The sequence below is a fragment of the Rhyacophila brunnea genome, unplaced genomic scaffold, assembly GCF_057557595.1.
Source record: "Rhyacophila brunnea isolate RB1 unplaced genomic scaffold, BYU_Rbru_1.0 scaffold_3, whole genome shotgun sequence".
In the NCBI taxonomy this organism is placed as follows: domain Eukaryota; kingdom Metazoa; phylum Arthropoda; class Insecta; order Trichoptera; family Rhyacophilidae; genus Rhyacophila; species Rhyacophila brunnea.
The window spans coordinates 31,061,453-31,190,822 of NW_028232965.1; the positions used below are offsets into that span (position 1 = coordinate 31,061,453).

At 33.1% G+C, this 129,370-nt stretch overlaps 2 protein-coding genes across 2 annotated transcripts; both read left to right on the forward strand.

Annotated features, from left to right (window-relative positions):
• Positions 1-59,054: 59,054 nt before the first annotated feature.
• Positions 59,055-76,206, forward strand: LOC147068217 (uncharacterized). Its single transcript, XM_085952120.1, has 7 exons — positions 59,055-59,215; positions 60,079-60,219; positions 61,825-62,154; positions 62,730-62,816; positions 66,669-69,659; positions 73,385-73,473; positions 73,818-76,206. The coding sequence occupies exons 1-7, from the start codon at positions 59,191-59,193 to the stop codon at positions 74,316-74,318; spliced, it is 4,164 nt and encodes a 1,387-aa protein (XP_085808246.1). The 5' UTR covers positions 59,055-59,190; the 3' UTR covers positions 74,319-76,206.
• A 3,903-nt stretch (positions 76,207-80,109) lies between these two features.
• jumu (Forkhead box protein N4 jumeau) lies at positions 80,110-117,923 on the forward strand. The gene is made up of 7 exons (XM_085952121.1): positions 80,110-80,797; positions 105,491-105,607; positions 108,698-109,659; positions 112,713-112,837; positions 113,580-113,896; positions 117,175-117,271; positions 117,369-117,923. The coding sequence occupies exons 1-7, from the start codon at positions 80,738-80,740 to the stop codon at positions 117,473-117,475; spliced, it is 1,785 nt and encodes a 594-aa protein (XP_085808247.1). The 5' UTR covers positions 80,110-80,737; the 3' UTR covers positions 117,476-117,923.
• The last annotated feature ends 11,447 nt before the right edge of the window (positions 117,924-129,370 follow it).

The window sequence follows — 129,370 nt, forward strand, 5'->3', positions numbered from 1 at the left end:
GTATAACTAAGTGTAGATGGAAACATGAGTAAAGATACCTTGTCGTAATTGATTTTTGGGTTTTTACCCAGTGTTCTTCTTCCTTCTTTCCTCGATATGTTATAATATAATTATTATGTTTGATTATGATATTATGATATCTCTTGATAATGGTCTCTGCACTGCAACTAGCCCGAAACGCCAAGGAAAGAAGGAAGAAGTCCATGCGGTGAAAACCCAAAAATCAATTACGATGATAAACAACCGTGAAAGTCTCAAACAGCCTTTGAGATAGATACAGACAAGACACATGCTACTTTATTCAAAGCTCTGATTTTTAGTAAATTGGAAATATTTTGATAAAACTATTTTTTAATCAAATCAAAATCCAATATGTACGAAAAAGCAAGAGCATCAAGCATCAAGAACACAGTATGAACATCATAATAAATTAATTTAATAAAATTAGGTACTCAATTAATACACAAGTTTTACGAATGTAGCATTCTTTATTAAATATGCATACTTTTAAACAAACTTAGACCTAGATTCTTTGACTAGCTCTGGTGTGGTGATTTAGAATCAGGTTCACAAAATAAATAAAAGTGTTCTTTTGGTTCATCGAACTATCCAAATTATTTGTTTTTCTTATTGGTAGGAAGTTGAAATGGAGTGCCGCTGGTTTAAAATTATCTTGTTGCTTAATTCCGTATTAATTAATATTATTTACTATTACTATTTTAATTATCTTGTTAAATTACACAGTCAGAAAAAAGTCTTATTTGAGTGCCGCCGGTTTTAAATTATTTTATTCCGCCTAACACAACGATAAATATTTCAAAGAATTACGCAACCCGAATGCAATATAAATTATAAAAATTATGTGTTACATCGCGGCTGGTCACACGCAAAAAATACACTCTGATCTGTTTTCCTAAACGCGCCAATAGAAGTATAACTTCAAAAAAAAGCTTAAAAAACAATATAATCGTCCTGCATAGGTTGTATGAGTGCCTAAACATTTTCCAGTGCTTTTATAAGAATGTAGACTAAAGTAAATAGTATCATGACACCTACTTTTGTATTTCATAAACCATCATCTACTACCTACACTATACAGGGATTTTATAAGAACCTAATACATTCGCCTAGTATGAAAATATCATTATTCATTATTTAAATTTAGTAAGAATGCGAAAATTCTAAAAGAAATTGCCATGGTAGCTATTAGACAATAATCAAAAACGAATTGTCTTTAATCGATTATAAAGCAATATACCTACATAAGTTTATGAGTGCCTACTACATTTTTTTCCAGTGCATCGATAAGAATGAAGTGAATATTTGAAAAATAGAACATTATGATAATTTTATATTTTTTCACAAACAATCTACCTTATCTATGAGCTTTATATTATGAGAGCCTAATATTTTTTTTTTAATATGGAATGGATGGATCAATATTATTTTTAGCGTAGTAATAATAGGTGAAAATTGTAGAAGGCATTGTCATTTCTTTATAAACAATCTACCTGCAGGATCTTATGCGAACCTAATACATTTTTTTTTAAATATGCCATATGAATATTATTTTAAACTAGGTGAAAATTCTAGAAGACATTGCCATTTTTTCAAAACAATCTACCTGCAGGGTTCTATGCGAACCTGATACAGTTTTTTCAAAATATGCGATATGAATATTATTTTAAGCGTAGTAATAAATAGGTGAAAATTATAGAAGGCATTGTCATTTTTTCATACACAATCTACCTGCAGGGTCTTATGACAGCCTAATACATTTTTTTCAAAATATGCGATTTGAATATTATTTTAAGCTACGTAAAAATTCTAGAAGACAATGACATTTTTTCAAAAACAATCTACCTGCAGGGTTCTATGAGAGCCTAATACATTTTTTTGTAAATAGGCAAATCAAAAATAGGTGAAAATTGTAGAAGGCATTGTCATTTTTTATACACAATCTCCCTGCAGGGTCTTATGACAGCCTAATACATTTTTTTCAAAATATGCGATATGAATATTATTTTAAGCTTAGTGAAAATTCTAGAAGATATTGACATTTTTTAAAAAACAATCTACATGCAGGATTATATGAGAGCCTAATACATTTTATTTTAATTTGCAATATCGATATTATTTTAAGCTTAGTAATAAATAGGTGAAAATTGTAGAAGGAATTGCCATTTTTCAAAAACAATCTACCTGCAGGGGTTTATGAGGGCCTAATACATTTTTTTTTTAATTTGCAATATCGATAGTATTTTAAGTTTAGTAATAAATAGGTGAAAATTCTATTTTTAAATATGTATGCAATATATTTTAAGCTTAGTATTAAAAACGTGAAAATTTTAGGCCATAACCAAGATAATTTTTAAATAATAATAAAAACTATTTTCATTAATAATTTGATTATTTCAATTTCAATTTATTTTTAACATATTGTGGACATTACAAATTATAAGTTTAAGACGTTCACAACATGACATATAGAAACAAAAAGGTATACTTAAAACAGTAAGTGTTACATAAAAAAGAGATACTTAGTATGTTATTAAACAGTAGAAATATGTGCATACAAAAATATTAATTAGATAGGTACAAGGAAGTACACCGGATGAGTTAAGCAGACCCTATTTTAAGGATTTATAAAACAACGTCCACCTATACTCATCCTCACGTAGGTGGAATGTATCAACACCCGAAGCAATTTCGTTGAACATAGTTATCGCCCTCCCAATTGGCATTACCAGTGGCAGGTTGGTTCTGCACCTTGGGAGAATAAACAACTGATGTTCTCTATTTCTAAGATACTTATCAGGAACACACAGGTCAACACTGCCCAGAATGGCAGAGTTCTCATTTATACCTCGTATAAGTCGAAAAAAATACGTAGCCAAATAAATATTTCTTCGAAATTGCAAACTGCAGTATGTAAGCATGCCTAAGAGAAAATCAGTTGGATAAAGCCACGGATAGTTTCCGTACAACCTCAAATAAAAGAGTCTCAGGAATTTTTTTAAACCCTCTCCACCATAAGGCTATACTTCAACTGATGCGGTGCCCAAACAATAGACACACTCTCAAGTCTGCTTCGAACTAAAGAATTAAATAAAATTTTAATACCGTAACATCCGAAAAGACCCGGAAAGTACGCATGACGAAGCCCAACATTTTAAGCGCTACAGATGATATTCGTGACAGAACTCTGCCATGCATCGAGTATTGGAAAAACAACACTTTTGAGGCTCTGGTAAACGACAAAAGATTGCATTTATCAATATGGAATTCTATTTTGTTACGCCTGCCCCAATCTAATATATTATCTATATCAAGTTGGAGCTGACGACAATTGTCCAAGGTAATATAGTAATATAGGTATAATAATATAATATAGGTATAATAATATAATATACCAATATACACCTACCTGCAATGGTTTTATGAGTGCCAAATACATTTTCCATTGTATATATTATTATTATAAGAATGACGTGAATATTCGAAAAGTGGATTGATTGCATCATGATACTTTTGTATTTCACAAACCATATACCTTACGTCCTTCTATAATCTATACCCATAATACCAGGTACCCTAAATAAATGATGTATTTTGTGATTTTGTCTGCACGCAAAAAAACATTGTTGTAATAATACCTATACTATTATAATATTATCATATTGTCTTATTAAGAAAATGGAAGAGAGCAATACATCTAAAGGTGCTTTCTTCAATAAAAACTTTTATTTTTTATTATTAAACACATGGGTTGTCTAGAAATGCATTGTTGGGAAAAAATATACCTAGCTCGATGTATTTCTAAAAACAAAATTTTAACTTGGCTAATTGTGGCACCCATTTGTATCGACATATTATGTAGGAACAATAATCAGGGATTTGTCTTATTTGAGGAATCAGACATCTTGCTATCTTCTAGGATTCCACGAGAAGGAACGGTATATTCGAGGATACCACGAGACAGAACGGTATTCTCGAGGAATTCACGAACCGGAACGGCGCTCCAGGGCGTTCTGCTCCATTCCGAGCGCTGAAATCATCAATCAATCTTACATATTTATTTTTCATTCATGGTTCAAGTTTTGATTTAATTAAAAATTAAAAACACCAAAGTCTTCAACGGGTAAACTTTGGTTTATTTTGAAATGGAGAAATACTTTTACTTTGATTTCTTAAATATATATACAAACTTGCATTGTATGGCAGACCGATAATGACTGCAAGTTGGTTTATATAAGTTTCACCCTATTCTCTACATACATTTCTAAACAATAATCACGCGCAACTCTCTGTTGAGGTTTCGTACTATTAAAGTATGCGAATAAGAGAATAGAATTTTTATAGGGGCTTGCAAAATAAAATAAAGGGGGACGCGAGTGCTTAGTAAGGGTGACCTGTGTACAGTGAAGGGTAATTTAAAAATATTTTGAAATTACTTACACACATTTAAAATACAACCATCAAGTACCAACTGTGTACACCGTCTCAACTTTTGAGCTTTGAAAATCAATGTCTCTGCTAAATTTTAGGAGTACACTGGTACGCCTGAGTTACAAACACTGGGGCTCGTGACTAGGGAATCCAATCCCGAGCCAAAATTCTGATCCCGGGATTTCGGGATTACAATTTGACAATCCCGGGATCCCGGGACTGGTCCCGGGATTGGCATTTTTTCCATTGTTAATATAAAATTTTTATATTTACAAATAACATTGATAAAATCGGTCAAAAATAAATCTAGGATAATTTATACTATTTAAGACATTTATTGTTAATATTGTGTACGTTCAATCTTGGAAATACACAAGTTTAATGGAGTAAATAATATTGTAATATAAATAATAATGTGAATTTAATAGGAGATTGCTGTTTCTGATAGTAAAGACTTAATGAATGGATTAGCGAGATTTAAAATAGTAAAGCAAATAATCATGGCGTACTTATGGCCTTTCCGCTTCATAAATCTAATTAGTCAGCCAAATATGAAACTGCTGTAAAACGTATGATATCATGGTGGAATTACTTTGTTAAAAGTGCGAAGCATTGTTTTTTCCAATCTTTTCATTTTTAATAATTTATGTGAAAAAATAAAATGAATCGGCAACCTACACACGGGTATAAATCAAACTTCATTCAAACTCAGTTTATTTCTAATGTAGTTATTTTTTATTAAAAGTATTTTTTCTGTTATATTTTCGCTTTTATTTTATTTTCCATAAAAATTGATAAAAAAAACCAATCCCGAAATCCCGAGATTATGTTTATCAATCCCGGGATGCATAGGTATCGAAAATAGCTCGGGATCCCGGGATTGGAATCTCTACTCGTGACTGATGTAATCACGAAGATGCTCTTCGCGTGACTTTGGCATGTATTCCGGATGACGCCAGTTGCATGGATTCCGTATCCATACCCTCCCTCACCGTACAATGGTGCAAGATCAAATATGCGTGCTGCAGGTATCACATGGCGGGAGGCACAAGACGTGGCGATGGACTGAGGTAAGCGGCGTTACTTTGTGCTTGCCCTATGCTCCACCGCTAGAGAGTAATAGTTTGAATTGAGTGAGTATGTATAACGTATTAAAATATTGCATTCTTTTGATATTTCCACCAATATACGTAATTGAGCTGCTCCAATTAATTTACTATGAAAAACCAGTCGCGTAGTTTTTTCGCTATTGTATGTCCACGGTGGCCGCGCGGCTTAAGAGATGGACTATCATGCCGTGGGCCCCAGGTTCGAATCCTGGGTCTGGCAAATACACATATTGTTTTTCAATTTGTGTGTGAGTCAGGGTATGGACCTAATAGGTTAAGCAAGTGGCTAACATCCATTTCTCGTAAAAACAAAATCTGTTAATACAAACCTCTACTCTGTGGAGGCCCATATGATCCTATTAGGATCGGACATGGTCGAAAAAAAATGTCCATGTTTCTAATAATTAGCAGTGCTTAGTATTTATAGTATAGGTAATATATTATACTAGTACAAAAGAATAACCAGTAAACTAAAATATTAATATTTAGTTATCACTGTGAACGCCTACAAGTATTATCCGGAATTATATTATATGATATCGGTGACTTCATATTATATACATAAAAATGTTAATAACCTAATCGCCGATGCTATATAAACATATATATATATTATATTTTTGTGTATGTTATAAAAGACAATCTAATAATTCCAGCACTTCACAATCGTACATTCTTTACATACTCAATAATATTATAAAGTAATATTTTATATTTAATTTATTTTCCACGTACCATCGCTGGCAGCAGGTCCTCTCCTGATCGTACTCGCAAATTCATCGTCCCATATGGTCCTTTCCATGGAGTTTTAATCAATCCAAAATAAGATTCGTATTGCCGGACCTGTTATGTTATAGCTCGGTGACCCTATCGAAAGGACCTATTTGTAGTTGGCAATAATGTTTTTTTTAGATTGCCCACATAACGAATTCCAAGTAGAATTATTATTATCATAAAACTGCGTCAAGATAATACTTTTATCTACGCATGATATACTCGTAATTATACAATAATATGTAGTATGAAATATAGATCACGTATGTTAGAATTTGATATAAATTGATTTATAGTACCTACTGTTTTGGTTACCCATATATTTTATCGTTAAATTAAATGAAAACACATTAATATGACCCATGTAGCTTTCATATCTTTATATGATTATTGATTATATATCGGGAATGGAAAGAGAATGGGAAAATATAACTATAACCACGAAAAAAATATGTAGATATTCTATTAACATATTATAAGTATTTATATCAAGACAAAAATTGACGCTGATTTCATACCAAATCAGAGAACTATTTTACACAGGTATACATAACAACCATAAATAAAGCTAAGTATGTCTATATGAAATTAGTCATTTTTGAAAACGTTTAATTTCAATTTTAATGTAGTGATCATTATGTAGAATAATAAAATCAGCATATTTGTATTAGTAGGTAAGTATTGCTGATAATTAATGATAATTATGAACTAACAACAAACTAATGTCATTAGAAAAACCTCAAAAACCTGTATATAAGAAAAAAATCTTAAAAAAGTTGAACCGAGTGGGACAAACTCACGTCGTTCACTATCCGGGTGAGTGCTATCACCTCTAAGATATCCATCTGTCTATGATTGATGCGATTTATCACTTATATTTACGTTTAACTGAGGTACTTCAAATTCCGACTACCCGAATTCTGAATAAGACAATCTGCTTTATGATTAATTAAGGTAATTTTATTATTATTTATGACATTACCGATATGGTAATAGACGTCTGACGCTAAACAAATATAATTATCAGTGTTCCTGTACTTTTGAACAATAAAAACATTATTTTTTTATGCAACACTGAATAAGAATATTAGATTCTTTATTATAGAAAAATCACAATTTTAAAAAACATACGTAGTAGTTACAAAAAATTCTAGAAAAAAGTCCCACTCAGTTCAACGTATGACACGTTGTTCAAAATTCTGTTTTTTCTATAATAATGAATCTAACATGAATCTAATATCAATGAAAAATAATAATTTAATGTCAAAAATTTGCTCAAGGTATTTTTAGAATGTATGTGAAATATTCACATTAAAATTATTATAAATACTCAATATTCATTGAATCTCTCCCCATGGCAATAAACATAAAACTTAAACGCGTAGATGAAGTGAATCGCAAACCAAAGCATACTAAAGTTAGTCGATGAGTAGAACCCCACACCCGATGCTCCGAAGTGGGTACTTTGACCATCTGTCACATTACCAGATCATGCACTACTCGGATGTAGGGTATATTATTAAATTTCGTCATATTCATGCAAGATTTATTGTGGATATTGACAGTATGTTTTTCGGTGGATAGCAGGTACTTATGTGATATTGTATTCGTACCCACCATAACAATATTTATCCATGAGATAATATTGATTTGGAATACTTCTTTGACCAGCAATATTTTTTCTTGAAATAAGTATAATAATATAAAATTTATTCATCATAAATGAAGAATGTTTATATTATTTGTAATATATATATACATACCTACCATACATAGTTATACATAATATACTAATTACAGATTTTAAGGCATGACAAATATTTTTATACTAATTGGTATTTTAGGTACAGATATTTAACACGTCTAGTAAACCCAAACTTTTTTTAATTTTGAATTTTAAGCCCCAAATTATATTAATTGATTTAAATACAATAAATAAGTACCTACATAATAAAAATTAGTTAATTCGATGTTTCAATTAAGTATTATTCTTCAAGATGTTTTATAAATAATGAATGAAATAATATAATATTGTCATAATATATTGTAAAAAATGACCTTTCATATATGTTTTCCTGTTCTTAACCTATTTGCATGAAAATCATTTTTTGTGAAAACCATTATCGATAATAATGTTATGTAAGTGGCATATAAGTGGCTACCTACGTAAAATCAGGTAAAATAAATAGGATTATCTCACATTTTTTTTGTCATAATGAAGTTGTGTATTTTTTATAGCCTATGTCTATAACCTATTCTATTAAATAGCTGTTAAATTGTCTTGCGAGTATCCTTCTAAGTAGAAGAAACCGATCCACAGTATTTTAAAATTATTATTTATTTTAAAATCTGATCATTTTTATGTCTAAAACTTTTAGAAACATTTATATCCCAATCACCTAATAATATGAATTTAAGATTTTAATGAGGGCAGAATAAGTAATCGGTGACATTTTTCAAATAGCGTCATTACTGTGTTTTTGAGTAAATATATTTAAATCTAAGCCGCTCTGAGATTTCATTTAAGTTTCCAAAAATATTAGTGAAATCGCAAGGATCTGTCCTACATTGAATAGTTTCAATACACCCGTAATAATATTATTCTACCATGTTGATATCATCTAAATTCAATACCAAAAATTACGTTCCGCAAATAATTACCCAACAATAATATTGAATGTCCTTTTAGTCTTTTTACCTATAGGTACGAGTATCATACATTAATACACACTTGATTTTTTTCTTTACATAAAAAGTATACGTTCAGTGAAGCAAGGCAAAATGTGCACCAGGAAATCGCAATAAAAAACGTGGTCGTATATTACAGGAAATGAAATATAAATATTGCGAAACAATGCTTTGATACATTCAGGTGAAAAATAAAACTTCGCTTTTTTCTGTTTTTAATGGGGAAAAAGGCAACTTGGTAAAAAGGAAATGGATACATTCTACGAAAAAGTTACCAAACAAAAGAATACGGTATTTTTTATCTGGATTTATTTTTAAATTAGTTACAAAGTGGAAACTTTGAGGTAAAGGACATACGAGGTGATACAAAATAAACCTAGTGTTTTTTACTTTTTCCTAAATTGGTACTATTTGTATATGTAAGTATTCATTGTGATTTCTTTCCTATAAATAATATATTAAAAAATACATCATCTACAATCAAATATATGGATTAGAATAATCCTATATTCTGATTTTTTTGTTTCGGACATCATTTTATAATTATGAAAAAAATTCTGTGGAAATAATATAGATGATGGATTGTTGCCAGACGCACACTTAGAACACATTGTTTCAGATATGAGTGCTATGCCACGACTTCACCAATTGTTATGAAACATAATAATATTTAAAGATAAATGCTGGTTTCTATATTTATTTTATGTTAAATTTAAATTGGTAAGGAATTATGTTGTATCTTAAGTACTCGTACCTATCTGACTTGTAAAAATACTAATAGTATCATAATTTAAAAGGTCCGACGCGCATTCTCAATAAATAATTGATATGTATAAATTTGTATACGACTGTCTAAACTAAACGCTATTTTAATTCATCGCAGCAATTACGACTAAATTGAGTTTTTAAAAACTCTAAAAATGATACACCACAGCCACCATTCGAGTTTTATAGTTTACTATATATTTTGTCATTTTCTGTTGATATTTATAAGTTTGGTGAATTTAGTTTTCTATAATGTTTCGACTGATTGTGACATTCGAAGAGTCGTATTTTTTTTCAATCGCAGACATAACAAGGTTTATGTATATATATACCAAATTATATATCATTGTACATTGTAGGTGTTCTATAATTTTATTCATGTACTGAAGATCAGAAGTAGTTATCTGGTAAATAATCATTATAAAAACAGACCACCCCATTTTCGTAGGAAACTATGTTGTAAAAGAAAATATTTCTTCGCATTTTAAGTACAAAAGGAAGCTGTTAACTTTCGGTAGCAGAAAGACATTTTTTTACATTTTAATTTATTTTTGTGGCAGTAATTACCCCCCTACTACATTTCTTTTTCGCTTCCGGTTGTGAGTGGCGGCGGCTTTTTTCAGAAGTTTTTCTTCGTAAATATTATATTTTACGTCAGTATTTGTCCAGCCAGGACATCTATGCTGGGATGGAGTGGATTTTAGAGACTGAATATTATATTCATAATATATAGGTGGCTATCACTGAAGCAAAAAGTTTTTAACTAATGTGTTTATTCAGTGCTAACGTATGGGTGTGAAATATGAACTTGAAATTCAAAAGAAGTTCATAACCTACATGTAACACAATTTATTCTGTGTGAGAGATATATTATTATAATGTTTGTCACAGTATCACAGTGTTGTCATTTTTTCTGTGCTGAATATAGTACAAAGGTATTACAAATATAGTATTCCTGAAAAATATATAGAACATGAACATTAAATTTATGATTAAAATTTAAATGTATACAAATAAAAACAAAATACATGAGTTATCGAAAAAAACAAATGTAATATTTATATAATATCATGCGTCAAGATCTCGAAGTGGAGATGGGCAGAAGACACCGCACCATATCTTTAGGGAAAATCATACAGTGGCACCCAAAACCGAAAAAGTAAACGAGCGCCCCTTGGATCAATGGGATAATTAAATTGAACGGAAGTATGTGGCAACACAGAACTAAGCACCGACAAGAGTTGAAAAGGGAAGGATATTCTTTTATCTATCAGTGAAATGAGAGGAACTGTAATAATAAAAATGATATAAATAAATAGGTATACAATATGTTTCTCAATACGCACATGGATACCTTTTAGAGAATGGCTTAATTATTGTTAAATGCAAATACGTATAGTACAAGCCATTCAGATCGACCAATTATTTGGTGAACTACCAAAATGAATTAGTTGTATTCAACTGTGAATGTCCCCACAATTGGTATTCGTAACAATTTCAACAAATTAATCACATACATGTCGTATAATATATACACGTTTGTGACACTAATGACGTTATTGCGGGGTTACCGACCGTCAATATACTAATATGCGTACAGTTTGAAAAACACTGTCATTTAATGACAATTCCTCACATTTGGTACTAAAGTAGTAAGGAAGTTTTTTATTGTGATTAAATTATGTGCCGCATCTGCGCGACAAATAATTTATTTTCCATAATTTCTAATTTTTTCACGATTTTGCATCTCCCGTCCTTTTTCTTTCCCTCATTTGGCCGTAATGAGTTTCATATGCAAAGCATATCTTCAATTTTATTCACGAACATATTGCATCCTCGACCGAGGTTTTGCTACGACACAAAAACTCGTCGACTCCGTTACTTTAAACCAGGCGATAGCGCCTTAATTCGGGGGTGAGAGCATATTCTTGAATGCGGCGTTGGTACGGAGCCAAATATCGCGGGTCGGCAAGTTTGAGTGTATGTTTTCCTTAGCAACCTATATTTTTGGAAAGATTTATTGCTTTGAATTTCCTCTACGCTACTCCCGCGGAACAATTCTTCAGGAGATTAACATACAGCGGCGAATAATTTTATTGCTCGTTCTTTTTAACCTCCAGAGCAGATTTTAATAGCTATTATCATTCGCTTCAGCTTGGCCTGAAAACTTGCTTCTCTTCATTTAAATAAGTTTGTACATAATAATATAACATAATATGTAATGGCATTTATTTTTGACGCACATGATGCAGTTGATTCGTCAAAACATTTAAAATGACACCTTAAAACAGTTCAAACCGGGTTTAAAATTATTAAATTACTAAAATTTAAAAACCAATTTTAATAATTATCGGTTATGCGTCAATTACATTGAGCTTCTTTACGAGCTGTTTGTTGGCGAATTTAAAATCGGGCGATTCAGCTACTGCAATTTGATGATTACACACAAAACTTTCCATTCGCTGAGAAGCCACAAGCCAGCGACTATTTTGACAGAACGTAGTTCGTTTTTTTACCGGGAGGTTGCTACTGCGCTCCACTGCGCAGATGCAGTAAGCCCACACGCCGGCGTGTAGCGTGTAAAGTTGACCGGCTAGAGTGTTTACAACCTGCTTGTTAGCTTGTTCGATGATTACACTGGGCGACTTTACAGGCAGATTATAAATTCGCCAACAAACAGCTCGTAAGGAAGCTCAATGTAATTGACGCTTTAACGTTTTTACTGTCATTTTAAATATTTGACATATATTGTAAACCTTATTGTATAGTAGATACATTGAATATACTAAATCATTTCCTGGTGATATTTCCATGAAAAAACAAGACTTATTTTATTTTAAAGTACTTACTAACAAAGTTTTAAGATTATATTATTTTTCTCTTTCAAAGAATAAATATATTAATTTATTCCAGGGAACACCATGTCCTAGAAGTTAGTAATTAACTAATCTTGACAAAAATTTCGCCAAACTTAAGAATTTGAGTGTTGGGAGCATATCTGCAAAGAACAACTTCGAAGAGAGCAGCAGTTGTTATCAGCGATTGTTCCAGATGACTGAATCTCCACAGTGGCGTGGAGAGGGACGAATGGGGTGGGGGTTACCCGCGGGAGGGGCGCGTCCTTTCTTCGGGATAACCGAATTAGCATATTGAATATAGAATCATATAAATTTTTCGCGGCGGCAAAAGATAAGCATCGACTGTTATCTACAAGGATTCGTTCAAATGGATTATCTAATGAAATCAGTATTACTTTGCATGGTTTTTTTAGTTATATCTTTAATTGCATATCATAAAATCTCTATATGTAGTAATATTCAATATTGTATACATATTACTATAAACTATTAGTATGTGATTTATTTGTGTTTATTGTGATTTACATTAGTTTTAAAATTATACTACAAAGAGTATTTTATCACTGTTCTAGTCAAGTTATTAAAAAATCCAGGAAAACGACATATTTAAGACAAGACAAATTAGGATTCAATTCAGCAGTAGCAAAAATTTCATGTGGGGTAAAGGTTTACGATTATAACAATCAAAAAATAATAACAAGACTTTTTTAAGAAGAACACATTTAAATACCAACCAATTTATTACAATACACCTGCAAAATATTGTAACGTCAAGTAAAGTGCGGAAATTTTATCTGAGATATTTTGCTTACTTAAGAATATTATACTGAATGCGTTAAGTTTATTTAAAATGCTATTTTTGTATATTAACTTACAAATCTTTCTTATTTTTCCAAAGTGCGCCGCTAGTTATCTTCATACATATATAAGTTACGATTATTATATATCAGTACTTAAAGATACAAACTATTTTTCCCAATTTTTATCAAAGTTTCTCACTTTATAATTTCGTTACTTACGGATTGACTAATAAATCGATTCAAGGTATACATCAGTGTTGCCACGTCTACTGAAATTTCAGTAGATCTACTGATATTTTTGGCAATATACTGAATCTACTGATATTTCTTCGTTTCACAAAATTCCTACCATCCGGAAAAAACGAGAAATTTTTCTCCCAAAAAAACGAGCCTACTTCGAAAAATTGGCAACCTGCGGCCCGCGGCGAAATATTTCTCCTTAAAAAAACGAGCCAACTATGAAAAATAGGGAACCTGCGGCCCACGGCGAATTTTTTCTCGTCTAAATTGAGAAACAGAAATCTACTGATATTTTGTCGAATCTACTGAAATTTCAAATTTTGGCTTGGCAACACTGGTATACATCCAAAAGTCTTCGCCACTGCTCGTCAGTTATATTATGATCATAAAAACATGGTTACGAAGATCATTATTTTGTACTATCAACGTACCTATTTATCAAAAACATATGTAATTTCGACAACATTAGTAAGTATATCAGTTTGACTCAGCCCATATTTAAAAAAAAAACATTTCAGATTTTGAAATAAATGTTAAATTAACCAATTTGATTACTCATTCCCTGTAATATTTTGCACAAAAAACATAAGACAACTAGTTATATCATAATGACATTAAGTACATAATATAATATATTATAAAGACAAAAAGATTTAAGAAAATATATTGTACCTATTTATTAATTTAATTATATCGTTTTAATTTTAAGCTACTCGTACATTCATAATAATTTTCTTTAGAAAGTTAGCGAATCCAGAGCGCGATTACGAAATAGGTGGGTCTCCTATAGACGCGTAGTGTTCATTGTTTCAAGGCAAGATTTCAAGTTCTATTGAGCAAACTAAGTATTTAGCCGGGAACAAGTTTAATGAGAAGTGAGTAAATCATTCCCTTTGCAAGATTCTCCCGCGAGCTCGCATCAGTTCCTTTATCATACACTCAAAATGAGAGAAGAATTATGATAGTCTTTTCAAGAAAGAGAAATGTTCTCATTGTCACAAGTTTGGCATATAAATGAGTAAATTTTCTCTTGAATATGAACAACATTAAAATCATAGATAACCTCTACGATGCAGTAACAGTTTAATAAATTATTGTAAGTAATCATTATGGGACGCACTAATTCAATACATTCTACAATTTCGTAAGTCCAGTTCAAATCGAACTTCGACAGTTTAAAAATTCTCATCCGCAATATTTGTAATAGTTCCCTCTAAAGTCTAAGCCATGGTCATCAATAGGTAACACGTTCAACTTCAAGACGTAGGCTATGATCTACTTTTCATTTTCAATACTGGCAGTGATCTAGCACGATCTCCCATTGTTATTCTTCAACGTGAATAAACGTATTACATTTTGCTGTGGACAATTAAACTTACTATACACTGTCACAAAGAAATGCTCAATTTTCCATTAGTCATCAAAATATCGTCTTTTTGAGCACTTATTGCACAAATCATCAAACTGTTTTGGCCTTCATTTTCAAACTATTCTCACAACTGTGCAAAGAGCCTACTGCGCGACGGTAAATGATAACTACGCCTCAGTTTAAAGCGTTTTCACATCTTCTATTGTTCTCACTCATGCGGCAGGCCGTGTTCGCTATAAATGAAGATTTTCGATTGCATATTTCATTCACACTAATTTTATGTTACCATTATTTTTTAATATGAAATATTAATCATTTCAATAAAGAGTTCACCGATTCACCAACAATAACTATTATGTACTACGATTGAAACTCGCAATTTCGTGCTGCGGCCCTACTATAGAGGGCCTTGGTCTAATCCGGCATTGTGTTAGTGTGTACTATATATCACTTTGCGTGTAACATTTATTTATATACCACTAAATCGGAAGCAGTCATTTTTGATTGAATTTTTGTTACTACACAACTGCACAACACCAATTACGATGTATTTTATTTTACCACGTTATTCTTAGCTCGTATTCTTGTTTTTCTGCTGGTTGTTTATCCAGTACAAATCTTGCAATCAATTTTTAACTAACTTCCCGACTAACTAGACTTTTTAAACTTTTAGAATATATCAGAACACGATGCCAATGTATTTTTTTAATACTTTTAGCCATCTTTTCAGTTAATTCTGTTTTGTATGAAAAGTTATTTTGGAAGAAATCTGTAATCCAATCCACTATTATTGGTTACTAAGGGGGTGGTCCTAGCAACTAAATTATGAACATATACGTGCTTTACTGTGGAAATCAAAATGATATTTCAGTATTCTATATTTGTTTGTTTGTTGCGAAATAGCAAAAAAATGATTTGTTGACAATTGCCTTATTTGTCCTAAATTATTAATACATAGAATTGTCATGTTTATATGATTCAACATAAAATTTAAAAACGTGGTATATAAAAAGTTCTTTCTATCTTGTAGTTATTTACAAATTGATAACTACAAGAGGATTAATACACTGTGAAGTTTTGAGCGATGAAATACAATTCCCTGATCAACCTCCCCAACGGGTGCTATTTTGCTATCCAAAAGCTTCTGAATAACAGGGCCCCGTCGAACAAACCTACCCTATAAGAAATTTGCTGCTCCTAGTTTTAATATAATTTTCAGAATGTTGGATATTTGGCAAAGAGGATGAGAGAGGAAGACCACGTGCATAAAAACCCGGAGGAGTTACCAGCAAAGCGGGCTCTGAGTGTAGTAGAACACATGAACCGTCAAAACTAAAACACCTGGAGTGCGCCGCGATACTAGATTGTACAGAATGAAGAAAATAGTTTGATGGAAACCAAGACCCGTCCAGGACTGTAGTGCCAAAAAAATAATGATTGTGAAGTTTTGATTTGCTAATAATTATCTTTCAAGGAAAGCGCGCGAAAAAAAACTGTTAAAAGTGTGGCAAGCACTTAAAAAAAGGTAAAACATTACTATTTAGTTTTTTTATGATTAATGCAATATTTAGTTTTATATACTATATAAATTCAACTTACATTCAGTCCCAGTTTTCATTCTCACGCAAAACTATCATTAATAACTATATTTTCTCTATTCTATAGCTGATATCTTTTGCTAAATAAAGTATTGAATCATCTTATTCTGCATCAATAAACAGGATTTTTACTAATGCACATACACAATTTTGGCGTAAAGATTCATCAAATTACTTGAAACGAAAAATAAGATTTCTTTACTAATTTCCTAAGTAATCATAAATTATCATGTATTTTGGGACATTATAGAATGCAGTTTACGTTAAAAATACTATTTAGTCGTTATTATACTAAAACCATATAATCACAAATTATAAAATTTAAAAGGTTTGGCATGGTAGTCTATTTTGACAGTTTATAAATATATTCTCGAGATGCTACGAACTTCAAATATATGTCTTTAACCTAAGAAAAATAACAAGATCGAATAAATACTAGCCTGATAATTTCCGTATCCGGTAATTGGATGCGCGGATAGATTCACAAGCTTATATATTTTTTATTCAACAGTAATTTACAGAAATTGAATATAAAATAATGCAAAACTGCATAATTATGACTATTAGGAGTATACTGTTAAAGCATGACTTTTTATGAACTCAATACATTTTCATATTCTCGAAGATATAATAGATAATCGAAAATTTAATATTAAATATGTTTGCAAAAGCCTGCAATCGTGTCTGGACGATTGAATGAGTGGAGAGATTGACAAGCTTATTAATTAAACTATTGTCATTAAACTCACTGTGATATTGCAAATAATAATAAAAACAATAAAAATGCAATACCTACAAGTACATATTAATCACTTTTTGTCACGACAAATAACGTTCCCAAGATATTCCAGTTCACAGCCATTCTATTGAGCTGTAGGTACGGTGTAATTTGTCTTTTATCTATTCCTGAATATTGCAGGAACCATACAGTAAATTGAATCGTAATAAAATATACTGGAATTAAATAATATTATATGCGGCCAATTGTACGCACGGCCAATTTATCGCAAACTATAAAATGCACTACTTTTCTTATAATATGCGTTAGATATTAAATCGACATATTGTAAAGGAGCAACAGCGTTAAAAAGATACTCTAAATAATATCACAATCAGCGCCGAGCGTTAACAAAAGCCCCACACTCCCTCATGCTGCGAACAATCAAATCTTAAACGTCATAAATTTTCATTTAGCATTCACAGTTCTCCGCACCCCCGACTGTAGCGCCGCTCTGTGCATATCTACTTAGCGGGCAGATATTATGTTAATACTTGTTGGAGCTTAAATACTTTTACCCTGAATTTCCCTCTCCTACTGGAACATATTCGGATAAAAATCGCTTATACTCAATTAAATGTAAATGTATCTCAGACCGATACAGTGATAATAATATGAATCTAATATACCCTTGGATAATAATAATCTTTTTATAAATATAACAAACGCTGTACTTACTATGGTTTTAATCAGGTTATATATATATATTTAACAAAGCTAAAATTTAATAGAGGCCTACTTCATAATATGTATACTACCATGCCAACAATTTACTGATCACGGTATTACCAAAATGATTTGATAAAGATTTCCATCGTGTATATCTGAAAATTGCGAAATTAATGTTGTGACCATACTAAAATTATATTCGATATAAATAAAAATGATTTCAAGTTATACACATTTTTTTAAATCACTGTTTTTTTATAATGAAGTGCACTTTGGCAGTGGATAGGTGTTACAGATGAAAGACGGTAATAGTTGTTTGTGATGATGGAGGAGAGAGAATTTATTTACTGTTAAAATAATTACAAGGGTACAATCAGGACAATATAATAAATACAATGACAATGCGGTGAGATGTGTTATTATCGGGAAGTATGTTAGAGTGGCATTCCTAATCAATTGTTATCCGCTATTTATCGACGTACTCACAATCAAAATAATATCTTAACGGGAATATTAGAAAATAACTATTATAATTATTGAGTCAGCTATTTTATATCGAGTTTGCAATAATTGGATATTGGCTGACTATACGGGAAACGGATATTAAGGAAATCATAATTGCGGTCAGCTTTTTAATCTCGCCAATATATATGCTGACACGGCTTGGGTTGTTGATTCCCATAAATCATTAAAAATATTTTGGCTATATTAGTGAAAACTTAATCTTAAATTATATAAAATAATATTTAATAAAAAAATGTGATCCGTTAACGGCCCACACGCTCAGCGTACGACAAAATGGAGCTTTTATGCTATTTTATTATACAAAGCATAATCCTGGACATTCCTTAAACGTTGTAGATAATCTATTTACATAATTTTGAAGCCTTATTATCCTTTATATTTATTTTGAACATTTGATGGCTGCATAAGTATTTTTATTACATAAAATAGTATTCTTTTAAACCTCTCGCTTAATGTTTTAGAGTATAGTCATATTTCAGTACGTCCATGTGGTGGTGTTAAGATTTTTTATATTTAATATTTTTTAAAAGCATTTATAAAACCATTAATAAAATTTATGTCGACATTATTATAGTGAAATATTTACAATAAAAAATTATATTGATAATCTCTGTGATCCCAAATTTGACAAGAATTAAGCATTTTATTATTCAAAATATGGGCAATATTTACACATTTACAGATAATTTTAAAGATACTGATTATAAGCTATGTCTTTGACCATTCAAATGTGATAAACATTCTACGAATAATGTTTGCTCTCTAATAATTACTGACCTAAGAATAAGGTAGTATTTTTTTGAAATACGCCATTTCTATTGGCATTTCCCAGTGGCTAAGCTACAACATACGGCCGTAGCCATAAATTGACAAACGATAAATGAAGTAGGGAGTAAGATCATGTTAACGCTTGTGTTTGAACATGTACCTAACCGATTATTTTTTTTAAACGGTACATGTTCAAACACGGGCGTTAACATGATCTTACTCCTTACTTCATTTATCGTTTGTCAGCTTTAGTTAGTGTTAGCTTAAATCATAGAAAAAAATGAAACAAATGCAACAGGATTCAGGAGATTATTTCAAAGTATGTATGGCCAAATGCTACATTTTTTTAATATTCTGAATAAAAAATAATTAATGATGAAGAAATTCTACTTTATTTTGAGGGCAGAAATTTAAATTAAAATTTAATTTATGAGCAGCTTATTTTCATTTTACACAGTTTTTAAATCTATTATTACTCTGATTTACGAGTATTAAAAACTTTAAAATTCAATATAGTACTTACTTTGAATGATTTTTTTCTTTATTGATAATATGTAGGTACCTACCTACGTAAAATTATTCTTTGTAGAGTTTTCAATTATTTTTTATTTTTATTTCTATGAATGTATCTAAATAATTGTGGGGAGGTACAGGACATAAATATTTCCAAGTCGCTCGCTTTGGCTGACGTTTAACTCTTTCGAGGGAACTTGTATAACTAATTAAGGTAAATGAGCTAGAAACAAGATTGTGATATTGTTTTGAATGGCACTCATTGCGCGAGGCGAGGAGAGACGCCGTGCCTACCCCTTCTATGCTAAATAACCTCTTAAGGCTTGATATTGCTCTCTTCCGTTCCGTTTTTTTAATCTACCTTCTACTAACTTTGCAATAGAGAGCCAGATGTAATCACATATATGTGTAGCTATAAATTCCGATAAATCACCACTTTTATTGAGTGAATTTTTAATTGATTTATGATTTATACTTTCAAAATTGGGAGTGACTTGCTCACTCTCATATTCGGTTTCACTAATTAATAACCACCTCGACACCAAAAAAATATAATCTGTAACGACGATTTTGTGTCACCATAATTTAATAAGTAATACGGATTGATTTTGATTTTACAGCCAATAGAATGAGTTACACCAGTGATAAATAGTACAAACATAAAGAAAACGAAACCATGTTTTCAATCCATGCACCGCGTGCAATGTGTATACCTAAAAACAAAAATTTTCGTGAGTAAACACTACCAAAGTTATTAACAAAACTTAATTCTATAGAGTTGCAGCCTAAACATAACATGAAAGTAAAGCAAAAAATGACCACTGGTCAACTATTATAAAAATTGTGAATTTTCGGGGTTTTTTAATAGAAAATATTAACACTTACGTCAAACTAAAACATGCTTCAGCGATTTTGATAACGGTATCAAAGAAGGTTCCGCCTGGCAAAAGAAGGATTTCTTCAGCATCTTTGAGTGATAGGTACTAATTTAGTCTGTCCATGCGGTATTTTTGAAATTGGTAGGTACCTACATAATGATAAAAACAATAATTATTTTTATAAAGCCACCTGTCTCGTGTTACTATAAAAAGACGTTGCGGAGCACTTCATTAATCATAAAAAATTTAACGACATATTGCAATTTTTCAGCAGGGGTAAAAACGATGATAAAAATGATAAAACCGTTTTGCATAATGGCTTTCTAAGATAACGCTTTCTATTACAGTTTTTAATGTGCTCCACAACAGGGTTTTGTGTGTCACATTTTTCGCTTTTGTATACAGAGATTCATAACATTTTTTTTGTTTTTTTTTATTTTATTTCAGTTGATTAATTAATATACAAGAGAGGTTAAGTAAAACATTATAATATGTTTATACAATGAAGAATTAACTATATTATATACTTAAATTATTTCATACAGATTTTTTTTCCAATTTTATTACTGACGTACTGGGTATCCCGGAATCAGTAATATACCTCCCATAACCCCCTTTTGCCAAGCCAATGCCCGCATTCCCTCTTTGATTGTCTTTACTTATTCGCTGCCTCAGATACTCGCCCGAACGACACTAATATGTTTATAAATTTATTGTTTTATAGTCCAGATAGGTTTAATTGAGTTTCTATCACAAAATATGGTAAACCATTTGAATGTGTTTGATAAGTTCCATAGAATTAATTATTATACAATCAATCAATAGACAGTTAGTAGGTACTCGACTGATGATGCTTACTTAACTAATGTATGCAGCATAAATATCAAGATGTGCTCATACAAAATGAATTATTTTATAAACAAATGTGTAGAGATCTAGTTGAAAATACGTATATCCACCTACATCGTAATAAAGGTGTATATTGGAAATTTGTTCTAATGTCTTTACAACATTGTTCTCTTATCCTGCTGACATGTCCTTATTTATTATGTTGATTTAAATAAAATATTAAATACTTTACATAAAATATTCTATATTATGATTGAAAACTGAATTCTACGTACCTACGTTACAACAACGGTGCACATTGCAAATAAGCATTCATATCTTTGACATATCCTGCTAACATACCCACTTTAATATTGTGATTTTTTAAATGAAATAATTTGTCCTATATAATTCAATTACTCGGAGAAACTTGGATTGCCATTTTAATTTAGGAGCATATTTTATAGCCTGTAGATGTCGAAATGCGAACCACGGTTCATTTAAACCGATAGCTATAAAAAAAATACAAAATATGTTGACCATAATTCCATCCGCCTACGTGTAAAATGTTTCTGCTTTGATATTTTATACAATATTTCTAACTTTCTTTTTTAATCTTATTGCATAATCACTAACAGAGAGATAGAAGAATATCCACTTTTTGGAGTACAGTAAATTGTTTATTGGTTTTAAGATGTACTCTCCGACACGCCTCGATATTGATAGACCTTATTAAATTTTATATATTTACATCATTTCTGTAGTTAAATTCAACTATTTAATTAAATTAATCACCCCTAAGTTATTTTTATTTCTTATCATCTACAGATGTCGAGATGGCATGTAAAATAATTTTGGTGTGCTAACACTGCCAGCCCAACCGTGTATAAAATTTTGAATTAATTCGTAATATTATGTCAAATAACAATTACCTATAATACATCACTGTATCGGCATCACACGTGCAAACAAGACAATTTCAGAACATGGACTCTGCCATACAAATTTAATCTACCACAACTCGCAGATACCTTGTTGTGAGCTTTCAACCATATAGCCGTTTGCATAGAATCTATTTTACTGGGGAATTGGTCCGAGCTAAGCTTTTGAGGAGAAGAAGCTGTTTGATGGATTCCAGTAGCAGTTGATGAGATTGCTATAAATTTAATCCTACAGTAAGTTTAATTGAAAGATTTTCTCATATAACTAAGAATTTTAAACATATCGTGATATCTTTTTCAATTCTCATTTTCTAAATTAATGTTATTCATATCAATATGTCCGTTAACTTTTCTCGTACTACCTTTGGTGTGTATTTGTCATTATAGACATGATATTTTTAGTGGAAAGCTCTTTAAATAGAAAGAACACAATACATTACTGAAAGAAACCACAAATACCATTATGTTCAGTTATTTTTATTTTTAACTGTAACTGGTTTTTGATATAAATCATAAACTATGGAAATAGTACTTAAATATATAGATATATATATATATATATATATATATTATATTACTAACAAAATTGTCGGATACTTAAAATATATTATAATATAATGTTTTACGTTTATATTATTAAATCCCTTATTTGTAACTACTTTATGACCTAAGAGCAATTATTGTCAATCGCTATACCTATTCTATGTATTTTTTTAGTTTTTATTTATTTAACCTTGGAATATTACTTATGTTTAATATCTAGGAATTACATCTTTGGAGAAATCTTATGGGAAGGTTATTTCAGACACATTGTCAAACTTGTGATTATATATTAACAGGTAGGTAAATAACCACTCTTCCTTGTTAATTGTCTACAAAATTCGATGTGGATGCTGAACGCCTCCTAAAGATATTTGATAACAGATTTTTTACGAGAAATGAATATTAGCCACTTTTTTCTCAATATAGTATGTTATGGTTCCAAACACATATGGACAAACAATACGTAAATTTTCCAGACACAAATTTGAGCCCGCGACCCACGATTACACTAGTGGACACTTTACCAGTCATCCATTGCGGGTACAGGTATATTTATTTTAATTCTTTCTACCTACAACATAAAAAAACTAAAATGTTTTATTCCGTTTAACATTTTCCAGATTTTCTTTTTGTACGAGTGACATTATAATACCTATTTATATGAAGTGTACTCATATTATATAGAGATTTATTAACACCACGTCGCTCTTCCATTCTGGTTGACAGGACTGTATTCTCCTTCGCCATATTCGTCCAACATATGAATGCATTTATGACACTATCTTGTGGCCCGTACGGTCCACACCACTACTGTCCCAACCCCATTATTCACAACTCACACCGTACAAACGCACGCCTCGTATCCGCACACAGCCACACTAAATCGGATTAATTTAACTAGTTATCTATTTAAATCCGGTTTAGCGAGTGATAAGCCCGTGATTAATTGCCGGGGCTATTGTCACCGCATAGTAACGTATTTGCTAGGACAAGGGTACGTTACCCTCGTATGATTCTTTGCTCTCCTGATAGATTTATCCTATTAGTATGGTGATATGATGAATATTTTATTATTTAATATAAAAAATACGCTCCCATTTTTTATTACAGAACTTTAGGTGCCTAATAATAATAATTACCCATTTTTTTACATACCTTTTTATTCTCACTCATCTATTCGTTGAATATTAGGTATATCGTATTAGGTACGTACATGTTATATCACAAATATAGAATATTTCAAACATTAATGTATTATTAAACGATCGCATTGTGTTAAAAATAAAATAAAATCATAATTTTAGTCTACCCTAAAGATTGGTCTGCCAGAATAATCCCATTTTTTTATTTTTACGTAATAAACAGATAAATACAGCCTATTATTCCTTTAAATTTTTCTGAAAAATCTACCCTTTTTATTTAGATATTGTGTGAAATAGTATATCATGTCTGAACCCATCCATAATTGAAAAAAGAATACTATCGATTATTGGTTTTATTAATGATTTTACACAACTTTTATCATGTTAAATTTATACTAATACATTTTTCGTAGATAAACTAAACCAGGTTATACTTTTCTTGCTGTACATACCGGTATAAATCTTGGCCGCTTCTCTAAGATTTTAACAATATTATTACGAAAAATGGTTATTATCCAATTGGTCAATCAAGTTGGTCAGATCTGGATTTAAATACATACTGACAGACAATCTTTGGATTTGCCAAGCGCAGGATTATTGTTATTATACAATATATTCTTATTTTCATATCATACTTTTGTCATATTGCGCTTCTTATTCCAATCCTTTTTATCCTTGGGGCTGAAGAACGCCTCTTTCTCCGGATTGCAAATAATGTGGTTGTCATAATCATTCCCATCCACTAGCCTACGTCCTACGACAGGGACGCCATGCCATGTCTTGCCAACTCTCTATTTCCATTAAAATTACCTGTCACCACTTAGTGTGGTATAAGTATAAGAGTTATTCAATAATAATCATCATAGGACAATTTTTATTCCACATACTACATAAAGTACGTTATGTTTTTCTTATTATGAATTCAAAATTGGTTTAGATTAGAACCTTCGTAGAGTAGAAATTCTGAGAATTATAACCCGAAATGAAAATAAGCAGTTTACATTCTATTAATACTATCGACTGAGGGTACTTGATGGAATTTTAATTTAAAGTCTAATGGATGTAAGGTTTGTACTCAAATGGAATAGTATAAAATTTAAATCCATTAGAGTTCACATTATTAATTAGAAAGAAGTAATTAGAAAAATATTTCAACAATGCTAGATGCTGTTTTATACTTTGGTACTAGAAATATTAAATATTTTTTGTGACTATATTGTAGAATTGTGTAGTTAATTTTCATTAATAATCATAATTAATTTAATTTCTTTAGTCAAATGACTCTAAAACACGTCATTGAATATGGGCAATAAACGCTTTCACGACGAATTTTTATGATGAATAAAATCTTTTTTTTTTCTTTCGCGAGGCGAGAAGAAAAAATCTGTCCCCACCTCGTAAAGATAATATTGCTTCGTCCGGTAATGGAATTTAAAAGTGTCATATATCGAACGAAATCCCCTCGAGAGATTACGGCCAAAAAGAACCTTCTCGTTTTGCTTTAGTAGCAAAACTAGACATCTAAAAAACTGCAATCATATTTTTGATAAATGTTCCGCGAACCTTTTTTAGTGTCCTAATATTATCCATATTTTATATTATATCATTCATTAAACTGCCACTAAAAAGAATTTCTTTTATCGTGTTCTACACATTCGTATACGGTGACAGCCAGTGCTTTACATCCATCAGCTGGGAAACTTAACTGTGAGTTCTTGACAATAATATGAGCATTAACATACTATTAATTATAAAAGTGAATTACGTAGTGAACTATGTAGTATCAAAACCAGGAAACTACAGTACCTAGACCACATTGTGAGAGGACAAAAGTACAGCATTCCCCAACTTGTCATTCAAGGAAAGATCAATGGTAAGCGTAGCAGAGGACGGCGCCGCATTTCGTGATCGGTACGAGTGCAGCTCCACTGAACTGTTCCGGGTAGCAGACAACAAAGCTAAGATCGTCTTGATGGTGGCCAACCTCCGCTAGGGGATGGCACAATAAGAAGAAGAATAAAAGTGAATAATTTTCATTCAAACACAAATACGAGTAGATCAATAGTTTCATTAGAACGTGATAAATTTATGAATCAATATAATAGTATTATGTATTTGAATGCAGGATGTGGGTAACGTGGGTGTTGTAGGATAGACAGGGCTCGAAATGGACTGGAAGCGCCGTTCCGGTTCATAAAATCTCCAAAATTATTGCTCAATTTGAAAAAATATTTTGACCGTTTGAGCTAGATAGGCCATATATCAAAAAATATACAAATAAATATACCTACATATAATTAGACAACAATGTTAATATTTTCGGAAAATTATCAAGCGCTCCGGTTTGTAAAATTTTCCATTTCGAGCGCTGGGTACGTGGAAATCTGTGACGCTGACAGGTTTGGAGGTACTCTTGTGAAAAATTTTCCTGTGCGATAAACCGCCATACCAATGTTTTACAGTGGATATTACAATAGTCAAGATTTTCATGCTTAGATTATTTTTGAACTAAGATGTCAATACTTTCTACGGAAATTACCACATCGCCAGCGTCATGGAAAACCGCCACTGCTCTCAAAGTTATAGTATGTGTATTGGTTACTTCATTCGCCGCCCTTTATTATGCCAATATGCGAAATGACCTTCCTACCCTCACACGACGTCACTGAGAACTATAAGCATTACAAATATAAATGAAAATACTTAAGACAGAATATCAGACTCGTCAGAATTCTATCAACGTTACTGTATGTATCAATTAATATATATTTTTAACGTCTTATTTATAAAAGAAATACTCAAAGATTTCACATCAACAAAGTCCCATTTTCTCCCAGGCTGTAAGTGATATGAAAGGACAGATGATTTTGTTAAGGGGAACAATATTAGGTTAACCCGTGAGTCAAGTAGGTATGACAGAAAATTCGAAATGGCGCACTACTGTAACATTATGATATATGGAAACTTTTTCAGTCACCTACCTATTTTATTTTATGATTTATTACCACTAAATTAAGTAGCAAAGTATACTGTACCTACACGTAATTTTCTAATAAATTATTGATGGCCTCATTATTACATACATTTAGTCATTGTTTAGTTAATATTTAAAATAAAGATTTTTAAAGTCTACAATTGATCTTATTAGGCGTGTTGAAAAACAAAAATATATGTTTTAGTATTTGGATAAGTCTGATACGATAATAAATAGGTAGGTTGGTATTACTTTTTTTTAATTATCCCTGAAAATTTGATTTAATTTTCAAAACGTTAATTAAATCCCCAAAAACGCTATGTGACAGTGTACAGTTTATAACGGCATACTTTATATTGTTAAAAACTGCGCTTGAAATAAGCGTTAAAAAACACAATAACATTGTAATCCAGCTCAAAAGCTTTCATTGGCGTCGAATACAATTTTCCGCCATGTTGCCCTCTGAGCCGATTCAACACGGCGTGTGTGAGAGAGACGACATCATCCAACATTTAACCCAAATTTTGACGAGAGAGTGAGATGGTAAGAGATCAGTGCAAGTGTTCGCGGGGTGGATTTCCGTTTTACGGACATCGCGCTTCTTCTTGGTCCGCTATGTCGTGTTGAGGTTATGTTACTTTCTGCTTTGGCGGGAAAACCACTGTTTTTTGTCCCGTTATGTTGGCTGGGGATTTTCTCTCAAACAACACCAACAAGGGGCAAAATAGTAATATTCTTTTACTTATACTTTTATTATAAAGTTGAGAAATTTTAAATGAAAAATGGGTGTCACACTTTTAAACTACATATTTAAACGAAATGCAAACATTGTTAGGAAATGTTACATATTTTCAAATTTCATCTGTTTCAATTACTTAAATGTCAAAAAATATTTCCGTCAAACACCCTCAATGTAAGAATAATCAATAAGAAAGACAATATTGGTTTACGACTGAGGCCGAAAGTTAATTTATTTTACTCACAAAATACATTGTCTTAAACGTCCTTGTATGCAAAATGGTAAAAAGTGCCTTTTTGTACCGAAGTAGAAACCAATAACCAGGATGAAACGGATAGTCAGTAATATAGTGGGTTCGGAGCGTGACCCGGGATTTTCGTTTCAAGGCCGAATCGCATTCCTGCATTTCGTCTCACAGTTGTGATCAATATTATCTTATACTAATTTGAATCACGGGAATATAGAAAACTATGTCGTTGTTATTTTTAATTTTGGAATTAATCGATACTTTAAATAGTTATAATTAGTATCCATACCAATTCAACTTGGCGTAAAAATACGAGAGAAGTGATTAAGAGAAAGCGTATTGTCTTTTGTTATATTGAGAGCGGGGAAATTCGAAAGTTCGACAACGACTTAAACATTGAAATATTGAATAATGGTGTGCTTTTTGTTAGGAATTATTAAGATTTTAAATACCCAGCGACCCGGCACAATTGTATTACTACACCATTGCTGAGAGTGTGTATAAAAATTAGAAGTCCGAGTGGTCTTCTTTGTCATCGCTTTCATAAGTTTAGGCTACATCTATAGGTATACAATAAAGTTTTCTTCAACCTTTGATAAATTACCATTTCTGCTTCAGGTCATCCACAGTATAGGTATACGACTTTTTTACGACTACGGGATCCAAATGGCCTTATTCGCTTAAAAAAACAACGTATTTTTCATTTTACCCAACCGCAGGATTAAAACTCACAGCTCAATGAATAAGAAGCAAGCATTTTCATTTCTACTCGCAATACTGTGGAGTAAATGCCACTTCTAAAATTTCTAGCATATTTTTTAAATAACTATGTTGTCAGCATTTTTCAATGCCATCTCATTAATATTTTGCATGTAAATACACAAACCTACGTGATTTTTTTAAATTAACTCTTGCAAAAAACATCCCAATTCCACTCTGGTGTAAAAAATAATCAGATAAAGGTTTTAATGCTACACCAAAAAATATTAATAAAATAGATTGTCACCATGGGAACGATAGCATTTGTTTCGACAGGGGCATTAAAACAACGAGGCGATTCAAGTACTTCCTACTATAGGGTGTTTTAAATGTTCTCTTTGCAAATTTGCGCGTGATAATTTAATTTTTAATTCAGTATCTATTTTAGAGACTAGAAAACTGCTTTGAATAGTGTAGTACATGTTTCATTTTTCATTTCTATAAATCTAATTATATCGTGTTAAGACTATGTATATACAATAAATTAAATATTTCGCATTTTTATAAATAATTGATTATCAATAATTTTATCATATTTAAAAACAATTTTTGACATCTAATTTATGTTTTGAAATAACCATTCTTAAAAACAATAAAATTTATTGTCTTGGCCTCATTGTAATCTGTTTGGTAGCTATATATAGAATCACTGTATTCTTTTAATATACTGATAATACGTAAATTTCAAAAATAATGAGAATAATACCTATGCATTATACGCCCCAAATTTTCAACATTTATGTATAATATGCATTTTTATATTTATCTTCGCTATAGATCAGCCAATAAAACATAATATTTGAATCTATCTTATTGGTGATATAATCTCATTATATAATAATAATAACGTCCAATAGTATGTAGGTGACGCTTACGTTGAATATGAGGTGATTTTTAATGCAACAATTATTTCTGGGAATATTGACACGTTTACGTGTATCAAAATTATTTTTTCATACGTGTACCTACTCTGTACGTGCCTATATTTAATCCCTAAATATAGGGATTTTCACTCTTGCATCGTATCTCCATCCCGGGATTGGTGAAATCATATGAAAATTTGTAATTTTTTAATTTTTTTTATCTAAATTACTTACCACCATGCCTGATTCAAAATACAGAAAATCTTAAAACAAAATTATTATGCAAAAATGATACTATTTAGGTAGAGGTACCTATATATTTTTGAAAATCTTTGGAAATATAAATATCTGTGTATTTTCATAAATATGCATCCAATATTCTTAATTCTGGTGTATATTCAGTGTTAAATATTTATTACACAATAATTTTAATAATACCTACTGCTGATGCAAGTTGAGTTACTCGTAACTATAGATACCTACCTTGTCTCGAGGTTTTTAGAATCGAAATTAATTTTAATTTATCTACTTTAAAAATGTAAAAACTCACTTTTTATAAGTTGTGTGTCAATAGTTGAAGAACAATATGCTATTTTGGCAAGAAACCCTATTAAAAACACATTATGTATATATTAAGCGTTTTCAATCACAGGAATTCGGTATCAAAAAATCGAATGGTATCTCAGGAATAGGAATAGGTACTGGATTTTTGTTTGTTTTTTAAATTAGAATAAATATAAAAGTTATTAAAAAATCCTGAATATAGAGAAACTTCTGGTTCATGCTGTAGGCTGTTATAATCTGGGCTAACTTTTTTTATGATTCATAGTGCACAATACAAAAAAAATATCAATTCAAGATCGTATCTGTTCTTTTTTAGACGCCTTCACCAACATTAATAACTACATATTTAATCGAATATAATCGGAGATTGGATGTTTTCAGCCAGAAAACATCCATGTATAATCTTAAATATAAATCAAATTCACCATGATTCTTATTATTTATATAAAGTTTTTCATCAGTGAGTAATAAATATATATTTGGTATAATGTAATGTGGTACAGTAATGAGGGATTTGGTGAGTTAATAATTTATTATTTTTCATTATTTTCCTTGATTTGTCAAAATAATTTAAATATTGGATTTTTCTAAACATAATATTGGAATAAAATAACTATGTGAATTGATAGTCACATCGTAATTCATATTACACAATATTTACTGTATTTTGTCTGTGGGCACTAGTTCTACCGACTGAATAAAGTTATTTGTTATGTTGTTATTACTATTCTCACAGACTGACCATTCTTACAAAATATTATAAGCTTTTACGTTGAATGCTCATCTACATACTCCTCACACATAATATAGTCACGAATTGATTAATTTATTGTAATGAAATTATAACGACAGAAACCAGCGACAACTTACTATGCACGTATTTTTGAGACATAAGATAGATTTAATTTATTCACCAAAATAGAATTTAAAATAAAAATTCATCAAGTCACTTTAATTTTTTTCGAGTTAAGTCAATATAATATAAATTGCCACTGCAGTTATATTATAACTCTTATACACCCTTGATGGCTGAGCGGTTAAATGTCGGTTAAAAATGTCACGACCGTCCGACGATCCTGATTCGAGTCCCGGTCTGGAAAATTTACATGTTGTTCTCCAAAGTGTTTTTGAATCCAAAGTATGGACCCAATAGCTTGATCAAATGACTAATATAAATTTTTCGTAAAAACAAAAATCTGTTAAAGCAACTTGCAATATGATCATCGTATGATTGAATATGGTTTTAACTCAACGGTCGCTCTCCAAGTGTGTATTGTTATTCTATTCGTATATTTTAATCTTTTACCATCGTCCAACAGGCAAAAAGCAGACATAAAATGCCGTCCCCTTACATTTTCAGTTGTCTGCGATTTCGTTAGATACCACATACTAACCTATTTTATTATTTATTTTAGACTATATTATTAAACAGACAAATAAAACAAAAATCTTAAATTGAACCACACATAATCTGTGAGAGTTGGAGCATTTAGAAACAGTGGTGGTTTGAGGTACGTAGATGTCTGTGGTACCGACAGGGTTGGAGACACCTTGTGAAAAATTTACCTGTGTGATAAACCGCCATTACATTATGTATTACACGAAACAATACAACTATAGCAATTGGGTCAGGGTCAAGTGTTCGATACTTTCTAATGAAGCGACCGCATCGTCAGTTTTATAGAAAACCGCCACTGCTCTCAAAAGTTGTAATATTTGCAGTAGTTCTTCATTCGCCGCTCTTTATAATCTACCGCCTCTAAGCAACACATGACTTACCCACCCCCAAGTGACATCTCTGGGTAACATGACGGTAAAATTATTTGGTACGTACCACCTTATTGTGCTCAATTGTTGGTTCTACGTTTGATGTATTTGTATCGATTCAACTAATTTCTAAATATTTCAGTGATTTATGTCATATTACACTACTTGGAAGTTTAAATAACCTAATGTTATAAGCTATTATAAAACGACATTACTAATGGATAATATGGGAGAATACAAATGCATTTTTAACTTTTCAAAAATGTATTGAAGCGTTAATACATTTGAAAAATATTTCTGTGGGAAAGTTAAAAATTAACAGCTTATCTTACGAAATTATCCTGAAGTGGTCAATTTCAGAATATATTTTTTCTATTTTTCATGTGGTTTTCAAGTTGTACGCATTACAATCTCGAGTGTGTTCCTCGTGCGAACTACACTTGCATAATAAAGTCAAGTGTCGATCACATTATATTGTATTATATCGAGCTTTTGAATGCCGATTGAATTAATGAAAGGTTCTCAGTTACTAGCTCTCTGGGACTCAAATGAATGGGGTGAGATGAGTTCGGTTTTGTATGATACTTGAAACCATTGTTTTACTGAGATTACTCTTGTACCACATATTTGAAAACTGTTTTTTTTCTTTGACGTGGGATAATATGAATCAAGCGAGTATATTGATCAATTAAATATTTATTGAATAATTAAATAATTATTATTTTCGGTAATGTGCAACTAATTAAAATTATTAAACCATCTAATAAATTATTCAATACATAGTGCATGTATATAACGCTACTAAGAAATTTTGTGTTATATAATTGTGTTTAATTTTCAAAATGAATCCATCCGTTAATATTTTAAGAAGCTTGATTCCAATAGTGACACATCTTATTCGAAGTCAGTCATATTTTAAATATTCAAATAAATATCGTATTTATTTTTAATTTTCGTCACATCACGAAATGAAATAATGATAATAATACGAGTATGTGTTATAAACTTGGTTACAATATTATGTCAAAGATCTTGGAATGAGAAGATGGATCTGGAAATCGTGTCTCTTCAAAAAGCTGAAGCTTAACACAATTACCGGTTTCTATGAAAATAACAAGAAAAATGTAAGTATTTGAGATTTCGTTATTCTATAAAAATTGGTACCACGAGCGAACTTGATTTTCCAACCTATTTCCAAACACCACATAAACAGTACTTATAAAAAAATACAATTATATTTGTGTCATATTATTATGTTTTAAATCTTCGGGATTTGAATCCGCATCCATCAGATTTCGGTCAATGTGCTTTACCAATTTAGCCATCTGTACCGTACCTAATGATGACTAAATTAACTAATAGCTATGCGACTCGAGTATTTCATCAAATTTCATTAATATTGGCGACCAGCTTTTGTGATTTAAATCAACATATAATAGGTATCAATAATACTCGTAGGTACTTACCTTGATTCCTAGTCGACGTCAGGTTCTCTCCAAGTTTTAGTCATTACGTACTTGCACTAATTAGTAATTATTTTAAATTAAACATTTTTTTTATTCAACGAGTAATTCACAACATTTAAGAATGTCAATTTTTTTATTGAACATACATAACTTGGAAACATATATTCGAAAAAATCTTGAAATTAATTATATTGAAATTTAGATAATGTAATCAGTAGACCAGACTCATCGTAAACTATTCTCATAATAATAGTGGATCACTTCTTAGCACTTCTCAGTAGGGCTAAAAAATATTGTTTTTTTTTTATTTACATACATAAAATAATGTAATTTAACCACGCATACTGCAGATTTTATCTGCGTTGTGTGAAAGCGATAATTGTATTGTTTTGTGTTTCAATTCGCCTCATGGTTAATTCGAACCCGGTAAATCGACAGTCAACTATACAAAGAATAATGGTTACAAATTATAATCATTATTTTTATCCGTTAGCTGCATTATTGTTACGCCATCCCGCCAAGCTTAATCATTCTTAGTGAGTATTATTTACTTCAGCGCCGACGAGATGATATATTTCTCTTGCGAGGTTTTTTTGCGGCCTTAGAATAGACAGGCAGCAGCTAGGAGCTGGAAATATCCCTCCTCCCCATCTTTTTATTGCGGGCCAATGTTATTATGTTATGGGAGAGAACTCCGAGCAGAATGGCAAGAAAAGATAACAAAAAGCCGATTTGCCCGCAGAGCGAAATATAACATGGGTACATCTCCTCGCTCTGACGCCTCACTTTCATATCCATGCTCCACTCCAGCGGTCGGCAAGAATACCATCGCGATCTTTGCCTATAGCAATTAATAATTGCTATTTTAATAACAAAACCAAGAACATTATTATCAAAACAATCATTTGACTACCATTTTTGCTTTCCACTCATTCTAAAAACTTGTTCATCTGAGACTATAAATCATATTAAGTATTGAACATACATAATTTTGAAAACACATCTGAAAAAATGGATTATAACCAATAGAAAAATCTTTTTGAAAAAGTAAGACACCCCGCAGGAATCGAGCCTACATCTCTCGGGTATCGCGCCCGCCGCGCATAGACCAATAAGCTAAACTATCATACTAATTACGTCAAATTTTAACTATTGGCTCTTATAATACTCTCTGAAGCGCGCTAGTTAAAATTTGTCCTAATTGGTATGACAGCTTTAGCATAGTGGTCTATCTATGCACGGTGGGCGCGATACCCGAGAGATGCAGGTTTGATTCCTGCGGGGTGTCTAACTTTTTCATTAAGATTTTTTCTGTTGGTTATAATACATTTTTTTCCGAAGTGTTTTCAAAATTATGTAGGTACGTTCAATACTTAGAATATTACATTCTAAATCTTGTAAATTATTTGATGAATAAAAAAAATAGTTTATCATATTAATTATTTTATAGAATTTATGAAAAATAGATTAATATTCAATTTCGAAAATTCTAACAATGCGAAATATGACAGCTTTTTTCAATGCTACCTATAGTTTTAAAATATCTTTAAGCTTACGCATTTCTCAAAAGTTTAGTTTTATAAAACTGAAAAATTATAGTATGGTCACATTGATATTCAAAGTATTGGCCACTTTTCAAAAAATAGCTGCGATTTGCGTAATTCATTTAGTTTAATGATAATAACGTAGGATACAATTTGGCATATCAGACTGATTACCGTAAGTCAACTTCAATTATTTTTTTAATGCAACGTCATTCATTCAGCGAACATGTGAATATTATCTAATCAACACGAACGTTTTCTAGTTATTTTATTTGCTTCATAGTAATCTCATTAAGTGCGTGGATCCGCGACAAGGTACCAATGAGCAAAACAAGGTTTGAATTCGGAAATAGCTTTGTGGTAACGATTATGAAACTTTCTGACATAAATGAAAAATTTTGAGACACTTCATTTTGATTTTTACAAATATTAACCTTTTCAATACATTCTCCAATACCACGTATGTATTCTCTCTCTCTCTTATGTTTTGTCTATTGGCATATTCAATACCTCCATTTATGCGTTCAACCATTATAGTAAATGAACTTTTTAAATCTTGTAATCATATTGTCTTTTGATATCATCGTATAGTTAATTATCGTAATTGCACATTTTATTGATAATAATTGTCATAATATTGTTTTTTTTATGTATTATGTAACCGTGACAATACGAATGCCACCAACGTTACGTTAATGTATAACCAAAGACCATACAATTTTATTCCAAGGTACACCGTTTATAAACAAATAAAGTAAACGTAGATAAGTAAAATAATGTAAATATAAATTCATTATATTAATGTCACGAAATTATGTTAAAAGATAATATAATCATTTCAGTAAATTTAATACTTTTCGATTTTCACAATTTGAATAAACAAAAATCTTTTGGAAACTACTTTCTTAAACATAACGAAATTAATAGTAAAAATATGCCGACCACTGATATATTCTCCGACAGGCGTTTGTAACTTCCGTTTTCTTGATGACCATATTTTATTATCGTCATCTACGGCGGCGGCCTCTACGCCGAACTAAACAAACTAACGCGCCTAGTTATCAACTACTCAGATCTGAGGAAATAATAGCCCTCTATGGAAATAAATGTGGTTCGAACAATACCAATAATTATTTATGGTTAACCACACAAATAAGAGTTTGAAATGTATATGTTTGTATCAAATACGTTGAAGAAAAGCTTCTCTACATAAAGCTTAAAATTATGTATTTATCGAATTCAAACAGAAAAATGATCACTAAGACGAATAATTAAATTTGTTGTGGGGCTTCCAGCATTGCAGATTCATTTGTAACAAATTGATCTCTGTTGAAACTTGAATTTGTTATGAATGAATGGTATAGTTATATTGATTACTACATAGGTACATTTGCTATTTCGAACATGAACCACATTCGACGTGTACCCAAACCAAATCATTCACGTTATAATGCAAATGAAACTATGACTGTATGTTGGCCAAAAATATACGATTAGAATACTATTTTTTCCATGGTTACCAAATCAACTACACTAAGCAACGTTCAAGAATCGCCATCAAATGGTGTAATGTAATTACTCCATATAGTTATTGGGCAAACCTTTTAATGTAGATACCTTTTTAAGATACGTATCTCTCACTACCTTTTCAAAAAAATTAAATGTTTGCAAAAAATGATCATTTATTAAAATCATTTCATAAAGCTATGATGCAATTTCAATAATACCGGGATTGATTTATAGCGGGAATATCTACAACTAACATAATAATGTTAAACTGAACGCAAAGCATATAAGTATTTTCGACTACCTCTTTTCGTCATACACCAGTGGAATTTACGTCTCAAAGATGGAAGACACTCAATCATCCTCACTGCAGTAGTTAGACCGTAGGAAAAATCAAGTCAGTTGATGGAGCTTGAGGCAGATAAATGAGAATTAAGACGTTTCCATCAGACGGTCATGACCGACATAGGGTTATAGTGCAGGTAATTATATTAAATTTAAAAAATACGTGGCCCACATTTTCGCACGGACCATTCAATCAAATCACCTGTCGTGAGATCTTCAAAACGTGAGAGAGTCAGAAATAGAAATGCGAATTGAAAATAAGCGTTGCGGTAGGAACGATCCCGTCATATGCTGGATTTCTGTAAGGACGATTTGTTTCGTTTTGAGCGCGGTACGTTTCTCATTTTAGTTCTTAGCATAAAAATTGATGGAGTAAGCGTAATCGAAAGATGTTTTTCTCGAAATGTTTGAACACGGTACCAAAGTAAATGCGAATTAGCATAAACATCGCTTCTTTGGCGGCAGACGTTATTTCATATATATTTATTATTAGGAGGCAACCTAAAAACTGTTGTTTTTTTCTTCACGAAAGCCAATTTATTTATGACGTTTAATTTTAAAATATTTTTAATGCTTACCTGATTACATCATTTCCACTTTATCTGATTTCACTTTACACCAACAAATTGACGTAGGAATATTATTTATTAATATTGTTTTACGAGAATCGTTTATTAGTATTTTTCCGATCACTATTTAGAGAGTTGTTATATTTCAATACATATCGACCATATTGTAAAAAATATCAGAACGTCAGAGCCGTCGTAAGTCAGATTTAAAATATAACATGATAATAACGACATTCAGACATCATGCAGCATATACATATGCCTTCCCCGAAGTAGTTCCATCCATACACCAGGCAAAAATGAAGGCTGTTGCGTGAATATGCTTTACCGGTCTCATTGCGACTTGTTTTGACTATAAATATACCACATAAGCGTGAAGTTCGAGAGTTTAGACAGAAAATATGACGTAGTTAGAGCGATGCCGAGAGAGAGAAAACGATGCAATATGCTTAATGGGCTTAACGAGCAGTTGGGAATAAAAACGAAAACATTGATTAAATCTACCCTGTGTTATTCGTGCGCAGTAGAAGAAATCGCTATCTGCGCAATTTCAAGGTTAAGTTGAAGTTAATTGTTCTTTGATTTAATTTTTATTGTTTTGTTTTCTAGTGTATTTTTTTGAACCAAATGTTTTTTTAAGTCCTATCGCCTGAAATCCCTAAAACAAAAAGCAGTAAGTCCTTACACAAACTTTAAGGCTAAAAAATCTTAAATAAGTTTTTTTCCGGAAGTGTTCTAGCGTTGAAATGTCAACCTACCGTGTTGATAATTAAATTAGTGCTTTGCAGTACCGTCCATAATAATTGTACATGTTCCTAGTATGTTATTTGCATGGAGGGTTTGTTTCATATTTATTCTAGATAGGACCCATTGATAAGAAATGTTTAGGTCGCTGTTAATTGTATACAATTATCTGTTTATTTGACCTGTATATAGATGTGACCACTGTGTGTGTTGTGTTTAATTATTATTACTTCCCCAGAACAGTGGCGTACCCGTACAAATAACTGAAATATATTTATATATATATGTCTCACGTAGCGTATTGTTATACAATCCAAACAAAAACACAATTACTGTATAGCATCGATTATATTATCCCCATATGTGTGCCCACTAGAACGTCTGGCCATTGTGTTTCGGCCCCACCACATATCTATACAAACCTCACGCGCAGTAAATGTGACAAACAGTCGAGGGGCCTGCACGAGGCATAGACGGATCAAAACTCAACGTCTTGTGGCTGAGCCGGCGCGCTGTCTTAAACGGAAGTTTTCTCAAATTGTTGTGTGTCTGCCGACGGCGGCAACCCAAGCGTCCTATAATTGACGGTATCTTACGATCGTTTTCAAAAATGATATCTTATGCAAAAAGCATTCCATTACAATCTACGACAAAATTATAAGAATAACAAAAACGCACATAATTAAATTTGAAAAAACCTCAAAACACACAATTATAAAATATATACTTGGGACGCCCTACAGGACTCGAACTTACAGATATTAATCGGAAGCCGGCCAATATCATTTTCTAATTTAGCCACCTGCATCTTACCTAATTACGATGAAAATAACAAGTACTTAATAATACCACTGAAGTGTTTTAAAAAATTCGCTAATATTGAAAATTACTTTTGTGACTTAAATCAAGGTACAAGGTCTTTCATCATATTTTTTCTAATATGTCTGTTTCTGAGGTGTTTCAAACTATGTATGTTCAATAAAGAATGTTGCATTATCAAATCATACGAACAATTGTTACACGTACCTACGTACAAACGATACAATTTGCATAAAAATAAGTACAAAAGTCAAACCGAGACTTCTAGAAATAAAACTGCCTATGGCCTACGAATGTGTATGGCATCCTTGTAGATCACTGTGTGGTATCAGTGCGGGGTTATGGAATGTGAACCATGACTTCGGTATCCGTGTGGCTGTACCACAAGAGTCGCACTCTCGAACAGCATCAGAAATAGGTACCTAGTAGGTGACTATCGATATTATTATATTAATAAAATTGGTGTAACCAAGCGTCGAGAATAACACAACAGAGAAAGTAAGAAGAAACCTACAACTGCTTACCAGGAACACCACTGACATTTCAGTAGGCTTATTCAGTTAGTAGTGAAAACCAACCCCTGTGGTATGCGTTGATTTGTCCAGCCGTTAAGCTGTAGTTAAGTGAATACGTGAGGGTGTTTCCAGATGTAATCAGAAAACTGTTTGCCAAAGCCTGTCTGCCCCAACTTAAGTCTTTAGCTACTCTAAGCATTTTCATGATAGTTAAGTAAGCACTTGTTTATAAAATGGAGCATCTTAGCGGTTACTTAATGTCAATAAAACATTGCATGTCAAGATTTTTAGTGATACAAAAAAAATATTATAATAATTATACACCATCACTGATATATCAAGCATCATAGTGTATTATTATTAGCACAAAAATACTTAAAGACAAAGAATTAAATATCATAAGCATGCATAGGTAAATAGTAAATACACATAAATAGTAATATTTTCAATAAATTAAGCATTTACTTGTTGGTAATTAATAAGTTTTATTAAATATAATATAACGATTTTATCACTTGGCATTCATGCTTGATTAACCGCACCATTTCAAGAAATCAGGAAAAATCTCCCTATTTCCGCCAAGGAAATGTGGTCACCTTAAATATCCTGTTTTTCTTTTCATTTTATAATAAAAAATTACTTATATACATAAACTATGTTACGTACTTATGTGATTTTATTTTATTATTCGTCTTCAGCCAATATTCCTGGGTGAATTCAACCGGTTAGACCTCTTCACACATATCCTTTAAAAATGTTCAATTCAACATAACTTCTTTGATTCGATAATAATTTATTAATAATAATACACCCACTGTGACCGCGCGGCTTAAGCGTTGGACTATCACGCCGTGGGTCTCAGGTTCGAATCCTGGGTCTGGTAAGTACACATATTGTTTTTTCAATTTGTGTGTGAGTCAGGATATGGACCTAATAGGTTGAGCAAGTGGCTGACATCCATTTCTCGTAAAACACAAAATCTGTTATTACAAACCTCTACTCTATGGAGGCCCATATGATCCTATTAGGATCGGACATGATCGAAAGAAAAAAAAATAATAATAAAAATACCAACTTATAAACTATCTTCATTATAATATCGATCGTCACAGTAATTATGGTGATAAACTGATAAATAAATACTGTGAAATCACTATTGTGATTTTGTGCCTGTGTAATCTGTCCGTAATCCACATTTTTATGTTGAAATATATTATTTACTGCAGTAAATTGATCCACGATAAAGGCAGCTGCGAGATTTTGGAGAGTTAATTGTTATTCGAGGCCCGTTTGTGTCGCAGCCGTCGCATTCAGGTTTCGGTTAACACTTACCAACTTTCAGCAAAAAGAATTTACTTTCAAGCTTTCTGAACACTTGGCAAAGTATTTAATCTCGTGTGAAGTCCAAGTAGGATTTTCCTATGAAAGATATTGACTACAGCAACCGCAATACATTCTCTTGGAATGGCAATCAAATAATGTACTATTACACCTCTGGAATAAATTAAGAAAACAGTAATACCTTGGACAATAGATACATCAGTAATACAGAATTTTAGTGAATGGCTTGTTTTTTATGAATCACGATTTCGAAGATAATTTTCTATGGCTGGTCGTTGAAATCGCCGGAGTTTGATGTCCCCTTCACCAATATGCACAGATTGTCAGGGACTATATAAAAGTATTGTTATTTATTTATTAATATACTTAAATAATTGTCTACCTATCTATAATCATTCTATAGTGATAGTCTATACCGCGCAGTGGCGAAGGGTGATTTTTGGTGGCGCAGTGGCGAAGGGTGTAGACTGTGGATATCTAATAAAAAGAGCACACTTGTCAGATATACTTACGAGAAATAAGATGATAATATGATATTTACTACTAACGAATAGGTACACACTAATAAATGACAACGACACACTAATTCAATGAAACTTCAAAAACTCACTGATGACATAATGAGCGATGTGTTTTACGTATTTTTCAAAACATTTATACCTATCAAATATCATTAGATAAAATTTATTTTTATTTTTAAAAACAATCTATATTTACTTATATATTAATATTCGATTAAACGCCGTAGAAATTATTTTTTTAAATTATCTAATTATTAATGATTTTGGACAAAGTGCAGTCATGACAACAATATTATGCGCGAATGTTTTAGGCTCTGCGATAGGAGCTTACCTTATGTCACACAAAACGACAAACTGGCTGTGGTTACGGGACGTAAAGTCCATACGAAAAAAAATCAGAATTATTTACACATAATCGGACCTTTATTTACGTCAAGACAGATGGGCGCGCTGTGGTATATTTTTAATACCTTTGCAGATTGTTTTGTAACTGTGTACGTAATACTTTAATACATTCCTACATATACGACATCTCTCGTTGGTAAAATAAATATAAATAATATCTCAATATGCAATCAAATCAATAGGTAGGGCGTAGGCTTTAAATAATCGTCTAGTATGTAGTATTCGCCACTGATACCGGTGATATCATAATGGAATAAGCGGACTATTTTTGTGAGACACGCAGGCAAAACTTCAAACTTTGTAATAAAAGGTTTGTAAAAGTTGAGTAGTTATTTTACGTAGATTACATTAATTGGACTATGTACTGATTCTTTAAATTAGCAATACTGGCTCGAGTGAACAAAGAATCGAACGTTCAACCCGATATATTATGTTATAATTTAATTTAAAACATAGAAACCACTATTTTGACCATGTTTGGGTCAGTATAAGATTGTGAATAACTACTTTCGTCGACAATTAGTATTATAGTATGAATTAAAAAGTAGTGATTTGGTAGTGATTTGACGCAAGAAAAGTCTCCAATTATAAACCGCGAATAACATCAAAGAGCTCTTTATATTGTAATATTTTTTTTGTATATTATGTGAATTTACCAACCAATATTTTTCGGTAAACCAATTTGTAAAAACATTTTATTTTATTTACCTGCGAAACTATTTTATACACAAGGCGGCTATCGACGCTAGTTTATCATATGTATGTATTGGAGATTAATTCTTACGATAAGTTAATCGTCTAAAATGTCAAATAGTGCTATGTTTAAACAGTTCCTCTGTTGGCTGTGTTAACTTTTAGAGAGAGATAGACAGTTTTGACTATTCAGACCAGGTCTGGGAAAACTTTTTGGATGAAGGGCCACATTAGGAATATAAAATGAACAGCGGGCCGCAAGTAAAATACCATTTTTAGACAAACATTACTTATTATCAAGAAAAAGGAATTTCAACAATAAAATAAAAATGATTCTCTAATAGCCAACAATTTAATGAGAAGAATGATTCTGTTTTACATTTTTCACCATTTTTTAAATTCCAAGTGTTAAGACTATACTTCAGCTGGGGCACGGTCTAAAACGATCGTGACTACGCGACGCGAAGATTGTGCAAACGACGCCTGCAGAACAAAACATAATTTGTCAGAAAAATTCAACATGCGTCCAATTAATGTTCTGTTTATTGTTCTATTAGTAACAATAATAATATATTCATTGACATGTTTTCTTTTTCAAGTAAATGGGTAACGTTTTTTAGTCATCTTTACACGATTTAAGAATTAATACCCCCGTTGCCATCACGAAACAAATTGACGTGTTCACAGCTTGACTTTCACTCTCCGATTGCAAGCGAGTCCAAAATTTCGTCGTACCTATAGTTGAAAAATATTTGCCGTTTCACTGAAGTACCGTCTTAATTTTCTTAAAACTACTTGTAAACTGTTCATCGGTGATACTTGATCGTAGAGTTTTTATTGATATTCATTATTTGAAATGTTTGTTATGTAGGTTGATCTAAAAATAACATTTTTCGAGCAGAATCTTCAACTTGTTCGAATTTGTCCGAATTAAGAGTGTTGTAAAATTTGCAGATTTTTTCTCGGCGGTACAATTCATGTATATTCAAATTTTATTTTTAAAAGGGCGTTAAAATGTAAACTTTTTTCAGAAATACAATTAAAGCTCGCGAGCCTCAAAAAATACTTGGCGGGCCGTAATTTGCGCAGACCTGTTTTAGATGGTTAACTTATTGTAACAACTAACCGCCTAAAATAAATATGATAAAGTGATAATATTTATCACTTTAGCCGTCGATAGCCGCCTTGTATATAAAATAGACCCACTGATACGCGAATTATTTTAAACGATTTTTGCTAATAATTTGACTCTCTTGTAGAGAAAGGGTTCGTCATCTTTGATCTATTTATAGCTATACTATGTATATATATATCTTCATCCAATGCAATACTGGTATCGATACATTTTTATATTCTGATAATATTTCTGCCGGGGACTCTTCAGGCGATAAAAAATGTAAACTGCTCTTCCCTTATCGCTACGGTGGCTATTCGTCTTTTATTTCAGAGAACAGTTCATTGTTCATTACTTCAACATTGTTCTTTAGATTAATTTATCTTTCAAAAATCCACATGTCTTATGTCGTTTATTTCCACACACTTTTTTTCGTTGAAAAAAAACAGAAAACTACCCTACAAATTCTGCGCATAGACGGCATAATTAATTGACACGGAGTAATAGACACCTCAAGAAAACTAAAAAAGTGTCTCAAATCTTGATTCTGAAGGGAAATTTTTAGGTGGGTTTTCAAAACATACATTTTAGGACATTGTAAAAGAATCTTTATTGTGGACCTACACTAAGGACGCCGTAAAACAAAAAAACTGACTGAACAAAATAGAAAATACTAGGGTATAGGGTGGAATAAGTATCTAAATTTAAATATGTTGTATCTAAAAAAAACAATATATTTTTATATAGAGTAGGTGGGTTCAAATAGCTACCTTATATTTAATAATTTTTCATTTGACATAATATTTAAAATATTATCTAAATGAATATTCATCTACATTGATTGTCATCACCTTAGTTCCATCTAATCAGACTTTGCTCTTGGAGAATATTTTAACAATCCAATCATTATTATGTGACTAAGTAAGTAAAGTAAGTAAGTACTATGGGTTAGTTACTTTGTAGCAGTGGCGAAGGGTGACTTTTGGAAAGAGGTAAGCTGTGGAGATCAGAGAAAAAGAGCACACTTGTCAGGTAACTTACGGGAAATAAGAAGATAATACTTACGATATTACTACTGATGAATAGGTGCACACTAATGACAACGACACACTGGTCATAGGTTTCACCGCTGAATTTGTCAAATTATTTAAATCACTTATGGCAGTAGAATTCCACGCATACTTTCTTTACCAAACAATACGCATCGCCAACAAAAAAGTTTGTTTAATGTATAACTGTCAGTTAAAAACAAATATTTATCATTTATAAATTGTTGTGAAAATGTCTAATATAAGTTTTTTTGCTGTATTCAAATCTAAATGAACCCTTGGAAGGTCAAGCTTTGATAATTTTTAAATGCAATCGTTCGGACATTTTCTACCGGGACACTACACAATTTAATAAATAGGTACTTATATATTTAAAGCACTGGCGAATGATTTCGGTACAATATGAGATAATTTATCCACATTCACAGTAACACAATGAATTTTGTATTATAAAATAAACCTTTACCACCGCTTTGACATGTCAAAATGACATAAACTGTGAATAGCATGTTATGTTTGTCTATGACTGAAGTAACCTAAATAATAATCGCGAATTAATACAATATTTATTTTTAATAACAATTTTTAAATTATATGTGATCGAACACAATAGTTATTTTTTTTTTTAATCATCCTTATTATTTATTATTTGCTTTTAAAGATAAGCAAAGAAAATAAACAAATCAACATTTCGAATAAGCTTGTCTGTTAACGCTTCTGAGTCTCGAACAAAAACCCAGACATGCATGAAGTTGGCAACTGAATTTCGGTAGAAAATTCGGCTTGGATTATCGTTGAAATAATTCTAAAAATAGCACTCACGTTGGACGTTCCGTCATTTATTTTTGATTCGAAACATGACTAAATTAAAAGCTCTACTTATAAATAACGACGATAGATGGCAATCAATATTTTTATTATAACCTACAATGTCCTACAATATAGATATTTATTTATATAAATTAAATACTTGAAAATAGAAGGTAAGCTTTAAATAATCGCTTAGTATGGAGCCTTCGCCACTGCTTTGTAGGTAGGTATGTATAGTGTACATATTTGTCACAAAAAACGCGTCCAATTTCGCAAGCTATTTAATTGTAATGTATTCACTTGTTATGTTTGAATGAATCAACTCATCATTGCGTTCATAACAAATAAATTTAACATACATAATTCTGAAAACACTAGTGAAAAAATATAGCCAATATAAAAAATCTTTTTCGCAAGTTTTAAGTAAGTCACTCGCCAGGATCGAACCTGCGTCTCTTGGGTTTATTCGTTGAATAAAAGAAATAGTTATTTAAAATAAATTTAACTAAACTTTATAATATTTCTGGCTATGAAAAACATGATAAATTATGATATATTATTCAATTTTGTCAGTAAACACACATCCTTGTACAGTTCGTAGGCGTGTGGCGTGTCTATATTGTAATAGTATGTAAGTACCTACATATCTACTTGTGTATATTGTAATGACGTGTGATTACCATTCTTTATCAATAAGTTATGCCAAATGCCACCGTGAATAACGCCACCCTTCCAATCACCAGTAGCTTTTGGCTTCATTTGCCATCCAAAGAAAACAAGTGTAACTTTGATCGTTCTCTAGCGGAAGGGCGATTTGCGCGCCATTGGTATTCAATTTCCGCCACTTCTAAAAAAGAGTGAGACCGAGTTAGTTAGACACTGGCGTAGACAGAGAAAGAAACATTCCTTTGAATAAAAATAGGACGATTGACTAGGCTCCATACATATTTTCTTTTCCTTAGAAGCAAGAGAAAATTTGGAAAATCATAATTCAAATTTGAAATACGCTCAACGCTCTCTGGCTTCTTTTGTGCAATCAATAATGTTTGAGTGTTCGCTCGTTTTGAATTCGGAATAACCTATTGGACTTTCAAATTTTTCGCATATATGTGTCTTCGAAAAGTCATTCTAGCGTGTGCGAACATCTTTTTCTTTTGTGTAAGCATTTTTATTACTTTTATATCTCAGTATTCGAGAACAAAGTCGTTGAATGGCTGAAATGTGGAAATTTTTCAAGCAAAATAAAAATAATTTCTACATAAAACTTTCTTCGCCTATGATTACCATGATCTCATACAACGTCAAAAATAATCAATGACAATAAATCTTATATTATCATTATACTATCAATTTTAATTCATTGAATGAAGGTTTCTCCCAAGATACTTTTTTTAAACGGCGCCTCTCGGCGATCTCACCCCCTAGGGGTACGTGCGCCTCAGGTTGGGAGCCCTGCTCCATTGTCTCCTGCTCGAACAGTTCATTAGATCTGCCTGCATAAAAGTCATTCAAGGAAATTCTTGCGACAAAATGCGACGTCTCGTCTTATTCTGTCACGTATATATATATACCGTCAATCTGTCCTCGCCAGTCGGGGTCTGAGTACACATCTATATAGCCAAATAATCTCGAAGGCGTCAACTTTACTCTCCGTGACATTTCCTGGTTCAGTGTTATACACCCATATAAAATAATAAAGAAGATATTAGATTTTTCTACTACGTTTCTTTTTTATATTTAACTTATCGTCCTGATTACGACAATGTTCTCAAAATTATTATTGCTCATAAAAATTATAATAGAGGCGAAGGACCATAGTTAAAAGTCAAGTCATTTTTTTTTTAACTCGGTTCCAGAGTTTGGTCTCGGTTTTTTTAAAAACCTACCTATATACTTACCTACTTATACCTAACTACATATAAATAGGTATAATATGGGTAGGTATTCAGAAAGTAGTTATAGTAGTAGGAAATCTTTTTTTTAACATTACTTTAAAAAACAGATTTCCGTGCGATTATTTTTGTGAACTCTACTGCTTTCAACCATATTAGTAAATAAACACTTTTGATAAACATTACGTCGGAATGTATACTAGCATATTATGTATTAATTAAAATAAAACACAACATAAAGTATGTACTTATTCCACTTCTTAGTTTAATAATAATCTTGACCAGCTTCGTTTGCTCCAAGGGGGACATTTTCAACTGCTACAGAATATACAATTTATACAATTATACAGATATATTTAATACCTACCAAGAAACTTTAAAGACAAAACTATTTGTTGAAGGTAATATGGAACAATAATAAATAAAATAATACAATTCTACAAAATCCTACGTTCAAAAATAAATCAATTAAATTCACCCAGTCTTTCAGAAATCATTGATAATATAATTGTATTGTATTTAGGTACTTATAGAAAAAACTATTATAAAAATAAAATATTCTTCTATCTATTAAATATCTAAGTTATGCATCACTTTAGATAGTTTACAAATAGAATAATATTATCAATCTAATATCTATTATTGTGGTTTGCGTAACGGCCCACGTGCTCGTCGTAGTTCAAAATTGAGTTTTTATTGTATTTTCAAACCATGATCCTGGACACTCCTTAAACGTTGTAGATAATCTATTTATATAATTTTGAAGCCTTATTATCCTTTATAGTTATTTTAAACATTTGATGACTGCATAAGGTATTTTTGTTACATAAAATAGTATTCTTTTAAACCTCTTGCTCTAATGTTTTAGAATATAGTCATATTTCGGTACATAACTGTGCAGTGGTGTTAAGATTTTTTATATTTATTAATTTTTAAACGCATTTATGAAACCATTAGTATAATTTATTACGAGATATTTTTTGTAAAATATTCACGATAAAAAATTATATTGATAATCTCTGTGATCCCAAATTTGACAAGAATACAAACATAACTGACCAACAAAAAGCGAGAATCAGATTAAAAATAAGATGGCCGCCAGTACATTTATGTTGTGACTTGCGAGAAGAATGTTATTTTGTTGATTTGATAATTTAACTATTTGTAGTCTTAAAATGTGTGACGAACTTGTGAATATGGTTAAATGAGGCGTCTAATTACAAAAAGTGACAAGTCCACAATTCAATATTTTCGGGAAACAACGTTTTTATGTTTCAAGCTTCAATTATTTATTTTAACGTGAGATTATTTTTTCCGTTGTATTCTATATCGAAATTAGAACCAAATGGCAATTTGTTTCAGCCGACAAACTCTTAAATGTAATAAATATAGGCAAAATAAAATTGGACGTAGCGCTATTTGTACTTCACTTTTTAATTTACTCCGCATAAGGCACATTTTCCGAGGCACTTTCATGAGTTTACCAGATGCTACAGCATGGGAGATGCCCTTTTCAATATTAAACGTTCCCTTATTGGTTGACTCAAACACGCGCGAAATCAACCAAGCTTTAAATAATATGAAACACGGACTTGGCGCTTTTTGTAATAAATCGAGACTTAAAATATTTTTTTTCGAAGGGTTATGTCGCGTTTTTGAATTTATAGATCAATTCATATTGTGTAAAATTATACAAAGAATACGTGCGTATTTTTTTCTCGATTTTGACCAAATATGGACTTATCGCTTTTTGGAATTAGACGCCTCAAATGTCCAATTAATAAAGCAAAGAAAATGTTGAGCCAACCAAAATCTTGGAAAGTCAACCAAATGTGCCAAAAACAGTAAGTAAAATTTGACATAAATGTGTTCGAAATGCATTTGTCACTTACCTACCTGAATTTTCAGTGGCGTGTAATTTAATAATTATGATTGGTTAAAACTGTTCTTTTCACTAATATATTTTTTTGCAAAGAATCAAAGAGATTCAAAGAATAAATTGTCACGAAATCATTTAAAAATCTCGTTCTACTATAGATATATAATATTTTGTATACATTAAATAATGATACCCAGCAGATAAGTTAATATAAAAAGTTACTAAATACGTACAATGCAAATTTTATCTAATTAACTTTTTCATTTCAGATATGCAAATATTTTGGTGTTAGAAAACAACATTTTTTTAGCAACAAGTTTAAATAAAAATAATCCTAATTCATCCTACCCCGCGCCACCAATGGAACATTCCGACATTAAGTTGTCAAAATATTCCCTAACAAAACACGCTATAACCTTCAATGCGTATTTCAAAAACCGTTATAACACTATGTAACTTACAAAAGTTGCTATAACCAAACGTCGAAACATTTAAGTATTTTATTTAATCAGTGGATTAATAATAAATAATATTATATAGGTATGAAAAATATTTTCAATAATGATCCATCATTGGGCAAAAAAATAAAAACATCAAAACATCAATAATCCTATTATCCATAAACTGAGAAGTTTTTAAAGATTTTCTCAAAAAAATAAAAAAGTGTTATAGCGAGCTTTGAAACTTAGTGACACAAATATAATACCTAGTCAACTATTACCATTTTATGCCATAATTAGGTTCTATAAGCAAGTATCTACTACTTTCACATTTTTATAGGTACGTGATAAAATAATAACATTTTTATTTCCTCACCCAGATAATTTGTTTCATAATAAATTAAGCATATTGTTTGAATTTATTTTGTAGTATATTAAGAAGTACTTACTAATTTTAAAATAAAATACCATATTATTTGCTCCAAAGAAATGCATATGGACCCACCCATTGCCGACTGAAGAGGAAAGCCGATACATTTCACAACTGGTCCTACCTTTCCGCCCCTCCCGTTCTCTATGGATGACCTGTCATTGCCTGTCATTGTCTATATAGTGCTCAAACTGACGCGTCTGTCGTGTTCACCTGTCGGAGTATTCTTAGTTTCAGATTTCTTTCAGATTATTTTAACGTATCTTGGAGACCTTGGAGTTCATCTGATTTAGTGGTTCTGTGTTATTAATAATTGGAAGTGACGATCAACGTAAGTAAACTTCTTCTGTGTATAATAATACCATAATACACTAGGACGTTTGTCAATGTGACAGTCAATTCTAAACGACAATAACTAATAACTTATTTATACTCTTCAGTCATTATAGAATACCAAACTCTGCTTGCAAGTTTTTTTCATTAATAAATAGTATGGAAGTGGAATGGAAGTGGACCACTCGTTGCTTGTGCAAAAAGTTATGATCAGGCTTCATTAATCTAAAGATGGCGGTGACCTACCCCTTCATCTTAAAAGACCTTTTACGAGAAATAGTTTTTAGTTATTTTTTTTCAATCTAATGGGATATTCCTCCATTGAATAAACAATAAATATTATTTGTACTGCAATAATGTAAATGTACCAATAATAAAACTATTCTGTTAATTGATTCTCGTCCTCGTCAAATAGAGCAAAAATCCATTCAAATGAAAAACTCTATCTAAAATACCTACTACATAAAGTAATTAACGTACCAAATCAATGGGTTCCATGGTAATTAGACTTTTTTTTCATTTTATCTAGACTTATTTCTATTACATTAGGACACCAAGCGACCTGCAGGGTATAGCGAGGCAGCTGGCTCTGCTAGTACCTACTGAAATTATTAGTCTATGAATCTAGTTTTAATGAATTGGGCACCTGGTTTTGTTGTGCCTTGTGAGTATAGTCCTACAAACTTGGAACTACGAACTACCATATGGACGCCATTTTGAAAACGTCATTCGAATGTCAGATTCTGTCCAGTTACGAGTCTTGATTGTGTAGTTTTCGACTGTGGCTCCCACATCCATTCTTTAGATAAGTTAGTAGGTATGTACGCCACTTTGAAGTATCTTTGGCCATGGGCATTGCCGACTAAAGTAGAAAGCCGATACATTCACAACGACTGGTCCTACTTTTTCCGCCCCTCCCGTTGTCGATGTATGAACTAACTCATACTGACGCGTCTGTCGTGTTCACATAGGGAATGGTTTGATTTGAATAGATAAGTTACATGATAAATAATACACTAGCATTAACACACCTTCTACAATTAATTAATATGTTACATATTTTTTGGAAATCTACTACATATAATTTGAACTAGTCTAACTTTGACAGCTGATGAATAACAGAAATGTATATTATTTATAAATAACACTGATAGTTAATATATTTGATTTGAGATTTTTTTATAAGTAATTCAATGTGAAACGAGAAAGGGCGAATCAATATGTCAAGCAATCAGGGATCTGATTTTGACAGCTGAAAAGTGGACCACTCATTGCTTGTGCAAAGAGTTATGCTCAGGCTTTATTAATCTAAAGATGGTGGTGCCATGGGGCATGGTGTATTAAATTGGGGAATATAATATATTCGCACAATAAAATAGATTGCTTTCACTAATTTATGGTTTTCACAAATGGTCGACAACAGTGTTAAATGGTAGATTTTCACTATGGAAAGAAATAGTTCTCAGTAAGCAATAGATTATTGTTACAACATTGAATAAAGGTTTAATTATATTGGCAGACGCGTAGACCCAACCCGATCCAACGATCCACGCTGACCGTTGTGGCCAACGTTTTTATGCCGGCGCTCCATTGGCACGCAAGTCAGACGATTTACAGTCTTCGGACTTTTTTTTCGCGTGGAGCACCCCAGGTCTGCGGACTTTTTAATCCGCAGACCAGGCTCGTTGGATTTCAAACATGTTTGATATTTTACCCTCCGAGTTGCCAGACTTCGTCCGTCGATCGCTATGCAAATTCGTTTTAACATTAATACGCAATTATTCGGACCGCAAAAAAAACTGTAATTGTTTTAAACATTTTCATTGATTAATTTGTTAATGTACACATTAGAAAATGAGAGATTTACCAATTATTTTTTATTTGTATTTATGAAATTCATAAAATAAAACGTAAAACGTGTGTTGTTTTCACTGCTGTATTATTTTATGCAAGTCTACATATAAATAACACAAAATTATAGGATTATCGGAAGACATTACGATAATCGCAACTTTTGACTTTTGACAGCTCGACTTTTTTATTCGTTCGTTGATCAGTAGCAGGGCATAGACAAATCAGACGATTTATTGTCCTCGGACTTTTGGCTCGCCAATGGAGCGCTGGCATTACACTATTTGCAATTACACGCAACGATTCAATCGCGTTGCTCTTTGTTTGTTGCTCATTGGTTTAAAATAAACATCGTGTTGCTATTATTAAAAATATAGATTGACCGAAAACTATTTCTTCGTTAAATTGGTGGAAACACTGAACAGTATTCCCGCGCAAATTTACATCAAAACTGAGCTGTCAAACCTAGTGGGTGGTGTTCGGATATCTGGTCCTTGTTTTTGATTGGTTTAAAATAAACATAATGTTGCTATTAATTAAAATATAGGTTGACCGAAAACTATTTATTCGTTATATTGGTGGCAACACAGAACATTATTCCCGCGCAAATTTACATCAAAACGATCGGGACGACGGAAAATAGAATTTTTCCCACTTTGATCCTTGAATACCATAGAGAATAAATTTTGACAGTCGTGGCAGACGATCGGGCCAGACACAATCTGCCAATGTAATTTGAGCTTTAGTGTATCAATGGATATACATTTTTCTCTTCTTTGCGGTTATATTAATTAAAATAAAACTTACATTTTTCAACATGACGATACTTACGCTTAATAGTATTGTACCTAATAGTGGGTATAATACTATATAAGTTTATGAACAAACACATTAAAAAAGAAATGATTAATTTGATGAAAGGTTCTAACTATCTAACTAAGTACAGCATATTATATAAATGGTATTTGCGGATTTATAACGTAATTTTAATGGGTACTTACATACATTTAAAAAGCTAACGCACAAGTGACTTGCATTGAACCGCTGTATTTATATACCGAATCGTCCTAACACGCATGCGCTGCGATGTGGCCACGTGACAATGAAAGTTTTCGCATCTTCGTCGGCCATCCATTGATACCTATTTCAGATGTTTTTTATCTTTTTAGAATGTCCTGTTTTTCTGGAGAAAAGCTTACGCTACAGAATTTGCATTTGGATTTGAACTGAGATATACTCTTTGGTCAACCAACAACCCTTATATTCAGGATTTTCCTCCAATTATTCGATATTTCTGTTAGAATGCGTTAGTTCATTTAACATGAACCTTTTAATGTTAGGTACCTAACTACTAGATTTAGTATTAGTATAGACTTATGATGTGAATGTATATGTTACGCCGAATGTGCGAAATTGAATATTACATGAAATGGGCAAAATTGTGTCTAAATCATGAAAAATGCAAGCCCGTTGCCTTATTCATGAATTAGACAAAATATCTGGAGAGTGCGTGAAATTGGCAGTAATTTTTCTGCCTACTTCATGTCTTGGACAAATTAGATAGTAGCGCTACGGTGGTATTTTTTGCAACTAAACTAAATGTATCAAATGCTCATGGATTGGTCAAAATGTACATTTATATTATCTATGGTCAAAATAGATGATCGCGCTCCGTGGTGTTTTTTGCAACTAAACAAATGTGTCAAATGTCATTGATTTGAATGACGTTCATATCCATTTACTATGCGCAAAAAAAATCAAGAACTATAATATGATAACGGAAGAATTTTATTGAAAAGTATTTTCGCGATTTGATTCGTGCTTGGGTATCAATTGTGCAATGGTCGATTGAATGTTTGTGATAGTTTGTTGACACTTGATAGCTCACCTCAAAATGGACATTCAGTTGAATAATTTAATTCAGAATTACAAAACCTAACCTAACCTAACCTTATAATAATAATATTATATTATGTCCAATTATAACTAATAAAACTATCCGTATTAAATTTACTTTTTCTTCTGTCATGTTGACAGTTCAAGAATTCCATACCGTGGCGAATTCATGTACTCAGCAGAAAAATTACCTAATTCATGAATAAGGCAACAGGCTTGACTATTACATGAATTAGCCAAAATTTTGCCCATTTCATGTAATAGTCAATTTCGTACATTCGGTGTAACATATATATTTACTGAACAATAATATTATATCAGTTAAAAGTACACTAATATGATGATACACCCCTGTTACAGGCGGGCTTCTCCCGGTGTAAAATAATCATTTAGTAGCTCAAGTCGAAACGTAACCCTGACCTCTAGAAACGGCTTCATAAAACATCTAATCTGATTCCTTGCTCAACCACGTAAGTATTTTTTTATTTATAAGTAAGGGCCTTCGTCCGGTGTGTGAAAATCACATATTGGGCGGAGGTGTAATTAAGATAAATTTAATTTAATTTAAAAAGTAAAAATGATGATGGATGAAAGAGATAATTTTAAGACTAAATATAAGGATTCAAAAATAATAAATTTTGCCGCGCTTGTCGGCAACGTCCAAATTTCGACGCGCCTGCGCCAGGGTGGTCCTCGTGATTCGTGAAATCAAAAAACATCACGCGATAAAATTTGGCCAATCACGAGAGTCCTTTTTGTGGAATGGCGTGGGTACGCGAAGTTTGAAAAAGAAAAAAAAATTAGTGAGCGTCCGGTTTTAGAACGATACGGACTGACGACTGTAACTGTAAAAAACTACAAAATAACCTTGTCAAACTCAAGATTAAAATATATACCTAATACCAAGTTACACACAAGAAAGTCTTAGTGTTTTATTTAACCACAAACATAAATATATCGTTCCTTTTTTGTGAATCCGGGGTTCGATGGACACCTGAGCTAGCCGCTGGAACCCCGGGGATCTCAATGAGTTATTTTTTGTGGACCTTTTCCTACTCCCGGCCAAGTTAAGTGAAAAAGTATTAAAATAAATGTGAATGAAATATTCCAAAGAGATTGAATTCCTCCCAGTCTTCAATCTCTTTGAAATATACGGAGATGAGTAGGTAGCAAGTCGCAAGCAATAGGCAAAAAACGTAATAATGTCATACAATCATTGCAATCAAATGCAATGACGGTAGGTATGTAGGTACCTTTTCGAAAAGATGTTCAGCAATTAAAACATAGGTAATGAATCTCATTGTTTATTCTTTCATATATATTTTGTACATAATAATATAAAATAATATGTACTTAAATATGTAATATAAAATAAGATAATAGTACTTAAGTAGGTATTTCATACTTTATTATTTGACGGATAATAATAATATCGTCACTGTTTTAGCAAAACCATCTACGTGCACTTCTCAAATTGTGTAGAAGGTTAAAACTGAATAAAAAAATTATATTACAAGTAAACATTAAAATTATGATGATTACTTTATTATAATCAGAAAATGGTCTAAAATTATTATTTTGTTTATAAAAACCTTTTATTTTTAATACAAAAATAATAAAAATACAATTTGTCACATAAGTTGTTTTGAACGTTTTGTAAATACACATAGGTAGGTAGTTTAATTTATTCATCAAAATGTTAATATTATTAAATTTGCACTCATGGAAAACTGTTACATAAAATAAATAATAGCTAAAAATTCCTGAAGATGTATGTATTTCGACTGCGATATTGGCAATGATTCATTATATACAATAAGTACAAAGGCCATCGAACGGTTGCAGTAATAAAGTTGAGTTTGTAAAAGATTGTTCCATCTGGTAGATACTTTTAAACATTTTAATATCATATACAACAGGATCTCCGATTCGTTTTCCTGGTCTGATTGAACTTAATCCAGATTTAATCTTATGATTCTTAAAAATTTAAAATCAATGACATTAGTTTTATAAGGTTGTTTTGGTCTTGCCAGCCGCATACGTGCTATATATACAGACGGTGAATATATTGGAGGCTTATCCACAGCGATCTTAACTTGGAAACCCTCCAAACCCACATCCTCAAGCTCACGAAGCAATTCTACAGCTCCTCAACAACCATCCCAACACGACAATCAATGACCTACTACAATATGACATACACGCTCACTACCAATTTGACCGGCCAAGGAGGGTACTCCTACTGATACCCCCCTCCCCCTAAACTTACCAGTTTCTTTCTTTTCTTGTTTTTTTTTTTTTTTTTTGTGATTGTACAGATACCGATTTTGATGCGACTACTCTCTCAGTCTTCCTGGGGGCACACGCCCGGATGAAGAAGACGACCCCAAGCTGGATTCGGACTGGACCAAACGCTTGACTCCACGGGACCGAACGCTGGACTCTGCAGAACCGGACAGTGGCGGAGTGTGGGGTGGAGAGATGACGGCGGCCTGCGTTGACGACGGTCCTCGTTGATATGTTTGCTCATCAGAAATGCTTTTTTTATATTTACTAGAGATCCCTTCACCCAGACCTCAAACCTGGCCTCGATCGGTCGCGAAGCCGCCAAGACCGGGTCCTTTCTTCTTCCAATCATGCTCACTCCCGATAGGCACCACATATAAAGGGGATAGACTATAAAATCGTCTAGGTGGCCCAAATATATAAGCACATTACCCTAAGCAAGAATTGGAGGCTTAAAATACTTTTCCAAGGTGGCACGTACACTAACGGCCTCCGTCATGCTGTGGCCTTTTTCTAGAAAAAGCTGTTGAATCTCGATGTTTTTTCTCTCTAGAGATATCACTTAGCAGTAGTGAATAATTTATTTCGGTTTTGATGTCCACACCCATCCGATATTAGAATTATTTCATTGTATTTTCCTGCTTTCGATGAGATGAGACAAATTCATTAGCCCCACCCATACACCCACCATTTTCCTCTTGCCATGCATATAGCTCTACGCCATCATTATTAAGAATATGGTGAAGTTGTGTAGTTGCAACTTTTGTTTATAATACATTTTTGATACCTGTGTTTTTGGACATAGCAGCACACTTTGGAGACCCATCGTGATTACTAACCATCCAGTAATACTTCTGGTACACTCCTTCATTTCATTTTTAGTCTTTCTAGCATCATTTTCTTTTAAATAATGTGGCTATTGTATTCCATTTCTGAAACAGTCTTCATTTTATAACCACAGCAGATGGCAGTGATGGCACACTGATCTTTTCGTGGTTGGTGGATACTGATTTTTTGGTATTTAAGGATAATTCTGCTGCTTTATGACTATTTTCCAGAGACCATTTTTTATATTCATCATGCATTTGTATTTTGGATCAGAAGCACGATTCTATATACACCCTGGAGGTATTTTCTCTGAAATAATGGCTGGGATCTTTGGGAATTAGATCCTACCACAATGTAACATTTTCTCCACAAATCTCTCCCGTTTTGATTTTTGGTTGCACTACCAATTATTTATCTTCAGTCAGATCCTTATTACCTGTCATTGTTGCTTTCAATTGGCCACCGTCATCGAGACATTTGTAGTTGTTTACCCAACTTTTAAATTAATTCTCGCCTCAGGGTATTTATAAAAAAAATTGGCAAACGCGTAATCTTGAATAATTGCGAGTTATATTGTTTTTTTTATCTGCCATGTAGGCATTTTCTAGAAATTATTGAATATCTCTCACAAGTCTCGCTTGTGAAAATTCCCTACAAAGAAATGACCTGACAGTTTTTTTTCAATCACCATAAGTGAGCATGCATCTTTCAATCTGTCGTGCAAAACCATAATGCATAATATAAAAACAAACTATGTGTGGCTACTCTGTAAAAAAACATTACACTCTCGATATCAAAATACCATCTATATGTTACTATAATATAGATATAGTTGTTTTTGTGAACTGTTGTTTTTGAACCTTACACAAATAGCTGTTTTATTTTATTTTGAGAAATAACTTCGGAGCGAGTTTACCCAACACATAGAACATTTTACTGGCATATAGAGAAAAAAATAAGTAATGACACCATATTTGTCATTTTTGATAAAAGCGACACATAGATGGTTTTGCTAAAACGGTTACGATATGTTGTGGTAGTATTTAGTCTATGGTTGCGACCATGGTGATCATTATCATGGTACCACTATTGCCAACCGTACTATAGTTATCGTATTTGTACTATAATTTTGGTCCGCTTACTATGTACGACATAAAACATGTATAGTACACCTAAAATACTATAATTTTGAATATCGGAAAAAATATGTGAAAAGTACTAAAATTTCGATATTTTCGTTCGATAAATTGGTGCAAAATACTATAATTTCGCCATATAAGAAGATTTGGAGAAGTCGGAAAAAAATTGCTCGAAAAACGTGAAAAAATCTCTTGACTGGCTTAAAATATAATTTCTTGAATTCTTAGGTAAGCATTTTTGGTCGGAAGAGGTACCTAAATAAAAAGGGGTCTCGGGAGTTTCTCAAATTCTCCGTTTTTTTTTCTGAGAAACAAAAAACCTATATATTTACAACAGATAACAACGCGTACTATATTTTTTCACCAAATACTATACTTTTGGAGGCTCTGTACTATAATTCCACTATGAAAAGATGGCAGCACTGCATCTGCATGGTACGGAAAATAAGTCAACGGGCAACATTCAGTTAAAAAGTCAGTTGGAAAATATCAGTTGGAATCAAATTTATCTATGGGAATAAACTTGATAAAGCACGTGTGAATTTTCAAAAACTCATTGTTTAATATCATTAAAAGAAATACATACTCGTGTTCAGTGTGTATTTTAATCTGTGGTTGAGACTGACAATGGAAACTAACTTCGGTAGAATACGTGAGTACTTTATTCTTATATTTTACGCACTATAATATAGGACCACTATGTTTATATTTCCCTGTGTAACATCGCTGTCCGGCGAACAAGAAACCGAAATTATATATTGGATAATACCCATATTTTGGGTTTTAGTTTTAGTATGTTTAGCGAATGATTACTGTCCTATATTTGTTGTTCCTAAATCGAAACTCATCGCAGGTTATGGTTATTTTAACATGCCGGCAGTTTTTAAATGTCTTTTTATTGTCAAACTGCCACAGCATATAGGTTAAAATAATTATATCCCGCTCGATTTTTCTTGCCCAGAAAGTTTGTTGATAAAAAGTAAACTTTATGTCTCGGTTTCTTACAAACATTCCATTTTCAACTATGACCAAAGGAGGAATAAAGCTATAAGTAGGTAGGTAATGTATTTTTAGTAAGTATATCACTAACTACGTCTTGTAAACCTCTATTATTGTTTTTGAGGCTATTCTTATGCTTATTACATTGTAGGAAACATTATTTTGATAATTTAGTCAATGAGATACCTACAAGTTTATTGTGAAATTGTCGAATGACTTGATCCTTGTTTTCAAATTATGAAGATGTCACAAGTATGGTTGCCAACAGTCCTAGTTTGGCCGGAATTGAAGCATTTGCCGGAATCCCGGTCGAGCCTTACCTGGGACGCACAATATCCCGGATTTCTAGAAAAACCAACCACTAATCGGAAATTCTTTAGTTACCCAGGAAAAAAAATCAATCCCCATTGTGCACGTAAAATACTAGGTACCTATTAAATGTTGATATGAACTTGCAGTGTGGAATTACCGGACATGCGGACGTTTTTATTAAAGATAGTTTCCTTTTAATTCTAGTTACAAGATCCCAAAGACGACTATCTGTAGAGTCATCAGATACAAGAGATGAAGATAATGTATCAAATGTTGGAACCCCCTCTAAAAAGTCCAGGGTAACAAGAAGGTTGTCCTCAAAATTGGAAGATGTACCAGAAATGGGTATATATTTACATTATTTATGTTTGTATTATCAATTCATCAACCGGCTCACCAGCATTCCATAAAATTATGAATAAATGCAATAGCAAGTTGGTAAACAATAGATCCTACAAGGTCATCCCGAAGAATAACTGGTGTTCCAAACTGACACGCGTGCCACTCAATGGCAGCATCGAGCTTCACTTTCTTCTTTGTTCTTGAACCTTGAAGTCAGATTTACCTTAAATTTGTCTGATAATTTGCTGTAGGTATCTATTACTTAATTTACATATGTAACTAAATGGTATGCAGGATTCAGGAAAATAAATTTAAAAGTAAAGTTGTGTTTCAACTCAATACCTCTATCTTACATTAATATGTGCTACCGTTTTGTGTTTTTTCCAGTAACAAAGTAGTTTGAAAAAAGGACCGAAACCAATTGATTTAAAACAAATTAAATCAAACACAATCTACTTATTTCTGGGTTACAGTAAGCTGTCTTAGGTTTTGGTTTTCTAGTCTAAAACGGTACGATAACAAACTATATGAGTCATTCCGATTATTTAAAACATGTTCTTTCGTTTCTTCTCAATACCCATAAAATTCTTGTTCATTAAAAATCTCTCAAAAGAATCATTTATATCACGGATTCCCAACCCGCAGCGTTCACGACCTAAGAGGAGTCGCAAGGTGTAGGCGGTTGGCAACTAAGTACTAAATAGTAAACCAAGAAAACATTAATATTATTTTTTTTAATGCTTTATGTGATGCATTTAAGACTATAATTACTTGTATCATAATTAACACAATTCCTATTGTTTTGTATTTAAAGTTTCGCCATGGCCTTAATTCGTGACTGGGAACATCATTGACCACAAATAAAATTATGAAGAAAATATGTAGTGCTGGTTTTTGTTATGGTATATGGTGGTTAATGAAAGCTTTTGATGACTTCCCGCCAGCAAATTTTGTGGTTAATTCAAAATAATTGAAACTATGTACAGTCTATTTATTCGGTTTAAACTCTATGCCCATCGTTGATCATAGAAGTAGGCGCAATAAATGATCTTTCTCCTTCTACACTCGGACATGGTAAAAAAAAAAATGGAAGCGCTATGACTAACACATAAGCTTTAATCGATATTTGTAAAACAGGCCTAATGACCATCCTGATATGGCCTGGTTTACGTATAAAATTAATAAAAAAAAAAAAACAGTTACAGGTGGTAGAAATAATAGTTGGTCTTCAGAAACTATAAAAAGTGGAATGTTAGATAGTAGACAAAGCTAGTAAAGTAAAACCAAATGCAATGTTATAATAATAATAATACATTTGAAAAGTTATAGTTAAAACCTATATTAATAATATGTCGATATTTTTCTTCCGATACGGTACCGATACTAATTATTGTCAATGATTTTGCTTTCAATAAGATATCCCTAGAATAGTAATATAATTCATAAAACCACTCTAAAAACTTATAGTGGGAGTTCAAGAACGAAAACAAAACTTTCCAATTATGTTCCGAGACCAATAATTCTGGTCACCCTGCACTATCACTCAACGACCAACTTATCGTATCAAGAAACTATTACTTGTGATAATGTCAATCGGTTTATTTTCAGGCGTTTCCAGTCCATTAAAAATAAGTCCAGCTGCAAATAATGCATTAGAAATTAATTCTCCTGCCAAGTCTTCGAGAGGAAAGCGATCCTTAACGATTACCACAGCCACCGACAGTCCGAAGAGTGGAAATGTGCGACGCTCGCAACGGCATTCTCCTGTGGATTTTGAAAAATCTCCCAGTCAAGTCGCCAATTCAGTCGGTTTGGAAGACACTGAAACTCTCTCCCAAGGAAAAATGTCATCACCGAATAAAACTATTTTAATGAAAAAAGACATCCTGACCGCTCTCAATACATTTGACTCTCCGAAGCCAAAAAAAAACCAAAAAGGTAGAATTAATTGTCTTATACCTATATATTTCTTCCTTGTAATTTATTTCTTCTATCATAATGAAAATTTGTATGGTTATTAAAATTACCAATAAAAGTAAATGAATTATGCATCACAGAGGGATCAGTCTGTCTGACAACTTTGCAACGATAATAACTGTTTACTAATGAAAGTCTCTCAACACCTGTACATGCAATACACTGAGCTTAGCGCTCAGGTTAACACAATGGCGGACATATAGAAATTCTTTGGAGATATATCTACTACATTTGTCTATAAATAGACGAGCGGTGCAAGCCTTCGGTTCATCCGTTATGCTTTGACTATAAGCCACCCTGTGTTTTTTTTTTTACTGTGGTCTACAAATCCCCACGCCCTATGCCAGGCCAAAGTAAAATGGATATATTGTCACTTTTTATTAATTGATATACAATAATTGGTTGTCATTCATAATTATTAATGTTTGATCATGTATAAAATGCACAAGGAGTTTTAATAATATTGCACAAAATCTACTGAGAGTAACGAAGAAGTATAGTGGCACAACTTAAAACTGTTTTATTTATTATTGTAGAAAAAGTTGGATCATTGGAAGCAGCCAACCCGAGAAGATCTCGAAGGCTTAGTACTGAATTGAACATTGTACAGGAAGACCCAATTAGTAAGTGATAACATATTTTCTCTAAAAAACTTGATGTGTACAGTAAAACAAAACAATGTTTCGGTTGGTCGATGGTGTGCGTGCGGATGGGGTACAGAAAGTCCCAAAACGTTCTCGATTTTTAATGGTTTTTTTTTTTCGTATTAATTAAAACACATTGATTCAAAATTAATAACCATTTATTAATAAAACTGATAAAAACGTTTTGTGATGATATCAATTTCTTCCACCAAGAGTCATTTGTTTGTGTCCGTCTTCCTCCACCGGAAACCCAGCGATTTTATAATCCCACGTAACGATGAGATTTGTGATTTTTCAATTTGTGTGTGAGTCAGGGTATGGACCTAATAGGTCGAGCAAGTGGCTGACATCCATTTCTCGTAAAAAAACAAAATCTGTTAATACAAACCTCTACTCTGTGGAGGCCCATGTGATCCTATTAAGATCGGACATGGTCGAAAAAAAAAAAAAAAACGATGAGACTCCCCCGTTAAAATTTATATCAATTTTTAATTGTTTATGCAATCTTGCCAGAGTAGGTAAATGCTTTTTTTCTATGTGAAAATTGTGGATCTTTCTTCTAATAACACCTTTTTTGAAATCACCGATGTTGATTTTGGTATTAATCGTTTTCTACTTCCTTTTGGGTGAAGAGAAAGCGGACTCTCCCCCCATTTTTTTAATTCGCCGTAACAGTACGGGAAGCCAGCTTTAGGGCTTTTGCAACCCTTTTCGCTACATTTATCTTATTAATGTATGTGTTACACCGAATGTGCGAAATTGACTATTACATGAAATGGGCAAAATTTTGGCTAATACATGTCAAGCCTGTTTGTTGCCTTATTCATGAATTAGGTAATTTTTCTGCTGAGTACATGAATTCGCCACGGTATGGAATTCTTGAACTGTCAACATGACAGAAGAAAAAGTAAATTTAATACGGATGGTTTTATTAGCTATAATTGGACATAATATAATATTATTATTATTAGGTTAGGTTTTGTAATTCTGAATTAAATTATTCAACTGAATGTCCATTTTGAGGTTAGCTATCAAGTGTCAACAAACTATCACAAACATTCAATCAACCATTGCACAATTGATACCCAAGCACGAATCAAATCGCGAAAATACTTTTCAATAAAATTCTTCCGTTATCATATTGTAGTTCTAGAATTTTTTGCGCATAGTAAATGGATATGAACGTCATTGTAGTTATTGATTGGTATATTTTTATATTATAATCAATGACATTTGACACAATTGTTTAGTTGCAAAAAACACCACGGAGCGCGATCATCTATTTTGACCATAGATAATATAAATGTACATTTTGACCAATGCATGAGCATTTAATACATTTAGTTTAGTTGCAAAAAATACCACCGTAGCGCTACTATCTAATTTGTCCAAGACATGAAGTAGGCAGAAAAATTACTGCCGATTTCACGCACTCTCCAGATATTTTGTCTAATTCATGAATAAGGCAACGGGCTTGCATTTTTCATGATTTAGGCAAAATTTTGCCCATTTCATGTAATATTCAATTTCGCACATTCGGCGTAACATATGCATCTTTATTTTCTGCATGCCAATACTCTACAAATTAAAAATGAGTTCTTTAGATTGGCCAGAAAGCAGTATGCCGCGCACTAATTTTGTTTTTTTCGACATCTGTAATTAAATAAAAAAATACGATAGGTACCAACAGATAGGTTTCAGAAAAATAATTACTTTTTGTATTTTTGGTCACAGTGTATTTTTGAGTAAAAACGAGATGTGCTGTCACTTCAAAGGTCGGAGCCGTACTAAATACCTGGCAGCCAATGACCGCGTATTCGTACGCATACAATCTACGAACTGAATCATTGTTTTGTTTTTATTGTACATATATATTAACCCTTTGATTAGTGAGTTAATTATTTAGCATATACATCTTGGGAGTGAGTTAATTTTGAAGATTTTTTTTATTTATGCATCAATGACATTGAGCTACTTTACAAGCTGTTTGTTGGCGAATTTAAAAGCGGGCGATTCAGCTACTGCGATTGTGATGACACAAAACTTTGCAGACGCAGACGCAGTAGGCCCACACGCCGGCGTGTAGCGTGTAAAGTTGACCGGCTTCCAACTTTTCTCGGTAGGTTGTTTACAATCTGCTTGTTAGCTTGTTCGATGATGACACTGGGCGACATTACAGGCAGATTGTAAATTTGCCAACAGGCAGTTCGTAAAGTAGCTCAATGTCATTGACGTTTTAGTAAAAAAAATTTGGGTTAACTTATAAGTTTTTAGAATATTTTTTTATTATGTACTATTACTATTTTTATTACACAATACATTATAGCAGTGCTTCCCAAACAGTGTAGCGACAGCACAGTATAGTAAAAGCCAGGTCAGTTGTTTTTATAAACATTTTATAAAAATATATTTTTATAAAACTATATTACTACTTGGATAGTTAATTATTATAGTCAAATAAATTTAGTGGCTCTCAACATTTCATAAAAAGTTTTTTTTCTAAATAATTTTACCTCGTGATTTTCTTCGAATGATTATCTATTACCTATTATAATTATTTTGATTGCATAATAAATTTATTTTTTTATAATTATTATGATACTATATTTTGGTTGGATAGTAAAATATTGTAAAATAAATTCAGTGGTTCTCAAGATTTTATAAAAAGATATTTTTTTCTAAATTCACCTCATGGATTGTGTTCCAACGATTGTTATTCTACTATAATTTATTATTTCGATTATATAGTAGGCTATAGCAAACCAGCGGTTCCCATTTTTTTTTGTACTTACAAGAAATTTCATTTTTTTCAAATGATTAGATATTATTATAGTGTTCTTATTTTGATTGGATAGTAATATAATGAAATAAATTTAGCGGTTCTCAACATTTTATAACAAGAAATCTTTTTCTCAGTTTATCTCAATGTTTGTCATGCATGGGTATTTTTTACGGCCCGTCATCATTAATTGTACTTCTGATTACGAATAACTTTTTTTATAATTTTTTAAAAAACATTGACAATAGATTAAAATTTGAAGAATTTGTTGTTTCGTAAATGTATTATCTCAGTACGTCTTCCTTGCGTCTCGTCTCACACTATGTAACCACTATTTTCTACATTGAAAGTCGATTGGGAACGATTGGAAAGAAATTTCGGATGGTCATATCGCTCTGGATGTAGATATTGTATGTAGATCAATAAGTATTGATAGTGTACCAACAGAGCTACAACTTGAGATTATTGATCTGCGGTGTGACACTGATTTAAGAGAATTACATCGTCGTGAAGAAATCTCCAAATTTTACAATGCCCTTAATTCAGACAAATTCGACCAACTTAAAGATTATGCAAGAAAAATGTTCATTATTTTTGGATCAACATATGTGAACAAACATTTTCGATCATGAACCTCAATAAAAATTCTTTACGATCAAATATCTCCGATGCCCATTTAGAGGCAGTTTTGAGAATATCAACTACAAAATTAACGCCTGAATTTAAAAAAATGTACAACAGTTTCATTCTTATCATTCATTTTTTGTAATGTTCATTCTTCGTGATAATAAATAGTGTATATCTAAAAATGGTATTTCACTTGCGGCCCGCCGCTCATTTTGAATTCTTGAATTTGGCCCTCCATCCTAAAAGTTTGCCCCCCCTGCTCTATACGAATCACTAGAGTGTCGCCGCACATGTGCGGCGATACTAATCAAAGGGTTAGTGTATCCATTATTATTTATATAGTTGTAAAGTTGATAATGACATGCCAATAACAAAATTACCATTGTGTGATAAGATCACTACTATTGAATATTTTTAATTTTTAGGAGAAGAAGAAGTAGATCCGGTTGCTGTTAAAAGTGCTTCAAAACCTAGAAGAGGTAAACGTCTGAGCACTGCTCCTTCACAACCGACGCTGCCTGAAGAAGTTGAAGATTCGGAAGAGACAAACGTGGACAAGCTTAATGAATCAATCATTAAAAAAAAATTGTTGACATCTCCAGATTGCTTGGTTAATGTCACCGACATGGGCTATGTTAGGTCTCCAAATATAAGCCTGATTGACATATCCATTATTGATAATAAAAGTAAAAATGCATCAGTGAAAAGTTTTGATTTTACAACATTGGAATCTGAAGCAAACAAGTCTATGAACAAAAGCTCTGCTTCTCCGAAAAAGTTGAATGAAAGTAGTAACCTGAAAGAATCTGAGCAATCAAAGAAAATGCATAAATCTTTGGAATTGAATGATATTTCGGCATCAAGCCTGTCGAACACTACGAAAAGCGGCAACAAAAGTATGTCAGCATTAGATAAAATAAAATCAAGAGACACATCAGGGGAAAATTCTGGGTCATTAAATATCAGTTCGAAATCATTAAAAGAGTATCCTCTTAGAAAACGTTTTGATAAATCTGGAAATTTAAGTAGTAGTGATACAATGTTTTTAAATAGTGATAAGACGGGTCCAAACACTGAAGATGAAACGGCGGTTGATATCAATCTTTCAAAAAAAAAAGAGAAGAGCACAAAACTGTCTGATACCTCTCAACATTCAGAACTGTCATTGTCTAGTGCTAACTTATCCACTAAAAGTACTCGAAGATCTGCGAATTCAGCTGCTGCACATATTAGTCCTAAAAAGAGTATTTATGAGAGCATCACTATCACTAATGTTAAAAATAACTCATCTATTTCAAACAATGATGCTTCGCTGTCAAATGTGTCCCAGAAAAGTACGAGGAAATCTAATGCGAATGTAATTGAACATGAAAATATCTCTAGTAAAGATGTCCTCAATATTTCTGAAGCCCTGCACCGAGCAAATGTCTCCCAGTCCAATTTATCTCTGCGCTCTACTAGAAAATCAAATGTAAATACTTCCCAAAACACTACTCCGAAAAATAGTAGCAACGCTGGTGCGCTAGATAATTCTCAACACTCAATTGAAGATGAATCAAATTCACCAAAGAAAAACAATAGAAAATCTGCCAAAGATTTCTTTGCCCAGGATACTCCAAACATTGATTCTAAAAGTAAATTGTCCCTGAGTAGTAGCAAAAATAAAATGAAAATTATTATCGACATTGCCACAAGTACGCCAAACACACTCAATAAAGAGGGTGCCCAAAAACCTTTATTGCATAAACCGTCCATAATCAATCTATCAAAAAAAGATGACAGTTTTGATATGAACTCAAGTAAATGCAGCAATACTGAAGTCTCTAAGACCAAAACTGAGAAAAATACTAGCAAACTAATAGAAGATTTGCACATGTCAGTGACTGAATATGCGCCTACTCCTGCAAAGAACTCAGATAAAGTTTCAAAAAATGACAAACAAGTATTTCAAGAGTCCGAAGATTCTGAAGACAGTATTAAACTCACCTTTCTCGACTCTGCGAGCGAAGCTGAATCAGATTACCGTTCCGGTGACAGTATGAATGAATCAGAAAGAGAGGAAATTGAAGATAATGAAATTGTCGAGAAAGGCGAATCGCTAAGGTCTGAATCAATCGAAACTGAACATGAATCATACTTAAAAGACTCATTCATATGTTCCGATGACACGGACAACGATCTGCTGAGCGCTAACGGAGACGATCTCAGCTCTGGAGATGATGAATTAACACAGTCTAAAAGTTCTAAAGCCAAATATAATCTCAAACAAGCTAAAAAACAGAAGGAGATGTCGAGGGAGATGTTTGAAGCGAGGCATTCTTCTGAATATAAGTCCAATTCGAAATCTAATACCAGCTGCAACTCGAAAAAGAACTATGAGAAAATTATTAATAATTCTAATCAGTCGAGCGATTCTGAAAGGGATGGTTCCAACTCACCAATGAAAAAAATTGATGACCGTTCCCCCAGAAATAATTCAATTATTCGAGATCCTCTATCGACAACGGTCTGTTTAGATGACAGTAAGGCAGATTTGAAAAAGAACTTAACGGGGATTAACAGATCGGATTCATCTGATGATTCTGATGAAGAAATGCCAACATCTCAAAATAAAAGCACATTAAGTATGAATGAAACTCGAATTAATAAAACTGCTGATCGCCTCTCGACAACAGTGATAAATCTTGATAATAGTGAAAAATCTGTTCATTTGAAAAATGAGAAACAGAATTCGACGACCAATGAGCAATGCGACGCCGATTCACATGACGATGATTCTCTATCATCTCTGAGTGAAGGAGAAGAAATCAAAAATATTACATCTATTTACGAAAAACAACTTGAAGAACTGCGTAAAGTTAATCTTCCTGTAAAATCAAATGAATCCTCCACATCTGCTGACGAACAGTCAGATGCGGAAGAAAATATTTTTACTCTAAAATCTCCCAACAGTATTCGTCAACTATCCAAAACAGAGAAATCATTGAACTTGAGTGCTGAGAAATCTCTACAACTTGGAAATAGTTTTGGAGATAAAACGAAAAGGGCGAAATCACCAAAGGCTTCTACGAATTTAGTTGTTGAAGAAATGCATGAACTAAACTCGGACACATCACGTATATTAAATACCACAAATCCTAAAGATCTATCTGCTACCATTTCAGAGGGAGGGATTGTAAAAATCATGAACTCTTCAAAACGTGATAAGAGGAATTCATTGAACAAATCTTCAATCGGGGATGATGTTGTGAAGATAGATTCCCCGAAATTGCAAAGCAGTTTTTGTAATGCTCCAATTGCGACAGAAATGAACTCGAAATCGCCAAAAGGTTCGAAGCAAAATAAAAAACTTTCAAAATCACTCAACTCTTCAAAAAGTAATATTGTTGAAGGTACTGAAGACATGGAAGTTATCGGTAAGCTTATAATAAATTCATATATTTATAATACGCATCATGATATTATTATTCATTGACTATAAAGCCCCTTTCACATTGGACCAAGCATCGTGAATGTTGGCACCCCTTGATGTGTGTAAAAACACCGACATTGTGTCAAAGTACGGCAAACATTTGCCGTACTTCATACTGTCTCACTCTCTACACAATGTTGACCATATATATTCGACTTGCTTGGCCCGATGTGAAGGGAAGCATAAGATTTTTTTTTACACCACAAATCACCAACTCAGTCACAGATTGATGTTTGTGAGAACAAAATAACTTGTCGGATTGTTCATGAATTTTCTGTAGGGTGTAAAAAACGATAACAGGAAGTCGCTGTAGAAGACTTCTCAGTGTTGTCATTTTTTGAGAAAACAAATCCAATGAAATTAGGTTTTTTATTTATACCAATTCTATTCTCAGTAATTCACAATAAGTTAAATTCATTATCGTCGCTGTAGGATTGGTTTGTCGAATAGACCAAATGTTCGGGAGACGAAAAACAAATTTCATAATCCTATATTTAAATACATGGAGATACTTAAATTGTTATTTTTACAGCATACGAATGATGTATTCATTACCGTTACAAAGTAATTTAAAGAAAAGGATGGTTCTGGTCCATTTAGTTACAAAAAAATATCCTGCATTAAAAGGTCGATTTCGACAAAAACGGATATTCGACAAACCAACCCTATAGCGACGTTATGTATTGATAATCAACAATAGAAAAACTATTTCACATCTTAATTATTATGATAGTTAGGTTGAATAACTCATTTAGTGCTGACACTGTGACTGGCGCGTTTGCATTAGTTGGCCATTAGATATAATTAACATGTTATTTAAATGTGGTAATTAATTAGTAATTATCTGGTCAGCAGTGAATGCATTAATACAGGATAATTATCGAGTTTGGAAAGAGATGAATCCCACATTAGCGGATAATATTGCTGTCAGTATTTATTAATTAAATAATTAAGAAAACACAAATAATGATTTAATAAGTAGAAGTGAACAGTATACATATTAAATATATTGATGACCTAATCTTTATCTTTATTTTTTTATAATTTACAAAATAAAATCTTTTAATTGGTATTTTTAGCAAAGTTGTTGACAAAACACATACATACTGGGAAAAATCTTTTTCAGTAAAAATATATAATATCTACCTATCAACTCATCATCAATTTTAAAATAATATGTGTCTGTTTGAATACAGGACAAAATACACAGAGCTAAATTCAAATAAGAATGCAATATTGGGTTATTATGCACATATGTTTCACACATCAAAATATTACAATTGCATAGGTCGGTCCTTAATCGGTCACAAATAATATTATCACACTAACCTCATCAGGCAGCGGGGAAAGCCATGCCGAAAACCTCTGATTTTGATCGATTTACAATGCCTGAGACCACTGTAGTGAGAGAATGCCTCTTCTGATCGAAATAATTCTGATGTAAATTTGGGCGTAAAATCCCAAACTGAGTAATACAGTAACAAAAAAATATTTTTTTGAATTATTTATTTTTACCCACAAAATGGGTGTACCAAATAAGAAACAAAAACTTGGTGGAGGTTGTAGTAATAATTCGGGCAGACAGCTTCAAAAATGGTGGACCGAAATGTATGGCGTAATTGAAAAAAGTGATAAAGCTATAATATTATTATGTTTGCTATGTTTTGTAAGTACTATCTAGAACAGGGGTTCCCAACCTTTTTGTACTCTAGAGCACATTCTAAAATATCGGTAGGGTGGCGGGCACCACCTATTTTTAATCGACAAACTCCTTCCATAACTTCTCATTTTCCCAAAATTTATTTTCTTATATTCATAATTTATTAATAAATAATAAACAAAAATGTTTCAAAATAATAAATTCAAATTGCATACACACAGAGAAATGTATTTACAAAACGTAAACAAAAAACAAATACAAAGAAAACATTTTACAAAAAAATAGAATATCAATATGTCAATGTGATCTTTGGCATTGCATATCATTGGCCAGTGCCTCATAATTAGGAGAGTATGACGATAATCCTGTTAGTAAACAATCATAAAGATGCTCATCGGTGAGTCAAGATCTATATCTTGATTTTATTTAGTTCATGTTTGAAAACAATGATTCGCATAAATATGTCGAACCGAAAAATGATTCAATTTTATATGCCGCTTTTTTCAAAAATGGGAACTTTTCTCTGTCCACTGTATTCCAAAAGTCCTCTGATATTAAGGATTTAAGCAAAATATCATTCTTAAGCTCCAAAATTTCTAACTCCAGTTCTTCTGTCTTACCTTGAACAAAATCTGCAATACATGCGGCCATTTCCATTACATTTATTTGGCAAGTAAAAGGATTGATACAAAAGGAAACAATTGGCTCGATATCTGTAAACTGCAAAAATCTCTTATCAAAATCATCATAAAATAAAATCACCTAATTCGTGTTTCGTCAGACGAAGATGTCTCCTAGCTAACTGTCGCGACCCTAACGGGGCAGCCATCGCAATCACAATGACAACAACGCGGTTCCAGGCGGGGAATGCTATTTGCACATCACTCCTTGTACACGCCGCATACCCGAACTGAGCCGATGATCGCCGAAGCAATCGGGACGGTACGAGCACGTGACTACTGTCACATGCTTCGGCGCTCATCGGCTCAGTTCGTGGCATTCGTTCACTTCGAGTTTTCTGCGTGTGTCAGGCTAGTGGGAAAATTCTGTCTCTGTCGAATAATGGCGGGCACATACGAATCGTTCCGCGGGCCCCCTGGTGCCCGCGGGCACGGGGTTGGGAACCCCTGATCTAGAATATCATTTTTTAATAAAAAACAATTTTTTTCTCCGTGAACAACTGCTCGGCACGTCGAGAGTCGAAAAATAATACTTGGGAAATTTTGGCACTCCTACATAAAAAGGTTCGCAAACCCTAATATATACAAACATCATTCCCAGTATTTGGGGAAATATTTATAGTACTGCAACACTACATTTTGACGTACTTGTCATGGCGGCAACGCATGCTAGAGGAGTGTTTGAATCTTCGTTGCAATAAACCAAAAGTTTAGTATTAATAATGGTAACGTCACTCCTGATCGTTTTAGACATATTTTTGTTATATAATGCTTCATATTAGGTATATTAATAGATCCGTACACTATGGGAGTGTAATATGAAATGAGAAATTTGGGGTCGTTTCGCATTTGAAAACGGAAGTCTCATATCGCTCCACTGGAGGAGATGGTTAATTCACAGTTTTAACACGTGGACAAGAAGTTCTTGTTGCACAGTACATAATATGTATATATTATTTGACGCCCACGATGGTGAAGCGTCTTACTCGTCAGATTATAATGTCGTGTGCCTCGGGCTCAAATCTTGGGTCTGGCAAGCAAAATACACATATTGTTTTTTTAATTTGTGTTTGAAGTCACCTAATAGTGGGCCAGTTGAGCAAGTGGCTAACATCCATTTCTCCTAAAAACAAAAATCTGTTTATACAAACCTCTACTATATGGAGGCCCATATGATCTTATTGGGATCAGACATGGTCAAAAAAAGAAAGAAGAAAATGTATATAGTAAAGTGTATTGGTTCAATTAATGACTAAATAATAATATGATGTATAATTATCATCTATGTATGTTCTTATTAAATTTCTAATGAATATTTATTATTAATAGGGGAATCCAAGGAGCGTCATCCAAAAACAAATGAATCAATTGTGAAGAGACTCTCAATGAAAGATGACACCACATCACCCCATCAAAAGGTTTGCTTAAATTATATTTATTTATTTATAACAATAAAAACGTTTTGTATAACATATGATAACGATTTCAGAACACTCTTAGTATGGTGGAATTGATACCTCTTTGAAGGTTGTTGAATATTGTCTGCATTAGCACCGCTGAATACATTGTAAAAATAACCAATCTTCTTTTAGCCTTGTAACACTAATGCAAGGTGTTTTTATCATGACCTACTGGCTCGTTATTCATCGGTCTCAGTAACCTTTTTTCCGCTTTATTTTCATTTTAAATACACCATCTGCATAATATGTAATAGTAAAAGGTTTTTCTTCAAAGTTTTTAATTAAATTGCATTATTTTTCAGAATCAAACCAGTCCAGGAATAACGAATCTAGCGAGTTTATTCAAATCTCTACCAGAATCTAGTCTTAAACTCTTCTCTGATGATGAAAATTCTTCTAAAAATAAAGACCATATTGCTCGCGCAACAACAGATTTCAAAGTAGAACAGACTAAAACTACACATACAACGGGCAATATAAGAAAACGTAAAAACAGAGATGAGGATCTGACCTCGACTTGGACTAATACAGCAGGCGACTTTGAAGTGGTGAAGAAGATGAAACAACAATATCCGTCTCGCCCCATTACGGCCTCTGATTCCGGCTGCACCACTTCCTTCAGTGTGGTCTCTTTAGTGAAGCATCCTAAACAAATTCTCAAAGTGGATAATCAACTTGAATCTAAATTTTCCAATTTCAAAAATGATATGTTATATGGTAAACGAGTCAAAAGGGAACAATCCACCAATCTATACCAAGTACAGCAAAAACTTAATTGGAAAAAGAAAGAAAACTTCTTTTGATCGTAAAAGTTTGACACAATTTTTTTTAAATTAAGACCGAATTGCTGAGGGTTGCATACTCAATCTATTTCATTTTGTTAGAATATTTTAACCCATTGAGATATATAAGTTGAGTGCCAGATTAAACATTTTTTTCGTAACCAGATTAAAAATTAGATTATTATTATAATTTGATTATTATTTTACTCTCGTATGCAACCCATAAATAAATTATCACTCAAGTTCCTGCAAGCAAAACTAGCTATTAAGTTTATTCCAATAAATTTAGTTAAATGTATTACATTGTAAGGTACAATTCACATCGTCAAAATCAAAAAAACCTAATTTTGTCCGAATTCATAGTTACTAATGAAAAAATCTAATCATAAACATGTAAGGTGGTAAATCAGGGAAGAAGTCGTAAGTTCATTTAATTTGTTTGCCAATCACTAGATGTCATTACAGTAACCTCTCGTAGTAGCAAAATACACATGCTAGTCTGAGACTGTGATTCGCAACCTTTTTTGTTTGTCAGAACCCTTCAGCCTTTTTTTTAAATTTTGCCGGGAACCCCTACTTCGCCCACTCAAATGTTATCTAAATTCATTACTTACTACAAATTTCAATCAAAATTCTTTAAAAATCTACAAATATTCACTAGGCATTAATTCGCACCACATTCGAAAGTTTTGTAATCTTTACATAATCTACCATCAAAAGTTGTATTATTTGTATTCCTTACGAGTCTGTGCCCTCTTAGAATGTCGTGTCCTAAACAACGCACAAACTACATACCAGGAGCCCAATTTTGGAACAAGCAGTATCTTAAAATATGAAACTCACTTGAAAACGCGATAGCTTGAAAAGTTAGCATGATGCTATCAACATGTAAACAGGAAAATAACCTAAAATATATAGGAATGACATCATATTTTATTAGTAACCTTTAAATCTAAATACAAAATAACATGATAATATTTAAAAACCAAAAAAACAGTAAATTACAGAACCTTACGACATTACGTTCAATCTGCCAAAATTAAAATAGACGAAGCGACAAACGCCTCTACCAGGAAGCGTGTGAAACTCAGAAGCCTCCGCGACTTTTAGATGCGGCTGTAAAAATCAAAGCAGAAATAAAATTTCTCCTACAAAATCGAAGCAAGCTGCTTGAATAGCTTAGATACTGCCTGTTTCAAAAATTAGTCTACAATACAGTATGTCACTGCCGGTATGGTTAGTAAACAATGATTAGTACTGTCCAACAAGAAGGTTTAGGCAATAGCCGGAAGTCGCTATCGTCGACTAAATATGGGGAGCTTGTTAGTTCACAGTTTTAACACGTGGACAACTCGTCGCTAGAATCGAAGTGCGGTTAAAAATGGGAGGAGCTTGTTAGTTCACAGTTTTAACATGTAGCCAAGAAGATCTTGTTGTATAGTAGTTACCTACATTTATTTATTAACGAAAAGTTTTCAATGTGTACCTACATTTTGGGTGAGCTATTCCGAATTCGTACAGCCAGAAAGAACCCCAGCTGAAAATCACTAGCCATGGGACGGAGTTGTCACATTTGAAAATATTGTGAAAGAACGAGGCGTCAGCTTATTTTTATGATAATTATTTACAAATTTACTCAACATATTGGTAGCATCATTAATATACTTATCCATAGTTAAGTTTCTTTGAAAGTAATTACGATTTTTTCTTATTTTGCTTGAGTTTTTGTTGCATATGTACTGGCTTTATTTTATTTTCCGTATAAATGTGAGATACTGTTCTAAATATTATTTTTTTAAATCGCTTTATCTAGCATTTTTTTTAAATATTCAATTCATATTAAAATTTATTTCCATCGTTCACGAAAGGTTATATTATTTTAGAAAAATATGCTAAACATTATTTTGATTATTTTGATAAAATATGCCCTTCAATTCAGAAAACTAGGTTATGCCATGCACATCTATATAGACATTTCAAACCTCTTTTTTTTTTTGTGCCATCTTTCCCTAAGAAGTGGAGGAGGGTGGATCGTTATCCATGTTTGTATGGTAGTTTTTCATGTTATTGTTCCTACTTATGAAGAAGTATGTTTAAATCAAAATTTATTACACTCAAAAATCTAGCCACGTTAAAATTAGGTATCTTTCCCTGACTTACCCATATAATTTGCCATGCGGTTAGGTGTAATGTCATCCATCCAAAATAAATATAATTAAAGAAAAAACTTTCCCCATCAAATTGTGATTACGTATGTCAGTACCGATGTACCAGTAATGATTAATCTGTACACCTAATAAACTTATTAGTGTCTGAATAACTATGTAGTTTTTCAGAATTGTTTGTGAGCTGGGCTTGTAACAAACTATCCTGTTCATACTGATTTACTTGTCCTATTTGAATCGTCTATCACTATGGCGGCGACCTCGAGATAAATTTACCAATGTTTTTCATCATAATATAATGAAGTATAATATATCGTCACTGTTCTGGCAGAAGACACTAATTCTAAAAAATGACATATTGAGTTAGTACCAAAATGTTCCTTATTTCAAACTTTACCGTCTGGAAACCTTCTTAATACATAGACAGTCTTTATTTTAAAGTCATCCTTTTTACGATTACTTAATAAACTCACATGATAGACCATTATTTCACACATTTTAACAACTTCAAAGTCAAATTACTCAAAACTAGTATTCTCCAGTTAGTGTGTTCTGCCAGAACAGAGACGATATTTCACCTCTATGTGGTGCCTAATTTCAAAATACGGTCAAAATCTACATTAAAGATGTGCGTATTACATTTGCAATTTCATATAATAATGATCTATAACTTCTAAAATGATATTTACAAAAAGATTATTCACTAATATTGATTTGTGGACAGTTTTTGAAACTATACACATTCATCAATTCTCACGAAATTTAAAAAAGGCATTTTGCCTGAAACAAATGCCTTGCTAAGAGTTTTTACCACCATGGCCCCCACAAGGCTGACATGGCTCTAGCCCAGGCTCAGGAGGAGGCCCAGTGTGACAGATCAATCGAATAAGTGAGATAAACACACATTACAAATTTGCTCTAATAGTAAAAAAAGTTGCCTGCGGAGCGCTATTTTACTTCATGAATATTAACATTTTCTCCTAAACCAACCACTAATCATAATTCAAGTGGATGTATTAAAAAATTACTCAAAATACACAGAATATCATTAATTTTACCTCAAACACCATATTTTGGAAAATGCTACGATAGTGTCCATACTGTCACCTTAGCAATAAGTAGGGGGGCCCGCCAATGATCCCGGCCTGGTGGCCTACTTCAGGATGTGAGGGCCATGGTCGCCACTCTTGCAAATTTATCAAGATGCAGAGATTAATTTTAAAATACCCATAATTTCAACAAGTTGACGTGATGAAACGAAATATTTAGGTCAGATTTTCTTAACTAAACCGTGCTTTCTGTCGTTAATAGCTGATACTCATATGCCCCAGAGCATTTTCACTCTGGTGTTTGTTAGTGAGGTATTTAGAGTACAAATATACAGATATCAGTCTAATGTTATTTAATTACGTATTGTATAATATTGAAATATTTTAATCTCAGGTTCTTTGGTATAGGTCAGCATTATGTTTAATAAGTTTCTTTTTAATTTTGTTTTTGTACTATTTTACTGTTATTTACAACCTAATGGACATTATTATGTTTGGTTGTTTATTATTTATTCATCAATTTTTACTTTTAAGGATTTTCTGAAAATGTTACTTTTTCCAATAAAAATATTTTCCTAACTGTTTTGTTTTATTATGGATTATATTATAAGTAATAATAATTATTATAATACATGAATTTATTTACCCCACCCTGGTGCACATCACCACCCAGCAGTGGCGAAGGGTGCCTTTTGAACGTGGGTAGGCTGTGATAGATAACTGAAAAAAAGTCAAACAGCCACATTTGTACTTGAATTAAAATTTTTTCATCTTCAGTATTTTACTAAAAAAAAATATTATATTTTACATTTTTATAATACCTAGATGCAAAGTAATACCCAACTAATTCAATATCAGGCTAGAAAATTTTGCTGTCAAGCGTTCAGACTGTGAGACTATTCGGTTCAGCCCAGTGCATCAAAATGATTGAACATTATTACAAAAATTATAGGTACCGTTCGTTGTATGGATCGAAAGGCTCATTATACGTGATAGTAAGACACCAATTTTGACATTGTGTGTAATTGTATATATGTGTTTGCATGAAATGTACAAAATTAATTAAAGCCTTTGATAGATTGTGTTGTGACGTTTCTGTAATTGCTGCATACGTATTTGTGCCAATAGCTACATGTCCGTCTAGTTAAGCAAGCTGGCAGTCAATTTATAATACATCCCTACAGACAGATGTCATAAAATAATGAAGTTATTTAAATATGTTATTAGGCAACATTCTTTTAATAAGGTAGGCTTTAAATAATCGCCCAGTATGAAGTCTTCGTTACTGCCTCTGATCTCTGATCCCATAAAATAATATTTAATTGATATAAGTCATTGGCCAGCCAACAGCTGAAGTGGACAAGAGCTTTCACCCAGATCAAGAAAAGATGTGAGGTCCTTTTTTTGTTTAGTTTGTGAGGTTTGAGTCCCACGTGTTCTATGTTCTTTAGCTATTTCAAAATGATGTATTTTCAATACGCTAGCTAATAGAGAAATGCACAGAATTTAAGTCCAAAGGGGAATTTATCCAATTTTAAATATACAGACACATTGGTTATTAAATAAAATACAACACAATATTATGTACCTAATATTAGTTCATTTATTTTAATATTTTTAGTTGCAACCAGTTTCGTCTTCAAAGGCACATCGACAATACCCCTTCGACGCGAACGAACGGCCTGACAAATAAAAATAAGTGGAATTAGTACCAACTACCTACATATTGTGTTTTATTTTAATTAATACAATTAATTTCCACCAAGAATTGACAGTTAACACCATACAAGAAAAATAATCGCTTATTGTAAAATTACCCGAAGAGAAGACTATCTTGCTTCACCGAGTTAAAAAAAAGTACCTAACTCTATCTAATAATAGGTTGAGCAAGTGGCTAAAACCCATATCTCCTAAAAACAAAATCTAAAATCAAAACCTCCACTCTGTGGATGCCCATAAATGATCCTATTGGGATTGGCATGGTCAAAAAAAGAAGATAGGTAGGTATCGGAATCTACACAATTTCAATGATAACTTGTTCCACTATAAATAGTCATAGCAGCCTGCAGTGGATCGGTGAAGTGACGTGCGCGCCTTGATCCAACCGTTGTATTTGAAAAAATCAAATCGAATCGCTCTAATTTTTCACGCTAGCGAATCACCAATTTTATTAATTTAATAATTGGTAGGTAGTAATATTAGGAGAATAATATCGGCCATGTGGCAACCCTAAACGTTTTGTACATTTTTGTATTATTTACGAAAAAGGATGAATAGCTTAAACATTTGCGATTTTTTTTTATTGCCCTTAAATATAAATAAACCTAAATAGTCTTAATTGTTTTTTTAGAAAATGAAAATCGATTAAGTTGCCGTAGCAAAGCAAAGCACGTAAGCCAAACCATCTCAAAACACCCCCTGCAATAAACAATGGAATCGTCGGGCTCGACTATTTCTATATTTTAAAAAGTCTAGTCTAATTCTTCTCAAATATTACAGATAACATGCTCAATAATTATTAAAACATCATATGATTCATTAAAAGTAGCTACATTTGTAAAAGACATTGTATCAACAAAATAGTATTTTTTTTGTTCCGTGCCCAACAATTTTGCCGGTGTAAACAAACCGCCATTTTTCCCGGTATTTTTTACGTCAAAACGAGCAGTGACAAGAACGGATAGTTACTGTCATAACATGGCACAAAAGTGTAATTGCAGTTACAATATTCTTTAAAATTATCTGTCATTGTATGTGATGGAATATATAGTGATAATTAATTGGAAAAAATAAATATAGTGAATAATCCAAGTGGAATATTGAACATTTTGTATTCAGACTTTCAGATTGTGATTGTTGGTGGTACGGCTCGGTTATTCATTACAAACAATAAATACATCAAAATTCTTTGCCAGTGACAGCATTCTGCATCATTGTCCTCTAATTTGATTTGTCAAATTATGAATTTTAATTTATTTACTTTTTAACAAGTAGGCACATAGTAGGTTCCCTCTTTTTTCAACAGACCTCCATTGATTCCGTCAGCCAATGGTGTTATGGCGGGAAGATCACGTGAACGAGCGTGACCAATCACAGAGAAGCGATTTGAAATTCGAGCGTTCCTTTGTGTTTGTAAAACCAACATCACAGAAAACAGTGTAGTTTTGTATGGAGTGAGTGGTATCTGTGGTGTATCTGTCAGTTTTATGACAGTAAATACGTTTAAATGTGTGAAATTGAAGATTTATCACTAGGGCACCAGGATATTTATTTCAATAAATATTCGGTAAGCTATTTATCCACCTATTTGTAGATAATTATAGTTGATTTGTGTCAATAAATGAAGAAAATGTGTTCATGTTAAGTACATCAACAAAATGGAATGGCCCAGTCCAACATATCCCGCTCTTTTTGTGCCGTACGTCGAAGATTACATGCATTCATTCTCTTTACTGATATGTCACATTAAAAACTAGACGATATTTTTTCGTGAATATTGTTATTTGGCAGCTGCTCGAAGCTTCATGGACCAAATTTCTCATGTATTTTTATTTACCGCCCGGCTTTTATTATTAACAAAAACATTGCTCTTCGATACCCCATGAACTGACTGATTCCCTGTTACCGATAGGAACGACTATCTTGGTTCTTGCAACTTGGAAAAATAGTGTTTATCGTGAAAAAATATATTTCGCCGGCAAATAAAATTGTTGACGGATTATAAAATTATGATTACTTTGATATTATTATACTACAGATCTCTACTCTTCAAGGTTATAAGTTCGCCCTGTTGATAAATCAGACGTACGTCCGTCGCTCTCACGAGATATTTCAATATGAAATAGAAAAGGACAACAGTTTAATAAAAGGGGTTTATTTCGTTTCGCAGGCTCTTTGGCAAAATCGCGCCAAATCGTGAAAAAATTATTGCCGTCAATGAACTCTATTCGATGCTCACTATTTAATAATGAAGGTTGTACGATTCCGCTAAATGTGTGGAATAATGACCCCCCGTCTGCGAACTGGTAAGTCCTCCGTAGCCCACTAAAGATTCCGACATAGGTACCTATTCAGTATATTTTTAGGCGGGAACATTACCGAGCATAATCGATTAGACGTAATAAAATTAATTGTTTTTTATCATAAAAACGCCGATATTTCTGAAGTAAGTGGGCTCAGAATGGAAATATCGAAAGATGGGACAATGTCAAACGAAAACAAATTAGGTGTCTAATGTTTACATATTTACGCATGATACAATATTATCAGGTAGGTATTTAGTAATAAAGTAGTGTCCCTATATTGTCACACGTTGATATTCATATTATTGTACCTAGGATACATACTGGGGTGCGCGCCACTCCCTGTAAGAGTGATCACTGATCAGTGTTTTCCAAAGAATTAGTGTGGGCGAACCACCCAATTTTCCCCAGTAGGTACCGACACCGATGTAGGTACTTAATAATATTATTTTCAGGTTCTGAAATTACGCATTACACTTCGATACCTCAAAGCTATTGCATTATTTCGACAATTTGTTTTTCATTTTTAGATAAAAAGTATTCAATTCTATATTATCTAAATAGTACTATTTAGATATGGCACCCGAAAGAACTGTAATAACATGTAAAACCCCAACCACTGGCACGCAGAACGTCCCGATTGATGGTATCACTGTTTTTTCGTAGCTTTAGATTTTTGACTGAATTTTCATTGTAGGTGAAAAAAGCGATCAGATCGGAAGGATTAGGTACCTACCTACACCCCAGAACCGTTTCGTCTTTGATTCTGGTGGGATTTTTTAAAATTGGAAGAATACCTTAAAAACGCTTGGCTGAAGTTAAAATTATTAATTGTTGCTCCTATATTTTCTAACTTTGCATAATTCGCTACCACTGATTTAGGGTTAATCTGATCGATTCTGTCAGTAGGTAGTCATTCATCATTACTCTGGGTTTACTCATTTCGTGTGTTCCAGGGGCCGATTTAACCATTCGGGGGCCCTACACGCAGCACCAATTGCCCCCCCCCGCAAAAATTACATATATACCTGTTCATTTGTCCACATTTGTTTCAAGTGTACGTTTTTCAATTCAACGGACTTGATATAATTAATTATTTACTTATTTACATTCTTCTTCATCCCTTCATTATCAATTTACAGTAAGTGCAACAGATGGATGTCTTCTATAAATAGAAGGCCTTGTTACGGACTATTAGGTATATTGTTGTCACCATACATTTTTGTTTCCTTCGGTATCATTGAATATATGGAATAATAGGTAATTAGTGAATGACAATTTTAATATTTTTATTTATTAATGAAAAGAACAGGAATGAACACGTGAGAATAAATAATTTATGTGGCCTTATATTTTTCTGAAGAATACAGTTACATTTGGTTTTGATTTCAAATAATAATGAAATGCTACTTCTTCAAAATTTACTTTGGTAATTAACAACAGTTGTTACTGCGACTTGCAACTGTATTTTTACGCTCGTACACAACTTATTGGTAAGAAAAAAGACTCCTACTATTGGTTTTTTGCGCCCTTTTTTTAAATCTTTACCGTGGGCTCTCTTTCTGAAAACGGGACATTTCGGTATCCCGAAGCTGTGCATGGGGACAACGGGATAGGACATTTAAAAACGGGACGATCCCGTCCAAAACGGAACGTATGGTCATGGTCACGTTACTCATCCAGCATTCATGCACCTATCGTTGCCGTACTCGTACTGTCTCTGGACCTATCTTTTCTGGAAGGGGGTATATTGAGTGGTTACGGGGAATACACACTTTGCCTTTTAGGATATAATGTATGTTATCATGTAATATTCCTTTTACCGTAAGTTCTTCAATTAATAATTGTATTTCAGTAGATTTTCTAATTGTATATACCTATTCTGTACTTTTAAAAGTTAAAATGAAACTAATATTCGATTAAGTATCCTTATTTTTTATTGGAAAAGCCCATCCCAAATACACACCGATTAATAAAATAATCAAAAGAAAGTCATCTGTTGTCGCAGCAGTCCACTTTTGAGTAGGTAGGCCGCCGGTAATAATTATTGTAAAGATAAACAAGGTGTAAAACAGATACCACGGTTCGAACCCCGCTATCATGCTATTGTATTATTTGCACGTGCTTTACCTGTCATATTTACGTTGTACGAGAAACACATATCTACTTATTACGAGTATGTTAGTATCTACAAGTCTACACCCACAACTTACATTAGATACGTTGTTAACTTATTCAATATTATATTTATTTTATTATGTATCTGTATGTAGATATTAACTCATAGGTAAATTATACTAACCAGTGAGTATTCAATATTTTTAAAGCATGTTCGTTGAACAGAAATATATTTTTTATTATTAATATATGGGTACGTAATCTATTAGCACCGAATACTACCAATGTACCCTATATTACACTCCGCATCGGAGAATATGGCAGGGACAGGGTCGCGCCGCTTCTGTGCGGCTCCCTCCCGCCTTGTGAACCGGATACAAATGGAAATAACTATTTATTTTAGTTCATGAAAATATTAACACCAAATAAACGCTAAAATCCTGCTATCCATTATGATCGAGTTCTACCACGTGGGTACACTACACACCGATTCGATTATGGGATATTATTCAACTCAACTTTAAGTAATTGTAAAATACAGTACCTATATAGGTATACGTAATGTAATTTACATTAGGACCGTGCACCACAGTGGATGAAATCTTATGACCATACTGTCGTTCGAAATTCTCAAGTCGAACCTATAGAATTTGCATTAATTTATCTCCTGCCATTATTACTAACATAGTCGTGTATTTAATCAATAGCTATTATCATCAGTGATTGCGTCGAATAAGTAACATTTTGTCACTGTAAAGATTATAGAATGAAATCTACGTACCTAGTACCTTTTAATTTAATTTTAAATATTTCAAATACGTACTTACCTATGTAGGAAAGTATTAAAAAAATCCGTGGGTAAATTTTTCTTAGGAACTTTCAACTTCCCCTAGCTTACCGATGTGCACCTGTGGACTCCTTGCCCAGTCCATTGTTCTTTGCATGGTCTACCAAACCCGACTCTTGCTCGAGAAGTCTCACTCGTAATACCTTTGTTACCTAATTATTATTTATTCATGAAATAATTATTCACTCTGACTTCAATATTTCATATGTATCACCTACCTACTAAAATGTTTCCTCTACATTTAAAAAAGTTATAAAAAAAAAAACAATTATAATGTATACCTATTCCCATTTCCATCGATGTTTCAAATCGTCTTGGGAATTGGGGACATTTTTTATTATTATACATACATCAAATTTAAAGTACTTATGTAGATACCCACACATACCTATGACCTATGACATAATAATATATTATACCTACTAAACTTATTATAGGTAGGTATTATATTGTCACCTCAAAGATTCGAAATAGGGTAATACACTGACAGAGGTACTATATTATTTAGGTAGACATGTCTATCATGTTTGTTCTTCGTCTTTATACTAATTGACGCCATTACCACTTCTTACCTACATTTTTATTGTTCGAGGAATCGCTGTGCCATTTTTTGAAGGGGAACATGTCCCCCTTGAAGGTCGCGAGACACTTTTATTTTATTGCTCGTCTGGACAGCGCAAAATATAACTTCGCACCTATACGTATGGCAGTCGAAACAAGCGAAGCTCGAGCTGCGATGGCTACATTATTTTGTTCAACACATTCGTAAAATAATTTTGTCAAACATAATTGTTTTAAATTTTAAACGATACAGTCACGGGTTCCTTCAGGGAGTCCTGAGCACCTTTCAACTGAGACCAAAATGTTCATAACAACACCATAAGACCATTAAGTAGTGACATTCGTAAATTCCCAACACCCATTGTTAGCTACATACTTTATATCGAACACTATTATCGGCATCCTTCATTCGAACTCCAGTGTCTATAACACATTTAATGGTTTAGTTATTACGTTATTAGTATGTACATACTACCTTCTTTCTTAGAAGATATTATTATGGACAAAAATCCCTTCCAAAATCTATAAAATGGGCTTAAAAATAGAGTTTTTTTTGTTTGGTACGTACCTAGTCTGAATATAATTTCGTTATTTTCAAATAATTCTGAATACATTACTAAAATATAACAAGTAGGTACCTACCTACTTTTTTCTTGGAAAGGGTGTTTTCTTTTTTAGCCATTTATAAATTACCGTTTTCCCTTTTATTAATTTTAAGTCTTGCCTATACATACATAGGTATGTGTTATTTTAGTGAATTTCATGTGGAAAGGTGCATTATGTTATTTTTAAAGTCTTTATTGTCTGTTTTGATAATACATGTAGGGCAAAGGCTATACATAGATTGATTGTAAATTATGACACAAATGTGTGCATTATGTTGCATGTAATATACCTACCTATATTGTAATAATTATAGTCCTCATCAACAGAAGACAGTTATTTTAGATTAAAAAACTCCAATTAAATTACTAGTGGGGTAACTATGACTTAGCAGATAACGAGTGGGCTTTCGTTTGTTTTAACAATATTCAATAATAAAATTCATTTTCTGGTTTTTGTTGCAGTGTTTTACAACAATTTACTCTCGTATTATTATAATTCAAAGAAGCAGAAACAAATCGCGTGTCATTGTACGTAAGATTGACATGGCTATACGTATGTAGGTATTATATTACGCGATGTGGATTAGGACAGTTTCCGTTTTCGTGTGAACGGCCTATAGTAGCGAGAGAAGTGAATTTTACGTCCATTGACGATCTATTTATTTTCTGGTGCACCCCACCTGTGCCTCTTGACTATTATCGACTGTTCGGTTACCTACTCAAATCGTCAGACACTCGGCCGATTTTCCATTGACTAATAGTGTTTTCAGCTGAAAATAATGCACATACCTGACTATTAATTAGGTATATACATTTATTGAGTTTTAACACCGTGACGGTGATTTTGGAAGCGAGTTTTTTTATTTCTTAATGTCCTCTTGGATCATTAGTAATATTCCTACTTCAACCAGTTAATCTAAAATTAAATAAAAGTTTTTTAATATAATAATTTAAATATTTAACATATTATGTATGTTTTTATTTCAATTACTGTATCATTGTGTAAGTAAGTAGGTACAGATATTTTTCTCAATCCAGAGCTCGAGTCTAAACAAAAATATGAACACGATAGTGTCATTAACCAGCACCTATATATCATAGTTTTCCTCTGCCGATTTTTGATGACTACCTAACTCATTTGTCATCTGTAACTTCTTATTTTCAGATTTAATTATTTGACTGTTCACAATAATCATACGATATTATTTATGAAGAAGTCATACCATTATTGTATGAAAACAAAAATCTCACAAAGTGCATGGTAGTTGCAGGTACATCGCAGGTTACAGGTGGGGTATCCCTTCAAAATGTTATTCAAAGGCCGTGGGAATTTCTCAACTCACTTCGGGTACATACCCACCCATACAGCACAATATACACTTTTCGACTTCTTTTGTTAGCTTGAAATATACTTACGACAGGTTTGCTATTGTGAAAAAATATGGGTGCCTACTTGTACATAAGATTGGAAGAAAAGATGCATCATTTTGTGCATAGATAATAAATAAATATTAAAGATTTAACTGTACATTAGGTACTTATAAGCTATGTGTATTTTATTTTGTCAAACAATTGAAACAATTTTATTTCTACGTATTTTGCCTACCTGAACCACGTGGATTTATTTCAGAACTTCGTGACCGTAAAATAAATTTTGGTTGTACTTTCCTAAATCGTGGAATATGGCACTACTTAATAATTTTGAATTAATTAGTGTATCTACCTGCCCACCCATTTATGTTGTGCGTATTTATTTATACATGCATTAGATAAGTATTTTTTAGCCTAAGCTAAAACATGCCTCTTTATCGTTAAAAATGATACTACAGCGATCTTTTCCCGGCCACGTTTCCACGTGGTTGATCTTTATAATATTAGGAGAAGATTGTATAGTAATAATAAAAAAGCATACCTTGACACTTGAGTGTGAAAAACAGTGCCGGAGAGTGCGGTGTTCGTACATATATACCTAGTTCTTTTTCAAAAACACTTGAATGTGTAGTTATTATTTTAAATGTGCTTGATTCCACAATATAGTCATATAAATCGGGTCTAGGACGATTTGGCTCCGGGACAACTGGACGCCACGCAATTCGAAATTAAATACTTATAGGTACTTAAAAATATTTAATATTATTATTTATATTTAAATTATTATATTATGATTTAATAGTTGACGAGAATTTAAATATGCACACGTAAATACTGATTTAATCGTTCATATTATGTTTAAGTTCCAATGAAAAAAGAGTTTTTTATTTTATTTTATATAAAACCTTAGGCATGGTCATTCTCAATCCGCAATAAAAAAAACATTTTGTTAAGAGTAAAATGAATTAAAACTACTAAGTAGTCGATAGAAACGATAGTTGATAAAATTCCTCGTCTACGTTCTGTATACGTGTCTACGACAGTGCGGTGTCCAATTGTCTTGGCGTCCAGTTGTCCCATTCCCTATAAATCCAATACCGGTTTCATTCCGACGGACATTTTCAATTGGAATGACGAGTTCGTCCAATTGAGAATTTCCGGAAGTGTCTTTAACAAAGGGTATGTATGGTTAAATTTTCAATTGCTTGCAAAAAGAATATCCAGCTCTTCACAAAATAATGTTCGATCGTACCGGTCATCGCGCTGCGCTACTGGCTGTATTTTTCTGAAATATATCTGTATTCCTACACAATTTTTATATGCGTACCTAATTATAAAAATCATACATTAGGAAAACATTGCGACAGAAGACCTGACTAGTGAACTTATGTATTTTATACCTTAGTATTTTTAAATATTACAAATTTAATTGATGCACCGCTACTGGCAGCTCTAGTGTAGTTGAATCGTTGTAGCGAGGCCAGCCGGCCCATGAACTTGCCCGGCGTTTGACTGTTCGTTCAATGCCACCACACTCTGTTTGACGAATAAGTAATTTTATTCGAAAATTAGATACATGCTAGACGTAGGATAGGACATTGTTGAGCAATGTCGACCATTGCGTTCGATTTTTTTTTCTCACTAAGTATTAAATCTGAATCGCAGGACGAATGTTAATTTCCAGAGTCCATCTTCAAATAACTCTATCTAGATGTAATAATTTTATAGCGATATAATATTTTCCTTTGGCTTACTAAAACGAAGTATCTTTTTTACCTAGCATACAGGTGTGCGATCATTATTAATTGAAGCATCAATACCTATATATTGTTATTATGTATGTCATAATAGGTCCTTATTATACATAGGTACGAGGGTGGGTCAATAAGTCCTTAGAAAAGCCGACAGGTGGCGCGACTAGTACTGTAAGCGGTTTGTTTTCATGCAGCGGCACTACCGATTCAGTATGCTGCGAAGTTTCAATCAGATTGGTCGGGTTGTTGTGTGTTTCTCGTACATTTAAAAAAAAAATTTGCTTGTGGAAAATGGAAAAATGGAAAATTGAGAAAATTGAGTTTAGAGCTGTTATTAAACATTTTAATATAAAAGGGTTAACAGCAAAGGAAATAAAAAATGAGTTGGATTTAGTTCACGGCATATCTGCTCCTTCACTTGCAACCAATTATAACTGGTTAAATGAATTTAAACGTGGTCGTACATCAACAAAGGATGAACCACGCTCAGGACGTCCTGTAGAGGTGACTACACCAGAAATGATCAATAAAATCCACGATATGGTGTTAAGTGACCGAAGATTAAAGTTGAGTGAGATAATTGAGGTTACAGGGATCTCAAAAGGTAGCGTCATTTCTATTTTACATGACAAATTGGGCATGAAAAAAATTTCTGCAAGATGGGTGCCGCGTTTGCTCACAGTCGACAATAAACGCAATAGGGTGGTGGCCTCTAAAGCCCTGTTGTCGCTCATTCAACGCAATCCGGATGAATTTTTTCATCGCTTTGTGACTGTAGATGAAACATGGATACACCACTATACTCCCGAGACGAAAGAACAGTCAAAGCAGTGGATTGCGAAAGGCGAACCAAGTCCAAAGAAGGCGAAAACCGTAAAATCAGCTGGTAAGGTTATGGCTGCTGTATTTTGGGATGCACGTGGAATTATTTTCGTTGACTATTTGGAAAAAGGAAAAACAATAACAGGGGATTATTATGCATCTTTATTGGACCAGCTAAAAAACAAAATTGAAGAAAAACGGCCTCATTTAAACAGGAAAAAAATCCTCTTTCATCAGGACAATGCCCGTGTTCACACATGTTTACGATCAATGGCTAAAATTGAAGAATTGAAGTTCGAATTGGTCGACCACCCACCGTATTCGCCAGATTTAGCCCCCAGTGACTTTTTCCTTTTCCCAAACTTAAAAAAATGGCTAAGTGAACAACGTTTTTTTTCAAATGAAGAAGTCATCGATCGGACAAATGCTTATTTTGAGGACCTTCCGAAAACTTTTTTTTCTGACGGTTTAAAAAAAATTGAGAAACGTCTAACCAAGTGTATTGAGCTCCAAGGAGATTATGTTGAGAAATAAAAAAAAAATACAAAAATAAAAACTGTTTTAATGCTTTTTTCTAAGGAATTATTGACCCACCCTCGTATTATACTACATACATGATATTATTGTTTAGGGATATGTACTTACTAACACCCACGATGGCTTAGCGGCTTAAGCGTCGGCTTATAATGTCGTGGGTCCCAGGTTGGAATCCTGGATCTGGCAAATACACATTGTTTTTCAATGTATAGACCAGCAAGTGGCTGACATCCATTTCTCGTAAAAACAAAAATCTGTTAACACAAGCCTCCACTCAGTGGACCCCCATCTGATATTAGACATTCTATGTAAGTACAAAAATAATATGTACATATAAATAGCTAAATAATTTATTTAGATATGCTTCCTGTTTCCTGAACAATATAGGTAGGTACATAGGTACCTGTTGGACCTTTTAATTAAGTGGACGGATTAGGCCCCCATAGACGGACAGTTCTCGTAGCAGTTTGAACATGGCACAGACAATAACTGTTCAATAACTGTACGTTAGTGGACACACCACAGATCAGTTTAACTACCCCATTTAAAATCTGTCGAACTGTCAACAGACGTGCCCATATACGTACAGTTATTGTCTGTGGCAGATCAAGTGTCAAAAACTATGGAGGTTATGTTCGCCGAGATCATACACAGGGGTACCATGTGTTAAATTAGTTTTAAGTAGGGTATACTTGAACGAACGATTGATCTACGAATATTTTTACTTTGTTAGATTTATTATGATTACAATTTATTGTTTGTGTAAATATATGTCCAGATTCTTTTATTTTGAATAAATTATTCATAGTATACTTATTGTTGTTTTAATAAAATTTAATTAAGATAAAATACATACGTATTGTTTTATTTAAATCAGGGTTATATACATTAAATTTGTGTAATATGTTTTATTCAATCACCAAAACAATTATTTACTTATTGGTTTTGAATAATATCTATTAATTTGGTACATATTATAACATTAACTTAATACTAAATTTACGTAAGTACATATTTCTTTTGTCTAGATTTATTTTACATCAAGTTTACATTTTATTTTTTTATTTACATTTAAGTAGTGGAAAATATTGTTTGCGGTACCTAGTTGACACCACAATATTCGTAATTATATAATATGAGTATCTCGCAAAAGAACTAACACGCAACAAAAATAATATACTTCTTACGAACGAACTATGACAGAACTGTCAAAATTTGCCGCCAAATCGCGCCAGCTACTCCTACTTTACGTTACCAGCATCTAACGTCAAACGAGAACTTTCGGCTAGTTGAAATTCCAACAGTTTTACAAAAACACGGGAGTGGGGGGTCGCTGGCAGTTTGAACATGGCACATATCTGAAAGGTCGAAAAGTGTCCGTCTATGGGCGCCGCAGATTATCTGCCAAAGATAACTGTATAGTTATTAACTGGCATGTTCAACCTGTTACGAGAACTGTCCGTCTGTGGCCGGCAATTTCTTAACGAAATGTTTGTTTATTTAGATTCAGAATCAATTAAACTAAGTGTAGGTACCTAGCAATCGTATGTGCCACCGCCAGTGCCAGTGGTTTCATAATTGAACGTAGTTATGCAGAATGTAGCCAGTCCACAATAATGTCGAGCTGAGATATGGCACTTTAGTAACAAAATGATTGTTAAAAATGTATGTAAAATTGTAAATAGTATTTTATTTCAAGAATAATTTTTTTGCGGCTTGGCTATTTTCAGCAGAATGTAGAGAAAACCTTCTCGCATCTGATATATATCAAATCTCACTTTTTATTTTTTGTGGACTGGCTACTTTCTGCATAACTGTCCAATTATACTTTGATTCTGTTGAAAAACTATCTATGTATCTACTATGATTATGTGTCAAGGCCACTTGTAGGTTAGTATCGCGACGGGAATTGGGAAAAGTTTGAAGAGGCGCTTTCCAAAAAGCTTGACAGGACATCCAGAATCCGATTTCCAGACGTACACTCGGCCGCCTCACGACTGACTGCAGACATCACCGGATCAGCCGAAGCTTCACTCGGACGCTGCAAGCCCAAGCCACCAAGCCAGTCGCCGTGGTGGACGCAGCATGTTTCGCGCCTGCGTGATCTTTTCAGAAAAGCGCGCAAGGTCCATCAACGTGCACGCCTGCGCAAGCAACCACCTGCCTCCATCGATCCCCTTGCAACCATGGCCAAATTCACCCGAACGGAATACAAGAAAGCAATCACTCAAGCCAAGAAAGACTACTGGCGTAATTTCGTTACCATTGAGGGAGGTTCGGACCCCTGGGGTCCTCCATACCGTGCATTGAGGCTGGGACTCAGACCGACGAGCCTCCTGTGCGGCATCGAGAAACCGGGTGGCGGATTCACCAGTACCGAGTCTGAAACGGCTGCGGTCCTACTCGAGGCTCTCATCCCTCTGGATGATGAGTCCAGGGATGATGACGCCATGAGGACGACCCGCTTTGAGGCTTCTCTTCCAATCGACACGGATCATTCATCGTTGCCTTCCGAACAGGAGATCAACCAAATCATGCGCACGTTGACTGCTGGCAAGGCCCCGGGCCCGGACTGCATTGACAACTTACTTGTCAAACGCACATGGGCCATCGCCGCGCCAGAGATTACAGCCCTCTTCAGTGACTGCATCAGAAGCGGCACGTTCCCCGACTGCTGGAAGAGGGGCTTACTTAAGGTAATCCCCAAAGCTGGCAGCCGAGAACCGTCAAGCCCCAAAGCCTACCGCCCTCTAACACTCCTGCCCGCCCTGGGCAAAGTGCTGGAGAAGCTACTGTGCCACAGGATTGAAGCCCACCTGGAGACACACTCGCCGCTTTCCGATAAGCAATTTGGATTCAGAAGAGGCAAATCAACAGTCGACGCCATTAGGAACGTGATTGCCATCTCTGAAAATTCTCGCCGTAAATACGTCCTAGGAGTTTTCCTGGACATTGCAGGTGCGTTTGATAGTGCGTCCTGGCCTCTTATACTTCGAAAGCTTCGGCTGAAGAGACTACCAGGAAATTTGTTCGCGTCGATTCAAAGTTACTTCACGAATAGATCGATCGAGTTTCGAGTTGGATCAACAACAATAGAGAGAAACACCAGCATGGGATGTCCCCAGGGCTCAGTCCTCGGGCCCCTTCTCTGGAACGTACTCTTCGACGATCTCCTTAGAATTCCGCTTCCAACCGACTGTACTGTCATTGCCTACGCAAACGATGCGCTGCTGTTGGTCGAGGCCGACAGCAGGGCGAAGATTGAGAGCACTGTTGGCGAAGCCTTAGCATCAATTGAGGCTTGGGGTAAACTAAATAGACTATCATTCGCACCTTCCAAGACAGAAGCCATTGTCCTCAAAGGACCGAGACGACTGAACTGCTCGAGACCACCCACAGTCCGATTCAGTGACACGAGAGTGAAAGTGTCGAAGATCGTCACCTATCTAGGCGTCAAGATGGACACCATGCTAAATTTCCAACACCATGCCGAAACCCAAGTCCACAAGGCTGGGGTGGCCTTCCAGAGGGTCGGCCGCATGGCTGGTGAAGGATGGGGCTTAAGAGTAAGGGCGCTCAAGATCGCCTACGGCGCCATTTTTATGGGAATCGCGGCTTACGGCGCCAGCGCTTGGTGCCCGCGCATTCCCAAGAGTGTCAAACTTAGAGCCTCTCTTTTAAGAGGACAGCGCAGCGTGCTCCTGTCCATTACCAAGGCCTACCGTACAACCTCAACTGACGCGCTCCCGGTCCTGGCCGGTATTCTCCCACTTGACCTGCACATTCAGGTCAGCGGCGCTTCAATGCTGCTCCTCAAAGGTGAGGAGGCTGACGTTGGTGATTTTCATCTCGTCCCCCCCCCTCGACAAGCCGGCGAGGGATTAGCACTATTGAAGCGCAAAATTAGACTCATGTCGCTTGACGCGGCCATTAAGACCTGGCAGCGAAAGTGGGACGAATCTACTAAGGGCCGGCTCACATACGCGTTTTTTCCAGACATACAGTGGCGAATGGAGATAACCAAGTATTTGACTCCAGACCATTACACCAGTCAATTTGTGACTGGCCATGGTGGTTTCGCTGGCAGGCTCTTTGAGCTTGGACTTGCAAGCCGTCCGACATGTCCATGCGGAGGGGAAATACAGGATGCCAATCACATCCTGTGGGAGTGTCTGAGTATGTGCTCCGAACGGGAGGAGATGCTCAGGTCGGTCCAACCAGTTGTTGGACCCATCGGCCCGTCCGACCTGGTTGCTACTAAGGCCAACTATCTTGCATTCAAAAAATTTGCGGCGTCTTACTACGGGCGTGAAGATCTCTTCACATAAATTTTGCTGCCTGTATGATTAGCTTCGTTCTTTGATATAATAAATAAGTAGCTTCATTTTCTTTTAAGTAATTTCTATGTGCTTTTTCTCTCCCTGGCACTTTGAATTAGAGTAAACTCAGTAAACTCAGTCAGAGCTCACTCTGAGCGTAGCAACCTAAGTCTTGGGCACCTTCTCCCAGGACACTCCCAGGCCAATTTTTAGATGCTTCACATCACCAATTGACGGGTCCCGTGATACTCTCGATTAAGACCGAGTGTGGTGCGGGGCGGGTTTGGTGGAGGGAATTTAACTTCAATGTAGGTTAGTATATTACTACATAAGGGGTGGCAGTAAGTTGGCACACGCAATAGTCGTTTTATATGTACATATTTGTATCCCAATTTATAATATGGAAATATTGGAAAATATACCCAGTTACGTCTTCATCGGAACACTTTTATTAGAACCTTGCCGTTTTCCAGCCTGTTGGCTTTATCTTCCCTTCAAAAAATATGCATGTAACTACGTATAGTCTTAAGCGACCAATGTCCCCACACCTTCCTCTTATGTATGCAAAAGGATCTCAATCCGCCCCAATTAACCATCTCGTGCAATTCGTAAATTGTCAAGTTTTATTTAATGCATTCCTTTTAAAACCAGGCTGTGCCCTTCCATCAACAATTTCATTTGACTTGATTAACATCGTATGCAACTCAAACATTTTCACGTGAGGTCTACCGGCGATCGAAAGTTTCCCCAAGTTTGAATTATTATTTTATTAGTTTAAATTGTACTTGAATTTGAATTAAGCATCAACTGATGTAAAAATCAATAATAATATCATTGTATTGGTACCAGAATAATAAAATAATGTGCACTGATATAACAAAATACAACACATTTTCTGTCTATCCTTGGCGATTCTGGTTTTACTACCTCCGATAATTACAATTATTGTAAAAATGTACAACCCATTCACGGAAGCCCTTTCCCCAATGCAATACGCATACAGAATTTTCTGCCATACAATGTGTAGCGAGCGATCGGGCTAGTATGCCGTTTTAGCTCCAAAAAATATTGCTTCTCATAGAATCGTGGAATCTCTTTCCCGCCTGATGTGAACGGCAAGGAAGCGGGGCGCGAGGTGGAGGGAAGCCGCCCTTGCCCCTCCGTTCCGCGGTTCGTGCTCTCGTGCCGCCAGATCGATACCTTCCCTACCCTACCATAACTTTGAGCAGGGCAAGACAAGGACTAATATTTGCCCATCCCTATTACATCACTGTTGTATAATTCTACCACATTATCATCATTCAAAACTTCTTACTTAGACCCCGCGTACACGACAACCACTTGTAGTTGTTCACACAGACTAGGTTTTTAATGCACGGACGGTCCAGCATTCCGCACGCGTGTGACTTATGCAAGACTCTAGCGGACTTCCCGCACAGGAGTATCAAATTGTGAAGAAACGTTATATTTGTATTGTTTTTGGGGTCGGGAATTACCACTGGCGAAGGTTACTTACTAGTACTAGACGATTATTTAAAGCAGTCATTTGCAACCAGTTTCCGCGAGGCATGTCAGAGGGTTTTCCGCGAGAATTTTCAAAAGTTTTGGAAAAGTACAAGTTGGAACATTCTCACAGTAACATTAAATAACTTGGTATATTTTCAACCAATTAATTGAGCATGTTGGAAGTTTAGCTTGGTTAGATATTGTGTGTAGTAGAAATAACAGGAGTTTTATTTGGGCACAAAATGTTTGTGGCAGCAAATAGTGAATATTTTTTTTAAATAATTTCTGGAAATTCGTGAATTCTCGAGATATAGGTATATTTATTTCCTTTTTTCTCATCTTGCCCAAATTTTCTGTCGGTCGAATCCATTTTAGATCAAATTCGGGTTCTATACACACCTATTTTTTAGCTTTTGCTTGTGCAAAAAAATCACCGACGGTTTTTAAAAATCCGCCCAGAGCTTTTCTTCCTTTTCCGTTTTCTCGAGAAATGAGAATTCTCGGAATTTCACATAATTTATTTCTCGGTTCACACGAGTATTTCTTGATAATTCTTGAGACGATATTTCTCGATCACAAAATCTAGTTTATTATAAATAGGTACCTAGTCATTGATTAAGTATATTGTGGTGTTGTTGTGAATTGTATCCTTAAGTCAAATTCTTAATTGATTTTGCATTATCTGCGCCGCCAATTCGACCCTGGCAGTTGAATTGACGTGGGGTCGTCTACTCCCCTCGGCTATCATCTTTCTACCTGCCCCTACCATAGCCGCCGAACCCCATCATTTCAAATGCAATGCAACTGTCCCTATCGTAGGGACGGGGCTATTTTTATTACAAATTCTACTTATATTTTTAATGAAATAATTCAAAATACTCTTTCTACACTTGTACTGGACTATTTAGAATTTAGATTGATCCTTATAATATTCTTAAAATACTTGTATGCATGACAAGAAGTCAAATCTCGATTTATAAAGTAGGTATTTTATAGATTCATAGATTACCTAGGTGTGTTAGAATATTATCAAATAATACTAATGTAATATTATGAAAATGCCGCTGAAAATACCTATGATTATAATAATTATATTTGTCGTACTTTTTTGACATTTAACATTATAATCAACTAATAATATATGCAATATTGTAAATATAATTCATGCGTTTAACTTAAATATTTATATGGCTGTGTGTATTTTTTTAATTTCTGAAAATTAGTTTAGAAAGGAACAATTTCGAACTCTTTTTTTGGTACTGTTCGGTTATACGGAATTAACTAAGATGAAATTGCCCATTATTAAAACCAGAAGATTAAAAATAACTGGTAATAAGAATGAATGGGTGTGGTATTATATTATTAATGTGTATAATATGTGGTATACATATATCTACCTATACTTATTAAGTTATTAATAATTATCTTATTGCCTACAAGCTCTTCAACGCCCCCTGCTACATACCTCTTTCTAGTGATCACTTTGTGAAACCATGGTACTTATACATATTGATTATTTGAATGAATTGTTTTTTTTTCTTTCGTATTAAATCTAAATGTCCTTACTAAATAATCTATCAGAAGTACCTAACTAGTAATGACAAGACAGTGTTGAGGTTGTCTCATTGATTCTTCTACAGTGGTTGACTTTCCACCTCTGTCGTAGGCTTTTTGTGTGCCCGGAATAAAATTTTGTATTATTTTTATTCCGTGGAGTGTTGATGCTAACTAACTCCATGAAACGGTGCGGAGGGCGGTGCGACGATGCAACGCTCGCCGTCCGCCGTGCATCTGCTTGGAAAGCGCATGCAGTTTACTGCAACCAACATAATAAAATAAATATTGCCGTTCTCTACATTAATTTTTCAAATTTAATATATAAGTACATTATTCCATATACATAATATTATGTTAACTTCTTAACGATCACAATTTGTAATTCAGGCTATGGGAGTTAGGTATCGTGAAACACCATTTTCCCATCACTTCCACATGGATTGTGCGAATGGCTAATAACGTATTAGTCAACAAGAAAAATCATGAGAATATGTTTAGTTACATACATATTATTATATTCCGGTCATATCAATAATATCTGGAAATGTTGATTTCCATTACATCTTAAAATAACATGGAGGCATTTTTTTTATTTCGCGTTTCTTACGAAACAATTAGTTATGTTATCCATGAAAAGTATTGACGTATTAATGTATACCACAGTCTTTGATACAAAATCACAATATGTAAGAGGACACGTTAGCAGAATATTATGTGAAAGACATAGACGCAAATTATATGCACCCTTATTACACATATGTAAAATTCATAGTTCAACCACATGCATCTGTCTTTCGAATGAATCTGTATTTGTCAATAAGTAAATGCTCCTTAAAAATATGTATGTATAAATTGTAGTTTACTACGTACGTACCATATTATATACTTTTACAAAAACTTTCGCGGTAGACGGTGTTGGCAGTATAGAACAACCATGAATGAACGCAGATTTGTAATTCGTGTTGCAATGTAGATAGAGTTACAAAGTAATTGTACGTAATATGTTAAGGCGGGATGAGTCCCACAAATATGGCTGGGTGGCCGGTGGACACATTATCTTGTCATTAGATTCTCAGGTATTGCACTGTGGCGAATAACTTGTCTATGGTTTGTATAATGGCCTTTGTGTGGCAAATCGCGGTTGGATTTATATAGAGTTTTCAAATAAGAGACACGGTACTGATCTTTTCTCTCAATAGGTTGATGTTACGAGCTGTATGGCATGATTGTGTTGGAACCACCAGATCAAAATCGTCTAATTCGTTCCAGAAAAATCAGTAAGTAGCTAATCATGTTTCTGTAGCGCTCTCCAGTGACAGTACCTACCTGCATTGCTATTTTCGTTTTCAACAAAATACGGTCCGGACCACCAACTGTTCATTTTTGCGGATGTAAATGTGCTTCAAGAATAGCATGTTGGTTTTCATACCAAAAATGAGTTTCATCGCGGAAGATGATTTTTTAATGAAATAATAGGTCTGTTTCAAGTTGCTCTAAAGACTCTGCCAAAGCCCAATCAGCAAAATTTCGACGCACCAAAAAATGATCATTCGGATTAAGTTATTGGCTTAATTGTATGTTATACGCCTTCAAATGCAAATCTTTTTAAGAATATTTCACGTAGATAAGAAAGTCCCAAGTTCTTGAGAATGACGTCTAATTGATTGTTCTGGATTTTCCTCCACACTTTTATTCAAAACATCGATATTTTCAGCAGGACGTTTACGTTTTTGACGGGTTGGATTCTTAACATCACAAACATTACCATTTGACTCGGAATGGACTAGACTACGAATGGTAAGCTCTGTAGGTCGATTATTTTGACCATAAATTTCACCGAATGCCCTAAACATAGCTCGAATGGATTCATTGTTGTAATACATTTTATATATGCTGTGAAACTGTGTATCTTTCCGTCATATGATGATTTGCCAAACAATATTGAGCACAAAAATGTGATTTTTTGTGGGAATCAGAAAAAAATGAACTGCTATGATAGTTTTAAAAATTTACATGTCGTACTAATAACCTTATACATGACAGGCGGAGATGGGGTAACTCAAATCAAAACCTTGTGTGATTTACCTATCGATTTCAAAATATCGTATAAAATAAATAAATGTCGAAAAAATGTCTGTCTCGTTACTGACCTTATTTTCTAGCCGAGGACACCGTGTCCCAATGATTCCCGACCTTCGACAAGAAGGCCACAATGTCATTCCTTTCCGTTCTCTACGCGCGTTGAGAACGCATGTAAATTATTATAATTATTGAACAATGAATTTGAATTGGCTAATTGGTATTACTTTTTTGCACTGATTATTATCATGAAATATAACCCCAAACCAAAGCGTCTGAAACCACCGTTTGATAAAATGGCGCGGATGTTTTTTTTAGACATTCAGTGAAAATCGCCGAAATTGAAGGTTATATGAAATGACTATCGACGAAGTGCATCTCAGACATTGTATGTTTTATGAATATAAAAAAGGAAATGCTGCTGTCACGGCGACGCAAACATTTGTGATGTGTATGGGCCGAATGTGCTAAAAACGAGGATGTGTCAAATTTGGTTCACGAGATTTCATAACAAGAATGCCAGTGATCATTCGACTAATCATCTGCACGATTCATCCTTATGTCAGTTGTGTGGCACATTCAGGGGACAGGTTTGGCCACATTTCTATTTTGTTTAAATCTATTCTAAAAATATATTATATAAACCTACTCTATAATAAAAGATGAGCTAATTACTCCAACGTTTTGCGCTCAATTTTCGCGTACTTTTCGTATACCCAGAGACTTAAAATTCGGTACACAAGGGCTAATGCGGAGTCAATACATTACCTATATTTCAATTGGGGGAGTCCCGTGCCAACTCAAAACATAGTCTCTCTATACAATGTGCTTAAAGAATCTTTTTTGTTAATGATCCTCTCGATCTAAAACCTTCACTTATTCTGCCCAAGGGACGAAGCCCTCAATTCGGGCCGTGGGCCGTTGAAGGGGTGTATGTACGAATATTTACGCGACATAGTGAAACAGCAATATGTATATTTTATTGTAAAACGAAGCTGAGCTGAGTGGAGAATTAATATGAAATTAGGATGAGTGCTAATGAGACCAGTCTACAGATTAGGGTTTCAAAGAGGATTCTATTAGACATTATCAAAATTGGTTGTTGCACGTAAAACATGAATACTTAGTAGGATATACTTTCATCATCATCTTAGCCACTCTCGATCCATTGCTGGATGAAGGCCTTTCATTGCTATCTTCACTCCTCTCGTAAAGTTAATTGTTCATCGATCCAGTGGGCCCTTGTCGCATTTTACTTATTTTAATAAATATACTTATGTTGGGTAACATTGGACATCTATCTCATGCCCATCCCCATCTCGCGGTTTTTACATGAAATACTTGATCTAGATAGTAAGTACTAGTACTAAACGTACTTAAATACTGCGGTTTAGCTCTTAAACAAAATATATTGTTAACAGTTATAGTGTTCATTTCATTATTTAATTTTAAAACAACATAAAATGATTCTTATGAATCGAAATGCACACAACTTTTTGTTCTATTCATTTTTCATTTAACCGTCTATTCTGCGCACTGATACCACTATTCACTGTAAAATAGAGTACCTATTGGTTGTCTATATTTAATTGTATTTGAATAGTGGTTGGTTTATTTATAAAATTTAATCATTTATAGAAGACAGTCTTGGTTATTTTAATATTTATTTTTTAATGCATCAATGTTTTTTCCTTATCGAGTCTTAGGAACCGATCCTCAAAAAATACCTCTACATTGAGGATCCATATTATATTGCGTCCTGCTTTATATAATATACGTATATTAAGCTGTCTTGGAACGGAAATCGGAGTTTATCTTTTAGATTCTTTCATACACTGAATGTGGTTGATTGACAATATATTATAATAAATTACGTTAAGTTTCTTTATTAGTGCTATCTACGTATCATAATATTATAAAATATTTTCTTAAACATTAATTTGTTTTATAAAATCTATCGGAAAATCTTTGGGTCAATGTCAGAAACTTATTATCAATGAGTACCGACTATTCATCGAACAATTTTAATAGACTGAAAACATAATAAATTATAAACAACATACTAAAGGAAATTATGGTGCATCAAAATACAGACCTCTTGATTCATCATAAGTATATTCAACACCAAACAGCAAGGGAAAGTTGTATTCCATATGTACAGACCTAGTTACTTGCATATTGTAGTACCTACGTACAGCAACTCAACGCGCCTTCATGCCAGACGGGCATTCGCTTTTTATATGTCATTCATTACGCAATGTGCCCATCAAGAACCAGACTAAACAATAATTATAATAGGTACCTACATATTATATTGTAGGTAGGCGATGATTGTGAGAGCAGTGATGAGTGATTGATGAGTGATAATGACAAATAATTGTAAACTGGACCGTCGACGCCGATCCATTCATTCACATTCAATTCCAGTAGAATTATTACAATTTATTAGATACCAGCTGTCAGGTTAGCACTGACATACCTAATTAATTAGTAATTACAGAATAAAAACCTATGCAGACTTCAATATTGTTAATATACTTTATAATAGCACTGGGACAATTGGACACAATGACAAGTGGGCGCCGCACTGTCGAATGAAATAAATAGATGTTCATTACCTACCGTTTGATACAGAAAGTAGACGACGAAGACTACAATAAGAGTAATAAGTTCCTATCTACTACTTAGTAGTTTTAATTCATCTTGTTTTTAACATACCTAATGTTTTTTTTATTGCGGATTGAGAATTATTATGATGCTTCATATAAAAATAAAAGAATATTCTCTTCTCCTTGGAACGTAAACATAATATGCACAATGAAATCATTAGTTACGTATACAAATTCTCGCCTAGTATTAAATAATATAATAATATATGTGTTAAATATATATTTTAAAAGTACCTACAATTCACGAACGTCTGTTTATTTTCGAATTTCATTCGATTTCGTACCGTCCAGTTGTGCCAGCGCCGAATCGTCCTAGACACTTATTAATTGCCTTACTTTATCATTATCCATCCAATTATCATTATTTGGTACTTATTTGACAATAATAAATAACTATCGTCTATCACTATTCAATTATTGCAAAACTGAAGAACTGGCTACTAATTATCTATTTACTTAAAATATTCGTCAAGCAAATTATTGTTGATTCATAAAACCATAAATAGCAATATTATATTGGATTCATTAAACATTTCATTGACATTGACAATTCATCATTAACGATCGCCTTATTAGAAATTAATGATAGGCTTTTTTCTTTTTCAATCTGCAATCTATACCTACATGCACAAAACGTGTAAGTACCTAGTTTTGTTTTGAATATATCTAAAGTTTTCGTCGTCGAAGCCGCAATTCGATCTTTCGATGTTACTAATCTATCTGGCTAGCAATCTATGGCTTAACATCCTCGAATTATTATTAATTGTTGATTTAAACGGTTTCGTGGGAATCATGCGTCATATTCCCGCCATTTGGGCGATATGATTTTCTCTTTACGACTGCCTGCAAGGGATGCGCAATCTATAATAATATGACATTGGTCATAATATACAGTTTGCCTTATAACCGTACTATAATTATTATTATTGTACCTACTGTATAATTTGCCAGAAATATTTTTTACAACTTTTTAAGATGATGTACCTACTATAATAATAATCAACATCAAAAAGGGAGGCAATGCTGCTCGCGAGTGTCTTTCATACAATGCTTTCATACCTAATTTATAATATACTTATATTATAGTATATTATTTTATTAATCTCTTTGTCTTGTGAACAGCGAGAAAAGCGCGCGGCAAACTCACGGTCTTTCACATTATTATTTTATCGTCTCGTCTCGAAAACTGGTTTTCCGGTGGAGGTATTCCATTGTGCACTCCCTCGCCCTTTTCCTCCAGCCCCTCCCCGTTGGAAAGATATCTCGCGCGCGGTTCCTCCGCCACCATCGCATGATTTCGAACTCCCCGCATGACCTGCACCAAATCCTTACCAACTGGTTTTATCGGAGGTTTCACTCTTACTACTATTCTACAAATCATGCCGATCACTGGTTATTATCTAACTTTACTTAGGTATACGATCGCCTTGGTAGAAATGAATGATAACTTAAAAAAACACACCTAGGTATATTATGTGCACGAACTATAGATAAGTACCTAATGTTCAGATTGTGATAAACATAACTATATTCTGTATAAACTAAATCCGAATAGTAGTCTAGTTCTAGCAGCTCTACTGCGATACTTATTTTGCTTTTTTCGCGCGCAAATGTCCGTCAAACGATTTATAAGTGCTGTCTGTAAATCGTATTTTTGATAAGGTTACTTCGGTTATTTACATTCTCTGAAATATCTCCGTTTTAAGGATGTAAAATATATAATTGTTTACTATTCCACAAAGTGCTAATTCTACTACCATATAAAGGACACTCGGTCAACAGTATTAAAATACTTAATTAGTATCCACCACATCCTATGTAGTCTAGTTCGATAGTTCTGGCGGGAAAAAAAGGACGGGAGGTTGTCCGAGCAAACCATCACGACAGAAGCGACCATATACAATATACAAATTAGGCTTGCCTCACTTATAAACATACCGCATTAGAAGTAAGGTTTGACAACTTGGGTAGGAAACTAAAAGAAGAGTGGGAGGGACGCCGAGCAATACAAGCCGATGCAACAGGCGCGATTTAAACGCAGTCGGCGATAGCGACCATAGATAATAATCACTTTGGCCTCCTTTGGACTTCCTGACATCGCATCTGCCCAGTTTATTTGTTACGCGGTTCCGCCGTAGCATAGTTTCCCTAACTTTTTTGGTTCACCGCTCCTTTTTAAACAATAATTTTAATTTATTCTTTACTTTCACTATCGTATCATGGTCTTAACTAAATATTATTTTAGTGATAACGAGGTATTTAAAAGTTATCATTGGAAGTAGTAATTACTTTGATGAATATTTTGATGTTATTATATTTTAATATTTTATGTTTTTATTGTAACTTGGTTTAATGAAACCAGTTCTTTTTAAATAAAAATGTCATGTTGTAAAATCCTCAGGTTATGATTTGTTGAATATGCATTGTAACAAGTTTTTGTGTCATCAATATTGATAGATAATATGAAAAAAACCAAAATTGAGGTGGCATAGAGTTCCTATATACCTACACAAAAACTTTCTGGATTCGGTCATTCGTACCTATAATTAGGGGCGCTTCAAGTGTGATACACCCGGGTGGCAAAAGTCCTACGAATCAGTCACCAGAAAATCAAATGAGTCAGAAAGTTATAATATTTCAAGAAAAAACAGCTTGTTTCATGGATAGTAAAAAAGTCGCCTGCGGCGCCATTTTCTTCTGCTATAGATTATTTTATAAGTTATGGATACTCCATCGATATATAACGATCGTTCCAAGTCACTTTGCATTCTTAATTCAGAATATATTATACGTAAGTAAATGTCACGATTTTTGTTATAAATATTTTATAGACAGACATCAGACAATAAAATGATTTTTCAACTTATCTTTGACTTGCCATATTTCCACTAAACAAATAATTTATTGCTCACTTGCCGGCAGACATCCTTGGCGCATTCCCGCCTATAATTTTACAAATAAGGCTTTAACTTTAACACTGAAAAAAAAATAATGTGAATCAATTTATTTTTCATTTCACAAATTTTGTTTGAATTTTAACTAGAGTGAGATAACTGCAACAATCAATTCCTCATAGGTATACGCTTTCCCTAAAAGCATGTGTGCTACGCACAGCATAAAGGGGACAGTGGTGACAGCCGTCAAGTTTAAAAAGCATCTACTTTATAATGTAGGTGAAGGCATGTACTTACATCGTTTTTTTTTTATTTTAGGACCGCTTCGTAAGTGGCACAATGGACTTCTACATCACAGATTCTCTGCAGGATATGTTGGATATAGACATCAAGTCGGAAATGGCAACGGATCTGGGGAGCACCACTGACTTCTCGGTAAATTAAAGACTTGTTTTTAACATTCTCTGATTGCACTGTCATTAAAAAAGAGGCGTCTATTGTGCCATGTTATCACTATATCCATAACCTAAGGCAGGGATGGCGAACCTATGGCACGCGTGCCACCAGTGGCACGCGGGATGATTTTGCATGGCACGCGAATGTTTCATTTTGAAGAGAAAAGAAATATTGCTATTTTCCTATTTTAAAAATATTTATTTTTATAAAAATGTTTTACAAATAAAATCTATACTATAGTAGATACTTATATAATAAATAATATTAAAAAATAATGATGACATAGCCATGCGTATTTTATTCGGTTTTTCATAATATGTTTATGTACCAATCGTTGCGCAAACGGAAACATTGACAAATCGCATTGTGTAAAAAATTGCAGGCAAATCATTACGTTTAATGTAATCATACAATTGCATCGGTCGGTTCTTAGGATTGGGGATTTAATTATAAAAATATACAATCAACAAACCTTATGAAATTAATTATCGGCAGTCATTCAAAAATAATAACTGCTTTTTATTTTACCTTAAACTTAATCTCTAAAAATGGAAAACCGCTCAGTGATGTAGAATATAATATGAAAGAAGAGTGGTTTAAATGCTTCCACAATCACTTAATAATCACGTAATTTGAAAACAAGGAAAAAAATATTCAATGAATATAAATTATGTCTTCAGCTGGAAATACGGTGAAAGATAGAATATCAATAACTCAATTGTAATTTTAAACCTTTTTAATAGAATTATTAACTATTTTTTTATAAAACTTTAAAAAAAAATTTCGCTTTAAAAAACTGCTTGGCACGTCGGACAGTTGAAAAATATTATTTGGGAAATTTTGGCATGCATACGTAAAAAGGTTAGCCATCCCTGACCTAAGGCATCGATGCAAACCATTTCTACGTGTATGTTAAATTATATGCAAAATTCTGAAATAAATTGTCGCATGCCTAAATTTACAATATACTTTCTACATTTATATTCTTATGGTACGTTTACATCTGACACTTATACCGTTATACTTATTTTATGTGTCTGACATAAAATTTCACTTACTGTTTACACCTGCATGGATCTGACATAAAATTCTGGTATACTTCTCGTTGAAATAAAGTCTCGACACTTTATTCAATGGCAACATTGGAATAAATATATGCGGTGTTTACATATGATATTGTAATTTATTCGGACACTTATTTTGTATACTTCTCAAAAACGTTATGTCAGTTGTCAATATGGGAATGTAGAAAAAAGTAAAAGCAGCGAGTGTTATTATTTTAAGTCTTTTGGCAACAAAAAGGAGGAAAAAATGGTCTAGATGGGTGCGGGAATGGATTCAGCGACGAGAAGAACTAGGTGCCTTCCGTTTAATGTCAGAGTTTAAAATCGAAGATCCAACTCAATTTGTGAACTTTAGTTTGCAAGATTGGACCTTTTGCCAAAAAACAAGACACACAATTTAGAAATGCCATGTGTAGAAGAACGATTAACAGTAACATTGCGATATCTAGCACTTGATCATCATTGCATATTCAATATAATATTATCGTATTATGAGTGCAGGTGTGGGCCAAAATGAATTAGGTAATACCATTTGAAGCGTATTTTTTCTTCACAGAGTGCATCAGAATTAATCGTATGTGCCGAGAAAAAGCGATATTTTATTTTCGAACAAAATCCATAGAACACGGCACATCCGATTTATTTCTCACTGTCTATGATTTTTGACAGATCGCTACAGTACATTTATTAACGTAAACGTTGGGCATACATTCATGGTGTAGGTACCTATGATAATTGATTGTCCGTTGTTTTAGAAATATACATATGCAATTCACTAGGTACCTGTCAAACTATGAATAATGTGTCAGGTACTTGATATAAAAGTAGACGGGAGTCCAACTTCGGTGATATATCGCGGCAAGTTCGGAATTGTCGAATACGCGGTGTTTACATTTGCATATATAAGTAGAAATAAGAACAGGTGAGTGTCGACACACGCAAAATAAGTGGCTGGTACAAATATAATTACTGTTTACACTTGGTGAATATGGTGTCATACATAAATATGACAATATAAATGTCAAATGTAAACGTACCATTAGACAAAGTGTATTTCTTCCAATTTATTGAGATGTATGTAGTGTGTCTGATGTTAATTTATTTATTTACGATATATAATTGAATATTTTTCGGAAATAATTGAAGATGCGGTATGTAGAAGAAACCTGCACATATTTCTGTCGAACCATTGCCAAGATGATGTCTTAAAATCGATTTTGAAATAATTCATTGATGAAAGTTCATGGTAATTTATGTTTACCCAATGATCGTCAAAAGAGTGGTTTTCTAATTTGGGGTAATCTGTTTGAATACCGATAAAACAGGCAGAAGTATTTTTTTTAAATCAGTTGATTTTTGGTAAATTAAGTATGAAAAAGCTATTAAACTCGTGCATACAAAACTCAAACTTTGCCCGCGTGCCATGCAAAAACATGTTCTAGGTTAAACAGCAGAAAATATAGTATCATCAATTACTTATGTCCTTTTACTAAGGCCTCGTTCAGGTGGCGCATGATAACTCGCACGCATTTCAGGTACCGGTGACCTCAGTGAGCCGTCTACATGCAAAGCGCAAGCGATCGCCAGACTCTCTAGGGGCGATGTTGTTTATGCCCATTCAAAAACGAATTATGTCACCTAGCTTATACTCGTTAAACGCGTTATATGGGCTCAGCACATTTTTCGTACTCAGCGCGGTGGGACACGCGCCATCTGGACAAGGCCTAAGCTTAAAATACATGCCCCATGACAGCGTGATTGGTAAAAGTGTTGGATTGATCCCGCATCGTGTCAGAAGATACTTTGATTTTCCAACGGGTATTCGATCCAGAGCAAGGACTCAATAGATTGGATTAATGTCTAACAACCATTCTGTGGAAAAAATTCTCTTAATATTACCTTCACTCTATGGAAACTCACTTGTTCCATTTAGGAGCGAAAATAGTTGTTTACTTTTATTTACATATTTATAGAAAATTTTCAATATGTTCCATCAATCTTTCAGGATGCCCTCGGAGTCAGTTTTTCTGATCTTCCACCGTTATTGGATATAGAAATGGATAATGCGACGGCGTGGATAGCGGGTAGCAATGCAAGTTTGCACAATTCATCAAATTTTGTGCACAATCTGGATTTGTACGGATCGGAGGCAAACGCGGTGATGGTCAATCCCAACTCTGTCATGCCCTCCATGTTTTCGGAATCACCGGTCAAAATAGTGAATCAAAATTCCTCAAATCTCATGTTAAATTCTGTAAATAGTGATTCAGTGAATATGTCACCCCTCCCCAGTCCGACAGAAGGAAAGAGCCACCTAACGTTTTCACCTAACACTATCAGCATACCTAAAATAAAAGAAGAACCGTTAGAATCCGAAGAAGACAGTGTCAGTTTCAGCGAAGCTGACTCGATCCGAGAAACATCAAATTTTGTTTTTGTGAAAAGTGAAAATTTAGAAAACATAAAGAAAGACTTGATGAATGACCTGGACTGCAAACCCATTAAGCTCAGCGGTCCGCCGACCTCGACAATACGGATAAAGACAGCTCAACCTGAATTGCTTAAACTCAACAATAAAAGCTGTTCAATATTAAACACGAACCAGAGGGTTAACGGCACGCAGTACGTGACGACACAAACGCTCGGTACAAAGACTATAATATCTGGCAACATTCACATTCTCGGGCATCAGCAATCGAGAACGCTTCTCACCAATTCCAATAAAAGTTCCGCTACAATATTAATCGACAATGCAACATTAAACAATAATAGGCAAATTATCAAAACCACTATGTCTGCTAATGCATTTAGTGATAGCGTCAGCTCAAAATTTATGCCTGGAAGTAAAATATCATTTTGCGGAGAATTTCCAAAGCCGGCTTACTCATATTCCTGTCTCATTGCGATGGCACTCAAGAATTCACGGACAGGCAGTCTTCCAGTATCAGAGATATACAATTTCATGTGGTGAGTCAAAATTCATTTGTATAAATGAAATCTGAAATTCTGTAAACTGAACATTATATGTAGCACTATTCACCTATATGTGTACACCTAACTACAATTGAATCATGCTCACGTAGATTTTTTAAACTTGCGAGTAATTTGCAAAAACCTTTCTTTATTTTATTAAAATGTATGGAAAATAGGCCATTACACCAATTTATTTTTTTAAAAGGGGTTTTTGATGTTGCCAATATGCCGAAAATAAATAGTTAACAGAGTGTAAGATAAAGTATATTATTTTTGGCAGTAAGAAAATGCATTTCGGGACAAATGTATGGTATATTATGCCATTCTACGTGTGCATGATTCAATTATTGTGTCACCTTGTATTTGTATTAGCATTAAAGTACTGGAATATTGAGCACTTTTTGTTGTATTCTACATTTTTTGCACATTTGAGATCGAAATTAATAGACATTCAATTTACTTATTTTTATTATCATGGACATGGACTTACAAATTATTTCATGATGAACGACATTCATAAGACATTTAGACATACAGATCAACCTCAATTTTATATTTTTGAAGGGACTAACAAAAATAGGAACATTTAAATTTTGAATTAAGATTATATGAAAAAATCATCCAAACTGGTTTGATGCATATTTTTGGCTTGTTTATATAAAACTATTCTCTCTAATATCTATCTATTTATTAAAACTGCCCCGTTTTCAGGACATAAAAACTTTCAAAATCCTACGGGTATGCACTACAAAATGAAAAAAAAATATCACTATTGTGAATAAATTTAAATCATTGGTTCCAACCCATAGGTCGCGCGATTTCTAGGGCCTACTCTTATATTTTGATGAAAAGTAACATTTTTATACACTACTAATTATTCCATGAATAATAAAGTAGTAGCCATTGTATTAACATTTAAATGTAAGTAGCTGTGCAACTTGTTCAATATTTTGCTGTAGAACATCGATCGCCAAGGGGGCACGCCAAAGATCCTGACCTGGGGGCCTGTGTCAAGATATGGGGATGGGGCCCATGATCCACTGTATATCGTCGCTTAAGAAACAACACCGCGGAAGTCAATTAATTAAAATTTTCAGGGGCAAACAAAAACCATCTCAAAAAATTGAAAATAAGTTAAAAGGTATCAATTTTCAATTTTTTGAGATGGTTTTTGTTTGCCCCTGAAAATTTTAATTAATTGACTTCCGCGGTGTTGTTTCTTAAGCGACGATATGTCTGGGTCATGAGGGTACATTTACTTGATATGAAATAATTATTATTCTAAATACTTATTATATCATTAAATTGCCTATGTGTGGTCGGTCGTTGGTCAATAAGTGGAAATTGGTGATTTCTAAATTAGATTAGGATTAAAAGTATATTTTACTATATTTTGTGGGTTCTTGTTTCGTAAACCGAAGCTATTGAAGTATTGATACTATAGATGGTTAGTTTTATAAAATTTACCTTGTACCTAGTTTGTTTTCTTGTTTCAAAAAGTGAAACTGAGTTTCAAACTCTTCTAAAACCAAAATATCAGTTTTAACACTCATCATAAATTTACCGAAGACCACAGATTTATAATTTGTGTGTACCTACTGTGTGTGTTTTACTATCTAAGGGCCCACATGCCTAACGAAAGTCAAAATGGAGATTTTATGGTATTTTCATTTAATTCCTCCATTTTGACATACGTTGGGCATGTGGACCGTTGAGATTTGTTACACTGCATACTTACCCACCTAATCTTCATTTTTTAAACAATAAAACCAGTGTGTCGGGCCATTTCCTTTCAGATAATTTTTGATAAGAAATAAAGTTGTGTTTTTGCTCAACATAAAGTTATTACCTATAAAATTTTATCTTTTAATATATTATTATAAACATTGCATTAACTTTCAATGCTACCTATATACAGTATTGACTCTGGTTTGTACATTATGAATGAATAATCATTTATTAAATGCAAGCACATTACATTTTGTAAATTGTGATGTGTATTTTCAAAAATCTCCACAGATTTTATTGCCCTAACTCAAAATTGTAACTGAGGCATCACAATAAAGGGTTTCATTTTTCATTTGGGTCAACCCCTTACAAACTTTCTTTAGTTTTGGTGTGGGTGCTGACTAGACAGAATGCATAATTCCCATCTCTTGTCCCTTTTCCCAAACTTGTACGTATGCAGTTCGTCGTATCACACTTCACCGTGAAATGTTGTATCGGAAATATATGGCCGTATATTAAAGACCGTCCAACTTCTTTGGGTTGTACTGACATAGAATTCATGTCTAAATAAAACACGGTTCTTGTCAGTTTACACTTTACAGGAAGCCCGCAGCAAACAAATGTTTAAAATAGCCGATATACTGGATTATTTGTTGGGTTAGATTAGGTTAGGTTAGGTTTTTATTCTTGAATTCATGAATTTTGCCAAAACCAGCTATGAAAATTGAATTACTGTTCATATTGAATCTAATAAAATTGGAGATCGTATAGTATACGGTCATCTCTTTCCTATAAGAAAGCTCACGGCGAACCGTGTAACGGTGAAATGTTTTTCATAAAATTTACATGTAACCCCCAGATCTCGCCATTTGGCCACTGACATAGCGGTTGCAAAATAAATTAAACTAGTCCGGGTGCTAACCACTAATATAGTTTATATATTTTCTTTTAACAAATTCTACGCATCATGCTTTCAATTAGAACATTATATCTATATTTATAAGCCTATAAACCCTTTATTATAATATATTAGCAAAATATAATTGAACATATCCACGTTTATTTGTATCATTTTACTCTATTTCTGTAAGTCATTAAGTTTTTAAACTTTCTTTTATTTTTATAGATCTTCTATTCTAATTCTATAAAATTATATGTAAAATATTGATGTACGTTTTATTAAGTAATGACCATATGTGTACGTCATTATTTCGGAAATAAATGCTTCAATTGTCTTAATCATACCAATCACTATAGCATCCACTCTTACTTGACATCCTTTCTACATAATTTATATATATTTATGTTTTAATTTTCAGCCAACACTTTCCGTACTTCAAAACAGCCCCAAATGGATGGAAGAACTCTGTCCGCCACAATCTAAGTCTCAACAAATGTTTCGAGAAAATAGAGAAACCTTCTACAAATGGTGGCCAAAGAAAAGGTACGTTTCTATAAAATGATTGTCCTCATTGACAAATTTGTTTCTTTTGGATAACTTTCCTTATAAGTACTTTAGTATCAAAAGGTACATAACTGTTTTTGAATTGAACAATTATATGCCAATCTGAATAAATTTTATATGTACCAAAATAATTATCCACCTAATACAAAGTTTCTTAAAATTTACATAAATCTTAAAAGTTTAGAAGATACTCATTGAAGACAGTTTTCATTTTGTAGTAAATTTGACAAGGGTTTTCTAAAACTTGTTACAAGTTGTTGTCTATTTAAAATTGTAAAAATGTAGGTAAGTATATTTTTATGTTTTTTAAGAAATACCTCAAAATTAAAATTTGAAAATGGTGCCAAATTGACGCCGATTGTCCTGAATCACTTGGTCAACAGAGACATCAATTTGCTGCATATAATTGTCTCCAATGGGTTAATAAGGCTCCCAGCAACTACGTACCTTTTGATTTCAAAATAAATATACTTATATCGAGGGTGTTCAGCCATATAATGGAGATTGTGGCGGATATTAGTTATTTATGGAGTTAGATCATCTGCAACAGTGATCGTCAACTGGTTCCAACGGAATTGGCAAAAGCTGGTGAAAACCTTCTTTTTTGTAAATATGTTATGAATGAACGTAAGACCAACTGACCTTCCCTAATATCACTTCCATGAAAACCATGTAACATTAATAAATAAGGATTGACAAGATTGTTCTATTCACATTGCAGGATGTCTGTGGGCGATGAATCCGTCCAAAGTGGGTAAAATGGACGAAGAAGTACAGAAGTGGTCAAGGAAAGACCCACAGGCCATCCGCAAGGCCATGGTCAGGCCCGACAGCCTGGAGGCCCTGGAGAGGGGGGAGATGAAGTACTGCGGGGATGGGGAAGGGGAGGGAGATGGAGAGGGAGTAGTGAGTGAGGAGTTGCCAGAAGAGGAGTGCTCGGAGGAGGAAGAGCTGGACGTCGACGAAGCCTTCCTGCTGGCCACCTCTCCTCTCTCCCCTGCCACACACCACTATGATGACGAGACCAGCGATGTTGAGGTTATTACTCTCTTTTCTCATATATTATTTTTATATCCCTGGAATATTCCAATCAAGAGCGATGTAACATGTTCTATAATTTAAATCACCGCTTACATTGTGTATTATATGAGAGTTGTAATAAGTACTGCAACAATCTCCGCAGATATCAATAATAAGAAAAGGGTGAAAAAATACTTTGCAAATTAACCCATCCCGTGCGTCCAGCGCAACTGGTGCGTTGCCATTAGATACTATTAGCATGTTTATTAAATGTGGTAATTAACTGTTCCGCAGTGAATGGGTTAACAAGGAATACATATAATTTTTCATTGCTTTGGGAAATTTAAAACAGCCTGAATTTAGCATGGAATGGAGTCTGGAGATTGTCAGTATTTCAAACTAGGAAAATATTGCCAGGTTTGTTTTAAGTTACTCAGGAGCAACATTCCCTCTAATTTTTCTATTGTGTGTGCGGATCATTAACTCATCTGAGCAGTGGCGTGACTAGGGTTGGTGTCATCCGGTGCGGTAAATTTACACCCATTTGTGAGGGGCCACAAACACACATACAATTTTTCATAAAAATTTAATTTTTAATGTATTTTAATTTCAGTGATTTTGTATAATAATAACACTAACAAGGATAATTTTTGAAGTAAATAAAAAAAATAGGAAATAAAGAAAAGGGTATTCCTTGTTAAAATATATTAAATACTAGTTTGTTATTTGTTAAGGTCGGACATACATGCTCAGCGTAGGTCAAAATGGAGCTTTTATTGTATTTTCAAAACATGATCCTGGACATTCCTTAAACGTTGTAGATAATCTATTTATATAATTTTGAAGCCCTATTATCCTTTATATTTATTTTAAACATTTGATGACTGCATAATTTATTTTTATTACACGTACCTAACCGAATTTTTTTTTTTTTTTAAACGGTACATGTTCAAACACGCGCGTTAACATCATTTTACTCCCTACTTCAATTATAGTTTGTCAATTTATGGCTACGGCCGTATGTTGTAGCTCAACCACTGGGGAATGCCAAAAGAAATGGCGTATTTCAAAAAAACACTACCTTATTCTGAGGTCAATAATTATTATAAAGCAATCATTATTCGTAGGATGTTTATCACACTTGAATGGTCAAAGACATAGTTTATAATGAGTATCTTTAGAATTATCTTCAAATGTGTTAATCTTGCCCATTTTTTGAATAATAAAATGCCGAATTCTTGTCAAATTTGGGATCACAGAGATTATCAATATAATTCTTTATCGTAAATATTTCACTATAATAATGTCGATATAAATTATACTGATGGTTTTATAAATACGTTTAAAAATTAATAAATGTAAAAAATCTTAACACCACTGCACATTTATATACTGAAATATTACTAAGGGCTTGCGCAGACAGAGAGCGGTCGGAGTTCTGCGTTCAACCGACCGTTGACCGCTAACGTTCAGGGACAGCAGACAGGTGGCGGTCAACAATAAGCGTTCCATTTGTATACAAACGTCGTTGTGACACAGGCGCTGCATAATGCGAGACCGCTATATTCCGACTGCGAGTGGAAGTGAGAAAGCACCGCTGTTGCGTACTCACTCCCTCGTGTGGTTTCGCTCTATGTTGTTTGACTGCTCAAATTCCTATGACGGGACTGGACGGGAGGTACGGCGTTCTTTGTAATTCCGGGCATAGAACTCTAGCGTTCCAATTGACCGGCGCGGTCTGACCGCCGGCTGTGTACCCATACAGTACAAAGAACGCCGAACTCCGAACGCGGAACGCAGACCGCCTGACCGCGCTCTGTCTGCGCAAGCCCTATATTCTAAAACATTAGAGCGAGAGGTTTAAAAGAATACTATTTTATGTAACAAGAATACTTATGCAGCCATCAAATGTTTAAAATAAATATAAAGGAAAATAAGGCTTCAAAATTATATAAATAAATTATCTACAACGTTTAAGGAATGTCCAGGATTATGCTTTGAAAATGCAATAAAAGCTCCATTTTGACCTACGCTGAGCATGTCCCCCCTTAAGAACTGTGATGTTTTCACAATAAGGACTACAATGAGACTGTACTGACAATGTTTCTTGCAAATTGAAACATGTCAAAGACTAAAAAATGTAGAGGACCCGGCACATTGGTGGTGATTGATGAACACTAAAATATGTATCTTCTTAATATAATATAAAATAAATTATGTGTTACATGTCACACGCCAAAAATACACTCTGATCTGATTTTTCAAACGCGCCTAAAGATGTATAACTTCTAAAAAAGCCCTCCTCTTATCCATTTTTTATGTTTTTTGTCAGTCTTCAAAAATGTAAAACCAGGGTTTCACTGGAGTAATATTACCACGTTTTTATTAGCTTGTATTCTTGTTTGTCCAGTACACATTTTTTCTTGTGTGTCCAGCAGCGGCGAAGGGTGGAGGTAGGCTGTTAAAATCCGCCATAAATAGTGCATACTAAACTTTGTCAGTCAAACGTATATGTTTTTATTGAAATAAGACTAAAATTTACAGATGATATTAGTTAGTTTTCAAAATTCAATTAAACCCTGCGAAAAGCAAGCCATATAATAGTCAAAAAATACTCATCTATCTATAAAATATCTAAAATTATGCAATTAAATCATACATAACTTTGGATATTTTATAAATAGAATAATAATTCTTATCTATTATAGTTTGGCGTAGGCAGGGCTTAATGAATTAAAAAAATGATCCAACAATATGTGTAATATGTATTCTTAATCCAACGAAAACAAATAAGTATGAATGAAAAAGTATGCACAATTTTGTCATATCGCCTAAAATATACAAATACGATTATGGTTTGGTTAGGCAGGGTTTAATTTATTTTTAAAAACTAACCAATACCATCTGTAAATTGAAGTTTTATTTCAATAAAAACATACACGTTTGACTGACTAAGTTTAAGGTGCACTATTTATGGCGGATCTTAACAGCCTACCTCCACCCTTCGCCACTGGTGTCCAGTCCTAGCAACTAAATTATTAATATATACGTGCGTTACTATGGAAATCAATATGAAATGTCAAAATGACATTTCAGTATTCTATACTTATTAATACATAGAATTGTAATATTGATTAATTATATTAAGGTCTAATCGCAGTTTTACCTTATAGTATTTTATTTCTCAAAGCTCCTGAATTACATATTTTCATTCATGGATTAGGAGCTTGCGATTATAACATCATTCTTCCCATTGTCCAAAAATAGGTATGTGATTATTATTTGTTTTCTTATAGGTTATGGATGGAGACGGGGCGTATGATGAAATTGATATTGAAGAAAGTCAACCCATCAAATTAGAGTTTGCCCTAGCATCCCAGTTTCATCATACAGGTAATTGATACAATCAATTCTTTTTCTTTTATTCATACTAAATCATAAAACAATTTTTTTAGGATGGCATTTTAATTTATTTAATTTTTTCTTGCAGAGAGTTTGGCGAAGCGGCCCAAAACTAATTATATATACCAAACAATTAGCACTACGCCGTCTCACACGAATCGACGGAAAACTCCTCTCGTGAATAGAATAGCTTAAGAAATTTATAAACCGATACTGTTTCCAATTGAGCGATTGAAACTTTCAAAAAGTAAGCTATGTTGTATATTGTATTTGTTTATCAATGTTGTACGTTGTACAAATGCCATTGTGCTGTACAAATGCAGTTATATTACAGAATATTGATTTTCTAGAAAAATAATTTAAAACCTTCCACCGATGGTAGTGTTGTGTACATAAATATAACGTACCTATATTATTGAACTATTACTATATCTCTTTTATCGAGTAATTTATGCGTAAATGGTCTTTAAAATTGCAGTATTCTTTTGGGAGGGAGTTGCACTGGCTTAAAAGAACATGTACAATTTGGGTTGTGGTGAAATACTACAATAATGATAATGCTAATATTGCAATTTTAATATCATTTACCTTGTGTGTTTCTCAAACTCTCATTTGTGAAATGCTGTAGTGAAAGAAATTAGTTAAAATAAAAACTTACGTGGTGTGATTTTTTTTTTTTTTTACCAACAGTGGACATGTATTATCTAATCTTAATTCATGTGATCTCATTTGTTTCGATTTTTTAACCACGTCTGTGATTAGGAAATGTTTTCTCTTTATTCACTAAAATATCAAATTATTATTAAAAAAACAGTTTATTTTTCACATTGAAGAGGTTCACGATAACTTACTATCTAATAATAATTGTATAATATTTTCAATGTATATATTTCTTGTTAATAATTGAATTTTCTCTTATAGTCCCTATTTTGCTTTTACATTCAACGCATGCGTAAAACACAGCTGAATTCAGTGTGTGCAATTATGTGGAGTGATTTTCGCTTATGTGAACTGCATATATGCGAAATCCTATACAAAATATGATTGTGTTGTATGCGTCCGTAGAAATGCGATAGCGAAATTGAGACATACATATTGTATTAATGTGTTGTGGTTTGTATTCTCAATATCAAAATGATATGGTTCTTTAAAATCAATGTGCTATTTTTTATTAATTGTCCAACATATATTGGAATAAATGTATTTGTTTATGTTTCCATTACCCACTCGTTTGCTACGATTCTTCAAGTTTGATGTACATTATAATGTTGGTTTCATGCCAGTACCTAAATTAGCCTAACTCAAAGAAGTTAAAGAAAACTTTCAATAGAGATTGAGTCTAAATCTATGAAAGTGAAGGTGAAAAAGGACCCCAGTCGACCTAATTATCTGAGGCATTCATTATTTGTTGCATAGAAAAATGGCACTTATGACAAACTTAAACTCACTTTGGCGATTTTGATAGTTAAACCATAGAAGGCTGCATCTGGCAGAAGAAGGTTTTTTCAACATCCAGTCTACCTCCACTCCTCGCCACTGCTACCGAGAAGGCTCTCTGTAGAGTGTGTACGTAGGCCATATCTTAAGCCAAATTATTTTTATTTTTGTCAACAAAGTTGTCAATTTTTAGTTTTTAAACATCAATAAAATTCAATCATTGTTCCGATTTTTCTTGCTGTATGGCTTTTTCTTCCACGTCAACAATACAGTTTCGCTGACTAGTTTTTTTATTAAAATTGTACTTTGTAGTACATAAGTTTCGCTGTTGACATAAATATTGTCAGCTATAGTGCCCAAAACAGCTTGTCACTTGCCGAACACTAATATGTATCATTGTTGGTTGTTCTTCCTCCACGGACTGTTCAACATAACATTTATGGACATAAAAAATAGGATACTATATTACTCGTAAACACTTATAGTATTTTATTATTTATAGATGCTCTCATCGTGAATGACAGATTGAACATTCGTTTTGGATGTCAATTACCAAAATTTGCCTATAAAATTTTACGAACTGCAAACAAATAATTAATTTTACTAACCACATTAAATGTTATCGAATCACTGAAATTATAGGCTAAATGTAAATGTTATAATTTATATTAAAGCAGAAACCCTCTCCCAATATTGCAACATACTTAAGTGTGTAATTATGTACATCCAATATTATTATGTTGATATACATCCAGCTGGAAAATTATAGCAAACGGGTTAATTATAAATGTTTCTAATTATTAGGAAAAAAAATATAGCTGAATATTATAGTCTTATAGCAGATTAAAATTCAATATTACCAATGGTGATTGCAAAATGATTTAAGAAAATCATCGCTTAATAAATCTGTTACTTTTTCAATTAAAGTATCTTATGTATGTATGCAGTTTGTCGCAAAATTTTGCATTTGAAAGTGTTCTTTTTCATATAATGATTCTTCAGCATTCAAAGATTTTGGTGTTGAAGTCGTTCTTTATACTATTTATAAAATCTCTGTGCGACCTCTTAAATGTTAGTTTTAAAACTGTAATTACTATAAAAGATTTTCAAATTTTAATATTAATCTTTAAAAAAAATTGTTTATAGTATATGAAGTATTTTACAAACTAACCTAGAAGTATTGCATATTGTGAGACAATTTGCACTGTTTCTATTTTTGGTTTTTAATTATCCCGTGTGATGGAGTATACAAATTATCGGCTGTGTATATGAAAAGTCAAAATCCTCGTTACATTATCAGGCTTTTGGTTTACTTGTAAGTGGTGAATAATATTATGTTGTGTATGTGAAAATTGTGACATTGCCCTTATATGTTTTTACTTAGCCCTCAACTGTATAAAATCTTGTTTTTTTTGTCATCGCAATTCTCATTAAATTGAATATTAATAAAATTTAAGGATACGTCTTCTGAGAATATTAATTTGTGTTACCATGGTGGCCACACTTTATATAGAATTTCAATGGAACATATTTTACTCCCATAATATAATACGAAATTTTACTATTACTACTTTCCTCTGCTTTCGTCGTCCAGTCTCATACCAAATAAATTAAGATGGAAGCTAATGTTAAGAATTCAGTTGTTCAAGCTAATGTTAAGAATTCAGTTGTTCAAGATTGTTCAACAGACCCCACGTTTAAATAAAACATGTAAATATTGTAAAATTTCGACCGAATTTGCTTTAATATTTCATAAACAACTCAATTAAGGACCTTAGGTAATCATTAAGTATTAAAACCTCCCAGTAGAATTGTTAAGTAGCAGTATAGGGTTTTTTATAATATTATTTTATTTGAATCATGGATCGAGAAAGAAGTACCTTAGAAAAATACTATAAACATATTTTGATATATTTAAAATTAATTTGTAAATACATAATTATATGAACTTACATTGTATATGTCCAAAAAAATGGTCTACGAAGAGGCCTAGTTTAAGAATATTGCACTACATAAATTATTAAATTTACTACTAAAACAATGATACGGCGGTATTCACTAATACGCTGTATTTAAAGAGATTAATTTTGATTTTACAATATGCCGTCTCGCTCTGCAAAATAATTTACATTGATGAATATTTATTGATAATTTTCCGTCTGCGATTTCAATCAGCATTTGAAGATTTCTGACCTACTTGAGATGAGTAAGATTTTTTTTTAAATAGCAATTTATATTTTTTTGTCTTAGTTATCCTTATTATCTAAATATAAGATCTTTTTAAATTAATCTCAATAATGTACAAATCTATGTCAACACATAATAGCAAGTAAGTTTTCTAGAATGTATGTTAACCATTACTTTCTGGGAATTCAACTATTAAAGAGCAGCTCATCTTATTTCAACTAATCTATTATTGCTGTGTCGAGAATTTTTCACATCAAATAAAATTAATGTGTTCATCAATTTAATATCTGTTAATAACTTTTCAATTGAGCAGTTATAAAATTTACTAAGTTTTCTTTTTTTATTCAAATTTAAAGTATCTTATAAGGAGTATTTATCAATTATTAGTACATACATCAATGTTTTTTTATTGGCTTACAATATGTATCTCCAAAATTATAAATTTGTATGTCTCATGTATATTACTAAATTTAAAAAGAACATAATATTCTTTGTTGTGAATGTAAGCTAATTATTTATTAGTCAATTTTGATTATTCGTCATTCGACAAACGATACCGACACAATTCTTTAGAGTAGATTTGTGATTAAATTAATAATTGCCGCTATAGAAAAAAATGGGTGAGGTTATATTATTGTCTAGGAAAAAATAATCCATTGAAAATATATTATAATAGGTACTCCTTAAGAAAGAGATGCCAGCTAGATTGCAGGAATAATCCTGCGCCCGAAACATATTCTATCCTAAATCCAGTTTTTGATGTCTGGATATTCTATTAAAACCTCATCAGAAATAGAAAGGTTTTCATTTACTTTGAAAACATCACTCGGACTTACAATAGTATAGTATTGTACTCGCCAAATAGAAGGGCCATCAATATTGCAGGCAAACAGTTGTGATGAGTTAGATCCGTTTGTTTCTCTACAATATGAACCTTGGGAACAAAAGCATGTAAAATAAAATATCATGTTTTTTATAAGTATTTATGTTGGTAGTAATAACACTTACAGAGTGATAGTATTTTTATAATTCATAGATTATTAGTAGCAAATGCATTTATAAACTATTAGTGAAATCGTCACGATTGACCATTTTCCGTCAATCAGTCATTGCAAAGTTTACTTTGTGTCACATTTCTCATTTAATCAGATTGATTTTTATTACCTATTATTTTTTAAGTTGTCTGGTTTCACAGATTTAAAAGTCTTTCATTTCAAATATTCTTTAACAGAAATGTGTAGAAATAGATTATACCGAATAATTTTGATTGATAGTTTAAGTTTTGTATTTTCCACTGCCAGTATTTCAATGTATGTATTATAAGCGGTAGAAAGAATAGGTTAGATAAATACTAAGTAACACAAATAGATTAAACTTAATTTTTGTATTACAACATTTTTATAATAAAAAAATAATTCAACTATGAAAATTGTCTGAATTTAATTATATTTATTTATTTATATATATATACCAATTGCAATGACCAAATATAATTAACGTCGGGCAACGAGAGAAAAAAATCACATTTAGGTGAATGGAATATTACTTATTCTTCATCGGGGACCTCATGGCTGAGGATCGCAAGATTTGATGGAAGATTTGGCAGTCGAGCAGCCTTCTCCACCTCTCTTGGCATTCTGCGTCACATGAGGCCTGTGTCAGTGTAAAACCCATAACATTTCATGCCACCAGTCGAAATACGCATATTCTCTGTTTACAAAGTTAAGTATATGTGTACACTATAAATGAATTGAGGCGCCGAGTCGCTAAACTGGCTCCTGGCGATTTTTCGATAAAATGAGTTTTGAATGTACTTAGATGCTCTATCGATAGACCTATCGACTTTTCCAGTTGAGAGTTTCAAATTCCTCCCAATTTCATCAAAAAATCAAAATGAATATTGACGTGAGTCGCCAAGCGCGCTCTTTGAAAAAATAAGGAGTCGCTAAATTGTCTCTTCTTAACCGACCAATCAGACGCCGCCATTCAAATACTGATTTCAAACGTACGGTAAAATCTCTATACAACCGCGTCAAACCGTTAGCGTCTGTGCAGTGAGAATGTCTTGATTTTGCTTTATCTATTTGATTGTTTTTACTAATTAATAATGGATGTTTCATTAGTAAGTGTAACGGAATCTCTACCAGGAGAATCAAGGAAGCGTTTAAGAAATCCAGCTGGCTGGAAATGTAACGTGTTACGCCAAGAAAGGTATTTAAAAATTGACATTCCTAACATTAATTTTTGCTATAGATGTTTCAATAATCCAGTGGTGTTTCATAATAATATTTTTTGTTTCCTATGCTTTTTTAAATTATGCCGTAGATACATAATATTGTATATTTAGTGTGATGTAATTATTATGAGATCTCTAAGTACAGATTTTTAACATATTTTGCTTGTGTCAAAAAATAATATTATTGGGACCTTTAATAATTGAACATTATTTTTTAATCACTTGATGACTTTCTAAGCAAATCGATAAGTATAATAAATTGATTCAAGATAACCGCCATAAATCTAGTTATAATAAATAGTCATTATTTTATACTTTTGTATATATATATTTTATTAACCTCTATCTTTACTTTTTATTTTCAAAGTTATTAATTATTGTATTTTTCATAATTTGTTGCAGATATTCATCTAAAAAATTGCCCGAGTATCCTCAGTGTAATCATGACACTAAGAACTTCAAGTGCAGTTCATTAAATCGACACCTCCTACGTATACTATTGTAACTAACAAAATGACGTTTTTCACTTTTTTTTCATTTTTCGTATCCATAGTATGTATTACATATGATGCCATTTACAGAATATCAAAATTCGTATTATAAGTGCGATTTTCAAGCATTGCATATTATTGTATCTGAAATTTCTTGAATTTTTTCCGACGTAAAGTATGGTAATGTATTTAGCAACACTATATGCGGGAAACGCACGGAGATCTTGCCGCGCGGGTGTATTGTTACTGCTAATTACGATACTTCACTTCGGACGGGAGGTGACACACCGCTATCACTGTGAACTTTCGGTTTTATTGTATTTTTTGTATGGTTTGGTAAATATTAAATACTAAAATGAAGAGATCTAGACAATGCCAATAAATATTGCACAATATGCCCGCCCCTACAGGACTTTAGTGTCAAGAATACAAAAATTGATAGAAAATCTATCCGTGCACAAAAATGTGTGATTAGGCCAGATGGGACAATTAATAGTACAGCGTATAATATTATAGAAACGGATAATAATGGTAAAACAAAAATGGATGAAATAAATTCTACCCAGGGAAACTGTGACTTTAGGATTCAAAGTAAGTTAATATTTTTAATCTTTTTCTCGTACGACAACAAAAAGTATTGTAAGTTATACTTTCCATTGTCTACGTCGTTTCTTTGCTTGTAACTATTATTGTATGTAATATTTACCATATTTTACGTCGGAAAAAACTGAAAAAAAATATTGTATCTATCACTTATGGTAATTTACGTCGTGCTTATTTTAGTAAAATAAATTGTATGTAGTACTTACCATATTCTACGGCGACATATAATTTTAGTTACAATATTATACGCATGATAACTTTTATAAATTCATGTTTATTTAGTTGTTTTGCTTTTTACAGAGTCACAACTGCCTCCAGGTGCTGATTAACCCATAGGCATCCGAGTTTCCGAAACACACATTGGTCATTCAATCCAAGTTTATTTTTGTATGTAGAACGGTAAAATGACTTCCAATAATCAAATATCAATAACTCAGAATATGTAACTTGAAATCAATTGATTTTTGGAACATATATAAAAAAAGGATGGTTTAATATAATTTCAGAGATATAAAAATAATAAAACACATGAAAATGGAGATAGGGAGGTTCAAAGTTCAATAAATAAAAACTTTTGTTGATTTTTTTTCAAACTTTCAAGTTTACTGCTAAATACAAAACAAATTACACAATTAACATTTAAAAAAATCTTTAGATTATAAGACGCAATTAATTTTCTTATGAAATTTTTTTACAAAATTGAAAAATGTTCACAAATTTCTTCTTTTTCTTATATTTAACGAAACCATTCAAACCATTTCAATTGTGCTGGAATTGTACAATTATTTGCCATAATTAAATATGAATATCTTCAAAAGTGTTACTTAGAACTAAACATTTTTTGAAACATACATAAAAAACGTTTTTTTCTTATTATTTTAAAGTTATAAATGAAAAAAAACGGTATATAAATGATATAGGGAGGTTCAAAGTTAACAAACCTTTTTTTATTTTTTTATGACATAGATTAAACTTATATGCTAAATAAAATTATATATACATATGAAATATTAAAAAACATAATAATATATAGTATGAGAAAGGGAGGTTCAAAGTTAACAAACCTATTTTAATTTTTTTATGTCAAATTAAGCTTCTATGCTAAATAAAATTATATTTACATATAAAATATAAAAAAAACATATATAATAAGAGAAAGGGAGGTTCAACGTTAACAAACATATTTTTTTTTTACATATTAATTTAAAAGCTAAATAAAACAATAGTTTAATATAAAGCATTAAAATATGTATATATAATGAGTTAGGTAGAAACAAGACATTTAAAAAAAACATAAAATAGTTCGTTAAAACATAAATATAATCATCCCACACTATAGTCTATTTTGGTGTGAAACAATTTAAAACATTCAGGCACATGGAGAGCGATTTTGCATTTTTCACACTCCCATCGACACTCCTTTCTCCCCTTCTTTTGTTCTTTGCACACTTTGCACTGTCGCGTCTTGTATTTTTTCCCTCCTACGGTGCTGGCGATGAGACTCGGGAAATGACCCCAGTTTTTCGCCTGTAGTCTCATCGGAGTGACCCCTGTACTGCGACGACCTGTGGAGTGTGCTGGTAGAGTCACCCTTTCTAGAATTTGTTCGGCCACGTTTACCCTAAATTCATTGTAGTGCAGATCGACTTGAAATTTTTTTTTATATATCTGATAGGCATTGAACATTGCCATATCAGCTATATAATAGAAAATTTTTTTATAGCCTTTAACATACCTGCGCATGATCGGAAAAGAAGCTAAAGCTTGATCTTGCCGATCGACACCACCCATCCATTTATTATAGTCAATAATAGCCTGGGGTTTGACGATTGGCAGACGAGTTTTTCGATCTGTCTTGCCTGTCGCAGTCATGGACAAATCTTTATGGTGGTTGGAGATCACGGTGACCAGTTTACGGTCCATCCACTGTATTGCCATGAGCCCATGACTGTACAAACAAGATGCAGAGCCTCGTTTTACCTTCTTTTTGCCTTTCATTTGAACAGGCATGTTTTTTCGGTTCGGTCTCACTGTACCTACGCAGTTCGTCTTTCCATTCTTTAGTCTGAAGTAAAGGTCGGGAGATGAATACCAATTATCCAGATAAAGAATATGTCCATCAGACTCATACCCGGTCAATAGGTGATGGACAATCGCTTCACTGGACAGGAGGGTCTGATCTCCGACCTTTTCTCCAGTATAAATACTGAAATCAAAGACGTACCCCGAGGAAGACTCGCAAAGTTTATAAAATTTTATGCCGAACCGGGCGCGCTTATTGCGGTTAAATTGAACATATATTATGAAAGATGCCCCCGGAACTTCATTAAACTTTCATCCAGTGAAATGTTCACCTCCGGTTTATAAACTTCTCGAAATCTATGCCTCAAATGATCAATAACAGGCCGAATCTTTTTAGATCGATCTCCCGGTGTTGCTATTGCATCATCAGCAAAATGCAGATACCGAGAAAGCAATGTAAATCGATTCCGTGGCATTACAGTTCCAAAAAAGGGTGACTCTGTTGACTTCCTAATGGACCAATAGGAGTTCACAGTCGGCTTCAGTTGGGCTCCCATCAGAATGCTGAGAGCAAAATGAGCCTCTAGCTCATCAGCTGTTGTGTCTTTCCAGGTAGGTTCCGCTTTTTGTAAAATTCTTGCCTGGGCGTATCTGAAACAAAAAAAACGGAAATAGAGTAAAATACGATCTTATTATCTATTTCATAGCCCAAAATTAGATCTAATAATATCCTAATGAGAATCCAGTAAGACACTAGAATTCGATTTATATTGATAAAAACACGAACTGAGGCAACAAAACCACATTATGATAAATAAATACATTCACCATAACAATTTCTTTACATCGCTTATACCTAGTATCATGACAATAATTGCAAAATATGTTATTATCGTTACCTGTTAGTTTCGGTTGCGATCATCGGCCAAAATGCAGCTGTGATGAAGATCCTATAGGCCGTATATTCAATCTTCTCAGCCTCCAGTGCTAAATCTGCAGTCCTGCTAAGTCATTGCAAAGTTTACTTTGTGTCACATTTCTCATTTAATCAGATTGATTTTTATTACCTATTATTTTTTAAGTTGTCTGGTTTCACAGATTTAAAAGTCTTTCATTTCAAATATTCTTTAACAGAAATGTGTAGAAATAGATTATACCGAATAATTTTGATTGATAGTTTAAGTTTTGTATTTTCCACTGCCAGTATTTCAATGTATGTATTATAAGCGGTAGAAAGAATAGGTTAGATAAATACTAAGTAACACAAATAGATTAAACTTAATTTTTGTATTACAACATTTTTATAATAAAAAAATAATTCAACTATGAAAATTGTCTGAATTTAATTATATTTATTTATTTATATATATATACCAATTGCAATGACCAAATATAATTAACGTCGGGCAACGAGAGAAAAAAATCACATTTAGGTGAATGGAATATTACTTATTCTTCATCGGGGACCTCATGGCTGAGGATCGCAAGATTTGATGGAAGATTTGGCAGTCGAGCAGCCTTCTCCACCTCTCTTGGCATTCTGCGTCACATGAGGCCTGTGTCAGTGTAAAACCCATAACATTTCATGCCACCAGTCGAAATACGCATATTCTCTGTTTACAAAGTTAAGTATATGTGTACACTATAAATGAATTGAGGCGCCGAGTCGCTAAACTGGCTCCTGGCGATTTTTCGATAAAATGAGTTTTGAATGTACTTAGATGCTCTATCGATAGACCTATCGACTTTTCCAGTTGAGAGTTTCAAATTCCTCCCAATTTCATCAAAAAATCAAAATGAATATTGACGTGAGTCGCCAAGCGCGCTCTTTGAAAAAATAAGGAGTCGCTAAATTGTCTCTTCTTAACCGACCAATCAGACGCCGCCATTCAAATACTGATTTCAAACGTACGGTAAAATCTCTATACAACCGCGTCAAACCGTTAGCGTCTGTGCAGTGAGAATGTCTTGATTTTGCTTTATCTATTTGATTGTTTTTACTAATTAATAATGGATGTTTCATTAGTAAGTGTAACGGAATCTCTACCAGGAGAATCAAGGAAGCGTTTAAGAAATCCAGCTGGCTGGAAATGTAACGTGTTACGCCAAGAAAGGTATTTAAAAATTGACATTCCTAACATTAATTTTTGCTATAGATGTTTCAATAATCCAGTGGTGTTTCATAATAATATTTTTTGTTTCCTATGCTTTTTTAAATTATGCCGTAGATACATAATATTGTATATTTAGTGTGATGTAATTATTATGAGATCTCTAAGTACAGATTTTTAACATATTTTGCTTGTGTCAAAAAATAATATTATTGGGACCTTTAATAATTGAACATTATTTTTTAATCACTTGATGACTTTCTAAGCAAATCGATAAGTATAATAAATTGATTCAAGATAACCGCCATAAATCTAGTTATAATAAATAGTCATTATTTTATACTTTTGTATATATATATTTTATTAACCTCTATCTTTACTTTTTATTTTCAAAGTTATTAATTATTGTATTTTTCATAATTTGTTGCAGATATTCATCTAAAAAATTGCCCGAGTATCCTCAGTGTAATCATGACACTAAGAACTTCAAGTGCAGTTCATTAAATCGACACCTCCTACGTATACTATTGTAACTAACAAAATGACGTTTTTCACTTTTTTTTCATTTTTCGTATCCATAGTATGTATTACATATGATGCCATTTACAGAATATCAAAATTCGTATTATAAGTGCGATTTTCAAGCATTGCATATTATTGTATCTGAAATTTCTTGAATTTTTTCCGACGTAAAGTATGGTAATGTATTTAGCAACACTATATGCGGGAAACGCACGGAGATCTTGCCGCGCGGGTGTATTGTTACTGCTAATTACGATACTTCACTTCGGACGGGAGGTGACACACCGCTATCACTGTGAACTTTCGGTTTTATTGTATTTTTTGTATGGTTTGGTAAATATTAAATACTAAAATGAAGAGATCTAGACAATGCCAATAAATATTGCACAATATGCCCGCCCCTACAGGACTTTAGTGTCAAGAATACAAAAATTGATAGAAAATCTATCCGTGCACAAAAATGTGTGATCAGGCCAGATGG

Coding starts and splice junctions, on each gene's coding strand:
- LOC147068217 (XM_085952120.1), top strand. CDS start 59,191: ATGGAAACTAACTTCGGTAGAATAC. Junction 59,216..60,078: donor AACTAACTTCGGTAGAATAC/GTGAGTACTTTA, acceptor TTTTAATTCTAG/TTACAAGATCCCAAAGACGA. Junction 73,474..73,817: donor CCACATCACCCCATCAAAAG/GTTTGCTTAAAT, acceptor ATTATTTTTCAG/AATCAAACCAGTCCAGGAAT.
- jumu (XM_085952121.1), top strand. CDS start 80,738: ATGTGTGAAATTGAAGATTTATCACTAGGGCACCAGGATATTTATTTC. Junction 105,608..108,697: donor GGAGCACCACTGACTTCTCG/GTAAATTAAAGA, acceptor TCAATCTTTCAG/GATGCCCTCGGAGTCAGTTT. Junction 112,838..113,579: donor AAATGGTGGCCAAAGAAAAG/GTACGTTTCTAT, acceptor TTCACATTGCAG/GATGTCTGTGGGCGATGAAT.